At 40.1% G+C, this 144,179-nt stretch overlaps 3 protein-coding genes and 1 pseudogene across 3 annotated transcripts; all 4 read right to left on the reverse strand.

Annotated features, from left to right (window-relative positions):
- Window positions 1-19,647: 19,647 nt before the first annotated feature.
- Window positions 19,648-24,960, reverse strand: LOC129774355 (uncharacterized). The gene is made up of 2 exons (XM_055778077.1): window positions 24,368-24,960; window positions 19,648-23,779 (listed from the first exon to the last, which is right to left on the reverse strand). The coding sequence occupies exons 1-2, from the start codon at window positions 24,958-24,960 to the stop codon at window positions 19,648-19,650; spliced, it is 4,725 nt and encodes a 1,574-aa protein (XP_055634052.1).
- A 50,761-nt stretch (window positions 24,961-75,721) lies between these two features.
- On the reverse strand, window positions 75,722-77,273 carry LOC129774356 (cytochrome P450 6a8-like; annotated as a pseudogene).
- A 4,367-nt stretch (window positions 77,274-81,640) lies between these two features.
- LOC129779642 (uncharacterized) lies at window positions 81,641-83,435 on the reverse strand. The gene has a single exon (XM_055787231.1). It carries the CDS (start codon window positions 83,305-83,307, stop codon window positions 82,180-82,182), a length of 1,128 nt encoding a protein of 375 aa, XP_055643206.1. The 5' UTR covers window positions 83,308-83,435; the 3' UTR covers window positions 81,641-82,179.
- A 15,899-nt stretch (window positions 83,436-99,334) lies between these two features.
- LOC129777899 (trypsin-1-like) lies at window positions 99,335-115,129 on the reverse strand. Its single transcript, XM_055784473.1, has 3 exons — window positions 114,975-115,129; window positions 99,749-100,239; window positions 99,335-99,692 (listed from the first exon to the last, which is right to left on the reverse strand). The coding sequence occupies exons 1-3, from the start codon at window positions 115,030-115,032 to the stop codon at window positions 99,405-99,407; spliced, it is 837 nt and encodes a 278-aa protein (XP_055640448.1). The 5' UTR covers window positions 115,033-115,129; the 3' UTR covers window positions 99,335-99,404.
- Between the last annotated feature and the right edge of the window lie 29,050 nt (window positions 115,130-144,179).

Consider the following 144,179-nt stretch of genomic DNA (forward strand, 5'->3'; position numbering starts at 1 on the left):
GTTTTTCGAACAGGCGCAGTCAGTAGCAGAAATCAATTACCCGAATTCTTCCAAGTGCCCATCGCTCCCTGGTTCGAATTTGCACAAATATAATATTCTCTCACTCGCCAACAACAAGTGGTCCAAGCCCCGAAGACCGGTCCGATCCGTTTTATTTATTTATTTAGTTTTAAGCAATTTAGTTGAGCTCTGTATTTTGTAGTTTCTCCTCCTCCGGCCGCATAGGATCCCTTCAATGATAGTTTTTATATTTACTACCTCTGAGCTACCTCCTGCTTGGTTATTGGAGCGCAGTTGCATCGGGGCGAATTAGTCGGCTATGAACTATCACTTTGGCTGGGGCGCTGTTTGGACAAAACTATCGCCACGTCACGAGGCCTCCACCGCAGCGGGGTTGAAGGAAACTAAGAATGATGATCCCTCGAGAACGGATCTGCATGACGACGAGTGTTGAAACTATCGAAATAACTGAGCGCACCAAAAAGAGGTGCAACCGACCAAGAGTGAAGGAGTGCAGGACGTGTGCAGTTTCTGCGGTTGGGCAAAAACTATCGAGGGATAGTTTGGTGAGTGCGATTATGCAGTGCTGCCAATTGGGTATTGATGGTTTGTTTATAAATTATATATTTAAAAAAATATTAATTCAAAACTATATCATAAATATATTATAAAATCACTAGCTGACCCGGCAAACGTCGTCATAATAAACGGCCACATAAATTATTTCTAGTGAATATTTTGGCTGTTCATTATCAGAGACAATTTGGGAATGCGTTTTCCTGTTACACAAAACATATATTAGATACTATCTTCATGTTTCCCGTGGAGTCCTTGGTGGATCATACCATTGAGAGAGATGATGCATCCTTCGGCTGAAGGAGAGCTGGATTTGGATAGCTCAGGAATCTAGATACTCGTTGCTCTTTGGTCTTATGGAAGCCCAAACCGTTTGGATGTGGCTTGTTGGAAAATTAAACACTTGGTATACTATCTAAACACAAACCTGATTTATTGCGATGCTTCACGGTTACACGTTGGAATTGGAAACGCGGTCTATAACTCTTGGAGGTTGGATATGTAATGGCGAATATGATACTGGTATTGATCGATTGTATGTTTGTATGCGTTTCATGCTGTAAGCTGGTATATGCTGATGTCTATCGTTATGTTGTACACCACACATTGCATTCTGAATTGGAAGGAGCGATTTGGATGTGGATAGGGATGGAATATGGAATTTATTGCATTTCACAATTGCAAAACATTCGCGCTGTCGGCCGCGAACAGTCGGTTTTTCATCTATAATTTTTGTTCTAGTAGCATGTTCATTTCACCCGAGAATTCATTACCATTTTCGCTTCACAGAAATAGCTCAATGTCGAATTGCATGGCAAGTCTGCCACATTTGCATAACTCGATTGAACTTGAGTTGCGATTCGTACAGGGGATTATTATTTAATCGGACTTCAGAATACAGGAGAACAGTTGATCATTAGATGGATCTGGGAAATTACTCTATCCTAAAAACTAAAAACAGGAAGTGGGTTATATCTATGGTATAACCGCAAGGGTGACGTAGGACTATCGTTGATTTAGAGATCATTTGTTTGAAGTTGAATCTAAATCCATCCTGAATGAATGAATAAATAAATATTTGGGTGACTTCAAAAACGAGAGTGTTACGTTGGAGACTCAAGGTTTTATGCATCCAATATTGGATACAAAAAACCTTGTTCTGAAGAATAATCTTCAGAAGCTTTCCTGCTAACTGCACTTGATTGACAAATCACAAAACCAAATGTATGTGGTCGCAGTATTATATGGATAGAAAACATTAAAATAAACTCGCTTGAATGTAATTTTCAATTCCAAGGGGAACTGGCAGATTATTTTTCAGCAACGATCATTTTTTTCCAGGTTTCTTCTCGATAACCAGCAAACGAAAAGAGTTGCGCGCGTGTATGTGTGTGTGTGGCGGCTGCTTCTATGTCTTCCCGAGGAACCGTATTTCGATGCTGATACTCTCTTGGTCACGAGAGTATCAGCATCGGCTTTTCTGCGCTCCCTCACAGTTAAAACAAACTGATTGCAGTTCAGGTCAGGTCAGGCCAGGTAATGAATCCCTCGATCCCTCGCCGTTCAGCTCGTTCAGTAACGATGTTGTCTTATCGATGTCCTCAGGCGTCGTGCACAAATTACGTAACGCTAAAAATCCGAATTTTGAACCACCTCTCCCCCCCCCCTTTCGTAACGTAATTTCCTATCTCTAATAAACAGAAAGTAACGCAACATCTACCCCCTCCCCCCTTATCGCGTTACGTAATTTGTGCACGACGCCTCACGAAAAATGAATCGGTTTCACCACCAGAATATCATTTCAGTATGCTTTTCGTGCGTGATTGAATCGAGAGAAGGTGTGGTTTACGATGGCAATTTGGAAGGCAAACTAGAGGAGAATGAACTCTCTGAGTATGAAAATTTCGGCGACTGAGCAATAATCGATTGAAAATTATATAATTTTCGCGATACGAAACATTTTCCGTTTTTCATGTTATGCATCCAATATTGGATACGAAAATATCCTACTGATGGGAAAGAATAATCTTCAGAAGCTTTCCAGCTAATTACACTTGATTGAAAAATTACGAAATCAAATGTATTTGGTCGCTGTGTTCGCCATATAATTAGAAAACATTAAAGTAAACTCTTTCGCATGGATTTATTCTTCAATTCCCAGGGAACTGGCAGATTATTTTTCAGCAACGATTAGATCTTTCCGGAATTTTCTCGATGCTGTATGGCATCCAAACGAAAATTCTCGTTTCAGTTTTGCCTGCAAAAAACTTTTCTAAACTCTAATCCATCAAATTTGGAGCCCTGAAAAGGGCCAATGATTATATGCTAAGCTAATATAGCACCCTCTCCTTGGATTCGATGGGCCAGCTGAATGTCCTTGGGCATGATGTGACGCGTTTTGCGTGGATAGCACACAAATTTGTATCTTCGAATAAGCCTCCTGCATCGTCATAACCGCGGAACTTTGGAAGCGCAAGTCGGTTTTGAAGTCCTGAGCAATTCCACGTATCAAAAGCTGCAAAGGTAGCTTGCGGATCAGCAATTCGGTCGACTTCCGATAGCGATGAATTTCACGCAAAGTTCCCGGTCGATAGCGATGTGGCTTCTTCACCTATCCTGCGGCTGGATTAGCGAACGCGAAAACGACAAACGGGAGAAAGATACGTTTGGAGGTTGAAGGAAATTGGCAGAAAACTTCTTCATTCTATCATTCAAATAATGTGATTCATACCACATCGTTTTGCCAGAAAGAGAATATTAATGCTCAAAGGAGGAATCGAGTCCTCCGAGGAAATTACCCAGCGCAAATTAGAGTCGACTATCGATTGCGGCATTCGTACACAAATAATTTTATAATGCAGTTTCACCAAAGTGATTTCTTCGGATATATTCACTACATCATTTCATGTATTTCATATTCTTCATAAGGAAATCCATATCCATGGCACCTATCGGTAACGAATTACTATCGAAACCACGATTTTCGCTAAATGCTCCTTTCAGTTCGGCCTGTAAAAAACTTTTCTGTACTCTAATCCATCAAATTTGGAGCCCTGAAAAGGGCCGTTGATTATATGCTAAGCTAATATAGCACGCTCTCCTCGGATACGATGGGCCAGCTGGATGTCCTTGGGCATGATGTGACACGTTTTGCATGGATAGCACACAAATTGGTATCTTCTAATAAGCCTCCTGCAGTGTCATAACCGCGGAACTTTGGAAGCGCAAATCGGTTTTGAAGTCCTGAGCAATTCCACGAATCAAATGCTGCAAAGGTAGCTTGCGGATCAGCAATTCGGTCGACTTCTGATAGCGACGAATTTCATGCGAAGTTCCCGGTCGATAGCGATGTGGCTTCTTCACGCTTCCTGCGGCTGATGCGCTTATCCGAGCTGCTTTCGTGGTGCCTTACCACCGAAGGACTAACGAGCTGTCTGCTTAGTCCCGATGAAACGAGTCCTCACGGTGCGAGAGTAGAGTAAGAAATGAACGAAAGCAAGGGAAGTGTCATTTTATAAAACATAAAAGAATCGAATGTAAACCCCACCCTCTTTATTGTATAAGCTTACTGTATACTCACGAATATAATAAGGGTGGGATTTAGATTCTATACTTTTATGGGTTCCCGGAATAAATCGCCACAGAAAACGACTGCAACAGAAACCACCGCTTATAAAATGTGTAGTAGGCTATAAATATTGTGGCGCGGTATTGTATTTCAAAACAAGAATTAACCGGGCAAACGTATCGCCCCAGGCAAACGTAACGCCCCGGGCAGACGTATACCGTCCGACGCTCGCTAGAGCTCGGTCGGACATTGCTAAAGGATCGTATCCTATGTTTCAAACTAACCGGGCAATCAGTGGATCCCAGGTTTGCGTGCGAGACACCGCCGCTTCCGACGGCGGGTCGGCGGTGGACTCGGATTGCGTCATCTTGGCGGCATGGGCCGCCTCGATTCCTTATCCTCGCCAAATGGGGACTTCGTCCCCATTACATTGTCCTCAGAATAAATTTCGAAAAACGAGAACAAGAGAATAAATTTATAATAGAAATGTGAGGCACATGATGTTTTTCCCGCGCCAAATATTTCTAGCCTACTACACTTTTTCTAAGCGGTTGTTTCTGTTGCAGTTGTTTACTGTGGCGATTTATTCCGGTCACCACTTTTATGGTTTATAAAATGACGCTTCCTTTGCTTTCGTTCATTTCTTACTCTACTCTCGCACCGTGAGGACTCGAGCTCGTTAGTCTTTCGCAGACAGCTCGTTAGTCATTCGGTGGTAAGGCACACGAAGCCAGCTCGGATAAGCGCACCAGTAGCAGGATAGGTGGAGAAGCCACATCGCTATCGACCGGGAACTTTGCGTGAAATTCGTCGCTATCAGAAGTCGACCGAATTGCTGATCCGCAAGCTACCTTTGCAGCATTTGGTTCGTGGAATTGCTCAGGACTTCAAAACCGACTTGCGCTTCCAAAGTTCCGCGGTTATGACGCTGCAGGAGGCTTATTCGAAGATACAAATTTGTGTGCTATCCATGCAAAACGCGTCACATCATGCCCAAGGACATCCAGCTGGCCCATCGTATCCGAGGAGAGCGTGCTATATTAGCTTAGCATATAATCAACGGCCCTTTTCAGGGCTCCAAATTTGATGGATTAGAGTACAGAAAAGTTTTTTACAGGCCGAACTGAAAGGAGCATTTAGCGAAAATCGTGGTTTCGATAGTAATTCGTTACCGATAGGTGCCATGGATATGGATTTCCTTATGAAGAATATGAAATACATGACATGATGTAGTGAATATATCCGAAGAAATCACTTTGGTGAAACTGCATTATAAAATTATTTGTGTACGAATGCCGCAATCGATAGTCGACTCTAATTTGCGCTGGGTAATTTCCTCGGAGGACTCGATTCCTCCTTTGAGCATTAATAATCTCTTTCTGGCAAAACGATGTGGTATGAATCACATTATTTGAATGATAGAATGAAGAAGTTTTCTGCCAATTTCCTTCAACCTCCAAACGTATCTTTCTCCCGTTTGTCGTTTTCGCGTTCGCTAATCCTCTCTCACAACACCCATTTCTAGTTTGAGAAATTGTTGAGTAAACATTGTTTGCCAGTGCGCGTAGAGCGGGAATTCCTAAAGATTCATTGCACCTCTAATAAATTGCCGAAAGACGTGGTCTTACGTTGATCGCACTTGATTGAAAAAATCCAAAACGAAATGTATTTGGTCGAAGCATTATATTAGTAGAAAGCAAATAATCGCTCGAAAATGACTTGATTTCCGCGATGTGAAACATTTTCCGTTTTTCATGTTATGCATCCAATATTGGATACGAAAATTTCCACTGATGGGGAAAAAAATATTCAGAAGCTTTCCTGTTAATTGCGATTGATTGAAAAATAACAAAACCAAATGTATTTGGTTGCAGTGTTATATGGATAGAAAACATTAAAATAAACTATTTCGCATGAATGTATTTTTCAATTCCCAGGGGAACTGGCAGATTATTTTTCAGCAACGATGATAGCAACGAGAATTCCGCGCGTGTATGTGTGTGTGTGTGTGTGGTGGCTGCCCCGATGTTTCAAGCGGAACCGTGGCATCACTCTCCTCCTGATGGATTCCCTTTTGGACTTAGGTGCACAAACAGGCTCTTGGTGACACCGTTCATCAGCGCTTTCATGATAAACGAAATTAGCTTCACAACAACAGCGACAACATGCTCCAATCGCTGTTCAATCATAACTGAGTGGGTTTACGAGCGGCGCTCGCTTATATACCGATTTTTGATTTCAATAGCCTGTTTTGAAAGCAATTTTAAGACTATTGAAACAAGTTTTTGGATGAAAAAGTAACAAGTAAGTGACGCGTAGACATTTTATCTTTCAAATGAAGTGTTTATCATACCATTTCGTTCAGTTGTTTAAGAGCTATTAACGCTCAAAATCTCGGTCTCCAGCGTAACGCTTTCGTTCTCGAAACATTGGTTTTACACCCCGGTATAGAAATGAAAGACGTAGTCCTACGTCAAAATGTAATCCTAAAAAAACTAAAAATGGTAATCCTTGCTGTTGTCATTCAACCGAATACATCCAGCAACAAATTGGACGGAACACGTGTAATTTTGTAATGGAGCTCATGAAAGACATCATTTCTATTGTTTGAACACACGTGCTGTCGTTTGAACAAAGGCTGTGTTGGTGTTGCTCATGATAGTGTTTCCAAGTGAATGTATTCTGTTGATTGTGTCATAGGAATCGCAGTCGTTCGTTTCCTTGTTTTTTTTTTGTTTGTTTACCATGGATTATTGGCACAGCTCAAGACGTTGGCCTGACTGCGTCAATTCATCAAATGACACACATAAGCTCCATAGATGCGCACTCCCTTGTTGTTTTCGTCTCCTCCAACACCATGTTTAAAACTATTAATTCAAAATGAGTAATGATGTTCTTATTGATTGAAGTAACTGTGGCGCATTGGATCTACACACGTGTTCTCCAGCCGGCTTTTATCAGGATTGACCACAATGGCGTGATTGTTACTTCGCATTCCGAGCATGTGTGTGTTTAACATAATTTCAATAATGAATTGTGCTCATCCAAAAAGGCTTCCAGCTCGCCGGTGATGCGCTTAGCTTTAGTCGAACTGAGGTTATTTGCGTATGTATGGGGTAAAAGCTCGATGAAGAGGACGAAGTGCCATCTGGCAAATAACAACGTAAATAAATTCGTCCTATTTGGTATTGTTTATATAAAAATACAAATATCGTGATTAAAAATAGGAGATAGGGGTGAAAATTTGTTAAATATGTATTTTTCATGCAAAATTTAGACAAAAAAATACAAAAACAAAATTAATGAGAAAAAAAATATTGCATATGACCACCCAAATCGGTAGGGTAGGGCGGGGCTAGTTGGTCATAGGGGTAAGTTGGTCAGTGACGATATCTTGGAATCTGAGCGTCCAAAAAATTAGCTATCTATGGATGAAAAATAGCGAATTGCTGATACAAAAAAAAAAATAAGCAAATTGGATAAAAACTGTTTATTAAGTAAATTAAAAAATACGGGCATGATTCCGATTTATTGAAATTTTTAAATTTAAAACAAAATTATTTAAATTTTTTGCATCGATTTCAAAAAAGTGCCAAAAACAGGATTTTTATAGTGCTTTACAAAATCCACTGTAATTTTGCAAGAATCGCAATAAGTTCCAATGTTTGCAGGCAAGTTTTTAGCCTAGTATATTCTCTAAACATCTGTGAACGTTTCATAATGATACGTTCAGCCGTTTTTTCTAGCCGATTTTTAAAAATTTGGAGTAAACTGCACCTCTATATCTAATCGCAAATAGTATCAGAAGTATAAAATCCAACGCGACTCTCAGAACGAACGATCCGTAACTTTCGTCTTTATGAGTTTGTGGGTGATGAGTGCGTGTATGTGTGGAAATGCGTATGAATATGTGTAAGTATCATCACTCTTTACAATATTTGTACCTACAAACGCATGAAAACGAAAGTTACGAATGGTTCATTCTGAGAGTCGCGTAGGATTTTGTACGATTTGCGATTAAATGCTCCTCCAATTTACTCCAAACTTCGAAAAATCGGCTAGAAAAAACGGCTTAACGTATCAATATGAAACGTTCACGGATGTTTAGGGAATACACTAGGCTAAAAACTTGCCTGCAAACATTGGAACTTACTGCGATATTTGCAGAACTACAGTGGATTTTGTAAAGCACTATAAAAATCCTGTTTTTGGCACTTTTTCGAAATCGATGCAAAAAATTAAAATATTTTTTTTTTCGTCGAAGTAACAAATTATCCTTGTGCAGGATTTATTGGAGTTTTTAAAACTGTCTTTCGATTTGTGGTGCGATGTTTGATTATTGAATTATTTATTATCAAAGACGAAGGGGTAATTTTTCATTCAAACTTAAATATCTCTGTGTGGGAAGGTCCTATAGGAACGTTCTTGGAACCAAATAAAATCTGGTTCATAAGGTTAATTGAATTTGCTGTTGAGTTGCTTAGCAAATAATTGTGTTAGTCCAGAATATTCTTGAAAAAACAAAGAAAAATCCATTTTTCATTTCTTCCCGATATTGTTTCCGACTACACCTACACACACCAAGATAAAAATAGCTACGTAAAATATTCTAATACCTGAAAGTTGTAGCTTCAAAATGATGCACATCCCATCGATATGCGTTGATTTTTCACCAAGTTACAGTATGTCAAAAATCACTCAAATTGTCCGACTTCGCACTCTGTTCCTCTAAATACACTCCCTGGTGAACGGTACAAATGTCATCAAAACAAATGCTAGCAAGAATGCGAGCGGTTGTGCGTTGCAGAGATGCCAGGTGATTTTTTTCAAAAGTCTTGACATGGTACGAGAAAATGTCTTCAACATAACATCGGAGGAAAGTTCTTCGCACTAAAACGGAACTCTGATAATTCTGTTTATGTCAGCTTTGAAATTTTGGTTATAACTCATACCATATCCATGAAACTAATTGTAGAAAAGATATGTAACCGGAAAACCTTCGATTTGTGAAGTGGTCGTTTGAAAGATCTAGGTTAATCTATTGTATAGTGGGTTAATCTATTGCATAGAAATTCCATGTCACAATCATTCGAATTTTCGAGCGCAAATGAACTAATGTCTTCTAGAGACAATATGTATTCAGACCGCTTCGTTCGCTGAGACTAAAGCTCTACTTTTGACGTAGGACTACGTCTAACCGGAAGATATAGGGGGTGAAATGGAAATCTAGGCACTGAACAAGTAGGAAAAAATGCAAGATTTGAAACGCTTATAACTTGAGCATTTCTCAATGGATCGCAAAGGTTTTTGCATCAATTGATAGGAAATATATCTACGCATCTATCATAACGAATAACATTTCATTTTTCTTGAGATAAATAATTCAATAATTGTGAAATATCAAGCATTGTCAAAATGCACTATGTGCCCATTTTTGATTGGTCCATTTTGTGCTACTCAAATCGTACCGACCAAAACGGGCAACCAGAGCAGCAGCGAAATAGAATGAAGCACGATTGGAAAGGAAAAAGGAAAAAAAGAAAGAAACATTGGTCGCAGTCTCACACATGGGTAATTCTCGAGCCAGCCAGTCAGCTTAAAAATCCCCGCACCGCTGCCGTAACGATCATTCTCATTCGAACCGTACACCACATCGGTTCGCATCACAACACATCAACAAACCAACCCAAGCAGCCATGTCTGGTCATGGTAAAGGAGGAAAAGTGAAGGGAAAGGCAAAATCCCGCTCGAACCGTGTTGATCTGGAGTTCCCCGCAAGGGTAGCTAGGCCGAGCGCGTTAGTATCAGTGCATCAGTCCACCTAGCCGGCGTTATATAGTTTCGGCCGCCGAAGTGGAAAAACTGCTCGCGACGATAAGAAAACTCGCATTCAGAACAGACCACATTCGGTTCGGTGGACATCAAGACAACAACAGGCAGTTGCAGCGAGTGGCAAACGCAATCGCAAAACGACAGCAGGTAGCGGAAGAAAAAAGTTTGTTCTTTATACAATCTGCTTTGGTGGCAAAACCAGAACAAGGCGGCATCGAGGGCGTTCGAAATGGTTTTTCTTAAAACCACGAGTACTAAGTTTTCTAAATTGGAACCATTCCATAAAACAAGGCGCTTTTCAGGGCCAATAAACCTTCCAAAAAAGAGTTTAGGAAATACAGTTCAATGCTTTCTAAAACATTATCCAAAATAATAATAAAACACAAATTGATTTTTTCATAATTTGTTTGCCAGGATCTGATGAGTATGTAAATTTGGCAGTTGTTCTGAGCTTATTGATTTTCACCAATTCTTAAATTGTTTCTAGATTGAAAGTACAGTAATTTACACTTATCTCGACATTTAGCTAATTGGACGGACCTGTAATGCGACATATTTAGTTGGACATTTTTGTAAACATAGAGTTCGGGGTCCATATTATGACCCCACGTTGAAAGTCGACATTGTATCACTGTCATCGCAAATGATCAATTACAGGTTAAAATTACCTCCAATCCGATACTGAGTGGTGGTAATGCGACGTGCCATTGAATGTAATTTACTGTAAAATATGTCACAAGCTGGATGGGAAGAAATTTTCCAACTGTGAAAGCTGTGGCGAGTGGCAAATGCAATCGCTAAACAGAAAGGTTTAGCCGAACAAGATGGGGATATCGAGTAATAACAAAACAATAAACTCTTTAGATTGAAGATAATTTTGTGATCCGGAAAAGGACCCTTTTTAGCCTGCATGTGAATCCAACGAGCGAACAAATCGTAATGAATGTATTTTTTTGCCATCGCTCCCTTTTAACGCTCATTCGTTCGTCTCGTTGGACTCGCCCCTCTGGCTGAGTCTGCCGATTTGTCTCTATCCTGTGAGTGTGTACCGCTAGAGTATAAAACACGCGGACCCCAACAAAATATCTTATTTTCTTTCAAACCATATACTCGTGTGGTTGTACGGCATCGGCATCGTGGACGTAACAAAGGAGGACAAGTTAAGGGAAAGGCAAAGTCTCACTCGAACCGTGCAGGTCTCCAGTTCCCTGTTGGTCGCATTCACTGATTGCTCCGCAAGGGTAACTAGGCCGAACGGATTGGTGCCGGAGCACCAGTATACCTAACAGCGATTATAGAGTTTCGGCTGTCGGAGTGCTCAAGTTAGCTTGCAAAGCTGCTCACGACAATCAGAAAACCCGCTTCAAGAACAGAGCAGCTTCGGTTCGGCGCTCATCAAGGCAACAATTAGTTTCAGTGAGTGGCAAAGTGTTTCTCCGGCACGTCGCATTAAATGTAATTTACTAAACAACATGTCACAAGCTGAATGGGAAGAAATTTTCCAACTGTGAAAGCTGTGGCGAGTGGCAAACGCAATAGCTAAACAGGAAGGTTTAACCGAACAAGATGGGAATATCGAGTGATAACAAAAACACAACACCAAAGGTTCTTTTAAGAACCATCAACATATTCATAAAGAGTAAAAAGTAAACTAATCCATTTTTCAGGTAGATAGGTAGGTATTCACGTAGGAGAAGAAAATAAAACAATATATTTAAAATATATATTTAACAAAAGCTGTCCCCTTTGTATAGTCCTACGTCACTCCGGTTATGTCCCCGACATTACCCACCCGTCTTTTTTTTTGACGATATTTTCGGCCAATAGTTAGAATTTCATGGAAATAATATCTTTTAAAAATCCACGTACGCTATCATACTGAAATGTCTTTACATATTTCACTAGGTAGTGCGGACTGAATCAAAACGGCTGTCAAAAAAGATCCAATTGAAATGTCAAAAGAGATCCAACGATTAGGAGTGTTATTTTTCTTATGATAATCAACACTATAAAAAAGGTATTGTTATCAAAGACAAAAAAAATTAAACTTATAAAATGAACGAACTTCATTTTTTCGTCAATTGTTTAATTGGCCATTGCATCTCTGAAAGTGAATCTCATATTGCAAGGTATCAGAACCTGACCGATCATCAACAAACTACGAATAACGCTTAGTTCATTCCAAGATTTTAACGTGGGAGCGAAATTCGACATTGGCGAATTTTGATACGTACATACCTAGCAAAAGTGAAATGTTTTGGGAACTATTTTTTCTAACGTCGGTGAAAACAGTTTTGCTAGTGAAGCTGGCCGAATGAAATCCGCGTAATTAATCATCCGCTAGTACTGGTTATGAATATAATGGTAAAGCAATCTGCGCTTCGATGTTTGTTTTCCGGTTGAAATGTAACGAGATATCTCTATCAAAATTGTACAGTCACAAGCACACTGAAGAAAGAACAGATGCATGCGATGCAATCCCTCGACGCCAGACCCAGACCCGCCAACGGATTGGATGATAGTTTTTGCTGTACAAGGACAGCACAACAGTTCGATTAAAGACAGCAGAGTGTACGCAACAGCAGCACATTTGAAGCAGAATTTAAGAAGAAATTTAAGTGCTTGTATAATTTATAACTCCGTATAATTTCATGTATATTTCTATAGTATTAAGTAAAAAACAATGAATGGAAAATCCCCGCTGCATCACTGCAATGTAGGCAGTCTGCATCGCGCCCACGGGGGGAATTTGGTTTCTCACGTTTGGCAATCCGCATAAAGGCTGCTTTGGTATCGCGCTGCGGGATTAAGTAGCAATTTTTAAAGTCCACTGCATTAAGACGCTATAAAAGAATCCTGAAAATGTGTATGAAAGGTTTGCTACACTTTTGGTTTTCAATAATTCAAGCATCGTACTTACTCCACAGATACGCGAATCCTTATTCGGAACAGCGTTTCACTGAGCAACGTATTTTTCATGTCCACTTTCTCTGATATAATATTTCTCCGAATGAAATAAAAACAAACGAAGTCACAGTCACGTAAATGTTTACTCCTGCGATTTGAAAACATTCGATGAAAAGTGAAACGAAGAGTTGCCAGATGATTTAAAAAAAAAGTCTGTAAAAATATGTGAAAGTCTGTTAAAAATGTGGAAATGTCTGTAAAAGTGTGCGGATCTGTAGAAATCTCTTTTAACGTTAATTTTTCCAGATTCATTGATACTTTGTACATCGCGATGCACGTGAGATTGTCTTTTGTATATTATTGTATATTTTGTATATGTACATCTTTTATATATACAGCCATTCCATGCCAAACCGATATAGTGGTTCTCAGATTTCGATGAAAAGTGGTAGTTTTGTTCTTTATCGCAAAACATTAGACCCTTTTCTATTTTTTCGTTAGGGTGACCATTTCCATTTTAGGGTGGTCCGAAAAATCATTTTTCCCCAGTTTTTCCCAAAACAGACTTTTTTCAAAAATTCCTAAATTTTGAATCACTTAACCGATTTAGATTATCGACATATCTAATTGAAGCCAATGAGCTAGCTTTTAATTAAAATATATTGAAATTGCAAAGAAAAAAAGGATTTTAGTTTCGTAATTATCGATTGTAGTTTTTTTTTTATTATTTTTATGGCTTTGGACTAGAGGGCGCTATATATTTTTTATAATTTTCTAGAAAGCTGTTATCCATAACATATCTCAATTTCAGAGATGCAATTTTTGTTTTGTTTTTGAGATATGATTTTTAAAGTTAACCGGTGGTCCGAAAAATAATTTTTCCCCTTGAGAACTTCTTTATTGGCATTAAATGGCTGTATATACAGTAGTTTACATTTAATGCGACATTTAGCAAATTGGACAGATTGGCAGATTGGAATACAATAAAATGAAGACAGCTCAAAAGGGACCTTTCCTTCATCGGATTTTGGGATAAGCAACATATTTAGCCTTCCATTTTTATTTATATAGAAAGATAAAAGATATAGGAATGCGTTGTTTTGCCTGAAAATCCATTTCCACTTTCGAACATAGATCAACTTCGTTAGCGCAAATATTGAATGGACTAAAACGTTTATTATGATGTAATTTTCGGTCATATGGAAATACATTTTTCCGAATTTTCCGACATTCCTTCTGAGTTTTCCGGAAACTTTCCGATTTTGCTCTCCACTATATTCATCTACGGGAAGAGACGAATACAACAAAATAAAGAAGGTTAAAATCGGATCATCCCTTCTTCGAGGCCCGCTTACGAACAGATTTGGCCTTCCATCTTCATTTATATAGATAGATATAGTCTAACAGTGTGAGGTTGAAGGGATGCTCGAGGACAGGGATAAAACGGTCTCCGTTTTCGCTCGGATGTAGTCCATCTTAATATTACTGCGCCGAAAAGTATGCACATCGCGCTGGTTAGATCGAAGAGCAGTATGAATCTCATGTCGTCTAAAGACAACGCTCGTACACACAACTCGTCGCGCGGATGTCGTCTATAGACGCCGCTCGTAACGAAAGGGTTAAGGCTTTGAGAATCAACTCATTGTCGTTTGCTCAAAAGATGCCCCTCTAGGAGAGTCATTTTTAAGGAAATTAGCGACGCATATGTTGCACCGTACTTTTGCTAAAAATGATTCGCTTGGCGCCGGCAGCGCTAATTCGGTTTACTTGGTTTGTCGTCAGCTGTTCTTGATATTCTCGGGAAATTACAATCTGTTAAGTTTTACCAATCTCATCGATAGTTCTCATAAGTTCTCGACTCTGTTCCCTCACTATCATGAAATTTTGAAGTATAGTATAAATACATTTAATGCAATTTTTCATTCATCGTGAAGAATCGTATTGTCGGTTTCGTCTGCAATGATTTCAGGGCAAAAGTACTTATGAAATCATGAAAAACGCTGACGTATACAATTTATTGTTACCGGACAAAACACCAACAGAATGCAAAAGATAGTGAAGTACTGTCGTCGGCCACTGAGCGATACTATGCTCACGACATCACTGCAATGCGACCTATTTTGCGCACGTAATCACTGTGGTGACACCGGCAGTTAGGCGCTAGTTTGCGAGCATAACCACTGTGGTTACGCCGGACGACAAAGTGTTCATGAATTACTCAAAAAATAGGTCTAACGTCATGTGTATTGATATAAACTAAATATAAAAACTTTTTATGTATTAAAACTATGGAAAAATGTAATACGATGAGTCAATTATCTTTGATGTGATAAATAGAGCCTCTCATTTTTCAAAAATCTGTGAAATATTGTTGTATCCAAAAAGTTTGCAACAAAAATAAAAAGTATTTTACAGATATGTCTGTAAACTTACAAACATATCTGTTAATCTGGCATCTCTGGTGGTCTGAGAATTTATTGCAAGAAATCGTTTGAAAAACTATGGATGGCTTAAACCTATGATATAACCGCAAGGTTGACGTAGGACTACCGTTGGCTTAGTAATCATTTGTGTTTTTCAGTTCAGTTCAGTAAGCTGGCGACATGAAGGGGCATGCAGTCTTGAATAACCGAGCCAAAGCGTTGCATTTGTACCTGCTTTTGTAGACCGTGTTAGCAAAACGCATTCCGGAGTGTAAAAATGCATGGGGGTATAAAAAGTACTGCCGAGATCTGGAATGCCGATTTTCCCAATTTATTGGTTTCGGAATCTGTATTGGGAAAACACATTCCGGTTTGCAAAAACGCAAGCGAGTACAAAAGTACTCGCAGCTTGCATCTATTTTGCAATGCCGATTTCTCCAGGCTCCATGGTTTTGAAACCTGTGTTAAGGAAGCATTCCGATTTGCAAAAACGCAAACGAGTACAAAAGTACCCGTTTGCATCTATTTTAAAATGCCGATTTCCCTTGGCTCCATGGTTTTTAAGTCTGTGTTAGAGAAACATTCAAATTTGCAAAAGCGCAAACGAGTACAAAAGTACCAGCAGCTTGCATCTATTTTGCAATGCCGATTTCCCCAGGCTCCATGGTTTTGAAGTCTGTGTTAGGGAAATATTCCGATTTACAAAAGCGCAAACGAGTACAAAAGTACCCGCTGCTTGTATCCATTTTGCAATGCCGATTTCCCCAGGCTCCATGGTTTCGAAGTCTGTGTTAGGGAAACATCCATTCAATCCTGCGATGGTACCTCAATCGCTGTTCAATCATAACTGAGTGGATTTCCGAGCGGCGCTCGCTTATATACCGATTGGTGATTTCAATAGCCTGTTTTGAAACCAATTTTAAGGCTACTGAAACAAGTTTTTGGATCAAAAAGTAACAAGTATATAACGCGTAGACATTTTATCTTTCGAATGAAATATTTATCATACCATTTCGTCCAGTTGTTTAAGAGCTATTAACGCTCAAAATCTCGGTCTCCGGCGTAACGCTTTCGTGCTCGAAACATTAATTTTACCTCTCGGTAGAAATGAAAGACGTAGCCCTACGTCAAAAATCCATAAATTTGCTTGAAAATGAAGTGGATTGAGTCCGCACCACCTAGATATTTTTCATAATGTCTTCACAAAATTAAATGTCTTCAAAATGAAGTCACGTCTTCAAACCTGACATCTCTGGTTCGTCACAAAGTGGAAGATAGACGAAATCGCTAGAAAAAGTTGTCTGACTAATTTTCAACGATGACAATTTGAAAATTTCAACGTTTCCTTGCAAATGTTTTCTACAAATGTTTTCTATCAATAGAAAAGCCCTCTCAACGTTGGACACCCAGAAGATCGTTTTTGGTAAAAAGTTCCGTAAACCTATCCTTCCGAAAAATGCTCCAGTCGTTCATTTTTTGGATCATAGTGAGCAAACATGTTGCTTTTGTTTCTATCAATATTGTTTCAGTGCTAGGTCTGTTGGACACTGATACGTCCCACATCCGTCCAATATCAAAAAGGTTAATAGGGTCAATGGTCAACATTTTCTCTAATAATTTTCCAGCTATTTTTTTATCGGAATAAATGACGGTAAATCAAGGAAATATCAGTGCTTCATAAATTTTAAAATCAGTGCTCCACATATCAGATGAAATTTCAAGATCCATCTGTTTTTTTTTTTGAATCCATAAATCCATTGATGAACCGTGTAAAATATGCAATCCGAAGCTACCTAAATTCAAGAGTTTTTCCAATTTCATAGTCCAGTTGCAGCTCGCGTAATATAACTTATTCACGTTGATAAAATCTATCGACACAAGAAGACGTTTGTTCAAATATACAATTCCCAGACCCTCTTTAAAAGCTGTAAGTTTATCTCTGATGCTTACGAGCGTTCCAAGGACACTGATGTCATGTAATAATTTACCAGCTCCATCTCTTCTTCATCTCCAAATCTGAAATTCTGATCCATCTGCAGCCTCTTTGTAGTTTTGTTCAATGAATCGTCGATACCAACGACAAAGTATAGCTTACATAGTTTCATCGAGCTTTGATTTAGAATTCGGGGCAAGCAAAATATCATCACAAATCTCACTTTATCACGCCCTAGCTAGACCTTCTCAGCTTTTTATGTCATCGGAATTTACTGCATTAATCAAAATTCTAATTGGCAGAATTTCATTTTTCCCAGATTGGTGACGAAATTCCCTGATATTCCCTGATTTTCCCTGATAGTGTTTGAATTCCCTGATATTCTCTGATTATCAAGGATTTTCAAGGTAGTCGACACCCTGTAATACTATATGTAAAGCATATGGGAAATCACTTTTTCGAATATTTCTTCACTTTTCAAATTTTTCTCGCTGTATAAACTTTCCTTGGTTGGAAATGAACACAGATATCATGTCATTTTTAACATAACTGCTACCATATACAATTTTACACTTACACTTGTGCCAAATTTTTCACAATACATGATCGATCATTGATATAAAATTTCACGAAGCAACCAACATCAAAGTTCCAAATTAAAGTTTTATTTGCTAGAGTTATTCGTATCACTCCCCTTACTTGCAATATAAAAATGCCTCCAACTTGCGTATATTCGCAATGCCGATTTCCCCCAGGCAGCTTGCTTTTTAATGTCTCTGTTAGGGACCCGCCGCATGTGTCGTCAATGTCGACCAATCAGAAGTGGGTATTTCCGTTAGGATAGGGATTGATATTTTTCAATTGTTCGATAGTTAGTTTTATGACATATATTATATTCTTCAATATAAAAAATTTTTATGGAGTGCCGAAATCGATTGACGCAAAAATTTCATCAATCCATCATAAAATGACCGAGCAATAAGCGTTTGAAATTGGACAATTTTCACGATGTACTCGATTTTCGATTTTCAATTTGTACCCCGATATGTTCCCGAAAGACGTCATCCTACGTCAAAAAAATTCGAGGGGTTGTATCCGAGACACGACCGCTTAGGACGTAGGACTACGCAATATTTTTTTTTGACATAGAACTACGTCTTTCAGGAAGGGTGCCAAATCAGATAACAGGTCACGTTCTTATGAAATAAAGTTAACGTTAATAACTATTTTCACTGTGAATGAATTCTCATTATTTGCATACCAATCGGATCGCAAGTTCTCTAAGATTTGTTTGATATGCTATACATTACAATTCGCTAATCTCTAAACGGTTTAACTTCATGAAAACTGGAAGAATTTCCTTTTTTCCCATACCCATTTCCCATTTGTCTACCGATTTGTGTGTTAACTTTCACCCAATTAATAAAACATTATTTTTCATTAGATGAACTGTAAAATGTGAAGCGTTACTTTCGAGTGCATCAGCATTTCATTGACTTTTCAATATGATGTAATATGTTCTTTATTAGGATCTAATATGATTCACTGTTTCATGATTTTCTTCAGCATGCAACACGATTCACTACAGTACTGAATCGATTTAAATTATACGCTTATACGACACACAAACTGCATCAGCGTAATATACGCATATGATGCGGATTAAATATATTTTACGACAATGTGCATGTACGAAATTAAAAGCGAACACTGTAGTCCGGTTTCGAAGGACTTTCTTCACTGCAATATGCAGCACCAGAAACGCACCGAAATGTACAATTGTACGCGCGTCACTTGAGCGGAAACGGATCTTTGTCACCGGATGAAACGCGTGAGCTTAACAGCCGACTGAGACGACGAAACGAATAGAATAATACTTTGTGAGATCACACCGAATGAATTAAACACTTGTATATCGTATGATGATTTATTGGCGAAAGAGAGAGTGCATGTGGATTACATGCGTAATTTATAGTTTCTTGTGCCTATTGTTTTTCGGCAAAGCATTTTTGGGGAATTGTTCTCGGACAGTGGTCAGTGACCACGGACGACGATTTTGTCATACCGTCGCGTGAGTGTTATGTGAGAGTGTGACAATTATTTTTAACTTTTATTTTATTTAGATTCTGATCATTCCGGCCACCTTGAATCATGCCAGGTGATTCAACTACGATCATATTCCAGGCTAGTTCCAAATCCAAGATTGCGATGCGATGGACAGTTGGTGTGGTAGTCTTGCCAGGAATGATGTTTGGAGAAGTTGTCACACGTCAACCGAGAATAGAGAGAAAAAAGACCAGGTAGATCGAACGATAAAATTAGAGAATTTGGAACCGCAATTACCTGTGCTATGTGCAGGTGCGCTTCGAGCAAGTTCTCCCATTTGGGTTGCTCTACCTGGATCGTAGTTATTCGATGCTCGATGACTGGGAGAGTACCGGAAGGAGAGCAATCTTGGATACAGCGCGAACGACTTCCTTGGCTGATGCAGTCCTCAGGGTGACCACCCGGACTACACCATCCTTTCCGGGATGAAGCTTGGTGATTTTTCCAAGAGGCCATTTAGCTGAGGGAACATTGTCCTCCTTGATGATGACTATTCGTCCTTCTTCGATGCGGACAGGTGGATTACATCCTTTTGTAGCACGTGACTGCAGCTGCTGAAGATACTCTGGATACCACCGCGACCAGATGACTTGGAACCTCTTCTGGGTTAATTCCCAGTGATCCAAACGGTTTTCAGCAGTCCTCGTTAGGTCTACCTCTGGAACGGATTGCATATTCTCGCCGATCAGAAAGTGTCCTGGTGTAAGGACCTCCAGATCGGACGGATCCTGCGGCATCGGGGTGAGAGGACGAGAGTTGAGACACATCTCAACTTGTGCCAATAGTGTCAGCATGTTCTCGTACGATATGTTGACATTTCCTATAGTCTTCAGCATATGTAGTTTCGCCGATTTTACCGCGGCCTCCCAGAGACCGCCGAAATGCGGTGCGCGGGGCGGAATAAATTTCCAACGAATTTCGTTGTCGGCACACCAGTCGAATATGAGTCTCCGTTCATCCTCGTCGACCTTCAGCATGCGATAGATGCGATGTAGTGCATTCGATGCGCCCTTAAATGCCGTGGCGTTGTCAGAATTCAATTCTGATATTTTTCCTCTACGAGCAACTAAGCGGCGAAGTGCAGCTAGAAACGCTGGGGTGGACAGGTCACTCACCAACTCTATGTGAACTGCCTTGGTGGAGAAGCAGACAAAAATGGCCACATAGGCCTTGGTGGGACCGCGCTTTTTCACAGGTGACTTTATAAAAAATGGACCGCAGTAGTCCACTCCGCAAACAGAGAATGGTCTGGTTGGCGAGACTCTCGATGCTGGCAAATCGGCTGTGCTTTGTTGAACTAGTGTGGGCTTGCTTTTGAAGCAAGTGTGGCAATGGTGAAAGACGGATTTAACCAAGTTTCTTCCGCCCAGAATCCAATACTTCTGGCGGAGAGTAGCGAGCATGAGTTGTGGACCTGCATGCAGTAGCTTCAAATGATAATGACTAGCCAACAAAGCAGAGAGCGGATGCTTAGCAGAGAGGACGAGTGGATGTTTGGTTTCGGTTGTCAGTGGAGCGTTGCTTAACCGGCCACCGACACGAAGGATGTTGTCTCGATCGATGAATGGGTTCAACCATTTGAGTGGCGAATTTTTCGCGACTCGTTCCCCACTTGTAAGGTTGGAAATTTCCTCCGCAAACATTTCGGCTTGCGCCAAACGACATAAGAAGTTTTCTGCTCTACGAAGTTCCGACGAATTAAGCGGATCAGGCATTACACTAGTGCTGATGACGATGTTCGATGGTTTTAAATTTTCTGAATTCTCACGTTGAGCTAAATAACGGCTATGTAGGTTTTCTATGTAGCGTTGACAGAAAGCTGTGACACGACGTAACTTGGTGAAACTCGAGAACCGACTGAATAATTCATTGCAAAATGTAGACTGTACTGACGTCATTGCAATTAATGGAGATTTTCGGCTTTCCGACAATGCACCAGCGGTTTCTTCCTTGGAAAATGAGGTGATGGGCCAGCAGTCAGAAGGAAGTGCTAACCATGGTGGCCCTCTCCACCATCTAGTGCGGGTGATAATATCTGCAGGCTGTAGTCCTCTGGAGATATCATCAGCGGGATTGTCAATACCCGCAACATGTTTCCAACAGTCAACATTGGTGTTGAGTTGGATTTGTGAAACTCGATTCGACACAAATGTTTTCCAGCGGCTTGGCGAAGCGTGTAACCATTGAAGGACCGTGGTAGAATCCGTCCAAAAGTGAACAGTCGAAGGAGTTTGAAGGGCGTTGTTAACCTTCTTGAAGAGCAGCATAGATAGATGTGCTCCGCATAGCTCTAGTCTAGCAATGGAATGTCGGGTTGACAATGGGGCGACCTTTGACTTGGAAGTCAATAATTGGACCGAGATTTTATCGGATGTTTCAGTCCTGACGTAACAACAGGTACCATATGCGTTTTCCGACGCATCAGAGAAGAAATGAAGCTGAATGCTGACGGAGTCAGGCATCGATACAAATCGCGGGATACGAGCTTCACTAAGGAGATTGAGTGTAGAATGGAACTGTTTCCATTCTTCTTGCAGTTTCAATGGGAGGGGAGTGTCCCAGTCCCAGCTTTGGCCGTTGTGCTTCAGAGCCCACAAACGCTGCATGAACAGTTTGGCCTTAGAAATCGTAGGACCGACTAGTCCGAGCGGATCGAAGATCCGTGCGATGTATGACATCACCATTCGTTTTGTCAGGACGGCAGCGGGAAGCGGCAAACGAACATTGAACCGGAGTGTGTCGGACTTTGGTTCCCAGACAAGACCAAGAGTGGAGACAGCTTGCTCGTCCTGGAGACTACGGTACGGAAGAATGGCCAAATCCTCTGGCGGCACATCCTCAAGAACTTCAGTTGCATTAGATGCCCACTTTTTCAGAGGAAACCCAGCGGAGCTGAGCATTGCGGATAATTCCCGACGAAGTTTGATTGCTGATTCTACGTCTGCTGCACCAGTGAGCAGATCATCGATATAAAAATCTTCCCGAAGTGATCTCACTGCGTGAAAATCTGATCCACCATAATCATTTGCAAGTTGCTGGAGTGTTTTCGTCGCAAGGTAAGGAGCAGACGATGTACCGTAGGTAACCGTCTTCAATTGATATGTAGAAATGGGATGGTCTGGACTCGATCGCCACAGAATGCGTTGAAATGACTGATCATCGGGGTGAACCAGTACCTGCCGGTACATTTTTTCAATGTCGGCAACAATTACAACATGATGTATCCGGAACTTCATGACGATGGAAAGTAAGTCACGTTGGACGACAGGACCAACCATTAATGTGTCGTTTAGCGAATAACCAGAAGCTGACTTGCACGATGCATCAAACACAACCCTGGTTTTCGTTGTGGTGCTTGTCTCTTTGAATACTGAGTGATGTGGTAGGTAAAAATGAGGTATTGTATCATTCACAGGTCCTTTAATCTGCTCCATGTGTCCAAGTTGCACATATTCATCCATGAAGCGATGATACGCTTTCCTCGTGACTGGATCTCGCTGCAATCGTCGCTCTAAACTAAAGAGTCTGCGTTCGGCGACAGATCTCGAATCTCCCAGTATAACTTCCGGTTTTTCTGTTCTGGGTAGACGAACGACGTATCGCCCTGATGGATCACGAATAGTTGTTGTTTTATATAATTCTTCACAATAATTTTCTTCGTCGGAGAACGAAGAACAAGTTGGAACAGTTTCTATCTCCCAAAACTTCTGAAGTACTGTTTCCAGACAATCATTTGCGGTGGAAAGGAAACAAACGTTTGGCGTTTGTGAAATGGAATTGGTCGTAGAACCAGACACCGCCCATCCGAATGGCGTTTCAGCAAGCCATGGACGATTATTCCCAAGTGAAATTCTTTGTCCTGTATGCAGTTCCCAGAATGATTCACTCCCTATGACGAGGTCAATTTTCCCAGGGACATTGAACTGAGGATCAGCCAATACAACATTAGGGATGTTCCATTCCGACGTATTGATAGGAACAGTCGGCAGCTCTGCCGATGGATGCTTCAAAACTAGAAATTCCATCTTCGTGGAGAATGGTTGAAATGGTGATTCGATAGTGGCGGTAATCGCGCTCCTAATCTTCTGTGTTGATAAACCGATTCCTGCGATGGAAACGTCTACCTTGGTGCGACGATTGAAGAGGCTCTTAGCCAGCTGTTGCGACATAAAATTCGACATTGATGCTGAATCGAGTAGTGCCCGTGCCTTATGTGTGTTTCCGTGATCATCAACAACATTGAGGACAATCGTTTCGAGCAAAACCGTGGGGCATGCGGATTGGACCGTCATGCTAACCTGAGATGTAGCCGAAGAACTACTGGAGGGATCCACGCGACCTGACGTTGATGGAAGCGATTGTTGAACGGGAGAAGACGATGATACGGAAGAGTTTTGCGACACTTTGGCTGAATCGTGCAGCAACGTATGATGCCTGTCATGACAAGTACGACAGGAGAATTTAGAATTGCACTTCTTCACATGATGACCGGAGCTTAAACAATTCCAACACATTCGTTTCTGCGAAACTAATTCGCGACGTTGACGGACATTTTTCGTAAGAAACACAGGACAATTTCGAAGGTTATGGCTGTCTGAGCAGGATAGTATGCACTGAACTTGAGAACTATTCACTGCGTTTGCGGAAAATTTCACTCTTCGAATCTGGTGTGTAGTTGTCGTCTTTGATAGTGAGGGTTGATGGTGATCTGAACCGACGGTATTCAAAATACGAACTCTTTGGTAAAGGAATTCAACAAATTCATCGTATTTGACATCATCTTTATTGCTTGTTTTTTCCTCCCAAGCCCTCAAAGTAGATTGATCTAATTTATATGAAAGTAGGTTAATAAGCGGTGTGTCCCAATGGTGTACATGCTCGTCTAATTTTGCGAGAGCTCGTACATGACGCTGAAAGTCGTCGATCAACCCGTGAATGCGTTTGCCTACTTCTTCTTTCACTACTGGCAAGTCGTAAAGAGCTCGAAAAAGTTGTCTTTTTAGAAAACGACGGTTATCGTACCTCTTAAGCAGGACCTCCCAGCTGACAGCGTAATTATCTGCTTCAATATCGATGGATTCAAACGGCTTCTTTGCTTCTCCTTCAAGTGACTGCAACAAGTATTGCAATTTGGCGACGGTGGGAATGTCCCCATTCGAGTGGACCATGGACGTGAATGTGTCCCTAAACGACAACCAACGTGAAAAATCACCATTGAATTTGGGGAGGTCGATTTTCGGAAGACGAAGGTGAAAATTGGTAGGGTACGATGATGAATTCGCAGTAATCGATGTATTTAACAAAGTTTGATTTGCATCGTTCGAACGTCTGGACAGGAGGAAACCCTTCGCTTCACAAAACCGTTGTTCAAAATCGACACGTTCTTCCAAATGCGCTTCCAGCATCTCCGATTTGTCTAGTCTCTCAATGGCATCCTGAACTTCGAGAAAACTAGCGTTGACACGATCCAAAGACTCTAATCGTACCGAGATTTGATGAGTATCACGCTCTGCGTCGTAATTCTCAATAAATTTTTCGATTGCGTTACGTGTTGCAAAAAGTCCTTGCTGTTGAACCAAACGCTCAGCCAGCATTTTCTCCTCTTTCGGTGGCATTGTGATCCAATCAATGAAATTCTATTCGACAAAAACTAGCTGATCTCAGGCGAAACCGAACCAAACGAGAACAATACACAAATCGAATCGATTGCTCCTTCCCGTCGCGGTGTATTGATCTATCGCGATCGCGAAATCGAACGGAAGTGAGCAGTTTATTTAATCGAATCGTGAATCTCCTTCCCGTCGCGAACGTACCCACTTCTACGCGGTATCGCAAATCGAGGGCGCGAAACGGTTTTCCACTCGATTCGCGTACCGTCAATCACCAATTGCCACAATGACTCTAATAATCAGTCACCCAACTTTGAATTGTATGTATAAAACTTAATTGAAGCTACTGCAAATCACATGCGAATAATATGGAACGTACTCACCGGGAAACTCGACCGGGAAATGTGATTTTTAAGAATGGTGCTCCTTCCACCACTTCATTAGGCAGGAATTTTCCGATGTGAATTCAGCGTCCAAAATGGCGTGGCGTCCATGAATAGTCGTGTTCGCAAAATGGACGACTCGTCCTCAGAATCTTCACCACAATGAATAGAGTAGCATCCGCCTTGATGCTATCCCAAGCGCAATACGCGATTTTTCGATTGCACTCACTGCCAATTCTGGCTTTATCAATTTTTGATAGTTGAATTCACACACGAACGAACTTATAGCTTCGACCACAATTTCGACTGCTTGCGAAAGCAGAATTACCGACGTGTATTCACGACGCAATGGCGCAATGTTTGTCCGTCTTGGTATCACTTCCAACCACTAACGCGTTTCAATAACGAACCGATATCAGTTTTATTCGAGCGACACACGCGATGCACTTTCTGGCCGGAACACCTTCGATCCGGCTCGAAGGACCAAATGTACGAAATTAAAAGCGAACACTGTAATCCGGTTCGAAGGACCAAATGTACGAAATTAAAAGCGAACACTGTAGTCCGGTTTCGAAGGACTTTCTTCACTGCAATATGCAGCACCAGAAACGCACCGAAATGTACAATTGTACGCGCGTCACTTGAGCGGAAACGGATCTTTGTCACCGGATGAAACGCGTGAGCTTAACAGCCGACTGAGACGACGAAACGAATAGAATAATACTTTGTGAGATCACACCGAATGAATTAAACACTTGTATATCGTATGATGATTTATTGGCGAAAGAGAGAGTGCATGTGGATTACATGCGTAATTTATAGTTTCTTGTGCCTATTGTTTTTCGGCAAAGCATTTTTGGGGAATTGTTCTCGGACAGTGGTCAGTGACCACGGACGACGATTTTGTCATACCGTCGCGTGAGTGTTATGTGAGAGTGTGACAATTATTTTTAACTTTTATTTTATTTAGATTCTGATCAGTGCATTATAAAATTGATGTTTATTATACTGAATTGCGACTTAATTTGATAATGGTATTTAAAATCGAGTTTTTACATTTAATGCGATTTCAAATATACACGATACATACTTTGATTGATATTATATGCGATTATGATTTATTCGGATTTCTTGTAAGACTTGGCACGTGCAAAACTATACGATTTAATGTTTGCTGGGTATCATCATTGTCACGGACAGTTGCGTGTAAAAATGAACTCCGTGAAGTGAAAATGTCGTGCATAAGTGCATAATGTCGGGTGTTTGAACGTTGTGTCGGTTGCATAATTTCGGACGTTTGAACGATATGTAGGTAAAATTAATACAGCGTATGAGATAATATTCCATTTTATTAATCGTATGTTTTAGAATGACAAGTTTGCGATTATACCTCGATGATTAGTTTGCAGAATTAAATGCTGGCTCAAAGATGAGGAGGAATACTTGGTTGCTCGGGTATAATGTATTTGTTGAACATATAGGAATGTAATTTTACGTAAGAGATAAAACATGACTATTATGTTTAGTAATCGAAATCTAACATACTCTTGTACTTGCTCTTACTTACACGTTTGAATAGTGAGAAATATCTAGAATCACTTTTTCTAATCGCTTCTACAATTTTGATGAATAATAATATTTTCTATATCTCAGAACAAACCCGAATTTATCCACCTCACGATCAATATAATCTGAGAAATTTAATCCTCTTATCCTTCCCATTCTCGTGTAATTTGATACACGGGACATGAGGTTTGATTTAATTATTTAAACAGAAACTGGTCAGCACTTTTTTAATATTCTTTCATTCAAAGTATTTCTTCAAAACAAGACCGTTGAAAATATCTATAACGTAAAAAGTTATAACTATCGTCCTGATTCTGGTCTGGGCCTACGGGAGCTACATTTTCAATCCTTAATTGTAATAGCCATAGCGCATTTACCGAATCCAAATAAACAAATTTACGTCCTCTGGATGCGCCAGAATTTCGTTCTAAAAAGGCTACCAGGCGGGTAAATTGCTGTTTGTTTACCTTTTGTTTCTTAAACAAGACAAGACAATATTCAAAATGTTAGCAAAAAAGTCACACAAGGGTTGTGTCCGAGACACAACCGCATAGTTGACGTAGGATTCCGTTAGGCTATCTATTGATGTTGGATATGTCTGAAGAATTACATCGTTAAACTCTTTGATAATGATTTGGTGGCCTCCTGAAAAGGGCCATTTTGTTTGGTTGTTGAGTATTGTTTGTTCACTTCATCAGTCTTTACCAAGTAATGATGACCAAAAGATGGTAAATAACCGTTGGATGATGTGTATCAGATAATAGATACCGAAGTGGAACGAGATATGATGAAAATCGCCCTCTGTGATCCTAGACGAGATGCCTCCTCATCAGCAAAAATATGTTACTTTCATATAGAGAAAATTTTGAAATTGGAAAAGGTAATTTTCCTTTATAATGTTTACTTTCTGAGTGTATATCCAACTCAATGCGAATTTTAATTGGACTAACAACACCTAATACTATGTGTAGAGCAATCACTTTTTCTAACATTTCTTCTCTTTTCCAATTTTACCGCCACCACTTTCCTTAGGTGGAAATGAACACAACAAAAAGACAGCTTCAACCAAACGACCCGTTCTCGAGCGGGAACACACCTTGGTTTTTATTTATGAAAATGAATCGTTTCATATATCAAGTCATTTTTAACACAACTGCTACCATATACAATTTCACACTTACATTTGTGCTAAATTTTCCACAATACACGATCGATCATTGATATGACATTCAAGTTCCAAATTTAGATTTTATTTGCTAGAATTAATCGTATCACTCACCTTACTTGCAATATAAAAATGCCCCCGACTCTCATATATTTGCAATGTCGATTTCCTCCAGCCAGCTTGGTTTTGATATCTCTGTTAGGGACCCGCCGCATGTGTCATCAATTTCGACCAATCAAAAGTGGGTATTTCCGTTAGGATGGGAATTGAGGTTTTTCAATTGTTCGATAGATAGTTTCATGACATATGTTTTTCTTTCAATATAAAAAATTGTTATGGAGTGCCGAAATTGATTGACGCAAAAATTTCATCAATCCATTATGAAATGACCGAGCAATAGGCGTTTGAAATTGGACAATTTTCACGATGTGCTCGATTTTCGATTTTCAATTTGCACCCCAATATGTTCCCGAAAGACGTAATCCTACGTCAAAAGTTGAATAAATACGAAATTAAACTTACTCCATTCCGCGTGACTAGCTTTCACCATCTAAAACACAAGTGACAAATATACCTGTTTTTCTCCGTAACATGACAGTATCGTGGTATTCATAGTAACACCGAGTTCATCAAAGTTGTCACGACGGATGAACTCTTCTGGATTCTACACACACGGTGACAGCCGTAATAAGGTTGTATACAATTCACTTCGTTTTCACCGTGAAGTGACGTTCGTGATTAGGCCCAATGATAAATCTCATTCTGCCAACACTTCTTATACAGCCTGGCTGCATGGCGCACATCCCAGTGCCCGTTCGATGGCACCAGTTCGAGATGTCGCATGCATGCACGCTATTCTTCCCTGGCACCGCAAACTCGCAAACTCGAGTGACGCACGTGGTTGCCGTCGCACAGACCTCGTGTGCTAAGCGCAAAGCGAACAAAATAACTCACACAGAAGAGCGCCGACATCGCTTCGAGCACCTTTCAGTATTTTTCAGTGCGCCTGCTACCAGGCCCCCAAAACACGTTGCACGAAACGGGGATGAAGCGCGCGTTCTCAGTGCGCACGCCACAGCGCCAGCAGCCAGCAGCTGCAACAGGGCACAAAGTCGATAAAACGAGTTTCGCGCGTAAATTTCATAGTCTGCTACCCGGGTTGCAGGATGCCGCGGAGGTTTGCCGTTATCGCGCGTCTGTTGTTGGTAATACAGAATGGTTTGCTGTGGTATATAACACGGGCCGGAAACTGAGAGCAGTCGGCGTCACGTTTTCGTCACGTCATAAATTCTCTTTTGTATCAAGAGTACAGTGTAGAAAGAGTGCATCATAACATGTATGATACAGACGAACAGGGACGGTAGTTTTGGGCTTTAATTGAATTAATTTTATGGTCGGTTTTCACTTGCGGGAGGCGTTCCTTCATTTATGGCATCACACAAGCAACGAAATTAGCTACCATTGAAACGTCAAATGCTCGAAAGGTTACGGCCAAGGAGTGGCTGTTGGCCTTGGTTCGAGGGCTAGGTCGAAAGCGGCCATATTTCTCAAGGTGACCATGAGCCACTTTTGTGCCCGTAATTGTGATAATGTTTTTGTTCCACTTTCGTTTTCTTGTTCCCACGGAACAGCCGAATCACGAGATAGCATGAGCCTCGAGAGGGTATTTTATGGCCGGTTTGCACTTCTGCAATGACATGGCAATGTCCTTGGATGAAAAACGGTCGCCACTAATGGGGTCGAATGCGTATAGGAGGCGAATTACAGTTAGAGGGCAGTCAACTTTGGTCCGTCTCGCCGCCGTCTATCTGCCAGCGATTGTTGTGTTAGGTGTGTATATTCCACATAAGTGTGTACGTGATTGAGATTGGGTGCGCTTAGAAGTGTGCGGCGTTTGTGACTGTGTGCTTAGAGATCGCGGGTAATTTAGAAGTATAGAGCAGAGGTGCCAAATCCATTGTATTCGATTAACACTTTTAGATAAGAATTAGGTTGAAAACAGAATGTGAAGACAATTGGGAATATTTCTTATATTTCCACATATCAAACAGTGATTAGGAAAGCAATAAACCAAAAACGTCCTATAAAACCAATAAATATATATATATATATATATATATATATATATATATATATATATATATATATATATATATATATATATATATAAATTATGCCGTGACTTAACTCGCGGTTTAAAAAAAACTTTTATTTAATTTCTAATTACCCTTTTTATTCGTTTATAACACTTTACATTCGGTTCATAAACCTTTATGCCCGTATTCAACTCGGCTACGCTCAAGACTAAATTCTATAATCGTATTACAAGGCTTAAATAGACTACATCTGCTGATCTCATTATTTCCGTCGGTGGTTCGAACCTGATCGAACCTTTGTTCGCGTCGTTCGATTGATTTCCGCGGCGTCGGCAAATGTTGGTTTACACGCGCGGTGTAACTTTGACGCCTCTGTCTGTTGCTATGGGTCTCGGCTGGGCTTTTGCTGACGTCTTGACTTCTGGGACGCCTTGGTCGGTCGGTTGTGGTGTAACGCCTCCCCCCTTAGATTCTCGTCCGTCCTCGGACGATCTTTCGAAAAGGACGAGACTCGGTAATGGTCCAAATTCTCCTTTTCCAATGGTTTGTTTAAGTTCCGTGGTGGTTCCAACATGGCTTCGAATTTCCAGAGTTGCTCTTTCCTTCGCTTTGAATCTTCTGTCGATGATATAAATGGTAAAAGAACAGATAATGATTAGCATGAGGAGGACTCCTCCTCCGATGGTTGTTGTCCTTTTTGAACGATGCAGGTCTAACTTTATGTCCTGCAGACTGTTAAGGTTTTCCAATTTGAGGTGGTTGATTTCATTATTCTCCTCTGTATAGTTTAATTGTATCAACTTATTTCCGTATATTGGGAGAAGGTATTCTTCACTATTTCCAAAAGTTACTTGGTTATTGAAGGTGATGTTCATCACTTTGATTGTACAGTTGTTTGTTTCGATGATTGTCGGGGTGTTGATCAGTCTGGAATTGTTGCATGAATCAGAGATCAATACATTTTTGTTTGTGTCAACAAGTATGACTCCTTTCTTAATTTCTTCGACACGGATGGGTTGTCTGACGGGTTTTATGATACATTTTGGTGTTTGGTGATTCAGAAGGTTATAGATGCAATCATCTTCGAGAAGGGTTGTAGCTTCGCAAATGTCGCAAAGTTCGCTTTGTCTGTAAATGATGTCTCCGTGCTTTGCCACCAGTTTTACGTCTGTGCTGATTCGTGTACTGTTTATGTTGAGCGTCTGAATGTTGATCAGGTCGAACTCGTTGTCCCCGAGGATGGGTATTTTCACCAGTATTATAATTTCACCTTGGCTTACAATAACGCTTCCTGAGCTGTACTGGAATATTTGATCTAAATAGTCTAGCTTTAGCTTTTGAGCATTGAGTCTGTTGAAAATGTACTTCTTCTCTTCAAATGAAAATAAATTTCTGTTTAAAATGTTGAGTTTAGCAAACTCGATTTGTTCTTCAATATTTCCGAGAATCTGAATTATAGAGTCAAGGTTTACAATCATGTTGATATATTCCAAATCTGCTCTGGTTACCAAAGAATTGTTCCTCTGTTCCACAATCTGTTTATTGATCTTTTTGAGTACGTCTGTTATGTTATTAATTTTGTTTTGTATTTTTTCGTTAATGATTATTTGTCTTGATATAGATTTCGATAGTAAATTTTCCTGTTTCTCTAAAGTTCCCAAACTATGGTTTATAATTTCTAAATCGTCATTATCAGGGTTTCCTGCTATTAATTTTATTGCTGTTCCTAATGCGTTTACTAATGCTCTTTTACTTCTGTGGGAATACAAGCTCATCAATTTACCTTTTGAGTTTTGTATTTTGAAATCTAAAGTACTTCTTAAGTGGTCTATAACTTTAATATTTCCTGCGATTTTTTCAATGTAATTGATATTATGTTCGATAGAGTGGATATTAATCTTTTGGATAATTCTCTCGAATCCTATCCTAATCCTGACTTGTTTTAATTTTATGGCAATTATACCATTGTTGTGAGATAGATCTTTAAGTTTTGTGCAATTTATTATGACGATGCATGAAAATCTGCAACGAGAGTTAAATAATTGATTTATCGGTTATTTCTTTATTCTATTTTTGTGGATTTTAATATTATTGACGTCTTCAAATGTTAGTTCGTTGTTGTGTTTAATCGTTGTTATTTTAAACGGATCTTTGTCCTTTGTTAAACGTTGAGAGTTTTTTATGTATTTAATTTCGCCTGGTTGAAGATCTTCAGGTTTTTCGTTATTCATATTTTGTTGTTCGTATTTATCTTTTCGTCTATTTAGTTCGATTTTAACTGCAGATTGCAGGTTTTTAGATTTTTCAGATATTTCTTCCATATTCGTAGATCCAGAGTTATTAAAAATCAAATTTCGCGGTTGGGTTTTTATTACTGAGTGGAAACTATTATTGTAAATGTCGATGGCGATATTTACTTGCTCGTTTAATGTTAAATCTTTAAATTTTGCTTTGTTTGTGCGGAAGGTTTCAATTAAAGTGGAGTGGAAACGTTCCACGATACCATTTGAATTGGATCCACTTGCGAGGTGTATCTCTATATTGAGATCATTTAGGAATCCCATAAAGTCTATGGACCTGAAAGATGGCTCTTGGTCACTCACTATAGTTTGAGGTCTTCCAAAATTTCGAATGTGTTCGGTTATTGCGGTTTTGATATCAACTATTGTTCTTGTGCTTAATGGAATCGCGTTTGCAAATTTTGAAAATGAATCAACTATGGTGAGCCACTTTTGACCTTTTAGGAAGAAAATGTCAATGTGGACTCTGTCGAAAGGTTTCTGTCCAAATGTGCTTTTTCTAATTAGTTTGGGTGGATTTCTGTCATATTTGGCTTTTTTGCAAATATCACAGGAATCGACATAAATTTTGACCTTTCGATCGAGTTGCGGGAAAAAGTGTGTTTGTAGAATCTGGTTCCGGTTTTCTTTGATTCCTCTGTGTCCGTATTGGTGAATTCTTCTTATGATCTCGTCTTGCTCGACTTCCATTCTGATGTCCTCCAACATGGTCTCTGAAATAAATACTTTGTAAATAATATTTGAGGAAAAATGTTTTTTATACGTCTCCTGCACTAGTTGTGCTAATGAGATAGGTACTTTTATACAACTCAAACCCTTCGGATTCAGGGTCCGTTTCAACGTTTCAACTATGTCTTCTTCGGTGTATGTTCTTTTTACTATTGTGTGTCTGTGATATTTTGGAAAAATTTGTTCGTAGGCTGCAAGTTCTACATTTCCTATTTTGAATATGACTTGTGTCCGAAAAACGTTGATAGGTCTCTCAGTATACCGAATAAAGTAGTCATCACTCGTATCCGCTGAGTGTACTGTCGTTCCGTCACTTTCGTCGTCTGAAGGTTCGTTTCCTCGCTCAGAAGGTTCAACATTTAGGGAAAGCGATGATTGCGAGTGTGCGTTCAGGTGTTTTTCTATGTTTACGCGCGACAGCGCGTCGGCGACAACGTTTTGTTTTCCCGGTTTGTAGATTAGTTCGTAATCGAATTCCTCTAAAGCCAGCTTTCCTCTAATTATTCTGTGGTTAGCGTTCGTGAAAGAAAATGTTAGTGGTTGGTGGTCGGTGAACATTTTAAACTTTCTACCATAGAGGTATGGTCTGAAATGTTTCACTGCCCATACTATCGCGAGAAACTCCTTTTCGGTAGTGGAATATCGTTCTTCCGTTTTATTCAAAGTACGTGAGGCGTATGCGATGGGTCGGTCGTTACCTGCTGGCCCTTGTGACAACACTGCACCAATAGCGTGGTCACTCGCATCCGTTGTTAGTGAAAATTCTTTGCTAAAATCAGGGTAAATTAATACCGGGTCGATCGTCAGGAGTTGCTTACACTTTTCGAAGCATGTTACTACTTCTGGTGTAATTTCGAATTCAATATCCTTTCGGAGAAGTGCTGTTAACGGCTTTACAATTTTTGCGAAATCCTTAATAAATCGCCTGTAGTAGCCAAGCATTCCTAGGAATTGTCTCACTTCTTTTTCGCTTTTAGGTATTGGCCATTGCCTTATTGCATCAATTTTGTCGCTGTTTGGTCGTACTCCCTCTTCAGAGACTGTATGACCTAAAAATTGCGTTTCTTTCCTAAAGAACTCGCATTTGTCCAGCTGAATTTTTAGTCTTGCTTCTTTCAATTTTGCGAAGACTTGCGACAAATTTTTCAAGTGCTCTTGAAGCGAGCTGGAGAAGATGATGATATCGTCCATATAGACGAAACAACATACTCCTACTAAATCTCTCAGAATGCAATCCATGACTCTTTGAAAAGTCGCTGGGGCATTCTTCAAGCCAAATGGCATACGAGTAAACTCATATTTGCCACCGTTTACGGAAAAAGCAGTTTTTTCTGTATCTTCCTCCGCTAATTGAATTTGGTGGAAGCCAGAAACTAAATCGATTGTTGAAAAATATTTCGCCTTTCCTAATTTATCCAGAATATCCGTAATTTCTGGTATAGGGTATTTGTCATTAATTGTTTTCTCGTTTAGTTTTCGGTAATCGATCACTAAACGGAATTTTTTTCGTCCAGATGCATCGGACTTTTTAGGAACCACCCACACAGGTGACGTGTAAGGCGAGATTGACTCTTTTATGATTCCGTCTTTCAGCATCTTTTTAACTTGCTCCTGCACCTCGCTTTCGTACACGTAGGGGTACTTATACGATTTGGAGTGTATCGGAATACTGTCCACGGTGCGTATTTTATGTTTAATTTTATGGGTGAATGATAACTTATCACTTTCCACATATAAAACGTCGTTGTATTTCCTGATCAATTTCCTGAGGGTATATTTCTCCTCCTCATTCATATGATCGTCTCTTATGGTGTAATTTTCAGAGTCAACCTTTTTCGGTAGCTCTGTCAGCTCGAATGGGTCAACCTCTGTATCCAAGTCATTGCAAAGCTTGATCTCGTTCGAATTGATTTCCATCGATTTTTTTGTATAATTTTGCACTGCTACAAAGGCTGTGTTATTAGCGCTTCTGTAGAGGCCTGGCAAGATAGAAAATTTTCCGTGAGGCTTTTCTTCCTCTATAAGAAAATCTCCATTTTTCTTGGTTTTCAATTTTATGAACTGATATTCTTGTTCATTTAAATTGATTTTATGTTTCTCGGGAAATCTCTTTTTCATTGCGAAAGTTTTTCTCCCGATCCTCAATGTATTTTTACTGACGTCGATTTTAGCATTTAAATTTCTCAATGACTCGTATCCGATGAGTCCATCGAAAAATTTATGAAATTTGAAAATGAAAAATTTCAGTTTTTTATTTATAAGAAATGGGTCGAAGGAAGCGGATTTATCGATTGTAAAGGTTCCCTTAATGTTGGTTACTTTTGAAATCGGTTCTGTTTTGCAGTTTTCTATGTTTACATGCTCGGGTGATATGTAATTTTTGTTCGCTCCTGTGTCGATCAAAAATTTCATCTCGCCTTTGGATGTTGCAATGGTGATGTAGGGAATAAAGTTATTATCGTTCATTATTTTTCTTTTTGTAGCGCCTCGGCCACGTGAAAATTTAGTTCATCGTTGACGAAATAATCGTCATCTTCCGAATCGAGGACGGATTCGTCCAGCTGTTCCGAAGTGTCAGGTTCTGTTTGATGATTTTTGCTGTGTTCTGCTGTTTCGTGGCTGTTAACCTCTGCCCGCGATTTCGCTGTCCTCATCGAGACATCGTCATCTGGCGGTGGAGCTCTAGCTTTGAATTTCGCAGACCCGTATGGTTTTTGATTATGCAAGTTATTGTTAGAATTTGAGGTGGATGGCTTCGCGTTAAAGTGATTGCCATTACTATTGGGGTTGGGAGACGGTTTCGAATTATGTGAACCGTTACTATTGTTGGATCTGATATTTTTATTTGTGTCAGATGGTTTTTGGTTTAACTTCTGCCTATATGCAGCGTTGGCATATTGTATGGTGATTGCATACGCTTCCTCCAGACTTTTAGGTCTGTAGCTTCGCACGTGCATAGACAATTCCTCTGTGAGCCCATCTATGAATCTAGTGAGAGTCATAAGGCTCACTAGATTATTTATTGCTCTTGTAGAGTTGTTATAATCATCCATTGTCGCTGCTGTGGATTTAATAGCAGTGTCTATGGTTTTGATTCGGTTGTAGTATTCAGTGATGGATTTTTTTCCTTGGTTTATATAAAACAACGATTGGATATGAGATGTCAAATCTCTCCTATCGCCGTATGAATTTAGAATAATTTCTTTGATTTCTGCCCAACTGTTCGGGTTGCCGGCAGCAATCAAAATTTCTTTGGCCTCTCCCACGATTTTATTCTTTACCGCTCTGACCAATTGGCTGTAGACCGGATCATCTCTGTATCTTTCAAAAAGATGCAGGGTGTTTTCGGCGTCTTCAAGCCATGCGTTTGTTTCCCGTTTGTTTCCGGAGAATGTTGGTAAATTCTTAATAGGATCCGGAGTTCTAAACTGCATAAACGGATCCTCCGCTTTTGCTTTAAGTGTTCTCAATTGCCCAATCAGTTCGTTCTGATTGTGAGTTAGGCTCCTTATGTGTTGGAGTAACCCTTGAATTGTTATTTCTTGTTGCGGAATTGGTGCATGATCATCCAATTCCGGGGCCAGAAGTTCCGGAGAAATCATTTGCTCCCGCTCGGCCATTTTAATAAATTTGTTTTTTCAAAAGAGTTTGTTCTTTTTTTTTTTTCAGACTTATCTCACTTCTTAACTAGGCGAACCTAGCCAGAATTTTCACCTGCCCCCGGGCTTCTGAATGCCAAAGGGGGACTAGGCTCTGCGGAATGCACGTATCTGCATGCTCGTGCTGTTTCAGTCCTGACCGAGAAATTGTCGGACAATCGCGCAGGTGCTAAGGATGACCGACTTTTGGATGCCGGCCAATTCCTTCTCCATATTCAACACCTTTAGCGCTTCCAGAAGTGTCTTCGGGACAATTCCAGTTCCAGAGAGAACGACTGGAACAATTCTTGGGACCTCCCTTAGCCCCCACAGTTCCTTGAGCTCCACGGCCAATGGTCGGTACTTGCAGATTTTGCGACCGTGGGTCTCCTCCAGATTCTGGTTCAGTGGAATAGCGACATCGATGATGGTGACTTTGCGGTCGCTCTTGTCGTAAACCATTATATCTGGCCGGTTGTGGTGGATCGAGAGGTCGGTCAGAACAGTGCGATCCCAGTACAGCTTGAAACGGTCATTTTCCAGGACAGGTGCAGGCAGGTACCGGTAGTTTGGTACGTTGTCTTCCAGTAGAGCACATTGGAGCGCCAGTTGTCGATGAACAATACGGGCCACGTTGTTGTGGCGCTCGGTGTAGGCTGCGTTGGCCAAAACGGGACAGCCTCCCATAATGTGCTCTATGTTTTCACCTGGTTGATGACACATCCGGCAAATGTCATCAACGTCTTGATGCCAGACGTACCGCCTGCAGTTTCTCGTCGGCATTATCCTGTCCTGGATGGCTATCATGTCGGCTTCTACTACTGAAGAGAGTTCACCACGCGTTAGCCACAGATTAGATGCGGCCTTGTCGACGTGTGGCCGGTCCAGTTGATGGGGGTGGGCACCATGCACTGCCTTCTGCTTCCAAGCTGCAATCTTCTCCTCCACTGTCTGCAGATTGCAGTTGAGTTGGTACTCCGCTTGCGCCAAGTGCAGAGCGCTGTATCCTCTGTCGGCGGCGCAGACAGCCCGGTATAGCGCGTTTTGGTTGGCGCGTTCTGCGAAGTACTCGCGCAGTTGTCGTACCTGGGCAACACACAGTGCAGATATGTCGACTATTCCAAGTCCCCCTTCTTTGCGTGGCAGTGAAACTCTCTCCAGTGCCGATTGAGGATGGTGCATTCCGGCCTCTTTAAATGCTTTCCTCATCCTCCTCTCAAGGTCCTCTAGGTCAGTTTTGCTCCATTTGACTACACCAAAACTGAAGGTCAGCAGGGGAACCGCGAATGTGTTGATCGCGCGTACCTTGTTCCCCGCGTTGAGGAAAGTCCTCAGGACACAGTTCACTCGACTCAAGAACTTGTCTCGCAGCTCCGTCTTGATGTCGGAGTGGCGAATCCCGGTGAGCTGTCGGAATCCAAGATATTTATAGGATTCGCCACGAACCATGTCTCTTATGAACTCGCCGTCATAGACCTCGTAACCTCCGGATTCGGTAAGCTGCCCTTTCAGCAGATGGACACAGCGGCACTTGTCGAGGCCGAACTCCATGCAAATGTCCCTGCTTATGTCTTCGACAACCCGGATAGCTACACCTAGACGCTGACGTGAATCAGCGTAGACCTTGAGATCATCCATGTAGAAGGTATGGGTCACTTCTTCGTGGGCGCCGTCGCCATACCTTATTTTATAGCCATGACCGTTTCTATTGAGCGTCCTACTGAGGGGGTTCAATGCCAGACAAAACCAAAGCGGGCTGAAAGAGTCGCCTTGGAATATCCCCCTCTTTATCTGCAGCGTTCTAGACTGCAACACATTTTCCCCATCACTGAGGTGCAGAGACGTACTCCACTGCCTCATCGCATGCTGCAGGAACCTAACGACGAAGGGATCAATTTTGTAGAGCTCCAATACCCGGACGAGAAACGAGTGAGGTATGGAGTCATAAGCCTTCCTGTAATCGATATAGGCCATGCTTAGGTTCCGCTGGTTATAAACCGCCTGGCCGACTATGGCTGCGTCGATGATGGCCTGGTCTTTGCAGCCATGCGTATTTTTCCTGCATCCTTTCTGCTCTTCTGCGATGATGTGATGCTGTTCGCAGTGAGCAGAAACTTTGGCGGTAATTATGCTGCTCAGTATTTTGTACAGACTCGATAGGCACGTTATCGGTCTGTACTTTGATGGGTTCAATGTGTTGCTGTCTTTCGGGAGGAGGAAGGTGACGCCACGGGTGGCGAATTCAGGAAGGTTGTGTGGGTCACGTAGCACCTTGTTGAAGCACTCAGCTATCTTTGGATGTGCGACGGTCAGCTTCTTGTGCCAGAAGTTCTGAACACCATCGGGGCCCGGTGCTGCCCAGTTCCTCAGGTACCGCGAGGCTTCGCGGACATCGTTCTCTCCGACGATGATAGCTGGCATCTCTCCAATTTCACCACAACTCTCCTCCTCCCGTCTTAACCACATTTGCCCGTCGCGATGTTCTACTGGGGTCTCCCAAATACCAGCCCAGAAGTTCGTCACATCGCTAATATCTGGCAAACCTTCGCGGTAGTCGGGCTTCTCGTCGCTAATGTGGTCGTAGAACGCTTTCTCGTTATCTCTGAACATCCGATTTTGTTCCTGGCGCTTTGCAGAGTCAGAGTAACGTTTCAGCCGTTTTGTAAGGACGCTCAATTGCTGTACCAGTGTGTCGAGTTTTTCCGTCAGCTGGTGAGCTCCCAGCTGGCGAAGTTCAGTAGGCCGCACGATCACAGCAACTTGGCGACATAATTTCACCGATCTGCTGCCTCTTTTGTACGCCATCAGTCTTCCAATTGCGGCGCGCTTGTTTAGGATCCGTTGCTCCAATCTCCTTCGCCATGGAGGCTCACGCCTTTCACGGAGATGTTGGAGCAGTCCGCCTCTTGGCCTAATACGGTATCCTAAACTTTTGGCGGTCGCCACAGCAGCGCAGTAAACTTTCAGTTGCAGCTCCTCCATGTTCTCAGCATCAACCAAGTGCAGCGGAAGAACGTGCTCGTTCATGAGCTTTACTGCACTTGTCAGCCTGCGGGAATGCTGCAACTTCGGGATCCTGGGGCGCGACAAAGGGTCCGTGTCGCGGAACTGTGAGATCGCCTCGTCGTAATGGAAGACCAGATCGCGTAGTAGTTGTTGATCTGGCTGTGGGTCTTCCGGCTCAGGGGGTTGTTGTACTGTGGCCTCCACTGGTGCTGATTCGCGTGCCCCACTCGCGAATGAATTGCTCAGCCGTACTGAACTTCGTCTCGACACATCGCTTGCTCTGTTGTTCCTGGAGCTTATTTCTCTCTGCACTTGCTGCTTGATCTCGTCGATTTGCGTTTGGGAGAGCATGTTGTTGCGTACTATCGCTCTACGCCTCGCGTTCATCGCGTTCTGATCAAGCCTCCCAACGAACTCTGGATACGCTTCCTCGAACATTGTTAGTATTCTAGGGCGACCACTCATGTCCGTCTCCAAAGCAGTGCAGATGTAATAGGCGCGGATCACGAATTCATTCATTTCGTGTGTCCACATGATCCGGCGCCTAGTGGTACCCACGAGTGTGGACGACTGCCGTCTGGCAGTCACAACACGTCTCGTAGGCGCAGCGTTTCTTGGGTGATGTCGATGGCTGCTGTTTCCGTGTGGCGGTAGCTCTTCGGGTTGAACCCGGCTGGTGGCCCGCTCTTGCACATCGCCCTCCAGCCGCTGGCCGCTCGCTCTTACGCCCGTTCCAGGACCAGCTCCAGTTCGGGGACCCTCCTCGGGTGATCGCATTCTAATTATTCTTCGTGATCGTAGCTCCATTTTATTGGGTGTATCTCCTTTGCCCGGGAGACAGCGGGTTGGCAAGGCCTCCATGACCCGGGAGGCCTTCCCCGGGAGAGATATAGCGCTCTGACTCGCTCGCACCCCCTCACTTAGCCACTTTCGACACCCGTTCTCGGAGCCAAGACCAGGTGTGTGTTTCCAGTTCACGCCCGATCTAAAAATGTCGTCATATGATCTTCGTGGAGGCGTGAGATAGGAACATTTGAGACCAACAGGCAGGCTCCTACCCTATGTTGATCCCCATTTGAGAACCACTTTTTTTTTTTTTCAACAATTTAGAATTATTTCCGGAATTATGCCGATCAGATAGAGAGTAAATTGAACCACAAATACGGATGACTTATTTTGACCATTGTTTCGCGACAAGGCGAACGAATTTAAGAGTTAAAAGTTTTCGATCGAATTGTAAAATCCGATCCCTCATATGCATATATGAATATTGAGTTCTACAAATCGGTGTAGAGTAATAAAAACATCCATGAATAAAGGAAGCAATATGGCTGTGTTTCAAACTTAGATACCGATGTGAATACTCCTCGATTGAATGACAACGATAAAATAACGCGATTCCAAACAGGCCGATTAATCAGCTCCATTGAAGTTAGCTGGCGTATCGCTGTTTTCCAATTTATGAACGAGACCAAGCTGTTATAAACTAAGCCATGTTGAAAATCACATGCACGTATTTTCTAACAAGGAGACAGCAATAAATATTGATTTTCTATATTTCATTTTTTCTACTTTACGACAAACTTATATTACTTTTTTCAGTTGACGTTTAACTTTTAAGAGATCAAACATGTCAGTTACGTTAATGAAATACACCAAGAAACATCATATAACCTTTCGTTCAAATCATTTAATTCGTTTTTTTTATCGGTCACATTCGATTTATTTTAAAGATCGTTAAAATATTCAAACACACTTACAATACATTAGTGTGTTTTATTCAACACCCAAAATATTCACTAGAAATAATTTATTTGGCAGAACAACGTTTGCCTGGTCAGCTAGTATGAATATAGATATTCTACAAATTAAAAGATCCTTCCGAAGTGAAAATGAGAATTAGTTTTTAGAAAACTCGAAGAAAATACGTAAAAATACCACAAGGCTTCGGTAAAACCCTGAAATGGTTTCAAATATGCTACAACGTTTATGAACCATGCCTTCCTCATGCATTCTGTCAAATATATACAGGGAATTAGTATTTTGAAATAAAAGGCTATATTTATCATCTAAATTTATATTGTCATCTTAAAAATAGGCCTCTTATGAAGCAATACACATTTTTCCAATGAACACTCCAGTCATCGGAACACTTTTTATAGAATTATCAGGAATTGCCTTCAGTTCATGCAGCGATTTCGTTTTTAGTTCTTCAATGCTGTCAAACGGCAATTTGGGTTCCGGAAATAGGAAAATGTCACACGGGAAGATATTTGGAAAGTACGGTGCTTCGTACCATTTTTGTTCAAAAATTCGTTCACACTGATCGATCGATGAGCCGGTGCATTATCTCTTAATTGACCGTTTGGCTCTCCGGAAGAAATTCCGAATGGACACCACCAATGTCAGCATTACCTTCACTTTTGAACGAAATTGATGTGTTTTTTTTTCGGTTTCGACTCGTTAGTCCATGTTGATGATTGTTGACTCGTTTTTTTTGGCAGACTTATCTCACTTCTTAACTAGGCGAACCTAGCCAGAATTTTCACCTGCCCCCGGGCTTCTGAATGCCAAAGGGGGACTAGGCTCTGCGGAATGCACGTATCTGCATGCTCGTGCTGTTTCAGTCCTGACCGAGAAATTGTCGGACAATCGCGCAGGTGCTAAGGATGACCGACTTTTGGATGCCGGCCAATTCCTTCTCCATGTTCAACACCTTTAGCGCTTCCAGAAGTGTCTTCGGGACAATTCCAGTTCCAGAGAGAACGACTGGAACAATTCTTGGGACCTCCCTTAGCCCCCACAGTTCCTTGAGCTCCACGGCCAATGGTCGGTACTTGCAGATTTTGCGACCGTGGGTCTCCTCCAGATTCTGGTTCAGTGGAATAGCGACATCGATGATGGTGACTTTGCGGTCGCTCTTGTCGTAAACCATTATATCTGGGCGGTTGTGGTGGATCGAGAGGTCGGTCAGAACAGTGCGATCCCAGTACAGCTTGAAACGGTCATTTTCCAGGACAGGTGCAGGCAGGTACCGGTAGTTTGGTACGTTGTCTTCCAGTAGAGCACATTGGAGCGCCAGTTGTCGATGAACAATACGGGCCACGTTGTTGTGGCGCTCGGTGTAGGCTGCGTTGGCCAAAACGGGACAGCCTCCCATAATGTGCTCTATGTTTTCACCTGGTTGATGGCACATCCGGCAAATGTCATCAACGTCTTGATGCCAGACGTACCGCCTGCAGTTTCTCGTCGGCATTATCCTGTCCTGGATGGCTATCATGTCGGCTTCTACTACTGAAGAGAGTTCACCACGCGTTAGCCACAGATTAGATGCGGCCTTGTCGACGTGTGGCCGGTCCAGTTGATGGGGGTGGGCACCATGCACTGCCTTCTGCTTCCAAGCTGCAATCTTCTCCTCCACTGTCTGCAGATTGCAGTTGAGTTGGTACTCCGCTTGCGCCAAGTGCAGAGCGCTGTATCCTCTGTCGGCGGCGCAGACAGCCCGGTATAGCGCGTTTTGGTTGGCGCGTTCTGCGAAGTACTCGCGCAGTTGTCGTACCTGGGCAACACACAGTGCAGATATGTCGACTATTCCAAGTCCCCCTTCTTTGCGTGGCAGTGAGACTCTCTCCAGTGCCGATTGAGGATGGTGCATTCCGGCCTCTTTGAATGCTTTCCTCATCCTCCTCTCAAGGTCCTCTAGGTTAGTTTTGCTCCATTTGACTACACCAAAACTGAAGGTCAGTAGGGGAACCGCGAATGTGTTGATCGCGCGTACCTTGTTCCCCGCGTTGAGGAAAGTCCTCAGGACACAGTTCACTCGACTCAAGAACTTGTCTCGCAGCTCCGTCTTGATGTCGGAGTGGCGAATCCCGGTGAGCTGTCGGAATCCAAGATATTTATAGGATTCGCCACGAACCATGTCTCTTATGAACTCGCCGTCATAGACCTCGTAACCTCCGGATTCGGTAAGCTGCCCTTTCAGCAGATGGACACAGCGGCACTTGTCGAGGCCGAACTCCATGCAGATGTCCCTGCTTATGTCTTCGACAACCCGGATAGCTACACCTAGACGCTGACGTGAATCAGCGTAGACCTTGAGATCATCCATGTAAAAGGTATGGGTCACTTCTTCGTGGGCGCCGTCGCCATACCTTATTTTATAGCCATGACCGTTTCTATTGAGCGTCCTACTGAGGGGGTTCAGTGCCAGACAAAACCAAAGCGGGCTGAAAGAGTCGCCTTGGAATATCCCCCTCTTTATCTGCAGCGTTCTAGACTGCAACACATTTTCCCCATCACTGAGGTGCAGAGACGTGCTCCACTGCCTCATCGCATGCTGCAGGAACCTAACGACGACGGGATCAATCTTGTATAGCTCCAATACCCGGACGAGAAACGAGTGAGGTATGGAGTCATAAGCCTTCCTGTAATCGATGTAGGCCATACTTAGGTTCCGCTGGTTATATACCGCCTGGCCGACTATGGCTGCGTCGATGATGGCCTGGTCTTTGCAGCCATGCGTATTTTTCCTGCATCCTTTCTGCTCTTCTGCGATGATATGGTGTTGTTCGCAGTGGGCAGAAACTTTGGCGGTTATGATGCTGCTTAATATCTTGTACAGACTCGATAGGCACGTTATCGGCCTGTACTTTGATGGGTTCAATGTGTTGCTGTCTTTCGGGAGGAGGAATGTGACGCCACGGGTGGCGAATTCAGGGAGGTTGTGTGGGTCACGTAGCACCTTGTTGAAGCACTCAGCTATCTTTTGATGTGCGACGGTCAGCTTCTTGTGCCAGAAGTTCTGAACACCATCGGGGCCCGGTGCTGCCCAGTTCCTCAGGTACCGCGAGGCTTCGCGGACATCGTTCTCTTCGACGATGATAGCTGGCATCTCTCCAATTTCACCACAACTCTCCTCCTCCCGTCTTAACCACATTTGCCCGTCGCGATGTTGTACTGGGGTCTCCCAAATACCAGCCCAGAAGTTCGTCACATCGCTAATATCTGGCAAACCTTCGCGGTAGTCGGGCTTCTCGTCGCTAATGTGGTCGTAGAACGCTTTTTCGTTATCTCTGAACATCCGATTTTGTTCCTGGCGCTTTGCAGAGTCAGAGTAACGTTTCAGCCGTTTAGTTAGGACGCTCAATTGCTGTACCAGTGTGTCGAGTTTTTCCGTCAGCTGGTGAGCTCCCAGCTGGCGAAGTTCAGTAGGCCGCACGATCACAGCAACTTGGCGACATAATTTCACCGATCTGCTGCCTCTTTTGTACGCCATCAGTCTTCCAATTGCGGCGCGCTTGTTTAGGATCCGTTGCTCCAATCTCCTTCGCCATGGAGGCTCACGCCTTTCACGGAGATGTTGGAGCAGTCCGCCTCTTGGCCTAATACGGTATCCTAAACTTTTGGCGGTCGCCACAGCAGCACAGTAAACTTTCAGTTGCAGCTCCTCCATGTTCTCAGCATCAACCAAGTGCAGCGGAAGAACGTGCTCGTTCATGAGCTTTACTGCACTTGTCAGCCTGCGGGAATGCTGCAACTTCGGGATCCTGGGGCGCGACAAAGGGTCCGTGTCGCGGAACTGTGAGATCGCCTCGTCGTAATGGAAGACCAGATCGCGTAGTAGTTGTTGATCTGGTTGTGGATCTTCCGGCTCAGAGGGTTGTTGTACTGTGGCCTCCACTGGTGCTGATTCGCGTGCCCCACTCGCGAATGAATTGCTCAGCCGTACTGAACTTCGTCTCGACACATCGCTTGCTCTGTTGTTCCTGGAGCTTATTTCTCTCTGCACCTGCTGCTTGATCTCGTCGATTTGCGTTTGGGAGAGCATGTTGTTGCGTACTATCGCTCTACGCCTCGCGTTCATCGCGTTCTGATCAAGCCTCCCGACGAACTCTGGATACGCTTCCTCGAACATTGTTAGTATTCGAGGGCGACCGCTCATGTCCGTCTCCAAAGCAGTGCAGATGTAATAGGCGCGGATCACGAATTCATTCATTTCGTGTGTCCACATGATCCGGCGCCTAGTGGTACCCACAAGTGTGGACGACTGTCGTCTGGCAGTCGCAACACGTCTCGTAGGCGCAGCGTTTCTTGGGTGATGTCGATGGCTGCTGTTTCCGTGTGGCGGTAGCTCTTCGGGTTGAACCCGGCTGGTGGCCCGCTCTTGCACATCGCCCTCCAGCCGCTGGCCGCTCGCTCTTACGCCCGTTCCAGGACCAGCTCCAGTTCGGGGACCCTCCTCGGGTGATCGCATTCTAATTAATCTTCGTGATCGTAGCTCCATGTTATTGGGTGTATCTCCTTTGCCCGGGAGACAGCGGGTTGGCAAGGCCTCCATGACCCGGGAGGCCTTCCCCGGGAGAGATATATATATTTTTTTTTTTTGGCAGACTTATCTCACTTCTTAACTAGGCGAACCTAGCCAGAATTTTCACCTGCCCCCGGGCTTCTGAATGCCAAAGGGGGACTAGGCTCTGCGGAATGCACGTATCTGCATGCTCGTGCTGTTTTAGTCCTGACCGAGGAATTGTCGGACAATCGCGCAGGTGCTAAGGATGACCGACTTTTGGATGCCGGCCAATTCCTTCTCGATGTTCAACACCTTTAGCGCTTCCAGAAGTGTCTTCGGGATAATTCCAGTTCCAGAGAGAACGACTGGAACAATTCTTGGGACCTCCCTTAGCCCCCACAGTTCCTTGAGCTCCACGGCCAATGGTCGGTACTTGCAGATTTTGCGACCGTGGGTCTCCTCCAGATTCTGGTTCAGTGGAATAGCGACATCGATGATGGTGACTTTGCGGTCGCTCTTGTCGTAAACCATTATATCTGGCCGGTTGTGGTGGATCGAGAGGTCGGTCAGAACAGTGCGATCCCAGTACAGCTTGAAACGGTCATTTTCCAGGACAGGTGCAGGCAGGTACCGGTAGTTTGGTACGTTGTCTTCCAGTAGAGCACATTGGAGCGCCAGTTGTCGATGAACAATACGGGCCACGTTGTTGTGGCGCTCGGTGTAGGCTGCGTTGGCCAAAACGGGACAGCCTCCCATAATGTGCTCTATGTTTTCACCTGGTTGATGGCACATCCGGCAAATGTCATCAACGTCTTGATGCCAGACGTACCGCCTGCAGTTTCTCGTCGGCATTATCCTGTCCTGGATGGCTATCATGTCGGCTTCTACTACTGAAGAGAGTTCACCACGCGTTAGCCACAGATTAGATGCGGCCTTGTCGACGTGTGGCCGGTCCAGTTGATGGGGGTGGGCACCATGCACTGCCTTCTGCTTCCAAGCTGCAATCTTCTCCTCCACTGTCTGCAGATTGCAGTTGAGTTGGTACTCCGCTTGCGCCAAGTGCAGAGCGCTGTATCCTCTGTCGGCGGCGCAGACAGCCCGGTATAGCGCGTTTTGGTTGGCGCGTTCTGCGAAGTACTCGCGCAGTTGTCGTACCTGGGCAACACACAGTGCAGAAATGTCGACGATTCCAAGTCCCCCTTCTTTGCGTGGTAGTGAAACTCTCTCCAGTGCCGATTGAGGATGGTGCATTCCGGCCTCTTTGAATGCTTTCCTCATCCTCCTCTCAAGGTCCTCTAGGTTAGTTTTGCTCCATTTGACTACACCAAAACTGAAGGTCAGCAGGGGAACCGCGAATGTGTTGATCGCGCGTACCTTGTTCCCCGCGTTGAGGAAAGTCCTCAGGACACAGTTCACTCGACTCAAGAACTTGTCTCGCAGCTCCGTCTTGATGTCGGAGTGGCGAATCCCGGTGAGCTGTCGGAATCCAAGATATTTATAGGATTCGCCACGAACCATGTCTCTTATAAACTCGCCGTCATAGACCTCGTAGCCTCCGGATTCGGTAAGTTGTCCTTTCAGCAGGTGGACACAGCGACACTTGTCGAGGCCGAACTCCATACAGATGTCCCTGCTTATGTCTTCGACAACCCGGATATTTTTTTTTTTTTTTTTTTTTTTTTTTTTTTTTTTTTTTTTAAAAATCTTACGTACTTTATACGCGCGAGAAAATGTGTTGTTCTACACTTCACTTGTTAATGAATTAGTTATTCACTTTGTGATATATCAAGTGTCCGCTTACCACTGGTGGGGGCTCGCACTTCTGAATTTGTATTTTGTTGTGTTAGGTTTAGATAATTGTTCGTGTTTACTTACAGGAAGATTACTGCTTTCATCTCCTGGAGTCTGGGTAGGTTGAATCGGTTTCCTCGTAGATCGTTCGTTCCAGGTGGCGGGATTAGTTTTCCTAACGGCAGCGAGTCCTTGATTTTCGCTCAGGGGGTCCTCTCGCTTGTTCGTTTGGTTTCTTCAGTAGATGTAAACTTCTCCTCTTTAACTCGGTGGCGGTGCTTCCAGATATCCGCTCTATAAACACTACTCACTTCGTTGTACCACTTGGCCAATGACTGCGCCAATTATGCCGTGACTTAACTCGCGGTTTAAAAAAAACTTTTATTTAATTTCTAATTACCCTTTTTATTCGTTTATAACACTTTACATTCGGTTCATAAACCTTTATGCCCGTATTCAACTCGGCTACGCTCAAGACTAAATTCTATAATCGTATTACAAGGCTTAAATAGACTACATCTGCTGATCTCATTATTTCCGTCGGTGGTTCGAACCTGATCGAACCTTTGTTCGCGTCGTTCGATTGATTTCCGCGGCGTCGGCAAATGTTGGTTTACACGCGCGGTGTAACTTTGACGCCTCTGTCTGTTGCTATGGGTCTCGGCTGGGCTTTTGCTGACGTCTTGACTTCTGGGACGCCTTGGTCGGTCGGTTGTGGTGTAACGTATATATATATATATATATATATATATATAAATCTCGTGTCATGGTGTTTGTTACCGAACTCCTCCGAAACGGCTCGATCGATTTTGATGAAATTATACTCAAAATACTTGGTAGGTATGAGAATAGGTTGTAAACTATATATGATACCGGTAGGATACCGATAACCATACATTTAATACCCAATAGGGTGGCTCTATGCAGAAAAAAGATCTGGATATTTTTTTTCAAAATTTTGACTTCATACCATACATATAACCTTAAATTTTGACCCCAATTCCCTATTTTTAATTGCGATTTTATTTTTGTGTGTCAAAAATATTCTAATAATTTAACCGTTGTTCGTTTTTTCAACAGAACGAATTTATTTAAGTTGTTCAATGACTGATGGCGTAACGCCCGCTTCATTGAACATCCATCTACAAATACACAAGTAACATCAATTCATCTAAAGCAGGGAGCATCTCCGACGAGCTGGAAGCCTTTTTGAATGAGCACAATGAGTTATCGAAATTCTTCAAATCACATTTGCTCGGATTACAAAATGACAATCACGCTATTGCCACCAACCCTGATAAAACATCAGCTGGAGAGCACGTGTGTAGATCCAAAGTACAAGCGCTGCTGGAATCATGATAGCACGGTGACACGAGAAATTTAATGCAAAGAAAAAACAATAATCTGGAATTCATCGTTGACACACACCGTTCATACGACCCTCGCTATGTTCTTCCTCAATGGCACTAACGTTCCCAAGGTTTGCCTTCTCAACGTAGTACTACTTGCGTCATTTTTATTAGTAAATAGTTGAGATTTCTATGACGAACAATACGCCTTGAATGTATTCTGGAGTGGCAAGCTCAAGAATACGCGTGACTACAGTGCAAGTTAGAAGGGTTTCTTTAACGAAAAATCTCTTACATAAACATTAGACCAACGAGACCCCGTCACAGATACTTAATTCATTATGAACATCATTTCTCATTTTGATTTAATATTTATGAACATGCGACGAAACAAACAGAGGGCGCGCTCGAAAGATTTTGACGTAGGACTACGTCTTTCATTTCTATACCGGGGTGTAAAATCAAAGTTTCGAAAACGAAAGCGTTACGCCGGAGACCGAGATTTTGAGCGTTAATAGCTCCTAAACAACTGAACGAAATGGTATGATAAACACTTCATTCGAAAGATAAAATGTCTACGCGTTCTATACTTGTTACTTTTTGATCCAAAAACTTGTTTCAATAGTCTTAAAATTGCTTTCAAAACAGGCTATTGAAATCACCAATCGGTATATAAGCGAGCGCCACTCGGAAATCCACTCAGTTCTATTTGAACAGCGATTGGAGCATGTTGTCGCTGTTGTGGTGAAGCTCTTCGTTTATCATGAAAGCGCGGATGAACGGTGTCACCAAGAGCCTGTTTGTGCACCTTAGGCCAGAAGGGAATCCATCAGGAGGAGAGTGATGCCACAAACGGCTCCCCGGGAAGACATCGCTACACACACATACACGCGCAGAATTATTTCCGTTTGGATGCCATTCAGCATCGAGAAAGTTCCGGAAAGATCTAATCATTTCTGGAAAATAATCTGCCAGTTCCTCTGGGAATTTAAAAATACATTCATGTGAAAGAGTTTATTTTAATGTTTTCTAACCATATAACACAGCGATCAAATACATTTGATTTTGTAATTTTTCAACCAAGTGTAATTCGCAGGAAAGCTTCTGAAGATTATTCTTCCCCATCAGTAGGATATTTCCGTATCCAATATTGTATGCGTACGCAATCGATTATTGCTCAGTCGCCGAAAGTTTCGAGCTCAGAGAGTTCATTCCCCTCTAGTTTGCCTTCCAAATTGCCATCGTAAACCACACCTTCTTTCGATTCAATCACACACAAAAAGCATACTTAAGCGATATTCTGGTGGTGAGACACATTCATTTTTCGTGACGACATCGACAAGACAACATCGTTGCCTAACGTGCTGGAGGAGGTAGACGGCGAAGGATCGACACATACACGCGCAGAATTCTTTCCGTTTGGATGCCATTCAGCATCGAGAAAGTTCCGGAAAGATCTAATCATTGCTGGAAAATAATCTGCCAGTTCCTCTGGGAATTTAAAAATACATTCATGTGATAGAGTTTATTTGAATGTTTTCTATCCATGTAACACTGTGACCAAATATGTTTTAATCAAGTGCTATTAACAGATGGTTATCGAGTTAGCATTAACCACTGGTGGGCTTCCAGTATCGAGGAAAATGTGGAAATATCTAATCGTTACTGAAAATAATCTGCCAGTTCCTCTGGGAATTTTCAAAATATATTCATGTGAAAGAGTTTAATTGAATGTTTTCTATCCATGTTACACTGTGACCAAATATGTTTCAATCAAGTGCTATTAACAGGTGGTTATCGAGTTGGCATTAACCACTGGTGGGCTTCCAGTATCGAGGAAAATGTGGAAATATCTAATCGGTACTGAAAATAATCTGCCAGTTTCTCTGGGAATTTAAAAATACATTCATGTGAAAGAGTTTATTTTTATGTTGGCTATCCATGTAACACTGTGACCAAATACATTTGGTTTTGTGATTTTTCAATCAATCGCAATTAACAGGATAGCTTCTGAAGATTATTCTTCCCTATCAGTAGGATATTTCCGTATCCAATATTGTATGCGCCCGCAATCGATTATTGCTCAGTCGCCGGAAGTTCCGAGCTCAGAGAGTTCATTCCCCTCTAGTTTGCCTTCCAAATTGCCATCGTAAACCACGCCTTCTCTCGATTCAATCACGCACAAAAAGCATACTTAAGCGATATTCTGGTGGTGAGACGCATTCATTTTTCGTGAGGACATCGACAAGACAACATTATTGCTGAGGGTGCTGGACAGCGAAGGATCGAGATCTGCCCTGAAACGCAGTTTGTTTGAAACTGTGAGGGAGCACAGAGAAGCCGATCCTTCAGGAGAAGAGAAGGTGACCATCGAAGCAGCCGCTACACACACACATACACGCACAGAATTCTTTCCGTTTGTATGCCATTCAGCATCGAGAAAGATCCGGAAAATAATCGATCAGTTCCTCTGGGAATTTAAAAATACATTCATGTGAAAGGGTTTATTTGAATGTTTTCTATCCATGTAACACTGTGACCAAATATGTATCAATCAAGTGCTATTAACAGGTGGTTATCGAATTAGCATTAACCACTGGTGGGCTTCCAGTATCGAGGAAAATTTGGAAATATCTAATCGTTGCTGGAAAATAATCTGCCAGTTCCCCTTGGAATTGAAAATTACATTCAAGCGAAAGAGTTTATTTTAATGTTTTCTATCCATTAAATATTTGGGTTTGTGATTTGTTAATCAAGTACAGTTAGCAGGAAAGCTTCTGAAGATTATTCTTCAGAACAAGGTTTTTCGTATCCTATATTGGATGCATAAAACCTTGTGCCTCCAACGTAACGCTCTCGTTTTCTCGTCCCCCAAATATTCATTTAATCATTCATTCAGAATGGATTTAGATTCAACTTCAAACAAATGATCTCTAAATCAACGATAGTCCTACGTCACCCTTGCGGTTATACCATAGATATAACCCACTTCCTGTTTTTATGTTCATCATATGGTGATTTGACATGGTCAAGAAACGCCAATTCAAGATATCGTAAGCTGTGCCAACAATTTATGGTCGACATATACGCGAAGGTAGAGATTGAACGACTGCAATTCTTACTACACAATCAACAAAAGCGGTGCGAGGAATAATACATTCACTTGCGAGACACTATCATGAGCAACGCCGACACAGCTTTAGTTATAGCCAGGCCAAAGTGCAATGCATTGTCATGACATTGCGCGTGTGTTCAAACACAAAATGAAGTTCGATCGTATTCGTCCCCACATATTGTTGGTTGTATTCTGTTGAATGGAAAAAGCGCAATTTTGCATTCTGTTCAAGCTCAAGTCGAATCGAGTTGAGCAAATGTGACAATCTTGCCACGCAATTCGACGTAAACAACATTGGTCTCCATGTTCCAATTCTATGAAGCAAAAATAGTAATGGTTTTTCGGGTGGCATAAACACGCAAAATTTAGCATTCAAACACATTCAAAACAAATTTAGCATCCAAACGAAATCGAATAATCATTTTCATTCAAATTTCAACAATTTAGAATTATTTCCGGAATTATGCCGATCAGATAGAGAGTAAATTGAACCACAAATACGGATGACTTATTTTGACCATTGTTTCGCGACAAGGCGAACGAATTTAAGAGTTAAAAGTTTTCGATCGAATTGTAAAATCCGATCCCTCATATGCATATATGAATATTGAGTTCTACAAATCGGTGTAGAGTAATAAAAACATCCATGAATAAAGGAAGCAATATGGCTGTGTTTCAAACTTAGATACCGATGTGAATACTCCTCGATTGAATGACAACGATAAAATAACGCGATTCCAAACAGGCCGATTAATCAGCTCCATTGAAGTTAGCTGGCGTATCGCTGTTTTCCAATTTATGAACGAGACCAAGCTGTTATAAACTAAGCCATGTTGAAAATCACATGCACGTATTTTCTAACAAGGAGACAGCAATAAATATTGATTTTCTATATTTCATTTTTTCTACTTTACGACAAACTTATATTACTTTTTTCAGTTGACGTTTAACTTTTAAGAGATCAAACATGTCAGTTACGTTAATGAAATACACCAAGAAACATCATATAACCTTTCGTTCAAATCATTTAATTCGTTTTTTTTATCGGTCACATTCGATTTATTTTAAAGATCGTTAAAATATTCAAACACACTTACAATACATTAGTGTGTTTTATTCAACACCCAAAATATTCACTAGAAATAATTTATTTGGCAGAACAACGTTTGCCTGGTCAGCTAGTATGAATATAGATATTCTACAAATTAAAAGATCCTTCCGAAGTGAAAATGAGAATTAGTTTTTAGAAAACTCGAAGAAAATACGTAAAAATACCACAAGGCTTCGGTAAAACCCTGAAATGGTTTCAAATATGCTACAACGTTTATGAACCATGCCTTCCTCATGCATTCTGTCAAATATATACAGGGAATTAGTATTTTGAAATAAAAGGCTATATTTATCATCTAAATTTATATTGTCATCTTAAAAATAGGCCTCTTATGAAGCAATACACATTTTTCCAATGAACACTCCAGTCATCGGAACACTTTTTATAGAATTATCAGGAATTGCCTTCAGTTCATGCAGCGATTTCGTTTTTAGTTCTTCAATGCTGTCAAACGGCAATTTGGGTTCCGGAAATAGGAAAATGTCACACGGGAAGATATTTGGAAAGTACGGTGCTTCGTACCATTTTTGTTCAAAAATTCGTTCACACTGATCGATCGATGAGCCGGTGCATTATCTCTTAATTGACCGTTTGGCTCTCCGGAAGAAATTCCGAATGGACACCACCAATGTCAGCATTACCTTCACTTTTGAACGAAATTGATGTGTTTTTTTTTCGGTTTCGACTCGTTAGTCCATGTTGATGATTGTTGACTCGTTTGCATGTCATACTCGTACACCAATGCCTGGTCGCCAGTAATTATGTGTTGAACGTGGGATCAGAATGATTGTGATCGTGCAAGCATGTTTTCAGCCACTTGGTTGCGATGAAATTTTTGAAGAAAATTGAGCTCTTTTGGCACTAGGCGTGCTGCGACTTTTCTCATACTCAACCAAAATATGATGAACGGTATCGTGAGAGATATTCAATTCACAGTTTGTTCTCTCAAACATGAACGACTATTTCCGAGGAATATTTCTTTTTGTTTTGTCGATGTTTTCATCAGTTGTAGAGGTGGATAGTCCTTGACGTGGTAAATCGCTCATCTCTTCTTGCCTTATACCTTTCATACACCTGTGTTGAATACTAGGTTGAATCGCCAAATGTATTTTGCAACATTTTTAACGTTTCGGCACAAGAATTTTATTCTTGCAACACAAAATCTCAAACAATAGAGGAAACCGGGCAAGAGTGCCCATTTGATTATTGCCTATTTCCATCTTTTACAATTATTTAACTACAGAACTTTTTTTTTTATCCCATTTATTTATTAGGCTCATTAGCATTTTAGCTGTAACAGAGCCGGGTTTTAATCGTGTACATGTACATATGTTTATGTTTCTATAAATTGCAAATTACACAGTAGTTAGTAGTTGCCATTTAGGCGTAAGGGTATTCTTTCTATTCTTCCATTGTTCAGCAGACCGGACAGCGGAGACAGTTGATTTTGATCATTGTTGGGTTATTTATAGAACAGCAGCCCGATGTTTCTTGCAGAGCAGAGCAGTTGTATGGATGAATCGATCTTTGTTCCACCGTGGATCGATTTCCATCGCTGATGATGCCCATTTACTTGATTAATTCTCGAGTAATGCAGAAATTTGTGTTTTATTTGTATGGCAGCCACCCCTAAGAGAGGGGGGAGGGTTATCTAACCACCATAGAAACATTCATTGCACCCTAAAGTTTCCATATGCCTAATTTGGTTTAATTTGCTTGATTAATTCTCGGGTAATGCAAAAATTTGTGTTTCATTTGTACGGCAGCCCCCTCTAAGAGAGGGGGAAGGAGTATCTTAACACCATAGAAACATTTATTGCATCCTAAAACCCCCACATGCCAAATTTGGTTTCATTTGCTTGATTAATTCTCGAGTAATGCAGAAATTTGTGTTTCATTTGTATGGCAGCCCCCCCTTTGAGTGGAGGAAGGACTGTCTAACCATCATAGAAACATTTATTGCACCCTAAAACTTTCACATGCCAACTTTGGTTTCGTTTGCTTGGTTAATTTCCGAGTAATTCAGAAATTTGTGTTTCATTTGTATGGCAGCCCCCCCTTAGAGAGGGGAGAGGGGTCTCAAAATATCACGAAAACCTTCCCCGGCCCCAAAAACCCCTACATACCAATTTTCATGTCGATCGGTTCAGTAGTTTCCGAGTCTATAAGAATCAGACAGACAGACAGACATCACTCCATTTTTATATATATAGATTACCAATGCCGAACAAAATTATTAATTTTTCTCATCAGTAAAAACATGTTACTTTAATATGGAGAAAACATATTTGAAATGGAAAAGGTAATGTTATTTTATAATTTTTACTTTCTGAGTGTTTATTCAACCAATGTGAATTTTAATTGGACTAACAACACCTAATACTATATGTAGATCATATAAGGAATCTTTTTTCTAGAATTTCTTCGCTTTTCCAATTATTCTCGCCATATAAATTTTGCTTGGGTGAAATGAACACAACAAAACAGACTTAAACCAAATGACCCGTTCTCGAGCGGGAACACACCTTGGTTTTTATCTATGAAAATTGAAATAAATCGTGTCATATATCAAGTCATTTTTAACACAACTGCTACCATATACAATTTTACACTTACACTTGTGCTAAATTTTTCACAATACACGATCGGTCATTGATATGAAATTTCACGAAGCAACTGACATTAAAGTTCCAAATCTAAATTTTATTTGCTAGAATTTATCGTATCACTCACCTTACTTGCAATTCATAAATGCCCCGACATGCATATATTTGCAATGCCGATTTCCCCCAGGCAGCTTTCTTTTGATGTCTCTGTTAAGGAACACATTTTGGTAGGAACAATAATTTCCCCTACTTTCATGTATTTGCGATGCCGATTTTCCCCAGGCAGCTTGGTTTTGATGTCTCTGTTAGGGAACACATTTCGGCAGGAACAAAAGTTCCCCCTACTTTTATGTATTTGCAACGCCGATTTCCCCCCAGCAGCTTGGTTTTGATGTCTCTGTTACGGACCTGCCGCATGTGTCGTCAATTTCTACCAATCAGAAGTGGGTAATTCCGTTAGGATAGGGGTTGAGATTTTTCAATTGTTCGATAGTTAATTTTATGAGATATAGTATTTTCTTCAATATAAAAAATTGTTATGGAGTGCCGAAATCAATTGACGCAAAAATTTCATCAATCCTTCATGAAATGACTGAGCAATAAGCGTTTGAAAATGGACAATTTTCACGATGTACTCGATTTTCGATTTTCAATTTGTACCCCAATATGTTTCCGAAAGACGTAATCCTACGTCAAAAAGTTAACCTATTCTTAATGACGCTGTAAGCAAATTAAATTACAGATCGCGCTCAAAATTAATTTTAAGACCACTGACGACAGTAGTGCCAATTCAAACAACAAGAAAAATGTTCAGTGGGAAGATTTATAATTACAAATTCGTGGTATATATTCAACAGAATGTAAAGAATGTTTAGAAAAGTAGCCAACGAACGTCATCTTCACAACCTTGTCTTCAAGGTTCTTTCGCTTCTGTGGAGGTATTCAGACAAAGACGTTGCATCCAAAAATCTTCAAGATGGCTCAAATCTGGTAACCTATTAAACCAGATGTCATATGGCGTAGTCACAATCGCCGTGGCGGTCTCCACCACGAGCGGTCGATAAAGTCGATATAGACCAGCAGGTTTATCGTTGCAATTGAATTCTAAAATGCCTTTCAGATCAGGCGCGGAAATCACATTAGTTATTCACGTAGGACTAAATCTTTCATTTCAGTACTGGGGTGCAAGACCAAGGTTTCGAAAACACGAGTGTTACTTTGAAGGCGTAAATACCTCTTTGCCGACTAGAGGAAGTGAAGCAGGTGTTAAGGTTGTGCACCAAAAAAATATTTGGGGAAAACCAAGTTATTCAATAAGTTATAATAAGTTATTAATTTATTTGGGTTCGCGTGCCAGTCGCAAAACTGCTTTCAACTAAGATTGCATTTGCTCTAATATTAATCATAATGAAGCAGAGCTACTCTTTCCGAAGTTGCTGATTCACAGATAGAGTTTATTTCGTTTATTTAGTCACCAAGAAAGTAAATGTCGTTCTGGAATGTTGTATGTGATTGGGTTTCGCTTACCAGTAGCAAAACTTTCTCCACTAAGGATGACAGCTGCGCTTATCTTGAACATGTATTGTTCTGCGAGCACAAGAACGAATCATCAAGCAATTATCGTCAGGGCGACCAAACTGGTAGAATGGTTATTTCAAATTTTTCGTAGCATTATATATATTATCGGCAGTTATAAACAAGCGATAATTTTATACGTAGAGCTACGTCTTTCATTGAGGGTTCCAAATCAGTAAACAGGTCACGTTTTTATGAAATTTGAAATCAAATTCCCTAAGATTTGTTTGATATGCTACACATAACGATCCCATAGTATGTATATGCTTTAAATTGATGAAAATTGGAAGCATTGCCATTTTCTTATACATTTGTTCTGTCCATTTGTGTGCTTTCCCAAACAGAGCTGTCCATAACAAGCAACTTATCGTCGAGCAACGAAGGGGAAACCGTAAGATGTAAAGACTCCGTGAACAAAGGAGAAGAAGAAGAACGAGTTGGAATATTTGCCTAGAGCAGGGGTTCTCAAACTGTTGTGGGCAAGAGACCCCTTTTCCAGAATTAAGTCATACCTTAGACCCCCATAGTCAAAATTTCTTTGAAAATGATATCATTAGTTTTTTTTTCATACTGAATAATTATCAGTTTGAAAACATTGCAGATGGTTAAATTAATAAATTTGACATTATTTTCTCACGGAGGCGATCTGGCGTAGTGATAACATCCGCATTTCTCATGCAGAAGATCTTGAGTTCAATTCACACTCTCGACATTCTTCCAAAAAATGGAAGCAATGTGACAAACCAGCCAAAAGTGTTGAAAGTCACTATAATACAGTAAAAAAAAATTTTCTCACCAAATTCAACAAAATAAATAGATGAGATAAAACCTGTTCACGATTTTTTACTTTCCGAATTTTTCATCTTGTACTTTTTGTACTTTTTTATTCTCATCTTGTGCACAGTCATCGTTGATTTTTTTAAATGTACATCAACAATATTTCCTACTATGATATCAGTCATTGTCAGGGTTGCCACATATACAGAATAGTCTGTATTTTACAGATTTTTCGCCAAATTTCAAATATAGAATCTGTATATACAAAATTACAGTTTTTCTGCAAAGATGCAGAATTTAAAAATATTTTTTCAAACTCAAATTTAAATGTAAAATTAATTACAGTTCAATTTCTACCTTAATTTCTACCTTCTTACTAATAAACTGTGTTTTTTTATCGTTGAGCCATAAAGATATGTACCTTGACTTATAAAAATGTTGAACCATATGAAATGTCACCTCACTTCTCCATTCCTGCTAAGGATGTTTTTGGGACACTTTTTGATAATTCCACAATTATCAGCGTGTGTTGAGTGAATATTCACGCTTCACAATGCCAACAAAACAATGTTCTGAAATCGGTTGGCTTCCGCAATGATGAACTCTATTTTGAAAGCAAAGAACTATGTATCGACTTCGGAGGAGCGTCAAGGATGAAATTGACGGAAAATTTAAGAAAAGCAAAGTTCAGCAAAACCATCTATAAACATCATACAATTCATTATGAGAAAACTTTTTTCATGATTTATTTTGTTTTATTAATACTGCTTAAGGGAGTAGTACACTATGGAAACTTGGAAAAATAAAAAATAAATCTAAAAAAAATGTCTAAAATGTTCTCTGGGATGTTTGCTTTACTGTAGTTTTTGTCCCAGGTCTATCCGATGCTCCGTTCCAAAGTTACAAGTCAATTAGTGGACCCAAGTCTTTGCGTAAGAAGCGCGGATCCAAATTTTAGAACGCGTTTTCTCGAAAGTTCTACCTCCGAAAGGTCCATCCGATTTTGATGAAATAGTTTTTCTCAGATTTTCCATTAAATTTCCTGTCATCGTACGTAGTATTTATTTTATATTTTGAAAAATAAAATTTTGGTGAATGTATATGTCTTGATTTTTGAGGCAAAAACAAAATTTTTTTTCCGAAAAATGTCGCCATTTCGTCAAAAATCAATATTAAAAAAAAATCCTACGTACGATGACAGGAAATATTAGGCTGTCAAAAAAGTCCTGCGGTATTTTTTTTTGAATTTTTATTTGTTCATAAAATAAGTTACAATCATCTGTTTTAAGTCAAATATGCGCCGTTTTGATCGATGACTTGTTCCCAACGAGATGCCAACTTCATAATACCCCTGTTATAGAAGCTCGCTTCCTTATTGGCAAAAAACTCGGATAGCGAATTTTCACAGACCTCTTTTGTGGCTAACTTCTGACTACATAGCTCGTTCGCCATGGATAAAAACAGGTGGTAGTCACTTGGTGCAAGGTCCGGACTATACGGCGGATGCAAAAGAACCTCCCATCCGAGCTCCCGGAGCTTCTGGCGCGTGACCAAAGAAGTGTGTGGCCTGCCGTTGTCCTGATGGAAGACAATGCGCCCTCTGTTTATCAAATATGGCCTCTTCTTCATGAGTGCTACCTTCAAGCGGTCCAGTTGTTGGCAGTACAGGTCCGAATTGAGCGTTTGGCCATAGGGAAGCAGCTCATAATAGATTATTCCTTGGCAATCCCACCAAACACACAGCAGAACCTTCCTGGCCGTTAATGAGGGCTTGGCCACCGTCTGAACCGCTTCAGCGGGCTTCGACCACGACCGTTTGCGCTTCACGTTGTCGTAAGTGACCCACTTTTCATCGCCAGTCACCATCCGTTTCAGAAACGGGTCGATTTTGTTGCGATTCAGCAGCGATTCACATGCGTCGTACGGTCAAAGATGTTTTTTGCGTCAACGTGTGTGGCACCCATACATCGAGCTTCTTTGTGAATCCAAGCTTCTTCGAATGGTTAATAACGGTTTAATGACTTATCCCCAGCTCTTGGCCGATGCTACGGCTGCTACTATGCGGGTCTTTCTCGGCTAATTCAGAGATTTTGTCGCAGTTTTCGACGACAGGCCTTCCGGAGCGTGGCGCATCTTCGACGACCTCTACACCAGAACGAAAACGTTGAAACCATCGTTGTGCGGTGGAAATGGAAACTGTATCGGGTCCATAAACTGCACAAATTTTGTTGGCAGCTTGAGATGCATTTTTGCCTTTGTCATAGTAGTACTGTAAAATATGTCGCATTTTCTCTTTATTTTGCTCCATATTTGCGACACTATAACTCACGAACGACTTAACCAAACAAAACACTTTCGAGATGTTTTTTTATATAGCGCGCAAAAATACCTTTCCAACAAGCTATAGTATGACTCGATACAATGAATAAAACTAGAACTACGCGCTTACAACGACACCTCGCGGAAATACCGCAGGACTTTTTTGACAGCCTAATATATCCAAGATCAGGTAAAAAAAATAATGGTTAAAATCGGACCACTAGAAAAACTTGTAGAACTCCCACCAGTTTACAAGGTTTTGGCTTCAAGGATTCAACAAACCGGTTGCGCCTATTCAGGGGACAGTCCAATAGACACTTTTTTTTTGTTTGTTAAGTATTATATACCTTGTTTCAGCCGATTACCCGGAATGTCCGAAGCGACATAGTGCTTCACGGCACTATTGGCCTCTTGGCCCAAAAACTTGGATGCCACTTGACTCAGTCAAACACTGTCTCCTACAGCTGGTGCAATTGAACCGGATTGTTCAATTGCATTCACGCGATGCTGGAAACTACTTCCGAAACGCACTGTGATCCCGTCTCGTTTTCCTTTTAACTAAGGAACGGGCTGCGGAACCTGGGCACAAGTTCCACTTAATTCGGGAACGGGTTATTCGGATCGCGTAAATTGTAAAACTACAGTACTCAAAACTTCTCGGATTGGAGAAGAATTGGATTTTATTCAGACGTCTGTCTTCTACGAGATTCTGATTTCAACTAACTTTATGTGGAGCTTTCAAACAAGATGGTACATGTGTGTGATCATTAGATCGTTTAGATCGTTTTCATTCTGGTGTGAGCTTGAGTGTAACGTAGGCAACATATTAATTTTAGCTACTCAAGGAATTCATTTGAGGTACACAAAATTTCAAATTAAATTCATTTCAATATTTATACTAAATGCTAAACATACCTTATAAAACCGATTAATTAGATTAATCATAGTAATTCATATCCTCGTTGAAAAAATCGCGAACTTTTTATTATGTTTTTATTATCACATACTTTTTATTATGTTCATAATGTACTACCCCCTTAAGCAAACCATACATAGGAACAATAAATTCAAAATAAAAATAAATATTTCTTTCCATTTTTCCGTTAGGTTTTTGATTTTTTTTAGCTAAAAATACAGATATACAATTTTTTTCAGAAAATTTAACTGGATCAAATGTGACAACCTTGATCATTCCTATGACAGGGTGGTTCACGTAACACAACGATATTCAGTCGATATTCAGACCTCGTCGACCCCCAAAATCAATTTTCGTTTCTGTCGACCCCTGGGAAACCGAAATCGACCCCAGGGGGTCGATATCGACCACTTTGAGAAACCCTGCCCTATACGAACAATTATATTGCACAAACCAAAATATTGCGCCATCATATTGAACGTCTATGGGCCGCTTAATATATGTAGATGTACTAATGGAAAGTAGGGGGGTCTTCGTAGCCACTTGGTTACGCGTTCGCTTACTAAGCGATCGGTCGTGAGTTCAAACTCAGGGCCCTCAATTGACCATCTTTGTGCTGTTATAGAATAACTACGTCCACGCAAACATCATCAGCGATGGAGATCGATCCACGGTCGAAATTAGATCGATTCATCCATACAACTGTTTACAGTTTATAGAAACATAAACATATGTACATGTACACGATTAAAAAAACCCCGGCTCTGTTACAGCTAAAATGCTAATGAGCCTAATAAATAAATAAATGGGATAAAAAAATAATGGAAAGTACTCGAAATCCTTAATTTTTTCTACTGCCTAGATATTCATTTTACCCCCTATATCTTCCGGTTAGACGTAGTCCTACGTCAAAACAACCCATGTTTCTAGGTATGATAAAGTGCTTGAAAAACGCCAAATTTTAGGCCCAATTCATTTGAGATTCGCTCACAGTGTGGAACCATACGAAATTGTATTCACCCTCTCCAGTCATAGCCTACTTCAACTGGCAGTGGCACGCAGCATTTTGCCTTCCATGCGGCTCCGCTCTGTTCGGTCTAATGCATCCAACAAAAGAGGGTGTGGCAGAGAACTGATTCGTTACGGCGGTCCATTCCTCCTTCTCCGCTATCGTTCCGCCATTGGTCACAGGAGAAAATATTTCAATTTAATGATTATTTCACAGCAAACTCCAGTGGGGAAGAGGGGGGGGGGGGTGAACACAGCCGAATAGAATAATGTTGCACGCTTCTTTCTCGTAAATAAACAAATTAATTATAATTATAATAAAACTTAACTCGCGATAATTGTACAGTCGCATTATAAAAGCTCCCGGGATCGCATAACGTCCGAGAGGAACGACTAATTGAGGCGGCTCTTCTCTCTTTCCTTCTAACACAAATACACGTGCTCTCCCTCTCGGTCTCTTGTGGGACCCCTAACACACTGCATTCCCAACCGGCTCGATTCATTCGGTTCCGGCGCTCATCGTGATCAATTAATTTTTATTAACGAGCATGCGTTGTGTTTTCTCGCTCGACCCCTCTCGAGTGAACCCCTTTTTTCATAACGAGGAATAAATTGTCCACCAGAGTATTTCGCACTACCAGATTGCTCTTAAAAACATGCGACAGAACCGTATTAAAATAAAATGATCAATTAATGTTTTATTTGTTTTCCGCGCTTCGAAACGATTGCACTTCGCGTGCGCCGTTGCACTCGCTAGTGATTATGAGTTCTTGGTAGGACCACGGAGCGAAGAAGTGTGGCTTTCCTTTCTCGAAGGTGCTCGGAAGAAGATGGAATCATTCGCACGCGTGTGGGCGTTTGGGTAACCTCCAAGATGCAGAGCTGGGATACGACGATAGCACCTCCGAAAGGCGGCGAGTTTAGTGCACTCTGTGCGCCACCGCCCACCGCCTGCTTTCGGTGGCGAGAAACGAGCGAGCAGTGGCGCGGTATCTTCTTTCATATTATCGACGGTGTCGGCTTTCACCCCCGAAGCGATTAACTTCATATTCTTCTACGAACGAACCAAAAGCGTCGCGGTCGGTTTCGTTGTCGGGAAGAGACGGAGATTATGTGTGTGTGTGTGTGCGTGTGTATGTTCGGAAAATAAAAGCTGGGAAAAACACGCCCAAGTTCGTCGCGCCCATCAAATACGCCTTGAAATTTACGCTCGAGACAGGAGCGCAGGATATCGGAGAGGTCGGATCGCCTCAACGCCTCCTCCGTCGTCGGCAGTGTCGTGCAGAGGGAAGAGCGAAACGTTGCGCGCCCAAACGATTCTGGAACGATGAGCAGTGATGCCACCAGAAAGGGATTGCAAGGGAATGTTTTCACCGCTTCAAACGATGAATGTCTATTGTTGACTTTCAATTCAGAGGGGAACTCATGACTAACACTCTTCATTGAAAATGCTTCTTCTTTGAAAAAATAAAAAAGAGTCGGGGAAGACTCTGAAGGGAAAGATGGACACTGACAGAAAAGTTATAGGAGAGGGGTGATAGAGATGGACACTCTAAGTCAAAGTTGATTTTGACGTAGGACTACGTCTAACCGGAAGATATAGGGGGTGAAATGGAAATCTAGGCACTGAACAAGTAAGAAAAAATGCAAGATTTGGAACGCTTACAACTCGAGCATTTCTCAACAGATCGCAAAGATTTTTGCATCAATTGATAGGAAATATATCTACGCATCTATCATAACGAATAACATTTCATTTTTCTTGAGATAAATAATTGAATAATTGTGAAATATCAAGCATTGTCCAAATGCCCTATGTGCCCATTTTTGATTGGTCCATTTTGTGTTCCTCAAATCGTACCGACCAAAACGGGCAACCAGAGCAGCAGCGAAATAAAATGAAGCACGATTGGAAAGGAAAAAGAAAAAAAATGAACGAAACATTGGTCGCAGTCTCACACATGCGTAATTCTCGAGCCAGCCAGTCAGCTTAAAAATCCCCGCTCCGCTGCCGTAACGATCATTCTCATTCAAACCGTATACCACACCGGTTCGCATCACAACACATCAACAAACCAACCCAAGCAGCCATGTCTGGACATGGTAAAAGAGGAAAAGTGAAGGGAAAGGCAAAAAAAAGGCGTTATATAGTTTCGGCCGCCGAAGTGATCGAGTTAGCTGGCAAAGCTGCTCGCGACGATAAGAAAACCCGCATTCGGAACAGAACACATTCGGTTCGGTGGACATCAAGACAACAGGCAGTTGCAGCGAGTGGCGAGTGGCAAACGCAATCGCAAAACGGCATCAGGTAGCAGAAGAAAAAAGTTTGTTCTTTATAAAAACTGCTATGGTGGCAAATCCAGAACAAGGCGGCATCGAGGGCGTTCGAAATGGTTTTTTTCAAAACCACGAGTACTAAGTTTTCTAAATTGGAACCATTCCATGAAACAAGGCGCTTTTCAGGGCCATTAAACCTTCCAAAAAAGAGTTTAGGAAATACAGTTCAATGCTTTCTAAAACATTATCCAAAATAATAATAAAACACAAATTGATTTTTTCATCCAAATCCAAATTATGACCCCACATTGAAAGTCGATCCAAATCCAAATTATGACCCCACATTGAAAGTCGACACTGTACCACTGTCATCGCAAATGTTCAATTACAGGTTGAAATCGCCTCCAATGCGACACTGAGTGGCGCTTCGGCACGTCGCATTGAATGTAATTTACTGTACAACATGTCACAAAGCTGGATAGAAAGAAATTTTCCAACTGTGAAAGCTGTGGCGAGTGGCAACAAATCGCTAAACAGGAAGGTTTAGCCGAACAAGATGGGGATATCGAGTGATAACAAAACAATAAACTCTTTAGATTGAAGATAATTTTGTGATCCTGAAAAGGACCCTTTTTAGCCTGCATGTGAATCCAACGAGCGAACAAATCGTAATGAATGTATTTTTTTGCCATGGCTCCCTTTTAACGCTCACTTGTTCGTCTCGTTGGACTCGCCCCTCTGGCTGAGTCTGCCGATTTGTCTCTATCCTGTGAGTGTGTACCGCTAGAGTATAAAACACGCGGACCCCAAAAAAATATCTTATTTTCTTTCAAACCGTAAACCCGTGTGGTTGTACGGCATCGGCATCGTGGACGTAACAAAGGAGGACAAGTTAAGGGAAAGGCAAAGTCTCACTCGAACCGTGCAGGTCTCCAGTTCCCTGTTGGTCGCATTCACTGATTGCTCCGCAAGGGTAACTAGGCCGAACGGATTGGTGCCGGAGCACCAGTATACCTAACAGCGATTATAGAGTTTCGGCCGTCGGAGTGCTCGAGTTGGCTTGCAAAGCTGCTCACGACAATCAGAAAACCCGCATCAAGAACAGAGCAGCTTCGGTTCGGCGCTCATCAAGGCAACAATTAGTTTCAGTGAGTGGCAAAGTGTTTCTCCGGCACGTCGCATTAAATGTAATTTACTGAACAACATGTCACAAGCTGGATGGGAATAAATTTTCCAACTGTGAAAGCTGTGGCGAGTGGCAAACGCAATAGCTAAACAGGAAGGTTTAACCGAACAAGATGGGAATATCGAGTGATAACAAAAACACAACACCAAAGGTTCTTTTCAGAACCATCAACATATTCATAAAGAGTAAACAGTAAACTAATCCATTTTTCAGGTAGATAGGTAGGTATTCACGTAGGAGAAGAAAATAAAACAATATATTTAAAATATATAATTAACAAAAGCTGTCCCCTTTGTATAGTCCTACGTCACTCAGGTTATGTCCCCGACATTACCCACCCGTCTTTTTTTTCGTGGATTTTACTTTGAGGCAGAAATTTCGAAAAATGAATGAGTTCGATATCTTTGAAGAAATAAGATTAAATAGGGAAATACGGACACTTGACGGGAAAGATGGACACCTAGGGTGGGACAGACGGACACTAGCTGAAAATTTAAGTTACTTGATAAGTTCTGGAGGTCTTTAAATATGCTATACAAATGATCTAACAAAAAGGCTAGACTGAAATCACCTAGAAGGGCTTGTAATTTTTCTCATTTTTAAACGGTTTTATTTAGCTTGCCCTGTAATCTGTTAGTATGTTTGTATGTTTGTATGTTTGTATGTTTGTATGTTTGTATGTTTGTATGTTTGTATGTTTGTATGTTTGTATGTTTGTATGTTTGTATGTTTGTATGTTTGTATGTTTGTATGTTTGTATGTTTGTATGTTTGTATGTTTGTATGTTTGTATGTTTGTATGTTTGTATGTTTGTATGTTTGTATGTTTGTATGTTTGTATGTTTGTATGTTTGTATGTTAGTATGTTTGTATGTTTGTATGTTTGTATGTTTGTATGTTTGTATGTTTGTATGTTTGTATGTTTGTATGTTTGTATGTTTGTATGTTTGTATGTTTGTATGTTTGTATGTTTGTATGTTTGTATGTTTGTATGTTTGTATGTTTGTATGTTTGTATGTTTGTATGTTTGTATGTTTGTATGTTTGTATGTTTGTATGTTTGTATGTTTGTATGTTTGTATGTTTGTATGTTTGTATGTTTGTATGTTAGTATGTTTGTATGTTTGTATGTTTGTATGTTTGTATGTTTGTATGTTTGTATGTTTGTATGTTTGTATGTTTGTATGTTTGTATGTTTGTATGTTTGTATGTTTGTATGTTTGTATGTTTGTATGTTTGTATGTTTGTATGTTTGTATGTTTGTATGTTTGTATGTTTGTATGTTTGTATGTTTGTATGTTTGTATGTTTGTATGTTTGTATGTTTGTATGTTTGTATGTTTGTATGTTTGTATGTTTGTATGTTTGTATGTTTGTATGTTTGTATGTTTGTATGTTTGTATGTTTGTATGTTTGTATGTTTGTATGTTTGTATGTTTGTATGTTTGTAACATGTTCGTCTGTAGCGCTAACCCACATTAACACGTTCGTCGCCCAACACGACGTTTTTGAGTTTATTGCGGGGTACAACTCGTGGATAAATTATCAAATGGAGATCAAACTTAGTTTGCAGACAACTATTACATAATCTAGCAATATTTTCTTTAATTTAAAGACGAATTGACAACAATAACAATCGGAAAATAATTAGGCAAGTAGCAGTTAGCAGTTATCACACCTCTCCTTAATTAGTCTAGGGCATTGATTAGACTAAAATAAGACCATGGGGCACGTTGTATTTCCATTATCCACAATTAGCGACTTCATCATATGTCCCACGATTCTATTTCAGTCTTATCAATGCCCTAGACTAATGAAGGAGAGGTGTGATAACTGCTAACTGTTACTTGCCTAATTATTTTCTACCTTTTAGTACATTATTATGTTTAATCACAATTAAACCGTTTAACTTAAAAAGTTTTTTTTTACTTTTTTTTTCATGTTTGTAATAGCTTTCGGCATTCGGAATGAAAAATTCGTCCATAATATGTGGTTGCACTTGCAAACGTTGTTAGTGGACATCTGTTAATAAAAGGAGGAAATAATCAAATTGTTTTCAAAACAAAATGTTTGTCTTTTGTCGGTGAGGTGTCCGTCTTACCCGACTTGATTAGTATTTTATATTCATCAATATTTCTGGAGTAAAAAAGACGGGTGGGTAATGTCGGGGACATAACCGGAGTGACGTAGGACTATACAAAGGGGACAGCTTTTGTTAAATATATATTTTAAATATATTGTTTTATTTTCTTCTCCTACGTGAATACCTATCTACCTGAAAAATGGATTAGTTTACTGTTTACTCTTTATGAATATATTGATGGTTCTGAAAAGAACCTTTGGTGTTGTGTTTTTGTTAGCACTCGATATTCCCATCTTGTTCGGTTAAACCTTCCTGTTTAGCTATTGCGTTTGCCACTCGCCACAGCTTTCACAGTTGGAAAATTTATTCCCATCCAGCTTGTGACATGTTGTTCAGTAAATTACATTTAATGCGACGTGCCGGAGAAACACTTTGCCACTCACTGAAACTAATTGTTGCCTTGATGAGCGCCGAACCGAAGCTGCTCTGTTCTTGATGCGGGTTTTCTGATTGTCGTGAGCAGCTTTGCAAGCCAACTCGAGCACTCCGACGGCCGAAACTCTATAATCGCTGTTAGGTATACTGGTGCTCCGGCACCAATCCGTTCGGCCTAGTTACCCTTGCGGAGCAATCAGTGAATGCGACCAACAGGGAACTGGAGACCTGCACGGTTCGAGTGAGACTTTGCCTTTCCCTTAACTTGTCCTCCTTTGTTACGTCCACGATGCCGATGCCGTACAACCACACGGGTTTACGGTTTGAAAGAAAATAAGATATTTTTTTGGGGTCCGCGTGTTTTATACTCTAGCGGTACACACTCACTGGATAGAAACAAATCGGCAGACTCAGCCAGAGGGGCGAGTCCAACGAGACGAACGAATGAGCGTTAAAAGGGAGCCATGGCAAAAAAATACATTCATTACGATTTGTTCGCTCGTTGGATTCACATGCAGGCTAAAAAGGGTCCTTTTCAGGATCACAAAATTATCTTCAATCTAAAGAGTTTATTGTTTTGTTATCACTCGATATCTCCATCTTGTTCGGCTAAACCTTCCTGTTTAGCGATTTGTTGCCACTCGCCACAGCTTTCACAGTTGGAAAATTTCTTCCCATCCAGCTTTGTGACATGTTGTACAGTAAATTACATTCAATGCGACGTGCCGAAGCGCCACTCAGTGTCGCATTGGAGGCGATTTTAACCTGTAATTGAACATTTGCGATGACAGTGGTGCAGTGTCGACTTTCAATGTGGGGTCATAAATTGGATCTCTATGTTTACAAAAATGTCCAACTAAATAAGTCGCATTACATGTCCGTCCAATTAGCTAAATGTCGAACTAATTGTAAATTACTGTACTTTCAATCTGGAAACAATTTAAGAATTGGTGAAAATTGAATAATCAGGAAAGTCCCCAACTATCAATAAGCTCAGAACAACTGCCAAATTCACAAACTCATCAGATCCTGGCAAACAAATTATGAAATCATCAATTTGTGTTTTATTATTATTTTGGATAATGTTTTAGAAAGCATTGAACTGTATTTCCTAAACTCTTTTTTGGAAGGTTTAATGGCCCTGAAAAGCGCCTTGTTTTATGGAATGGTTCCAATTTAGAAAACTTAGTACTCGTGGTTTTGAAAAAAACCATTTCGAACGCCCTCGATGCCGCCTTGTTCTGGATTTGCCACCATAGCAGTTTTTATAAAGAACAAACTTTTTTCTTCTGCTACCTGATGCCGTTTTGCGATTGCGTTTGCCACTCGCCACTCGCTGCAACTGCCTGTTGTCTTGATGTCCACCGAACCGAATGTGTTCTGTTCCGAATGCGGGTTTACTTATCGTCGCGAGCAGCTTTGCCAGCTAACTCGATCACTTCGGCGGCCGAAACTATATAACGCCTTTTTTTTGCCTTTCCCTTCACTTTTCCTCCTTTACCATGTCCAGACATGGCTGCTTGGGTTGGTTTGTTGATGTGTTGTGATGCGAACCGGTGTGGTATACGGTTTGAATGAGAATGATCGTTACGGCAGCGGAGCGGGGATTTTTAAGCTGACTGGCTGGCTCGAGAATTACGCATGTGTGAGACTGCGACCAATGTTTCGTTCATTTTTGACGTAGGACTACGTCTAACCGGAAGATATAGGGGGTGAAATGGAAATCTAGGCACTGAACAAGTAGGAAAAAATGCAAGATTTGGAACGCTTATAACTCGAGCATTTCTGAATAGATCGCAAAGGTTTTTGCATCAATTGATAGGAAATATATCTACGCATCTATCATAACGAATAACATGTCATTTTTCTTGAGATAAATAATTGAATAATTGTGAAATATCAAGCATTGTCAAAATGCACTATGTGCCCATTTTTGATTGGTCCATTTTGTGCTCCTCAAATCGTACCGACCAAAACGGGTAACCAGAGCAGCAGCGAAATAGAATGAAGCACGATTGGAAAGGAAAAAGAAAAAAATGAACGAAACATTGGTCGCAGTCTCACACATGCGTAATTCTCGAGCCAGCCAGTCAGCTTAAAAATCCCCGCTCCGCTGCCGTAACGATCATTCTCATTCAAACCGTACACCACATCGGTTCGCATCACAACACATCAACAAACCAACCCAAGCAGCCATGTCTGGACATGGTAAAGGAGGAAAAGTGAAGGGAAAGGCAAAATCCCGCTCGAACCGTGTTGATCTGGAGTTCCCCGCAAGGGTAGCTAGGCCGAGCGCGTTAGTACCAGTGCACCAGTCCACCTAGCCGGCGTTATATAGTTTCGGCCGCCGAAGTGATCGAGTTAGCTGGCAAAGCTGCTCGCGACGATAAGAAAACCCGCATTCGGAACAGAACACATTCGGTTCGGTGGACATCAAGACAACAGGCAGTTGCAGCGAGTGGCGAGTGGCAAACGCAATCGCAAAACGGCATCAGGTAGCAGAAGAAAAAAGTTTGTTCTTTATACAAACTGCTTTGGTGGCAAATCCAGAACAAGGCAGCATCGAGGGCGTTCGAAATGGTTTTTTTCAAAACCACGAGTACTAAGTTTTCTAAATTGGAACCATTCCATAAAACAAGGCGCTTTTCAGGGCCATTAAACCTTTCAAAAAAGAGTTTACGAAATACAGTTCAATGCTTTCTAAAACATCATCCAAAATAATAATAAAACACAAATTGATTTTTTCATAATTTGTTTGCCAGGATCTGATGAGTATGTGAATTTGGCAGTTGTTCTGAGCTTATTAATAGTTGGGGACTGTCCAGATTATTCAATTTTCACCAATTCTTAAATTGTTTCCAGATTGAAAGTACAGTAATTTACAATTAGTTCGACATTTAGCTAATTGGATGGACATGTAATGCGACTTATTTAGTTGGACATTTTTGTAAACATAGAGATCCAAATTATGATCCCACATTGAAAGTCGACACTGTACCACTGTTATCACAAATGTTCAATTACAGGTTAAAATCGCCTCCAATGCGACACTGAGTGGCGCTTCGGCACGTCGCATTGAATGTAATTTACTGTACAACATGTCACAAAGCTGGATGGGAAGAAATTTTCCAATTGTGAAAGCTGTGGCGAGTGGCAACAAATCGCTAAACAGGAAGGTTTAGCCGAACAAGATGGGGATATCGAGTGACAAGAAAACAATAAACTCTTTAGATTGAAGATAATTTTGTGATCCTGAAAAGGACCCTTTTTAGCCTGCATGTGAATCCAACGAGCGAACAAATCGTAATGAATGTATTTTTTTGCCATCGGTCCCTTTTAACGCTCATTCGTTCGTCTCGTTGGACTCGCCCCTCTGGCTGAGTCTGCCGATTTGTCTCTATCCTGTGAGTGTGTACCGCTAGAGTATAAAACACGCGGACCCCAAAAAAATATCTTATTTTCTTTCAAACCGTAAACCCGTGTGGTTGTACGGCATCGGCATCGTGGACGTAACAAAGGAGGACAAGTTAAGGGAAAGGCAAAGTCTCACTCGAACCGTGCAGGTCTCCAGTTCCCTGTTGGTCGCATTCACTGATTGCTCCACAAGGGTAACTAGACCGAACGGATTGGTGCCGGAGCACCAGTATACCTAACAGCGATTATAGAGTTTCGGCCGTCGGAGTGCTCGAGTTGGCTTGCAAAGCTGCTCACGACAATCAGAAAACCCAACAGAACAGAGCAGCTTCGGTTCGGCGCTCATCAAGGCAACAATTAGTTTCAGTGAGTGGCAAAGTATTTCTCCGGCACGTCACATTAAATGTAATTTACTGAACAATATGTCACAAGCTGGATGGGAAGAAATTTTCCAACTGTGAAAGCTGTGGCGAGTGGCAAACGCAATAGCTAAACAGGAAGGTTTAACCGAACAAGATGGGAATATCGAGTGATAACAAAAACACAACACCAAAGGTTCTTTTCAGAACCATCAACATATTCATAAAGAGTAAACAGTAAACTAATCCATTTTTCAGGTAGATAGGTAGGTATTCACGTAGGAGAAGAAAATAAAACAATATATTTAAAATATATATTTAACAAAAGCTGTCCCCTTTGTATAGTCCTACGTCACTCCGGTTATGTCCCCGACATTACCCATCCGTCTTTTTTTTTTCTTTTTCCTTTCCAATCGTGCTTCATTTTATTTCGCTGCTGCTCTGGTTGCCCGTTTTGGTCGGTACGATTTGAGGAACACAAAATGGACCAATCAAAAATGGGCACATAGGGCATTTGGACAATGCTTGATATTTCACAATTATTCAATTATTTATCTCAAGAAAAATGAAATGTTATTCGTTATGATAGATGCGTAGATATATTTCCTATCAATTGATGCAAAAATCTTTGCGATCTGTTGAGAAATGCTCGAGTTGTAAGCGTTCCAAATCTTGCATTTTTTCTTACTTGTTCAGTGCCTAGATTTCCATTTCACCCCCTATATCTTCCGGTTAGACGTAGTCCTACGTCAAAATTGTCCGTTATTGACACCACGGTTGAGTAAGCAAACAAATGGACAGAACAAATGTATGGAAAAATGGGAAATCTTCTATTTTTCATTAATTCAAACATATAATATTACACACCAGGGATTGTAATGTATGACATATAAAAAAAAATCTTAATAATTTCCGATTCGATTGGTATGCAAATCGTCAAAATTCGTTCGCAGCATAAGTAGTTATTAACGTTAACTTCATTCCATAAAAACGAGACTTGTTTTCTGATTTGGCACCCGTAATGAAAGACGTGGTCCTACGTCAAAAATAAGAAAGAGTCGGAAAGACGGACACATGAAGGAAAAGATTGGAGACTTGGGGTGGTACACTAACTGAAAAATTTTTATTTTGAAATTCAAGTTGATGCTCTCAACAGGTTTTTGAGCTTTTCAAATAGGCCTTACAAATGATTGAACAAAAAAAATTGACTAAAATCACATAGAAGGGCCTTGTAATTTTGCTCATTTTTCATGTCTTAAATATCTTCCGGCATCCGGAATGACAGATTCGGATGACCTTTTAAATCCGCTAAGCTGGGCTTTTCCAGCCATCTGAGTTGGTTTATTGAACGAAGGCTTCACTCCGTCTTTTTCCGTCAGTACGAAAGCCAGTTTTTCTGACTTCCGTCATGGACTTCCCATAGAATCTCCTCTCTAGGTCGAGGAGTATCGAGTATCGAATGTTCGTCTTCACCTTCGGTGGAGTGTCCGTCTTACCCGACTTAATTGGTTTTTTTTTACATTTATATTTCTAGAGTAAAAACAAAAAAAAAATACCGCTGGTTCGAGAAAATTGAAAGAAAATGATGGTAAAACACTCAGGTAACGAAAAATACCCAAAAAATTACTTGTTAATAATAAGAACCTTATTTCCTGCAGACAAAAATTTAAATCAAACTGTTTTTCGTAGATCACTTTTATGTTTTTATTCAAACTTTTGACAGAAACCCAGCTCGGTGTACACTGGGGTGCCAATGAATGTATGGGAAAAAATCGACCCTAAAATTTCAAAAAGTTACCCTATATAAAATGTTCACCACCTCGAAAACATACCCTATGCCAAATTTCAGCTCAATCGGACTTAAGGTAGAGTGGCGCGAAGCGGCCAAAGTTTGAGTTTTCTTAAAATCGAAAAATCACCCAAGGGGGAAGGAAGGAAATCGGGGTTTTCGAAAATTTTTGTTTATGTCAAATGTCTTAAATGAACGTCGAGATCTAGTGTCATCTCGAAAATTTTGTTTACCAAAAATCAGCACTCTGGGACTACTCTTTCGGAATACCAAACGAAAAGTATGGTTTAGGGTGCCAATAAAAATAGTTATCTCGATTTTTCATTTGGAACTTGCTACGAAATGTTGATTTGCACAATAATATACCCTATGAAAAATATTAGCTCATTCGGACTTCATTTACTGGTGCCGCAGACGTTAAAATTAAAGTTTTTTAAAAACCGAAAAATCACCGGAAATCGGGGTTTTAAAAAAAATGATGTCTTAAAATTGCATGACACGTTGAGATTTACAGTTATCTTGTTATCTAGTGCGATCGTTCTCGAGTCCAGACAGCAGCGCAGAACCAAGCTCAATTCTAGCCGACAATACAGGCACAACAGTGAACCCAAGGCATGTTGAAAAAATTTCCAATTGAACCTACTAGCCATACCTAACCTAGCCATACTAGCCGAGGATTTAGAACTCACCCGGAAATTCGGATTCGGTCAAACGGGGAAGCTCAACAGAGTATTTATGACGTAAGACGACGTCTTTCAGTAAGGGTGCAAAATCAGAGAACAGATTACGTTTTATGAAACTAAGTTATGTTGATAACTGTCTTCGCCATGAACGATTATTTTATGTTATGCATGAACATTTAATTTGAAATTCTCTACTATTTGTTTGATACATTATGATTCCCTAATCTGTGAACGGTTTAAACTAAACAAAACTGGAAGCAATCCCATTTTCCCATACATTTGTTCTTTTTTTGCATATCCGTGCTTACCTATTCGTGCTATCAACAACGAGCAACTAGTGTATTAGCGAGAAACAATATTTATATATCACAGCGAATCATATCGCTCGCTCGATATGCAAATTGGTTCCACGGACAATGTGGAGAAAGGAAATATTGCAATACAAGCTCCGCTCGTTTTAAACTTAATGGCCATTCACGATTTTAAATCACAGTCCCGATCCAGCTAGCGAGCAGACAACATTCTTTCCTATTGTTTATACAGCACACAAAGGTTCTATAAAGGAAGAATGAACGAATTGAAGATATCGCAAATAGTGGTGCATTTTTTTATGGGGACACATCGTCGACTTTCATGCTGGCAGGGCGAGAGCGCTTCTGTATTTTGTATGAAACGCATACATTGTTGTTTTTATGCGTTACCAAAAATAGATAGAAGCGATTAAGAAATGTGAAATATAATTACCATTGACCGAGTTTAAGCGCCTGTGTCAGTGTGCCAAAGTTCGCCGCGATTGCACTCACTATGAATACTCATTGCGTGCATTGACACAAAGGAACAGATTGCAGCATTTGCGAGAAGTTAATTTCCTGTTCACATTGGAAGAAAAGGGCAGCTGAAGCGCATCGAATGCTTGTGGAAGTTTATGGTGGCTCTGCACCATCAGATTTTTTTGGAAATTATTTGGAACATTCAAAAGTTGTGATTTTAGTGTTAAAGACAAAAAAGCGTCCTCCGGCGTGAACCGATCCGGATCGAAACGGAACGGTTCCGGGTAGATCTGCGGATCGTTGTGAATCGCGTACACCGGAATCATCACCATTATGCCCTTCTCGATGGTGACCTCGGGAGAGATGATGTGATGCGGTTGATTTGCAACGCGCATCATACCTCCCACCGGTGGATATCGACGAAGTGTCTCTACAAAAAAGCAAGCCACTATAAATTGCTTCAAAAATGGAATTATAAAAATTCACCATTGACGACCTGCTCCACGTACGTCATTTCTTTAAGTGCCTCATAAGTGATATTATTATCGTGAGCCGCTGAAACACGTCTAATTTCCTCACGTGTCTTCTCTTGAATCGCCGGATTGTTCGCCAACTCAAAAAGCGCAAGTGACAGAGCCGTAGACGAAGTCTCGAAGCCTCCAAGAAAGAACACAAAGGCCTAAGCGACGACTTCATCCATCGTTAGCTTGCCAAAGGACTCCTCAGCTTCTTCCTCCACCGTTCCCTTATCCTTCAATTGTATCAGAAGTTGAAGAAAGTCGGGACGCATTATGTCATTTTTTTCTCGATATTCCACCGCGCTGTGCACGATGTCCATAAAGAAGGCCGTCACTTCCGGCGGAGTCTGAACAAGCCCCAGTTTTCGTGACAACTTCCCAAAGCTAACAGTGAAAAAGATCCGTATTATTTGCATCAGATTTGGTTTAATCATCTGATCACCGATAGTCAGCAACTTCGAGTCCTCGTTCTTCAACGAATTACACTCCAATCCAAACGCACACGATCCGATCACATCACAGTTAATCGTTGCGCCATAGCCTTTGCATTCGCCGGTTGCTTCTCCTTTGCATACTTGTCGAAGCTGTGCAAAAACTCATCGCCAATTTCTCTCATCGTCAGAAACTCGTTCTTAATCTTACCGGAAGTGAATGTAGGTCTTAGTTTGTTCCTTAGAAAACGCCATCTCTCGCCCTCTATGGCGAACAGATTAGCCGACAGTGGGTCGTCCCGTGCGTTAAAATATATGCCTCGATCATGACAACTGTTAAAATCTTTCACCAGAACCTGCTTCACTAGATCCAAGTCCCACAGCAACAGCACGGGTTGCATAAACACGTACAACCATACAGCACCAAAGGTGCCTTTGAACTGTCGATATATGTCATCCATCACATGGCTGGCGTGACGCGTGCGACCCATGCCCTTCGGAGATCCCATTGGTAAGCGTCCCGGAACGTAAGGCACATTGCGATTCACCCAGTACGAATACTTCTGCCGGATGTAGATGTGCAGCAGTACAGCTGCTGGAAGCAACAGGAAGAACAGTGTGTGGAGACAACCCATCGCCGGGTTGCTTCGGAAGTCGAGGGAGAACTGATGTTCGTGCGTGCATAACATAGCTGAGTCTGGTTGCGCGAAAGAGCAGCGTAAAACTTCCGTGCATCGTTTGCGTGGTACAGGTGTTCCATCGCTTCGCGATCCCTGTCTTCCTGCTGGCGCTTTTTCGTGCGGAAGATCGTGTTTTGCCTGTTCCTCGCCTGTCTGTATCGTTCCACGTTAGCTCTCGTACGGTGCTGCAGTATTTTCGCTCTGGCTGCATTCTTCTCCTCAACTAACTGCTTGCATTCGCTGTCAAACCAGCCGTTCCTTTGGTTCGGGGCTGTCGTACCTAGCGCCGCTATAGCAGTGCAACCAATGGCTGTACGAATATCCCTCCAGCCATCTTCAAGAGTAGCTGCGCCTAGTTGCTCTTCCGTTGGTAGTGCTGCCTCCAGCTGCTGCGAGTGTTCCATGGCAACAGCGGTGTCTCGTAGTTGCTCAGTGTTGGGCCGCGGCGTTCGACTTCGTCTCGTGTTATACACTGTTGACAGTTTTGCGCGCATGCATACTGCAACTAGGTAGTGGTCCGAATCTATATTCGCACTGCGATACGTACGAACATTGATGATGTCGGAGAATAATTTTCCGTCGATTAGTACGTGGTCGATTTGATTTTCTGTTTGTTGGTCAGGTGATCTCCAAGTAGCTTAAAAATGAATCGAGTATGTAAATGAACCGACATTTCCTGTGACGAATCGTATTCTGGAACTATACTCGACAAAAAAAAGAGGAGCAAATTGCGTCATCGGAAAATATGAGTGATTTTTGAAACATGTAATTCTGTTATAAAATAATGCATTCGTCAAAACAATTGAACTTCGTATAGAGTATTTTCAAGTTTGCAGTGGACAGTTTTGACCATCGATTTGCTGTGCGTTCATTATTTCATGAAATATTCTTAATTCAAAATTAAAGGATAATTTTTCATTCGATAGAGAATACCACTGTAGAAAATAGTTCAACTGAAACTTTCTATGCATCAAATGGAAGCGAAATAATCAGGTTGATTGGATTGTTATTGAGAATAGATTTTTAAAATCTGTAGGAACTTTGAAAGCAATCCAATACCGATTTATCTTTTCCAGCAACGGCAACGCATATAGACATGAAACTACAAATAATTACGTACGATAACCCTAAATTAGAAATTTGTAGCTTGAAAATGCTGTATTTCTTATTCTTATGTCATCATTATTTGTATAGCTACTTCCTACTTTATTTAATTGATAAAAAAAAATTATGCATATAAAATTGTTCTGTTCGTTTTTGTGCGCTTCGAAAACTCTAAAAGTTCGACACAGATGGAACTTATATTATGACACAATATACAATCCACTTCAAGGATAGTTGTTGCTCAGGGAGCTTTAAGATTTCCAGATGAAATAAGGACACTTTTGAAATAAAGCTGTGTAGATTAAATTTTTAGTATTGAATATGTATTTTATGTGACAGCAAACACATTTCCTTGCAAGTGTTCGAAAATCCGTGAACTAAAATTGTATCTGATAACGATTTTAAATCCATCTATTTTTAATCGTTTGGCGTTGCTCAAGATCAATTGGAATTGTGTGGTTTATGTTCGGAAGCGGATTGTTCAACTGTATATTGCGCGTTTCCATGTTGGCAAACCAGGTAGCCTTTAAATCTTCGCAGATAATAGATGTGATATCCGTGACAAGGAATAAAAACGTCTTGTCGTTTAGCCGGCCGTAATTCAAGTGAAGAGTTTATTGAATATACTCTCAGATGAGCTCATCCTTAAGTTAGTGTTAGTATTCAGCGTATTAGTAATGCCCGATTACAAAATTCAAAAATCGGAGCCTATGCAGCAGACGGGATTATAGCATATATTACATCTCCCCCTCAAATGAAGAATATAAACAAAATCCTTAAACCTACTATGTACACTTAAAAACTAACAATTTTATGTATTTGAGGAGATGTAATAATTTCAATTGAAAATTCAGGAATCTAGTTCAACAAATCAAATTTGTGCAAGTCAAAGAAATCTAAATTGGATCTCACTAGTGTTTATTCTTCAGTCGTTCACTTCTCCTAACTTCGCGTTGGCATCCAGAGTGAGAACTTTCGGAATTTGTTTTGACTTCACACGAAGACTGCTTATTGTTACCCATACTAACATGACCACTCACGTTCCGATCCGACACACACTCTGGATTAAGTGATTGACGATTGGTTTTATTTTTTTTTTTTAAGTGATGCTTATTTCTCCGATAAACTGAACCTTCATAGTTGCGTATACAGTAGGATCTGGGGGTATCGGCCAGCGATATGATTGAAACCTCGAGCCAAGTACCATTTTTGTCTAAATAAGCCACCTTATCTCCCACCGCAAGTTCACCTCTGCCCTTGCTGTTTCTATCATAATAGTGTTCCTGTTGCCTAGAATGTTTAATTCGTAACTCGCGACTAGAATTATTTACTTTTGGGATCAGTAAGTTGTTAGAAGCAGGTAAGTATGTGTTGCATCTACGACTCATGAGTAACTCAGCAGGGGAAGCTTTTAAACTTTTCAGGGGTGTGTTCCTATACTCTAATAGAGCTTTTCGAAAATCGATATTAGATTCTTTTGATTTTCGTAATACATTTTTAGCGATGTGCACATACTTTTCAGCAAGACCATTTGATTTGGGGTAGTGTGGACTAGATGTTATTAGATCAAATTCGAATTCTTTCGAGAAGCTTCTAAATTCTTTGGACCCAAATGGCATATTATCTGCTATAACTGCTCGTGAATGTCCATGAGTGGCAAATAAATCAATTAGTTTGTCAATAATTGAGGATGCTGTTTTGTTATTCAATTTAATAATATCAAGCCATTTCGAAAAATAATCAACAACTACTAAGAAAGGTTTGCCTTCAAAGTCAAGCAAATCCATTCCAAGCTTATGATAAGGAATTTTAGGAATTTCTTGCTGAATTAACGGTTCCTTGATGTTCTGTTTTGAATATTTTGAACATAATTTACACTCACTTATTTTGTTTTCTACGTCTGTCGACAAGCCAGGCCAGAAAAATAGTTCTCTGGCTCTCGCTTTGGGTTTTTCAATCCCGAAATGACCAATATGTAGCCAGTTCAATACAGTCTGGCGAAGGCTCAATGGCACAAATATTCTATCGTTCATGAAAACGATATTGTCTTCAACACATAAATCATTTTTGTACTTCCAAAGGTATCGGATATTCTGATGGAGAGCTTTTCTATTCTTAGGCCAGCCCTTGTGGTAAATTTCTAAAAATTTCCCAAGTGTGGGATCATTTGGTGTAGCAACAGAAAACTGTTGTTTCCTATTGTCACTGATATTCAATGTGTGAACGTATCCAGTGAGATCCTCTTCGATCTCATCTGGATCTATTGTTTTCTTGAAGAAACGAGAAAGTACATCTGCAATGTACATATATTTTCCTGGTAAATAGTTTAATTTCAAATCGCGTCTAGAAGAAGGAATAGCACACAACGGTTTATCCAATGTAGCAACTAGAGGTTTATGATCACTTTCTACTGTAAACTGTCTACCATAAACGTAGTTATGAAATTTTTTACATCCAAACACAATCGACAACATCTCTTTTTCAATTTGTGCATACCGTTGCTCTGCATCGTTCAAACTTCGTGATGAGAACGCTACAGGGTTTCCGTCCTGCAGAAGGCAGGCTCCTAGGCCGAATTGAGAAGCATCAAACTGAAGTTTTATTGGTTTTTTGTCATCAAATGCACAGCGATAGGGAGATTCTTTTATCAAATGTTTAATTTTATCAAGACAATTCTCATGAGTTTTAGTCCAAGAAAAAAGACAATTCTTCTTCAATAATTCCCGCAATGGCTTTGATAGCTCTGCCAAATTGGGAATAAATGTTCTTATGTAGTTAATCATACCTAGTATTTTTTGCAATTCAAGCTTACTCGATGGTGCCTTAATTCATCCAAACGTCCTTGATCCGGGCGAAACCCCTTTACTGAAATTTCATGACCCAAAAAACAAACCTTTTTAACGCGGTATTGTAGCTTTTTCGCTTTGAATTTGATGTTTCTTTCTCGAGCTTCCCTGATAACTTCCATCATTATACGATCATGTTGTTGAATATTATCAGCAAAAATAAGAAGATCGTCAATATAGACAAAAACACCATCAATATCCGCGAAATTTTCTTCATTGAATTTTTGGGAAATTTCAGGAGAAACCGATAAACCGAATGGTAATCGATTGTAGCGATACACCAAATAAGGGGTGTTAAAAGAGCATAGAAAGCTCGATTTCATGTCCAATTTTATCTGAAAAAATCCATCTTTAAGATCTAGTACCGAAAATATTTGTTTGTTAGCTAATTTGATCCTCAAGTCATCGATGGTTGGAATCAAATAAGGTTCTTTCAGAAGAACCTTGTTCAAATCACGGGGATCCAAACAAAGTCTTAAAGACTTATCGGGCTTTTCTACAATAGTCAAATTAGAAATCCATTCCGTGGGTTCATCAACAGGTAAAATAATGTTGTTCTCACATAAACTTTCAAGTTCCAGTTTCAACTTGTCCAATAAAGCGAACGCAACTCGACGAGGGGGTTTAGCAGAAGGGATAGCTCGAGGATCTATTTTCAACCGATACTGCTGTTTGAAACAACTGATACCTGTAAAAACATCTGAATTCTTTTCTACGAATTTTTCTGCAGTGTTATGCGACTGAATACCGAAAACACGTTTTATTAATCCCAATTCAACACTCTTCAGGTCCAGTATTGGATTTACCTCTAGATCGACAATTACAAATTCAAAATCATGCATAACGCCACGGGACAACACATGCAGTGTTTTCTTACCAAGTGGCTGAATTTTCGACGACGTCCCGAATCCTTACAGAACAATAGAAACATCTTCGAGTTCAGTCACTCCAATCTTCGAAAGAACCCGTGCCGGAAGCACATTGACGTCCGCGCCTATGTCAAGCTTGAAGGACACATCCATATTGCCGATCTTGATAACCTCACGCCAGGGAGATCCAATGTTGGATTCTAGCACATCCATATAGCAAAGTGATAACTCTCCAGCCTGTTTGGTCTGAGAACGGTTTCTACAGACAGAACTAAAATGATTCTGCCGGCCGCATGCCGAACAGGTTTTCCCGTATGCTGGACATTTGCCTTTTATATGGTCATAACCACAATAGCTGCAATTAGAAAGACTGACTTTAGCATTGGGCTTGGCGAATTTCTTATTACTATTAGTATTAGTATTCTGGTTAGTACACTTTTGTGAGCTGTTAACTCTCCGCCGGTTTTGAAATTCATTTCTATCTTTACTCATCCTTTTCCCCGTGGAACCCCCCTTTCTGCAGACCAGATCCACACGTCCCGAAGTTCCTGGTTCCCCGTGGCTCATGATTTTCGCTTGATCGCTCCGTTGTTCCTCGATTTTGCAGGCTTCAATGGTCTTCCCCAAAGTCAATTCCTTGGCGTCCTTCACCATCAGCATGTCCGCAAACGATCGATCGTGCAATCCAAAGACAATTTGGTCCCTCAATAAACTGTCTCGCAGGTTCCCGTACTCGCAAGTCTTCACAAGCGTTGTGATTTCCCGTAGAAAATCGTCGAATTTCTCGCCCTCAAGTTGCCGACGATGGGTGAACATAAATCGTTCGAAGAGCACGTTTTTCTTCTGTCCGCAATAGTCATCGAAAGCTCCCATAACCTCATCGAAATCGTCCTTATTGTCCGGGTGGAGCGGTAAAATGTTGAATACATCCATCCCTTCGGAACCGATGACCGATAGTAAAATTGCTACTTTTACATCGTTTTCGCATCTTTCATGGCCGGCGCCCTTCATCCAGTATTCGAAGGCTTGCTTGAATTTCATCCAATTCGCGTGGATGTTGCCCGAAGTTTGCAATGGCGGCGGCGGAGGCAGCGTTGGTGGCAGCAATGCTTTGACCTCAGAGCGTCCCGAGATCGGCGAGTCCGAGGATTTAAGCTTTCCTCTCGTCATCTCACTTAACACAATTCACCAAAATTAACAAGGTGATCACTTTTCGAGTTCGTACTTCTAAAACTATCTCCAATGGCGATTTTGCTACAGCGCCATGTGATATCCGTGACAAGGAATAAAAACGTCTTGTCGTTTAGCCGGCCGTAATTCAAGTGAAGAGTTTATTGAATATACTCTCAGATGAGTTCATCCTTAAGTTAGTGTTAGTATTCAGCGTATTAGTAATGCCCGATTACAAAATTCAAAAATCGGAGCCCATGCAGCAGACGGGATTATAGCATATATTACAATAGAAAAACAAAATATTACAAGTATTTCACAATCAAACTCATATGAAATAAATTCTTTGTGTTGCCACTCTGTGTACAGCAAAGCGTTTCTTCTAGTTTTATATTAAAATTTGTATTATTAAACGCGTGGCAGGCAGACTACAGCTAGTAAAATTTGAAATAAAATAAACATAAACTGAAATAAAATTTAATTCATGTGCAATTTAGTTAGTTCCACAATTATTCTAATAAAATAATGAAAAATGTCCACGTGGACAACCGGGGGAGGGGTATATAAATGTCCACGCTTGTCAACGAAGAGGGAGGGGGAGTCTGAAATCGTGCATTTTCTGTCCACGTGGTGTGTGGACAGCCCTAAACGGCAGCCCAAATGTTGTCATCGGAGTCAGTGCGTTGTCAATAAACACACAAATTTCGATATATGGCCAGCGAAAACAAAAATAAATCCATTTAATAAAAATATGGCGCTATTCACCGAACTTTTCACTAAATAGTTATTTCTATACACTTCGATGCATTCTAAAGCGATATTCGAAATAATAAAAAGCAAATTGATGTTTTATATTTTGTTTACCGGAGAAAATTTGAATTGAATCAATTAATTAAACATGAAAAGGTTGAAAATACTTTGTTGTTGTTATCCAAACTTTGTTTCAGTGTACCCATAAATGTCGCAATCAATCATTCTCAATTCTCATTCTCATTCACGCGGGTGTTTCTGAATTCAACCCATTTTGTATCTAATCCCACTGACCCGATCCCGAAATAAACGCACCTTACCGGTGCTGTATTCCTATTCAAATTTTATAATAATTTGCATACAAGTGTTGTGTGTGCCTAACCGATCGGGGGCACCCAAAACCTCCCACAATTCGAACAGACGACGACTTCTTCGTGTCGTTGTCAGACTCATTCTGTCTCACACTCGACGGCGATTTGCTTCTACTATGAAACACGTTCGCCTCACTGAATCCGCTTTCCATCATCATACACACAAGTCACAGAGGTCTGCATATAACTCTCTCTCTTTTCCTCCAACGGTCACCCGAAGCGGGGTGTGTTCGCTAGACAGACACAGAAAAACAATTATCTTCTAGCGATTCTGCACTCCTGTCCACCCGGAATCGAGTTCGAACATGTGCTCGTCAAACTAGTTCCGAGCACTCTTGCATCTTCGTTCACGACTCATATCACACCATTCAGCCGGGGCGAAACACATTGGCAACAGGGGGGATATTACGAGGGTTCGTATTTATTTCCCCTGCAGTGACATGAAAGTAAACAATTGACATTATGGGTGGCAATTAAATGGCACAAATTGCGATGAAAGGTCTATCATAAATATAAAATATTAAAAGGGCAGACAGGACAGAAGTAGCTGTAATAATGTCGGCTAAAATATCAAATGATGACATCGATTTGGTATTCTTTCAGAAGAAATCGGATTCGTAGAAAATTATATTGATTGTGCTAATAGGAGTACCGGTAAGTTTCTTCGTTTTTGACGTAGGACTACGTCTTACATTAAGGGTGCCAAATCAGAAAACAGGTCACGTTTTTATGAAATAAAGTTAACATTATTAACTATTTTTGCTGCGAACGGATTTTAAAGATTTGCATACCAATACCATAGCCTGTATATGGTTTGAATTGATGAAAATTGGAAACATTCCCGTTTCTCCACCATACACTAGAATATAAATAACGAAGGGGGATGGCGAAAAGAGAATATTTGCGAAGTAAACTCCACCCTTGCATAGTAAGTAAACTGTCGCTAGCGTATAAGTATTGCATCTTCTCTGAGGAAAATTCTCAGAATATTTCTGTGTTTGATGCTTGTTTAATGGCGATGCACAGAAGATGCCTCTCGTTAAATACTCAGTACAATGCGTGCTTTGATATAAAGACACAACTTGTGACATATGATCAATTAGTGTATTGTTCTCGCAAAGGCGAGAAAGAATCGTTGCTTCTCGAAATGATTCTACAAAACCACGCAAGCCATTAAACCTTTTCAGTGTATCCGGAACTTTTGACGTAGGACTACGTCTAACCTTTCAATATAGGGGCTCATTTCAATATGTCGGTGTGAAAAAGTGTTCAGTTTTTGAACACTAATACCTCCTCAATTGATGAATGGATTTTGGTTCCAAATACACACATTGATAGGAAATATCCTCAGCAATTGTTTATATGCTATACATTACGGTTTTTCAGCTCATATAAAGTTCAAATTGATGAGAAATTGGAAGAAAGAATTCCCTACTTTCCCATACATTTTGTCTGCGCTCCCGCAGCAAACAGTTATTCATCACAAGCAACCACGAGTACGGGCGAAACTTATGGACAAGGTGGAGGAGGGAGACAAAAAAGAGAATATAAATAAATATAGGCGGTCGCTACAACGTTAACTATATGGCTATATAAAGTGAGCGATGATGGGGCTTGGCCACGGAGACGGACGTGTTTGGAGCTCTATTTACTACCTGTTTTTTAAAAGTTATTTATTTCTCTTTTCAGATTGTCTACCTGCGATTCATCAACCACCTGTCTGCCCTTGAGGACTGCGATAATGGGGAAAACACGGTCAACCGACCCAGGCATACCACATGGAACCAACAAACGACATCGATCGGATACCGGCAAGGAGCCAATATTAGAAAGAAACCGCTATGCTTTATTGGATGGCCACACTGGAGAGGAACCAGTCAATGTTGATAAAAAGGTGAAGGTACCGCCTTATTTCACTACATCAAAGGACATCGGTACTTTGAGATCCGAGCTACTGGCGCAGAAATTGCAACCGGTGTTCAAAATCTGCAGCATAGGGATTAAGATTACCTGTCCCAATTCGGAACAATACAAGATCGTTGGAAGACAATGGCTTTTCCAATGTTTTGTATCTGATCCACATTAAAAAAGGATCGACCAACATCACGCGTCTGAGGGAAATCAAGACCATTTTTAACATCACGGTACAATGGGACCGATACAAACCCCAAAATCGGGACGTCACTCAATGTACTAATTGTCTTGGTTTCGGTCATGGAACAAAAAATTGCCACATGAAAACTCGTTGTGGCAAGTGTGCTGCTGACCATCGAACAAGCGCTTGTAGGCTTCCAGAGGAAGAATCTCGCAAGTGTGTCAACTGTGGCGAAAATCACCAAGCCACTAGCCGTAGCTGTACAAAACGTACGGATTTCAAACGCATCCGGAAGCAAGCTACTGATAAAACGCAGAATAGGAAGAAGGTTCCAGAACTTACTGATAAAGAGTTCCCTCCAATGGTTTCTCGTACGATTCCTGTTCTTCCTCCTCTTCCACTTCCTACAGGTTGCCCCCAAACGGCCTCTTCTAGCGAAAAGCCAAAAAAAGGAGCAACCGAGCTATAGTAAGGTTGCAGCTATTGGTTTACCACCTACGGCAACGTCTTCACCTCACTCTTCTTCTAGTGAGGATCTTTATAGCATGCAAGAACTTGCAACCCTGTTTCTTGAACCAGATCGACAGACTAGAAGTTGTCGCAACCAACAGGAACAAGTGCAAGTCATGCTATATTTTTATTATAATCATGGATCGGTCATCTCTCAGGCTAATTAATTGGAATGCCTACTCTCTCAAGAGTAAGGTCATCGAATTCACTGACTTCTTAGTGACAAACAGCATCGACGTAGCTATCGTTACCGAGACGCATCTTAAACCGAATATTAACCTTCGAGTTCCGAATTATCGTCTGTTGAGAATGGATCGTACTGGTTCTGGTGGAGGAGGTGTTGCCCTAGCCATCAGAAATAACATCAGATATCGACTTTTGCCGTGCTTCAAACTTAACATCATCGAAGCTATAGGGGCGGAAATCACAACATCGATTGGGCCTATTATCGTGATTGCGGTCTATTATCCCAAACAGACGTCAATCAGAGACGGCTCGGCGTTACTTCTTAAAAACGATATCATCAAGCTAACACGAAGGCAGTCGAAATACGTCATCGGCGGGGACATTAATGCTCGACATCAGCCCTGGGGAAACCAAAGGAGGAATCAAAATGGAGTGACTCTAAATGATGATCTACAGTGTGGGCACTACAGGATTCTTAGCCCAGCAACCCCCACTCGCATTTCTCGTTCTGGAGTACATTCCATAATTGATTTCTTCATTACCAACATGGATCGCCACATCGGTGATCCTATTGCCCTTAACGAGCTGAGTTCGGATCACTTCCCAGTGATGGTTGAATTGGGAGTGAATGTCGTAGTCAGGAGGCCACAATGTAGACGAGACTATCATCGTGCGAATTGGGTGGAATTCCAGCAGCTTATCGACAACAATATTGATCTCGATCAGCCTCTTGAATCTCCCGAAGATATCGAAACAACAGTCAGCTATATTCAAACTGCAGTTATTGAGGCTCACCAAAACCACATCCCAGAAACGATTCAGGTTAGTGACTCTGTTCAAATTGATCCAATTACTAAACATTTGATTATACTTCGGAACCACCTTTCGAAGACAGTACCAACGTATTGGTATTCGAGAGAGGAAACGACAGTATAATCAGTTAACCAAGGTTATCCAGACCAGAATGATTGATCTCCGTAACAAAAAATTCGCAAAAGATATAAGTAAACTTCCGAATAACTCCAAGCCATTTTGGAGGCTCGCTAAAATTCTCAAGACCAAGTCTAATCCTATTCCTCCTCTTCTACAACCTGACAATTCAGAACGATTGATAACACCTGCCGAAAAGGCTAATGCAATTGGCAACCATTTCGCTAGTTCACACAATCTTGGCCAGAACATTACAAGTCCATTTGAAGCTTCGGCGAATGATACTGTAAGGGCTATTGACAATATTCATTCTGTACCTCAAGAGAATGAAATCATCTCGACTGCAGAGGTTATCTCGGTTATACGCTCGTTGAAGAATATGAAGGCCCCCGGCTTCGATAGTATATTTAACATTGAGTTGAAACATCTTAGTAACAACTTATATGAAATTATGACTTCTGTCTTCAACAGATGTCTATCACTTGGCTACTTCCCCTCGAGTTGGAAGTTGGCAAAAGTGATCCCGATACTAAAACCCGGAAAAGATCCTTCTTCTTCAAAGAGCTATCGACCAATTAGCCTTCTCCCAGCATTTTCGAAAGTATTCGAAAAAATTATATTAACGCGCATTCTTGCTTTTGCAGATGAGCACAATATATTTTTGGATGAGCAGTTTGGATTCCGAAAAGGCCACTCTACCATTCACCAGCTTCGTAGAGTATACAACATAATCAGACGAAACAAGTCAGTTTCAAAATCATCTGCCATGGCACTTCTTGATGTTGAAAAAGCATTTGATAATGTTTGGCATAATGGTCTCATTTACAAGCTTCAGAACTTTGGTTTTCCTACATACTTGATAAAAATTATCAAAAATTATCTTTCTGATAGAGCGTTCAATGTTTCTAAAAACAATATTTCATCGGAGAAATTCATTGTGAATGCAGGTGTTCCTCAAGGATCCATCTTGGGACCAATTCTTTTCAATATCTACACTTCAGATATTCCCGCAATCCCATCTGATGGGAAACTGTCACTATTTGCAGATGACACTGCCATCATTTACAAGGGCAGAAGTATCACAGAACTAAGATCTAAACTTCAAAGAGGGTTAGACGCTTTGTCTTGATATTTCAACAATTGGAAAATATGCATAATTGCCGCAAAGACACAAGTTATATTGTTTCCCCACAAGAACACTCCAAAGCTTGTTCCTCCTCAAAAAAAAGACGGGTGGGTAATGTCGGGGACATAACCGGAGTGACGTAGGACTATACAAAGGGGACAGCTTTTGTTAAATATATATTTTAAATATATTGTTTTATTTTCTTCACCTACGTGAATACCTACCTATCTACCTGAAAAATGGATTAGTTTACTGTTTACTCTTTATGAATATGTTGATGGTTCTGAAAAGAACCTTTGGTGTTGTGTTTTTGTTATCACTCGATATTCCCATCTTGTTCGGCTAAACCTTCCTGTTTAGCGATTTGTTGTCACTCGCCACAGCTTTCACAGTTGGAAAATTTCTTCCCATCCTGCTTGTGACATATTTTACAGTAAATTACATTCAATGGCACGTCGCATTACCACCACTCAGTGCCGGATTGGAGGTAATTTTAACCTGTAATTGAACATTTGCGATGACAGTGGTACAGTGTCGACTTTCAATGTGGGGTCATAATTTGGATCTCTATGTTTACAAAAATGTCCAACTAAATAAGTCGCCTTACATGTCCGTCCAATTAGCTAAATGTCGAACTAATTGTAGATTACTGTACTTTAAATCTGGAAACAATTTAAGAATTGGTGAAAATTGAATAATCAGGAAAGTCCCCAACTATCAATAAGCTCAGAACAACTGCCAAATTCACATACTCATCAAATCCTGGCAAACAAATTATGAAAACATCAATTTGTGTTTTATTATTATTTTGGATAATGTTTTAGAAAGCATTGAACTTTATTTCCTAAACTCTTTTTTGGAAGGTTTAATGGCCCTGAAAAGCGCCTTGTTTTATGGAATGGTTCCAATTTAGAAAACTTAGTACTCGTGGTTTTGAAAAAAACCATTTCGAACGCCCTCGATGCCGCCTTGTTCTGGATTTGCCACCAAAGCAGTTTGTATAAAGAACAAACTTTTTTCTTCTGCTACCTGATGCCGTTTTGCGATTGCGTTTGCCACTCGCCATTCGCTGCAACTGCCCGTTGTCTTGATGTCCGCCGAACCGAATGTGTTATGTTCCGAATGCAGGTTTTCTTATCGTCGCGAGCAGCTTTGCCAGCTAACTCCATCACTCCGGCGGCCGAAACTATATAACGCCGGCTAGGTGGACTGGTACACTGGTACTAACGCGCTCGGCCTAGCTACCCTTGCGGAGAACTCCAGATCAACACGAGCGGGAACTCCAGATCAAGGTTCGAGCGGGATTTTGCCTTTCCCTTCACTTTTCCTCCTTTGCCATGTCCAACCATGGCTGCTTGTGTTGGTTTGTTGATCTGATGTGATGCGAAACGATGTGGTGTACGGTTTCGATGAGAATGATCGTTACGGCAGCGGAGCGGGGATTTTTAAGCTGACTGGCTGGCTCGAGAATTACGCATGTGTGAGACTGCGACCAATCTTTCGTTTTTTCTTTTTCCTTTCCAATCGTGCTTCATTATATTTCGCTGCTACTCTGGTTGCCCGTTTTGGTCGGTACGATTTGAGGAGCACAAAATGGACCAATCAAAAATGGGCACATAGTGCATTTTGACAATGCTTGATATTTCACAATTATTCAATCATTTATCTCAAGAAAAATGAAATGTTATTCGTTATGATAGATGCGTAGATATATTTCCTATCAATTGATGCAAAAACCTTTGCGATCTATTGAGAAATGCTCGAGTTATAAGCGTTCCAAATCTTGCATTTTTTCCTACTTGTTCAGTGCCTAGATTTCCATTTCACCCCCTATATCTTCCGGTTAGACGTAGTCCTACGTCAAAAATATGACAGTCAGTCTTAATGGCAATAGTATTGAATGGTCTTCAGAAGTAGTGTATCTGGGTCTAACTTTCGATCGAAAGCTTACCTTCAGAGCACACATTGACAAAACAGACACAAGATGCAACATTTTAATCAGGTCATTGTATCCCCTGATCAATAGATACTCTCGATTATCTCTAACGAATAAACTTGCAGTATACAAACAAATAATATTTCCAGTTATCGCATATGCGATGCCCATTTGGGAGTGCTGTGCTCCAAATTAAAACTTCAACGCATACAAAACAAAATTATTCGTATGATTCTAAACTCTCCACCCAGAACGTGAAATTCGGAGATACATCAGCTGGCCGGGATTAAAACCTTGGATGAAATTATCAATAACAATTGTATGAAATTTGAACAGAGTTGCGCTCTCTCAACACACGGAATAATACAAAATCTGTATGAGTATGCTACCTGACTTCATAGTCGTTACCTTTCAAGGTAACGGCTTTGGGTTTGGGTATATTTATATTTATTTCCAGTTTGATAAGTAGTGTAAGTTGGGAAAATGTAAATAATTTGGGGAGGGTATCTTATAAGTTAGATTTAGGTAAAAAAAGGTAACAAAAAACTGAAAAGTTTAGGCATGATTTTACAATAGGAATATGAAACAATCGAATAATGTGTATGATACAAATCATTACAAAACTTGACATTGCAACTTAAAGATGTAGAACCCTAGGATGATCACTTGATATGTAGTACTTTATTATAATGTAAACCAAATTAAGAAATAAAACAGAATTTAAGTGAAAAAAAAGGGCTTGGCCACATTCTATCATCGGACGCCAAGCAGGAAAGACGCTATTTTGGAATTGATTTTCAGCATAAGAGATATCGCTGCATTTGCCGGGGATGTGTGTGGTACGAGTGAGAGACAGGAGTTTCAATGGGATGTGGAGCAGGAGAGCCTATCGAAGTGTGTTAAGGTGAAGGTTGAAGCTAGCCACAAATGGCTGCTACAATGGCGCTCATTTCTTTCATCTCCCTCCCTCACCCCTCGCCAGAAAATCAATAATTTTGCGAAACAGTGTGAAGAAAATGATCGTTTTTGCACACTTCCCATCAAGTAATATCAACCAAACTTTAATCGATTACTCACAAGATATTAAATTTTCATCTGCTTTCGCACCGTATAGTGAAGAACGTCGGAAAACTCGAGCAAGTGCTCTGAAAGTTAAATTTTCATCTTTCAATCTTCGGCAATGGTTTTGTTTGTGTTGGTGAAAGCATCGTTATTTTTCCGACACTGATGCCAGACAACATCAGCGAAACTGCTATAGAAACCACTCAATAAAATGTAATTTCTGAGTCATAGCGTTTCATGTCATGAAAATCAATAGAATAAAATTGTGTTGATATCAATACAATTTTTTTTACGTTTAATGGGTCCATAATGTAAGTTTTAGAAACTTTAACATTGGGTAAGGAAAGTGTATTGCAGAGCTCGGAACACTGCCACGGCTGCCTATGCTTTCAAAAGCAGTAAACGGAAAAGTATTACATTCAATCAAAATGCCATGGCCAACGAAGAGAGGGGTCATGGCTCTCCAAAGTGGATATGTGAAAACAATACCAAAAGAGCCCCAATTCGTATGTGTTATAAAACTGCTCATGTTACGCTCCCTTATAATCATAATTTTACTTCATATGCAAATGCACCTTCTATATATATTTATGTTTGCAGTTGTTCATCGGAACATATCGTTCATACATTCTACTTTAGTATTGAATTGTTATTTTTTCATCAAATCTCGCGTAACTTTTGAAAAGGTCCAATGTAACATTTTCGTCAACTCGAGAAAAACGAAGTTGAAGACCCGAACATTAATCTGCGAATTGTATTGAAAGGTATCGATCTCTATCGCTACTTTCACCACTAGCAGTCAAGAATAACTCTGAAAAACCAATCGTAACTGTTGTTCTGTGATTTGAGATTAAAGTTGAAGACTAGGAGCGAAAAATGTTACATTGGACCTTTTGACTGCCCGCATTTGCACATTGGACATATTACGTTGCACGATGCGAATCTGAAACTAACTACTAAACAGCAATTCAAATATCAGCATTTCGTTCTAAAGACTTATTATTGTTGTTATCACTCGTTGAATTGCACTGAAATCGCTAACAACGCCTGTAAGAAACAAAAACCCAAAACGACCGAAGTACGACTTTGTGTTGTTTTGACTGCTTTGTTACTTCGGACGTTCCGAGCGTCGGAGGAAAGTGGCGTCCGAAGTAACAGCCGAGTGCTTAAAATACGAATCTGCACATTGGATATTTTTTGTATCGGCGATAAAAAGATGAAGAAGATAGATACATGAACGATTGTTTTTGTAATGCATTCAATGATTGAAAACTAAGAGCGTGCATCCATTAACTCGATTTGTTTACTTTTGTTACATAGAACCTTTTCTAAAGTTAAGCGAGAAATGTATTCAAGACTCGTGTCAATGATGCGCCACACAGTCTGATAAGTGGATTGATCTATTTACGTGTGCTTTGCTCTTCTCTCACAAACACTATTACCCCATTTTTACACGTGGGTTTACCTATACTACTACAATGGCTAGCTTCCACCTTCACCTTAAAAGCAGTGGAAGCGTCGCACCGGGTGAATGAGTGGCTAATCGCGCTCGATTTAATAGAATGTTGGAGTTTGTAAACGGTGTTATTTAGCTGTGACATATTTGTATGTTTGTATGTAATATGCTTGTCTATGGCTAGAGATGTCTAAATTTTTCGTTTATTCGATTATCGATTAATCGTCGGATCATTTTTAAATATTCGATTCATTCGAATAATTGTCTTTCAGTATTCGATTGATCGAGCGAATATTTTTTTCTTGTAATAATAATGAACAGACATTGCATAATAAAAAAGATTATGATATTATAATTTTAAAAGTTACATTAAATATAATTGTAAATTAAACATGAAGTAGAATCATGGTTTTTCGGACAGATCCTCAACTATTTTGCTTCTGGTTCAAGTCAGCTGGAATCGGGGAAAAATGAATAAAAATGCTTCACGCCCAAAACGATGTCGATTGGCTGCGACTTGTTAAAGTAAGGATCAGCAAGAAACAAATCTGCAGATATTTTCCAGTGTGACACTTTGACACTTTGTGAGAATTCTTCTTTTCTTGATTCGATTTTGGTAAAAACAGCTTCTGTTACTGGTTTGGTCAGCCTGCCCGCTCCTTGGATAACTATGTTGACTTTGTTGCGTTTCAATTTCAAAATTTGGGTCATATGTTGAGAGTTCTGGTTGGGATGAGATGCACTGTCCAAGAGAGCTCGTGCTAGATGCTGTTGACCATAGCCCTTTACAGTTTTGACGTAGGATTACGTCTTTCGGGAACATATTGGAGTACACATTGAAAATTGAGAATTGAGCACATCGTGAAAATTGACCAATTTCAAACATTTATTGCTCAGTCATTTTATGATGGATTTATGAAATTATTGCGGCAATCGATTTCCGCACTCCATAACAATTTTTCATATTGAAGAAACTAATATATGTCATGTAAATAACTATCGAACGATTGAAAAATCTCAACCCCTATCCTAACGGAAATACCCACTTCTGATTGATTGGGAAATTGACGACACATGCGGCGGGTCCTTAACAGAGATATCCAAAAACAAGCTGCCTGTGGGGAATCGACATTTCAAATACATAAAAGTCGTGGGAGGTTTCGTTCCCACCGAAATTTGTTCCCTAACATAGACATCAAAACAACGCTGCCTGGGGGAAATCGGCATTGCAAACATATGCAAGTCTGGGGCATTTGTATATTACCAGTAAGGTGAGTGATACGATTAATTCTAACAAATAAAATTTAAATTTGGAACTTCAATGTTGGTTGCTTCGTGAAATTTCATATCAATGATCGTGTATTGTGAAAAATTTAGCACAAGTGTGAGTGTAAAATTGTTTATGGTAGCAGTTGTGTTAAAAATGACTTGATATATGAAACGATTTATTTCAATGGTTCTAAATAAAAACCAAGCTGTCTGTTTCATTTTCACCCAAAAAAAGTTTATACGGCGAGAAAAATTGGAAAAGTAAAGAAATATTAGAGTAAGTGATTTTCCATATAGTGTACATATAGTATTAGTTGACCCAATTAAAATTCGTATTGTGTTGAATAAACACCCAGAAAGTGAAAATTATAAAAGGGAATTACCTTTTCCATTTCAAATATGTTTTCTCTGTATAAAAGTAACATGTTTCTGCTGATGAGGAAAATTGATAATTATGTTCGTTATTGGTAATTATCTTATATTACATTGGTGATTTTTTTTATATTTCATCCACACATAACACAGGAGACATCTCGTCTAGGATCACAGAGGGTGATTTTCATCATATCTTGTTCCACTTCGGTATTTTTTATCTGATACGCACCATCCAACTACTGTTTACCATCCTTCTGTCATCATCACTCGGTAAACACTGGTGGAGTGAACAAACAATACCCAACAACAAAACAAAACGGCCCTTTTCAGGGCCACCAAATCATTATCAAAGAGTTTAATGATGTGATTCATCAAACATATGAAAAATAAACAGATAGCCTAACGGAATCCTACGTCAACTATGCGGTCGTGTCTCGAGCACAACCCTCCTGTGACTTTTTCTTTTCATAAAAATCATTAAACAAGACTAATTATAAATTAAATATAGGCACATTTGAATAATTTTCTAGTTTTTTTTGTCATTAAATAATAATTGAAAGAATGTCCACGTGGCCAACAAAGGGAGGGGTATAGTCAGTTTCCACGCTTGTCCACGAAGGGGGAGAGAAGAGTCTAAAATCGTGTTTTTTCCTGTCTGTCCTCACAATATTTTGAAAGAAAGATCAACTATTTTGAATAAGACGAATTTCATGCCAACATCTCAGATAGTGAAACGTTGTGGGTGTAAGGACATGGGTCATTTAAGCAACTTCTCACACTTGAAATATTCGAAAAACAATTAGACTACTTTTTGGAAAAAGCCAAATTTTGTTTCTTATTTTTTTACAAAAATTTATAACTTATAAACTATGATACCTGCAAAATTCTTGTCAAAGGATGAAATGTAGGAAAGTGTTTTTGGAAAAAAACTTCGCTAGTTATTTTTAAAGTTGAAATTCATTTTTCTCAAAAATGATTTTTTTTTTCAATTTATACATTATATACATATATCAATAGCCCTTACAATTTCCAACAAGTCGTCCATACATCGGAAGATGGGCACTTTTACAGGGAAACAGTTTTTCTAAGAACCACCTTTTCATATTTTCTTTGAAAAAAAAATACAACTGATCCTAATTTTGTTTAAAGTAAAGATAGTGATATAGTGTATTCGACAAAGTTTTAGATCTTATTAAAATATGAACTTTTGTCGAAGTCAATTTTCTATCTGTTATAGTTTTTGGAATATAAGTCATTTTTGTATGAAAACTCCCGAAAATAATAATGTTTTGCTCGTAACATTTTTGTTTGTAAATTCTTGCGTTTGACATGTTTCTAAATAGAGAAAAGTTGTTTATATCTATTTTTCCAGAATTTGAAAAACATATGTTTTCGAGAAAAATTAATTTTAATTTTCAAAATATTTTTTTTTCAATCAAATTTTCTTCCAAAAAATTCTTTGATAATTTTTAATGAAAATCAAAATAATTTTCAAAATTACACCCTTTGACTTAAATTTTGTAGGTCTGATAGATTTTTTTGAAGGTTTTTTCTTTAAATTTTGAGTTTTATCTTATCAACTTTTTTCGAAAACTGTTAATTTAAAAACTAGAAGATCTACAAAAAGTTAGTCAGAGAATAAAATGTAGGAAATTACTTAGGTTTTCATTAAAAAATATCAAACAAATTTTTGAAAAAAAATTTAATTGGAAATAAAATATTTCGAAAATTAATTTTTCTCGAAAACATATGTTTTTAAAAATCTGAAAAAATAGATATAAATAGCTCTTTAAATTTACAACAAGTCACCCATACATCGGAAGATGGGCATATTCACATGGAAAAAGTTTATCGAACAACAACTTTTTAATTTTTTTTTGAAAAATAGTTTTCATGTTTAATTCGTAACATTTTTATGTTACGCAATTTACATGCTCTGTTAATTTTTCTCTATTTAGAAACATGTCAAGAACATGTCTTACGTGATAATTTGGGAAATTAAAAAAATACATTTTTGAGAAAAATGAATTGTAATTTTTAAAATAACTTTTTTGTCAGTGAAATTTTTTTCCAAAAAACATTTTCCTACATTTCAGCCTTTGACATGAATTTTGTAGGTATAACAGTTTTTTAGTTATAATTTTTTGTAAAAAATTAAGAAAAAAAATTGGCTTTTTCCAAAAAGTAGTCTAATTATTTTTCGAATATTTCAAGTATGCAAAGTTGCTTAAATCACCCACAACGTTTCACTGCTATCTGAGTTGTTGTTGCCAACGGCCAGTCGATTTGGCATGAAATTCGTCATTAGCACTATTAAAAATTCAGTCGTAATTCAAATTGGTCAACATGCATTCAATTCAATACAATTCTTTTGAATAATATTCAGTTCAAATAATAAACGACCAGGGTAACATGCCTCTAGGCACAGACCTATCTATTTTTTTCACCAATCGATTTAGACGCTTCTTAATAATCTTACAATTCCATTTAGCTTCTAATTTGCCATACATTTGCGGTTTGGTCACATACATGTCTTGTCAGCCCCTTGCCGATCGCAGTCCTACATTGAAATGACATTTTGGACATCCTTCACTATGTGTACAACATTTTAATAAAATCGAAGTGGGTTGGTACAGTGGATAGACTTCAACATCGAATTAACAATCGCGGCATGAATTGTGAGAACCCATGCTTTCGAACGACCGAACCAACCCCATTTCACGGTACGCTAGGGTTTTTGCGATGACAAGCTACGAATGTGATTCTCCTGCTCGCTAAATGAATGTGCTCTTTCCTGCACGCATTTCCCTCTCTCACTCGTTCAGCCACCACCACTGGGTACCCGGTACCTAAGAAATTATTCTCAAGAGGCCAATTATCCCCGCCGCTTTTTTTTGCCCAGCGGACCATGACCATTGGCAACAGCAAGCAGCGAGCGCAGGGGCCAATTTCGACATCAAAAGCTGGGTAGCGCAACCAGGATCACAGCACCCAAGGCGGATAATCACCTCCGATGGTGAGGCAGGGCCAGCAAGTAGCAGCCGCAGCAGCGATAAAGATGATGCGCGCAATCTGGCTTCTCTCTTTCTACCAAATCAACTCGAAAATAGCAGGAGCCAAGACAGCGGCGGCGGCAGTGGCAGAGTTCCTTGAACTCGCGCCAAGCGGCGAGCAGAAAGTCTTCCTCCGAATGCTGCTGCTTTGTTAAACGTCCCCGGTTTTCGAAGTTCAAGTAGAAGAGTTTCGCCGGTTTCGAAAGAACCGACCGGAAGTGAGTCGGTATGAGTGCGCGCGCGCGATATTTGCTCACATGTGTTATAGCACAACGTGGTGCGGTGGCCTTACGAAGTTTGTTGACCCTTGCTAGTAGTGTTGAACAGGTTGATTTTTTTGTGTTCGAGTTGTGTGTCTTTTGAGAAAGAGAGAAGTGAAATTCATCCAGATTGTAGCAGAGCCTCAGAAGTGCGGAGGGTTAAAGTGGTGCGATGAATGGTGCCGAATTTGGTCCAATTCCAACCCGTTTCTTTGGGCCCATTCGACTCGACTGCAGCACATTACAGTGGTCCGGTGACGGGACTCTTCTTGAAAATGGCGTTATCGGTGACAGCAGGGCATAACACCTAGAAGATGATGGCAGCAATTCGCCAAGTTTCAAATACATAATACTATTCCCGGAAGGTTCCCGTCGGAAGGTGCCGTGCCGCCGGTTGCTCACCGTGGGATGACTCATTTTCCAGCAAAATTGAAATCGAAACACCAAGAATGAAGAACGTTTAGCAGGTGTGTATGTGTAGTTTGGTCTTTCCTTGTCGGACGAATTTGTTTTCGAAGCAGACTTTGAGAAAGGGCGATTTATTCTTTCTGTTCTGTCTTGCCAGCTGCGTTGTGGTCTAGAAATGAACACAATTCGATTGGAACGGGAGAAATGAGTGTACCAAAACATTGGAAGCACACAATACAATGGAGTACCTATTTTAAATTTATTCGTTATACCATCGAATGGTTTCAATTAATAATAAAGTAACGCCGAGTTACAGCATGTTTGCCTTGATCCAATCGATGAAATTTGCAACAGCGGTGAACACCGCTGGCTTTTCTTCAATTCCGCACGGTATAGTGCCCCAGGAAGCCACGCCCACGAGTATCGGCTTGCCACGTTTTCCGTCGTACTTCATTAGCGGTCCACCGGAATCCCCCGAGCAAACACTTCGTGACCCATCTTGTGGTCCGGCACAAATGTTGGAAACAGCATCCGGATTGCCGTCATTGATCCAGTATCGGTAACACGTCGGGAAGTCCACTATCGGAAGAATGGCTTTCTGCAAAACGATTTTTTAAGGGTTCAATTCAACAACCAAGTTAGTCAGTCACGTACTCTTAGTTTTTCCGGATACATTGGTCTATCGGTAGTGGAAGTGGATCCCCACCCGGAAGCTACACAATCTCCGGTAAACTTCTCAAACGGTTTCGGCAGAGCAATCGCTGATATATTTTTACCCAGCTGAAACGACTCATCAACCTGGATCAACCCGATATCGTACGGACAAACTCCACCGCAGAACGCCCGATGAATGATGAATTTCCTCGCTCGTCTCCTCTGCTCTCCTTCCTCGTCCCGGGTGGTATCGTGCTCTCCCGCGACCACCTCGATCCAACCGTGCTTGGTGAACCGTACCCGGCAGTGGGCTGCCGTAATGACCCAGTTCCGATTCAGTATCGATCCACCACAGAAATGAATCGGCCGTCGGGTGACGTTTGGGCCCAGGTTCCACTGGAGTGATATTTGGTAAGGGAATTCGTGCGGATCGGCGTTCACACCGCCCACAATTTTGTCACCGGAGAGACCCTTACTTGATGCAGTGCATACTGGAAAAAGATAAACATTTTAAAATATTTTTCTAATTCTATTCGACCAGGATACTAATGGAATCGTGACTTGAAAAATAGATAGGCTTGTCGTTTTACTGAAAAAAAAAATTGGAAATAACATGGAATTACGTAAAGCTAAAATATGAGTCCATTCAAAGTTACAGCTGCTTCAACTTTTTAAGAAACCAATCGAAATGGCTCAACTAAAGCTTAGATAATGTAGGAATGGATCATGAATGCGTATATTTTACAAACATTTTTTTCTAATCGAAACACTTTCTATAGATGACGGATTTCGCTCCAACTCGTCTATGAGATTGGCATGACCCTCTCAGAACCTAATGAAACTTTATGGGTGTGCAGCTCTTACCTGATTAACACTAGAAAGACTGAAACTTTATATATACAGAAAGAATAAATAATATATAAAGAAATTGGTTTTAACTTAATTTCCAATAATTTTTATATTGTTTACAGTTATATGGCAAGTTATTAGTAAATATCAACAATGAAAAAAATATGTCACTTGGGAAGAAAATTATGTATTGTTATTTGTACATTTTTTTACAAAGTAGAGTGCAAATCTGTTTATGTGTAAATCTTCCGCAAGCATACTTTTGACATTTTTTGACGTAGAACTACGTCTTTCATTAAGGGTGCCAAATCAGAAAAACAAGTCACGTTTTTATGAAATAAAGTTTCGTTCTTTCTTTGTTTTTAAGAGGCTTAAAACTTTGAAGTTCATTCGCCTCTAAAATGAAATAAAGTTATCGCTAATAACTATTTATGCCGCGAACGGGTTTTGGCGATTTACATACTACACGAATCGGAAAAAAGTTTTGTTTAATATGTTATACATTAGAATCCCCTGGTTTGTAAATGGTTAAAATTCATGAAAACTTTAAGCGTTTCTATTTTCCCAAACATTTGTTCTGTCCATTTGTATGCTTTCCCAAATAGAGCTATCAATAACGAGCAACGGAGGGGAAATCGTAGGATTTAAAGTCTCCGTGAACAAAGGAAAAGTAGAAGAATTAAGGGGAATACTTGCCTAGAGTATAAACAGTGGATCTCGCTGAGGCAAACTTTCATTCAACATCGGACTGTTGAGCAATCCAGTTCACTTTCGCTGCGCTTTGATCTAAGATTGGACCCCACCAATGGTAATCCAACTTGGATATCGTCGATTGGTTTTTCTGTTCGTTTTTGGTTATTCGTATTGTGTGTTTTTCTTTCCGCGTCATAAATTGGATGTTTCGCGTAGTGTGTGATGAGCAAGAAGAAGAAGAAGGACATGTCGAGCCCTGCAAAAAACGAACGCATTGCCAGGGGCAATAAAATTTCGATGCAAGCGTCATCTAATGATGCACGCGATGTTGGTGCAGTGAAAAGCGCTCGCACTGAACCGAGCCTTCGCGAGTGTGACACCGCATCGAACAACAGTAGGCGATTTCGGCGCGTCGGTCGAAAACGTAAACGCCGTTACCCAGACAGCAACCAAAATCAAGCTCCCCCCGCTGGTGGCGAAGGTGGTCGCTCTTGACAAACTCATCAGCGAATTCGCATCGATGGGTGTTACAGCAGAGTACAAGCTGTGTGGCATAATTCAGTCTTTTTTCAAGCAGTTGTTTGTTTGTTTTCCGTCATCATAAGGGCTTCGTTCGTGTCTTTGAGAATACATCAATGCATTAAACTGACGTTATGGCGAATCAGGGGTAAAGGTTTTGCGCCAAAAAATTATTTGGGGAATACCAAACATCTTGAATTTCTCACTGGAATGTTATAAGTTATATGGTTTCGCGTGCCAGTCGTAAAACTGCCTTCAACTAGGATTGCATTTGCGCTAATATTGATCATAATGAAGCATTGCTACTGTTTTCGAGGTTGTTATTAACAAAAAGAGTTTATTTCGCTTGGTTAAGTCACCAAGAAAGTAGATGTCGTTCTGAAATTTTGTATGTAATTAGATTTCGCTTGCCAGTGGCAAAACTTCCTCCACTAAGGGTGACAGCTGCGCTTCTTTCGAGCATGAGAAAGTAATGCAACTTTTTTTGAGACCAGTAATATTAACAGAATCTTTTTTGACGTAGGACTACGTCTAACCGGAAGATATAGGGGGTGAAATGGAAATTTAGGCACTGAACAAGTAGGAAAAAATGCAAGATTTGGAACGCTTATAACTCGAGCATTTCTCAATAGATCGCAAAGGTTTTTGCATCAATTGATAGGAAATATATCTACGCATCTATCATAATGAATAACATTTCATTTTTCTTGAGATAAATAATTGGATAATTGTGAAATATCAAGCATTGTCAAAATGCACTATGTGCCCATTTTTGATTGGTCCATTTTGTGCTCCTCAAATCGTACCGACCAAAACGGGCAACCAGAGCAGCAGCGAAATAGAATGAAGCACGATTGGAAAGGAAAAAGAAAAAAAATGAACGAAACATTGGTCGCAGTCTCACACATGCGTAATTCTCGAGCCAGCCAGTCAGCTTAAAAATCCCCGCTCCGCTGCCGTAACGATCATTCTCATTCAAACCGTACACCACATCGGTTCGCATCACAACACATCAACAAACCAACCCTAGCAGCCATGTCTGGACATGGTAAAGGAGGAAAAGTGAAGGGAAAGGCAAAATCCCGCTCGAACCTTGATCTGGAGTTCCCGCTCGTGTTGATCTGGAGTTCCCCGCAAGGGTAGCTAGGCCGAGCGCGTTAGTACCAGTGCACCAGTCCACCTAGAAAAACCGCATTCAGAACAGAACACATTCAGTTCGGTGGACATCAAGACAACAACAGGCAGTTGCAGCGAGTGTCGAATGGCAAACGCAATCGCAAAACGGCAGCAGGTAGCAGAAGAACAAAGTTTATTCTTTGTGTTTGTGTTTGTTCTGCTTTGGTGGCATATCCAGAACAAGGCGGCATCGAGGGCGTTCGAAATGGTTTTTTTCAAAATCACGAGTACAAAGTTTTCTAAATTGGAACCATTCCATAAAACAAGGCGCTTTTCAGGACCATTAAACCTTCCAAAAAAGAGTTTAGGAAATACAGTTCAATGCTTTCTAAAACATTATCCAAAATAATAATAAAACACAAATTGATTTTTTCATAATTTGTTTGCCAGGATCTGATGAGTATGTGAATTTGGCATTTGTTCTGAGCTTATTGATAGTTGGGGAATTTCCTGATTATTTAATTTTCATTAATTAATTCTTAAATTGTTTCCAGATTGAAAGTACAGTAATTTACAATTAGTTCGACATTTAGCTAATTGGACGGACATGTAATGCGACTTATTTAGTTGGACATTTTTGTAAACATAGAGATCCAAATTATGACCCCACATTGAAAGTCGACACTGTACCACTGTCATCGCAAATGTTCAATTACAGGTTGAAATCGCCTCCAATACGACACTGAGTGGCGCTTCGGCACGTCGCATTGAATGTAATTTACTGTACAACATGTCACAAAGCTGGATAGAAAGAAATTTTCCAACTGTGAAAGCTGTGGCGAGTGGCAACAAATCGCTAAACAGGAAGGTTTAGCCGAACAAGATGGGGATATCGAGTGATAACAAAACAATAAACTCTTTAGATTGAAGATAATTTTGTGATCCTGAAAAGGACCCTTTTTAGCCTGCATGTGAATCCAACGAGCGAACAAATCGTAATGAATGTATTTTTCTGCCATCGCTCCCTTTTAACGCTCATTCGTTCGTCTCGTTGGACTCGCCCCTCTGGCTGAGTCTGCCGATTTGCCTCTATCCTGTGAGTGTGTACCGCTAGAGTATAAAACACGCGGACCCCAAAAAAAATTCTTATTTTCTTTCAAACCGTAAACCCGTGTGGTTGTACGGCATCGGCATCGTGGACGTAACAAAGGAGGACAAGTTAAGGGAAAGGCAAAGTCCCACTCGAACCGTGCAGGTCTCCAGATCCCTGTTGGTCGCATTCACTTATTGCTCCGCAAGGGTAACCAGGCCGAACGGATTGGTGCCGGAGCACCAGTATACCTAACAGCGATTATAGAGTTTCGGTCGTCGGAGTGCTCGAGTTGGCTTGCAAAGCTGCTCAGGACAATCAGAAAACCCGCATCAAGAACAGAGCAGCTTCGGTTCGGCGCTCATCAAGGCAACAATTAGTTTCAGTGAGTGGCAAAGTGTTTCTCCGGCACGTCGCATTAAATGTAATTTACTGAACAACATGTCACAAGCTGGATGGGAAGAAATTTTCCAACTGTGAAAGCTGTGGCGAGTGGCAAACGCAATAGCTAAACAGGAAGGTTTAACCGAACAAGATGGGAATATCGAGTGATAACAAAAACACAACACCAAAGGTTCTTTTCAGAACCATCAACATATGCATAAAAAGTAAACAGTTAACTAATCCATTTTTCAGGTAGATAGGTAGGTATTCACGTAGGAGAAGAAAATAAAACAATATATTTAACATATATATTTAACAAAAGCTGTCCCGTTTGTATAGTCCTACGTCACTCCGGTTATGTCCCCGACATTACCCACCCGTCTTTTTTTTTTTTTTGAGAATAGCACAAAATGATGAGAAGTGTTTATATTCCTAGTAGTTTCAAGCCACCAATGTATGTCTCTGTATGCATGCTATGGCGAACGCTTGTTTGGCGCTTGGTTTACGTTGTACGAACGATGCCTAGAGGTGCGATTCCTTTAAGGCAATACTATTTCAGAGATTATTCTACTAAGCAGATGTTTCTAAAATTTCACAGCATTATAGAATAACATCGGAAGGTATAAACAAGCACCTTATATAAAATAACAGCGTAGTTCTACGTCAATAATGCGGTCGTATCTTGGACACAACCTCCTATAATTTTTATCATTATCATTTGTATTTTTGTTTTATAGTTGCAGCAAAGTCGCATTTGACAAATTTTGCGTTTGTTAGAATGGTTTACATCTGATAATTTTGCAGTTGATCTTTGTGCGTCTTCATATTGAGATGATTTTTTCTGCTTTGTATTCGTTAAAAAACTGTTCTGCGAATTGAAACAAGAACTCTTTCCGGTTTATTTGGCATATACAGTGTAAACCTGCACCTGGCCTATGACGGAAATAATTGTTCATGAACTGTTCTATTTCTTCTTCTTCTTTTTGGCTTTAAGAGGGTTTAAACTTTTCAGTTCATTCGTCTCTAAACTGTTCTATTTTAGTCGATAGCAAGAATGACTATTTTCAATGAGCATGTCCCATATTTTCGAAACTGAGGAGAATTTATTTGTTTGTAGGCATCTACTTTTGTATTTATTTTGTCAAAGCGGATAAATCGTAGGATTTAGTCGAAATTTAAAAGCAGTCAAAATGACTTCTTTGGGCAATCTAGTGTTAAGCAACTTGGATTGTAATAATGTTCACACTCACATTTACATTCTCTACACACTCACATTTCACACACTCACATTTCACACTCAATTCCTAAAACTATCCTTACATCAAATAAGTATTTGTAATTTAACTTATTTTAATGTTAGTAGAAAGGGAACCGCTCGCGTAGGACGAAAAGGAGGGGAAAAGGATGTAAGAACAATCACACTCGAAGATCGATAGCTTTAAGGAAAACATATATTTGGAACATGTGATCAAGGTCTAACCGAGCCAACGAATCTCTCACTGGCACATTGGGCTGCCTTCCTCGGGCCCGAATGGAGTTTACTAAATTCGATCTGGCGACAAGATACAACTCACACGACCAAACAACGTGTTCGATGTCGTGGTAACCACGGCCACAAACGCAGAAATTGCTGTCGACAAGATTAAAACGAAAAAGTAGCGCGTTTTAACGAACAGTGATTGATCATGAGCCGGGAGAAGGTGCGAATAAAGTCCCGACTTAATTCCAGACTTTTTAACCAAGGTTTGAGGCAAACCTTAGGGATAATCGAGTGAAACCATCGGCCCAATTCATCTTCGTTCCACTTGCGTTGCCAGTTAGCGATGGTATTTCTACGGACTAAAGAGTAAAATTCATTGTTGAGGCCCTATAGTATAATTCCCTACCCCATAGCAATAAGGCAACAATTAATAATATTACCCTAAAGCTACAGCTATACACACAAAATAGCAAGAGAGAGAGAGAGATTAGGAAAAATACCGTGATCACCCGAACGATCGTGGTCAGTAGTCGATCTATATGACCACTGACCCCGAACCAAAAAAGTACAGTCGAAATACATTCCTCATTGCGATAACACGGTCGTCTTTCGTACAATAGAAAATTTCGTGATAATATCTCCCAATTCCAGAAGTACCAAAAGTAAGTGCTTGTCCGCGACTTTGGTGAAAAAGTGGGAAAGCAAAAGTACATTTACCCTCCCCCACCGGTGAGAGATCTACTGTGCGCTGTAGATAGCCAAATTCAGTTAAGTGCTACCATTTCACTGGCCCTTTTGGCAGCCGTTTTCGACGGCGAAGAAAAACCTTCGGTCCAGCATTTACGGCCAACTGGCTCGTACATTCATTGAAGGCGATTTGACGCTGATAAATGACGCCTTCAATCGCACCCACCTTTGCTAATGAGTCAAAGGTGATGACACAACAGTGTCTGGATAAAGCACTCAAAATTTCTCGTATTCTCTCAAGGAAGTACGGCGAGTGCTTCTTCGGCCTCACTGAACGGATAGCTTCGACAAAGCTAAGACTTTCCGTTACAATGTAATAGTGTTCAACAGGTCGTGAGGCGACGCTGTCCAGCGCCGAGTGTATCGCTGCCAATTCAGCAATATACACTGAGCAAGGATTCCGAAGACTGTGGGAGGTGCTAAAAAATTCGTTGAACACACCAAATCCTGTGGACTCATTCATAGAGGACTCATCAGTAAAGTACATATTATCACAATTGATACGCCCTTACTTTGCATTGGAGATCGTAGGAAAGATCCTCAATCCATGATAATCTGGAATTCCATGGATTTTCTCTTTCATGAACAGATCAAAATGTACAGAAGAATTGATGTAGTCAGGAAAACAAACACGGTTTGGAGTATGCGAAGAAGGAGTAACCTGCATGGATATGAATTCATGATATGAGCTCATGAATCCAGAATAAAAATTTAGCCCGATCAGCTGCTCAAAATTTCCGATCACCAATGGGTGTTTAAACTTACACCGGATGAGGAACCGAAGAGATAATAAATTGAAGCGATCTTTAAGTGGAAGTACGCCTGCCAAAATCTCGAGACTCATGGTATGCGTTGAAGGCATACATCCCAAAGCAATACGGAGACAAAGATACTAAATTCCCTCGAGTTAAATGGGATGTGTGTTTGGTGGCTGATTGAAAACAGAAACTGCCATACTCCATCACTGAGAGAATAGTTGTTCGATACAACATTATAAGATCTTCGGAATGGGCTCCCCACCAAGTGTGTTTCGAAATCGCGAATGGCTTGTTTATACCCAATGAATAGAATACGGGGGAGCTAAGATTGCAATTTTATCTCTATCCACATTGTCCGTAGAACGAATGCTGCAATTGCATTTCGAGCGACCAATTTACGCCTGTCTTATTAGCAGTGACATTTGAATATTGTACCTCACCATACATACTCGACCACAAGAACACGATAGGAAAATGTGTATTCTTTCAATTTACCTTAATTTAAATCATTTATAGGTTAGGGAACCGTAATGTAAATAATTTTTTTTTTGAAAAAAATTTAAAAAAAATATTTTGTTTTTAAATAAATTGAATATTAATTTAATTGTTGCAGCATCGGCACCATAAACACCATTCACAATTTCAGCGGCCTGGCTCACATTTTCGACTTTATAAAAGAAAAGATGTAAAATGTACCTAATTTTCTCTTTGCTGATCTCCAATGTTAACACCCTGTAACTCACAACTGAATGGAACAAACAAAAAACAGAAAAATATTTTTAAGTGTGAAATGTCACCTTTACAACGAGCCTTAACTTGAAATTGTATGATCGATATTACGCGAGATAGATCACTAAAGCAAGCTACAGAGAAAATATTGGATCACTTTTTCCCCAACCTAATATTAACGGTAAAACTATTTCATAGACAACCGTGACCAGTTTTCTGATTTGGTACCATTGCTGAAAGATGTAGTCTTATGTAATTAAAGGTAATGATTTCATGTTCATATTTTCATATCGATATTTTCGTTTATAATTAGTGAATATAATGTTTTTAGCACTAAAGATCAGATTAAATGTATTCAATAAATATTTAATCCACTAATATCACCCAACTTGTAATGTGTAGATATGTAAAGTGTTAAACCTCGTTATTCTTATCTCATGTTTCTTGAATGAGTTTTCTTGATGGTTACACATACAAAATGATAACAGGCCAGGCGGGCCAACCAAAAGATTCTGGTGGGCCGCAGTGTGGATATAGCTGCCTTAGAGCGATGTGTTTGGAGTTAGACGAAGAAAGTGCACATAGGGGAAGACGGGGTAAGACCGCCCCCCTAAGAAAACCAATTTTCATTTAAACGTCCTCCAGGATTTCCCCTATTTGTTGTACTTCATATCATTGAGTACCTAATAATCTACTACTAAAAAATGTATAACTGTTGATTGTATTACTTTTTATTGCGTTTTTTCATTAATTTTTGAAATGATATAAAATTGTTTTTTATTTCGCTGGCGGGGTAAGAAGGACCACCAGCGGTGTAAAACGGACCGTGACGGGGTAAGACGGAGCGATGCTATTTTCAAACAGTTTAGTCTAGTAAAAATAACAGGAACAGTGTTATCTAAGGTACTAAATGTTTAGGGTTGTTCATAAACTACACACAAACTTCTGAAATATTCGGGAAGAATTTACCAAATTATCGGAATCTATGAGGACGATTATTCGACGACTTCCTTATGTACTTACGGGGCTAAAAGATGGTATTTTTATTTGATATGAAAATCATTCAATATCACGACGTATGGAGCTTATACCCCTTCGAAAGTGGACCGTCTTCCCCCCAGAGCACCTTTTGCATTATTTTGCACTTTTCACGCATTTTATATTACATTTTACATACCTTTTAACGCTGAATGAACCGGAACAGTCTACTGCAGGATTGGGACACTGATAATTAACTGAATACACAGTTTTTGCTGGGAAAATCCTTATTTTGGCTGCCCTGAAAATAAGATCGCTTGCAACCGCAATGAACGAAAACATTGTTTTGTTTACAATTTTGATATTTCGTGCGCTCAAGTGTTGCCAAGTATTTCGAAACGACAAAAATAGGGTAATCATGCTTCTTGCGTAACATATTTGCCAAAAAACTGAGGATGTCTTATAAAACTAGAAGTGGCTCGTCTTACCCCACCGGGCGGTCTTACCCCGTCTTCTCCTACAAATGTCCACGCAAACATCAACGGTCAACGGTCAAAGTCAACATACAGACATGAAGGATCTTGTGAAGAAACGCGCATGTGCACACACAAACGCAAATACATAGAGTTAATCAAAAGTGGCTGATTGCAAAATCAAATGTGTTCCCCCGGTAATGAACGCGGCTCGATTCGCCAGTCTTGTACGAGCCATGGATGGTAAGTGCCGGAGTGACTGTGTTAAATAATTACTGTAGGTCGGTTTGAGACCACCTTATGGAGGACCACCTCACCTTTTTCCAAATAACGGCATGCCATGCACTAAATAGAACAGGTAGATTTAATTTATATAGCTTACTAGCTGACCCGGAAAACGTTGTTCTGCCATAAAAAATATTTCTAGTGAATATGTCGGTTGTTCAATAAAAATAACTAATGTATTGTAAGTGTGTTTAAATTTCTTAAACATTCGAACGAAATTCATACGTGTATCGTTCGTGAATCTTGTGTTCATACTTGTGTTTGACACACCGAGGAATAGAGCGCCAAGTCGATGACAACCGGCAAAAATTAAAAAAAAACACAAATCAATTTTTATATTCTTTTCCCGATGTATTTCATTGACGAATCTGACATGTTTGTTCTCTTGAATGTTAAATGTGAAGTGAAAAATGAATATATTTTCGTCGTAAAGCAGACAAATTAAATGAAGGAAATCAATATAGATGTCGTTGTTGCGAATGTATATCAGCCCTTCATCGAAACTCAACATTAATAGCATTGAATGTTTTGCTCAGCTGGGGCGAGTATGGCACTGCCGAAGATTTTCAATGTCAATGTCTGCGTTGTTAATTTTTTATGAATGATCTCCGGCATTATCAGCGTTCATTCGTTGATATTTTGGAAATCCATTTTAAGTGAAATTTTACTCGATGTTGTTTAAATACTTAGAAAACATAGTCCTGACCCTAACTTAACTATTTTTCAATCTCCATGCATTTTATTCATAATATTTTGAATAATTATCAGAGACAATTTTCGTTCAAGATATCTCTCTACCTGCAGAGAATGTGTTATTTTGTTACACAGAACACACAAGAGAGATTCATATTTCATTTAAAAATTTTGTTTTAAAAGCGTATTTATTTCACTCGAAAATTCATAACAATTTACGCTTCACAGAAATGGAACACGAAGCTCAATGACGTCTATACGCATGAAGACCGACCATGAAGATGACATGTGCACAACCCGTTGAAGTCGAACGGATGACAGAATGCGATATTGCAATCGATTCGGGTGATTTTGCTTCGATCGAATTTCAGAATACGGGTGAGTAGACGATCGATAGACGCATCTGGAATGAGGAAATTACACTATCGATTCCCTCAAGGCGTATTTTGTCGACTAACCAAATTAAAAATATGCATATGAGATAATACTCGCTTTTACCATTCAGACGAATACATCCAGCAAGCTGTGAAACCGAATACATGTAACGTTGTAATGAAGTTCATTCTACATTTCCTCAATTTTTTGTTTTGTTCGAACACACGTGTTGTAATATCATGACAATGCATGTGTTTAGGCCTGGCAATAGCGAAGGCTGCGTCGGCATTGCTCATGATAGCGTCTCGCAAGTGAGAGTATTTTTCCTCACACCGCTTCTGATTGTCTAGAATCGCAGTCGTTCGCCCTCTTCCTCTCTATATCGTTCGCAAGCCATTCTGCGTTGAGATGGGGAACGTTAGGAACATTGCCACCATTGAAGAAGAAGAGGGAGAGCGTCGTTTGAACGGTGGGTGTCAACAATTTCTCGCGTCGCTATGCAGTCGTCTACCATGACTTCAACAATGTAATCAACAACATACGCATTGAATGTATACACGTGTTATCCAGTCGGCGTTTTATTAGAATTGATGGCAATAACATGATTGTCACCAGTCTTCCATGTTTCACAAAAACACTGCGTCCGGAATAAACATGTCCACGCTGCTGTTCACAGTTTTGTGTTTGAGTACAAACATGATTTTTCGTACCTATGTTAGAAAATGTGACATGTTTGTATTCGTGGTATGTTTGGACATACGATGTTTCACATGGTGTTCGAACATGGTGTACAGTTTCTCTTGCATTTTCACCCCAAGCACCGGCAGTGCGTAGAGTAGAAGAAGCGAATCGGACACCACACCACCACCACGCAACGCGTGGTGTGTTGGTATGTTGACATGGAAAAAATGCTTTCCTTTCATGACAATAGGTGCTTCATCAAAAATATTGGGCAAATAAAATAAACCTCTTTTTCTGTTCTGAACAAAATAAACATCGATTGATATGAGAGTTTTTCACATTTGATATCATTATTTCGTGCACGCATCAATTTATATATTGAATTCATGTAACATTCGCTATTATTAGCTATTTGAACAAGTACTAAAATTGAATTATTCAGCAGTGACATGTTAGGCGTGACGCTAACCACTCGACCACGGGAGCAACAATTTTGGCTGGATCTTTGAATACAAATGGCCAATACTGCTTGTTCGCGACGATCGCGACCCGAGCTATAAAACGAGCGGAGAAGAGAAGAAAGGATGATGCAATCGCATGCACACATAGCATATGTAGTGCAGTGTAAATGTAGCTTTTAGTTTTTTTTCCTTCATTCAGTTTGTGATAACATCGAGAAATTAATGGTGTGTTTTAGCCGCTGAAATTTCTCTGCTGGTTCTGCTGTGTGCCGCTGAAGGTTGCATCTAAAACTAATTTTTGGGTATTTATGTTTTTGGTCAGCATTTGTACGACGTCGCCCGCTATGCAGTCGTCTCCCCAGACTTTAATTGCCAACATGCACGCAAAAAAAATAGAAAGCTTCTTTCTATTCAGAGAATGTTTTCTTTGAACGAAACCAAGAATTATTTAATCAGACTTGCAAAATGTGCATGAACGATCTATAAACTTTTACTTAGTCGCGGCAATACATACACACACTCTTTACAGATACACGGGCCGAAGGTTGTGCAGTCCACTGATGATTCAACAAGAGCCAAAGGTTGTACCGCTCATGACAACTCTACACGAGCTGATGATTGCGCCGGCTAGTGATCATTCTATCCTGGATTCCTCGAGTCGAAAAAGACGCACCACGCTAGATATGGGGTGCAGACTAGGGGGTCGTTGTTGATTAACGGTCAGCTGCATCCCAATAGGAAGCATCCCATGTCGGGCACACGTACAGAGCATCGAAGACTGCAACATCCCAATTATGAGAACACTTGTAATACTAACCTCGAGCCAACCGCGAGTAATCGGTTACATATTACTAACATAGTTGTAAGCAAACATTGTCAAAATATTGAACTCCCGGCCCCGTTAGGCTGACGCCATATGAGCCTTAATAAAAATATATATTTTGGTGCATGAACTTATAGCCTCTAAGTTCGTGCAATTTTTGAAATGCGAACTAAATTTCAAGTTCGTTTCTGTGAAAAAGTATTCTACGAAGAAATGTTTTGGGATGAATAATTTCTTTCCGTGTATGAAAAGAAACGAAACGAAAGCAATGAATACTGCGACATCGGGTGATATGTTTGTACATGATGTTTTTGAATTATAAACTTAGTGTTTGTTTTCACATGTCTATGTTTGTGTATCATTGTTCGTGTTGGGGATAGACACTCAACACTAGTGAGAATCATGTTCGAATTCAAACAAAAACATGGAATTTTCACATCGCGTGGACATGTGTAAGTGTTTTTCGGAAGACTGATTATCACCTTGCAAACCGAGCATGTATGCTGTGAAGAATTTCAATAATTCATTATGTTCATTATTAAAAAGTTTTCCAGCTCGCTGGCAATACGCATCGTTTTAGCCGAAGTGAGGTTATTGGCGCATGTGAGGATGAATGTTCGATGAAGTGAGCTTAGCCATCTGTCATTTAACAACGTAAATAAATTAGTAATTTTTGAAAAACAAACGACGGATCGCTTACATTTATATTATACCAAAATACTGAAACCCCGATTAAAATAAGAAGATTGGGGTGTACCTTTGAGGTGAGGATGTACTTTGGTGCCAAATTTAAGAAAAAAATGGAAATAAAAATATATAATCTATATTTTCCTGCATAGGGTCACCCTAATCGGTGTTAAACATATGGTAATCGGTACCCTAGCGGTATCACATATAGTTTACGTTCTATTCTCATGCCTGCCAAGTTTTTCGTGTATAATTTTATGAAAATCGGTCGAGCCGTTTCGGTGGAATTCGTCCACGAACATCGTGACACGAGATTTTTATATACATATTTGATGAAGAGACTATAAGTTGCTTTTTTTTTTGTAGTTTTCCGCAATCTTAAAGAACATTGAAATATTTTTCCATATAGACCAAACATATTTTTTCTCTCATTTTGAAGCAAGCAAGCAAGACTCAAAATTACGCTAAAACGCTAGAAAGAAGGGAGCAGAGAAAAAAATCACCAAGCATTTTCCAAATAAATATGTTTTAATCCACAAAATTTATCAGGCCTTTTTTTACCGATAATATTCATCGACTGGCCAGATTATTTCATTGGAAATACGCAAGATCATGCTTTTAGGTTAAAAAACAACAAAATTGCGTTTTCCCAACAGCATGGTGTTGGTGATTACGTCGCCTATTCAAACATGGACAGTGCAGATGATATGGTACAACTTATTTTCGTTGATTTGAGTTCTTTCCCATGACGTGTTAACGTTTGGACACAGCTGCTTCAAAAACTTCTAACTCGTTTCCAAGTTCTTCTAACGTTCCACATTAGATTTATAAGGCTATTACTTCATCACCATCGAACTTTCCCGGCTGTCCTCAACGTGGTTTGTCGTTGACATGAAATCATTACTAATTAATTGTATATAGCACTCTTTACATGTTTTATGCGATGAAGCCTGATCATCCAATAAGTAACCGAAACGTTTAACGATTACTTGATTGCTACACTTTATTGTATTGATTTTTTTCACAACAAAAAAAAATGTATATGTACGACAAACCTAATAAATTCGGGAACTGATTTTACATTCTAACTACGAGATCTGCTCGTAGTAAACATTTGCAGGCGGAATCTCATTTGAGGTTCTTCTAGGATAATGTTATCATTCTGCTTCGTACGCGAAGTTATCCAGAAAAATGTAATGAATGTACTGAAATCATTGATCCTATTTGACGGGATATACATAACATTCACAAAGATTTTCGATTTCTGAATGATACTTCTATCATGAGAAAAGTTGAACAATTTGAAGATGCAATCCACAGACTGGCATCAATTTGTTAACGTTGTATGAGGTCGGTTTGGTTGAGAGGGCTCACTGAGATATGATGTATTGCACATAATTCTTACCACCGAAATGAACACAACTGGCAAACCACACCACGGCTATCCACAAAATCGATCCCATTGCACAAACAAACAAAAAGCGCACTACTCTAGTTTGCAGACGCAACTATTAACCAAGAGGAACCGTTTCTGCAGAACTGCACCGTTAGGCTCGAAACAGGTCCTATTTATAACCCAAAGCTATCCTAGATCACGGATAAAACCTATCATTGCATTGCACGCAAACAATTATCAATCGATGCTTTGCGCCAACAGGTCCGATGTCCAACGACATATCCAATTGCAGTCCGACATCGGGGATGCATCAGCCCGATGGAACCCACACCGATCGAGCCAACCCAAATCTCACTATTTCACTCTCCGCCCGTGAATAGGCTGCAATGAAATTCTCGTGCGGCGGGAGAAAATCGCGAGGAAAATTTTGCCATCGAACTAGGAAGGAAAACTCGCCTGCCAAGGAACACCTCCATCCCGGGTATGCCACTTTGGCAGGGGCGTGAGATGCGAAACCGCACCGGACCACGGTTGTTGGCGCCACGGTCAACGCGCGGTCGAATTGGAATCCGGTTGAACTACTTCCTGCCAGCCATGGTCTACTGCTACCAAGGAACGACTAACAAAATCTCGAACCAAACAACGACGATGCGTGTGATCCCCTCGGGCCAAAAGGCCCACTGCTGGGGCAACTAGCGTATCAACGGATGACAAAAAAAAAACAACAAAAATGATTAAAAAAAATACCGCTCTATCAACGCTATGTGGGCATTTGGCGGATTGGCGGACACGAAAAATCCGTAGTAAACACATCGTGTAGTAATTACGCTGTTTCAGTTTTCTACATTTTCTTCAAAAATTTCATCGTGCTTCACAGGAACGGATGACTCGAGGAGGGAAGAAAAATGCGCATCACAACAAAACGGTCAAAGCGGAACGAACGGGACCCAAGCGCGCGCTGCTGATGAGCGCAGGTGCACCGTTTGGCCACCCGTGGTAGCCAATTGGGTGCTGCATGGCGAAGAAACGGAACGCGCTTCCGAGCGCACGTGAAACGCTCGCGAAAGTGTGGGTCCGCTAGAAGTGCAGACTTGGCCGAGAGCGAAACTTTGTTGAATCGTGACGAAATTTTCTTTTGACTTGCAAGTTGCAGTTGCACTTTTAAACCATGTTACCATGTGATCTTGGCGTGAAAAACAATTCAAATAGAAGTGCCGCCCGGAGGATTTGTCTGTGAGAAGATTATCGTTCTTTTCGCGTTAGCAAACAACCAAACCAGACGCTGAATCATAACACGTGAATAAGACACGCATTGAAAATTGTACAGCAAGGTTCTCACGAGGTACCAATTGAATCGTTTGTTTGAGAAACCCCATAAGCATGACGCTAGAAAACGACAAAAAACTGTTCTTCTCAAAATTTTGACCTGGTCCTCAAATTTGTTGGTATGAGGCTCGACCCAAAACATATCATTTAGTACCACAACTTCATCAATATAACAGGTTAAGCTCAGAATATAACGCTTCAAAGTTGGTGGACTTAGGAGGTTTCTCAAACAAACGAGAAATCAGCGATGTATTTAGCGGTTTCGAAGTGATTCAATTCAATTTTATGTACTTTGAATGTTCGTAATGTTCATACCAAGTAAGAATAGGGCTGTTTATAAATTATGTTCTGCATTGAAGGAGGTAGGCGAAGGGGTGGAGGGCGTTGGAGAAGTTTTGTTTGTTGTACTCTTAATGCATAAAGAATGCAAATATGTATACGTTGTGGAGAAAGATAGAGAATATTTTGAAATACTTTTTGCGTTACCTAATACAGTCATACCTCGATATAAGGCATCCTCGATTTAAAGCAACCTCGATATAACGTAACTTTTTAAGACATAAAAATAAACAATACAGAGATAGTTTTTGAAGTATAAATTATTTCGAATAAATGTTCCTAGTAAGTTTTCAAACCAATGAATACCGTAAAATGGGGTAGTATTGGTAGTTTTCCTTTTGGATATCAATTTTATTTTTTGATAAAAAGGAGCTTGTGGAAAAGCAATCTACGGATTGTTTTGTACATTGCTTTTGAAAATTTGTCCATGACAATTTCCCTGATGAAATACGCATGCCTTCAACCTGATATTCTTGGGCGGTCTTTCCGCATGGTATATTTATGGAATTTTTTGAACTTTTAGCATAACTTTGAACATGTTTCAAGAACAAATTTCAGTGAAATTTCCATTTGGAGATAAAGTAAGTCTAACATATAGATGAAACGGATAACCGGCCCATCCGGCCAATATTTACTATGCGGCTGGATATCGGATACTGGAAAAAACCACAATTTCTCATAACATAAATAACGGACGGTACCAGTGGTTATGTGGTTTGCGTAACAACCTCACAATCGGAACGCCCTGGGTTCCCAGCTGGCGTCGTTGAGATTTTCTGAGGTGAAAAATCTCTGGTTACGTCTTCCTTCGGAAGGGAAGTAGATGAAGTTAGTTTGGCTCATGAGTTGTTGAGTCTGATAGGTAGGAATAGGTCGCCTCCCTGATGTCGGTGATTGGCACTGAAGTGGCGGAAATAGGCCGACAAAAAAAGAAGATAAAAAACAGCATAGATCATAACAAAATAACACATTAGCTAGCTAACATAGCATAGCAAAACCATTTATCCATAATTAAATACTAGGTTTGATGACTGAAATGCCAGATTAAATTAATATTTACTCAAAATATTAATTCATGAACAGTACTCAAAATTACCCAGTGGTTATTATTATGATGAATAAATAATAAATTTTCGGAAGTTGATGATGACAACCAATTACGCTTTGCTTCTTAAACCAGGCTAACTTCAGAGAACAGTCTTCGCTGTAATACTACTGCAAGAAGCTAAAAAATAAACTCTAGCAATCCTTGCCCTCGATTGACTGCTTAGATTTTAATGACCACCAAATTTAGAATCGATCGCAAACGTCATTCATATTTCGTCGATTTCGTTAGCAACGGTATTTTTTCCTGAACGCGACTCTTATTTTCATTTGCCACTTCGTTGAAACAGTCCTAAAAGGTGTGTCGTGAGTTTCGTGTATAAGGTTTGATTCAGTTTCGACTCTTTTGTTTTATTTACAGGTCTTGAAGACGACGATGAGCTGTTACTCTCAGAAGATTCGTCGCAAGATATTTTATGTACTCCAATAACATTTGCCAGCAAGGCTGTTTACGTTTCAAGAACTCCTAAATAGTCTGACTTGATCCTCGGGTCTTATAAGATTGCAGTTAAGTGATTCTGATCCTTTCTTCAGTAGTTGAATCATTATCAGAAAAAAAACCCTGTTGAAGATTACTTGTAGAAAACTTGAATATCTATTAAAGGATATTCACGGAAACGGGAAATTTATTCATAGTTCATTATTTTTATGTAAAAATGTGTTTATTTCTTCTAAAATGTAATCCTTTATTCGCTCCATGCTCGAATGCAGTGTCATCTAGTTTCGTATTCACAAATGAAAAAAGCTGAATATCCGATTGCCGGATATCGGGAAGGTCATTCCTGTGAAACCGCATTGAATTTGGTGTTAGCAAAATGGAAAGAGAAATTAGAATCTAAAGATACCATCATTGCTGTTTTCTTGGATCTAAAACGCGCTACAAATCAATCATCTCTCCCCATTTAGACTTTTGTTCTTCCATTCTATTTTTAGCCAAAGACACACAAATATCCAGGTTACAGCGCTTGCAGAATAAAATAATGCGTTATCCGTGAAGCAAAGAATTGTTTATTTAACTATGGTGTTCATTTTTAAAGTAGTTAACGGTTTGCTGCCTCGATATTTGAGTGATTGAGTTGAAAGAGGAAGTGATTTTCATAGATACGAGGGTCACTATTTATATTTCGGGAATAGGAACAAAAACAAATAGTTAAGCTGCGAATATATTTTTATTGTTTTTCAAAGTACTCGCCACGATGATCGATACACTTTTGCATGCGCTTAAACCAATTTTCAAAGCATTTATTCCAATCGACACGAGCCTTTTTTTTTGAGCGATTGTCAAATTATGTGGGATCCAACGTGAACATAATTTTCGCACAACTAAGTAAGTGTTCATGTAAAATCGCATATATGCTGGTGGAACTAATGCTTAGGGATGCCTCAATCTCACAATAGGTTACATGACGATCTTGCTTAATCATTTCGTGCACAGCATCGATGTTTTCTGGCACTACAGTTGATTTTGGACGATCTTCACGAAACTCGTCGGACAGCGAAGTACGACCACGATTGAATTCGCTATACCAGCGATACACAGTGGTTTTTGATGGAGCTTCATCGCCAAAAGTCAAATTAAGTTGATTGACGCACTCTTGTTGTGATAATCCACGTCGAAAGTCGTAAAAAATCATCGCACTAAAATGTTCACGATTCAGTTCCATTTTTTTGCCGAGACCAAACTTTCAACTAAATATAAAATAAACAAATAGCGTCCGTATGACAAAATGTTCTGAGTACGTATATCGTCAAAAATGTCAAACTTTACGATGGAACCGTCAGATGGACTCACATGACATCAGTGTTGCCAATTCCCGAAATATAAATAGTGACCCTCGTATAACACTAGAAACGCGAATGAATTAAGAACACCTCATTTCTTGTCATGTGCTTCACAGAATTCGTTGTATTTCAAAGGAATAAATGTTTTCAACTCGATGCCAAGACATATTAAATGCGCAACAACACTTACAGAATTCAAGAGGCACTGTATTTCACACATTAAAGCTGTATTTTCTTAACAGCCGAATAATGTTTTTTCTAATTTTTTACGAATAATAGTAACTGACGAAGTTTTATACGAACGGATAACTTTGTGTGGACAGTTTATTGTAGATTTTATTTATTTATACTTTTTTAATGAATACTTTATCTGACGAAGTTTTTTTAACGGATTATATGTGGAATTTATTTTTTTTTCAATATTATTTGTTTTTTAATTTGTATTTATCAGTATTATGTCTGTCATGATCATGGTGATGATGGACTATTTTTATTTTTCATTTGTTTGTTTTCTTTTGTATTAGTTTAAAAAAAATAAAAGTAGTCTACATAAGTTTGAGCCTCGCGCGCGTCTCACAGATATGAGGGATATAAAATAAAAGTTTTTGTGAGAGCCGGTCTAGGATTTTTCCGTAATGGAAAATTTTCTCGACTTCTCTGGATGGGGATAGTCATTGTATATCCAAAACTAGGCTGGCGGTTGGACTCGTGCTCTGGTGGACCAATTAGCTGCAAGGGCCTCGTCGGGACCGTATTGAGACTGAGTGTTGGCTTCTCTTTTGATAATGTAATAAAATAACATTTTTTGAATTTATATCTGTAGGTAAAATCAGTTCGTTTTTTTTTTGGTAAACTGATTTCAAAGCTAAGAAAAAAAGTCAATATCTTTTAGATAACTCGTCTTGCTCAAACCTTTGTAGGGGAAGGTGGCGGGACCATCATCATCATCTTCATATCCAGCTATCAGGCCTTGAAGCTATCCGGTATCCGGCCAAACTACTATCCGTTTCATCACTAATTAATACCAATTTCACTTCAATTCTTTCAGACCTTTTCCTCTACTTCAAACTGATCATGTTTGTCTAGGAAAATTATCTTAAATGGGCATAAGAAAGGTTTATAAATACTGCTGAGTGATTTTTTTTGTGCATTTTTGAGTAATCAGTTTTGCATCAATCAAATAATTTTTTTTTGCTTCGATATAACGTAACGAGAAAAAAAATAATGTTGCCTTATTTCGAGATATAACTGTATATGAAAAGTACATGATAAATACTACGGGACTTTGCCTGCCACTCAGCTTAGTGTTCTTTGTGCTTTAGAACCATGGACATATGTTTCACAAACAAACGAAGATTTATAACCCCAATTTAAGGGGGTTCGTAGAATTAACTTTTTCTGAAATTTTGATAGTCGATTTAGGTACTCTCAAGGACTCAAAATCTGCCAAAAAGTCAATTTTGATAAAAATGGCATTTATGGGCTTTCTCAAACAAACGATTCAATAATTCTTCTTAGGTTGTTTATAAGAGGTTTTGAAGTCTGAATTTCCGTTGATTCTGGGGTACCAAGCATACTTACTGATGACGAACGATGTGAAGATGTATTTTGGGCCGGGCAAAAGAGATGCCGAAGATATGTCCTCTCGCTACTAGTTAGTGCATCGCGATTAATGGAAAGAGAGTTGGCTTATGAAGCACTGACTTAAGCGCGCTTCTCAGACTGAATAAAGCTAAATGTGTTTTTCTTTGAAACTGAAAAAATCAATACTTTGCGAGATCGTAACTATTCAAGAAAAGTTATGTAAAAAGGAATTGAAATAAAGGGTGTGTCACATCAAATTGCATCACGGAAAAAACGCTGTAGAAATTCGCCCAGTAGACCGATCCTTTTGAAAATTTTAGACAGTAAAATAAAAACTATTAAACAACTTTTGGCATTTTCTTTTTATTCATACTTCGAGCCCAAGCCCGTATGCTCGCACCTTCCTCTTTACCCCGTCCATAAGGTTCTGTACAACGTCAGGTTGTAGTTTTTTTTTAACAGAAATCCATTTTCTCTTGAAGTCCGCCTCCGATTTGACAACTTTTGTGTTCTTCCGGAGGGCCTGCTTCATAATCGTCCAATATTTCTCTATTGGGCGAAGCTCCGGCGCGTTAGGCGGGTTCATTTCCTTTGGCACGAAGGTGACCCCGTTGGCTTCGTACCACTCCAACACGTCCTTTGAATAGTGGCACGAAGCGAGATCCGGCCAGAAGATGGTCGGACCCTCGTGCTGCTTCAATAGTGGTAGTAAGCGCTTCTGTAGGCACTCCTTAAGGTAAACCTGCCCGTTTACCGTGCCGGTCATCACGAAGGGGGCGCTCCACTTTCCGCAAGAGCTGATCGCTTGCCACACCATGTACAGGGTGGGCCATTTAAAGTGGAAGCATCTGGCAACCCCATAACTTTTGACAGAGATGTCAGATTAACAAATGTCATACCGCGTTGGAAGCGTCATTTCAGTACAATTTTAACCATGGAACAATACACACCTAAACAACGCGCTGAAATTGTTCAGCTGTACATTCAAAATAACTTCTCAATTGTGTTAACTAAACGTGCGTGGAATAATAAAAATAAAGTTAAAACATCGCCTGGAGACAACACTATACGTCGATTATTTGCCAAATTTATATCGTCTGGTAGTGTTGGTAATGCCAGCCATCTGTCCAGACAACGACCAAGACGTTTCGACGAGAATATTGATGCCGTTCGAGCCAGTGTTGCAGAGACTCCTTCGACATCAGGTCGCCATCGTTCGCAAGAGTTAGGCATCTTTTTATTGCCATTTGTTCGTGAAAATTAATTGGACAATTACTGGTTCCAACAGGACGGCGCTACATGCCATACAGCGGCTGCCACGACCAAATTATTGCGCGAAATGTTCCCCGGAAGATTAATATCGAAAAACGGCGATTATGACTGGCCACCGAGATCACCTGATTTGACGCCTCCTGACTTTTTTTTATGGGGATATTTAAAATACAAGGTATACACTGGTGAACCAAGGACCCTGGCTGCGCTGAAAGACAATATCCGACAAGAAATTGCTGCCATATCGGCCGAAACATTGGGCAAAGTGATGGAAAATGCCGAAAAAAGGGCAGATTTTGCGGTCAAGGCCAGAGGCGGTCATTTACGAGATATCATAATCAAAAAGTAGTTAGAACAAATCTCCTTGGACCAAAATAAATGAATTTCAAAAAAAAAAATTGAAAATTCCACTTCTTTACTTTGCTATTGCAAAAACAAATCCTTCCACTTTAAATGGCCCACCCTGTACTTTTTGGCAAACTTGGATAGTTTCTGCTTGCGAATCTCCTCCGGAACGCTGAGTTTGTCCTCTGCGGAGAAGAACAACAGACCCGGCAGCTGACGAAAGTCCGCTTTGACGTAGGTTTCATTACCAGGCAATGCGGCTTCGTCAGCATTTCGGTGTACAGCTTCCAGGCTCGCGTCTTCCCCACCATGTTTTGCCTTTCGTCGCGGTTAGGAGCCTTCTGAACCTTGTATGTACGCAGGCCCTGCTTGGTCCGCTGGACGAATGAACTTGACAAATTCAGCTTATTGGCGACATCCCGGACCGAACTTCTCGGATCACGTCTAAACTGCTTAACTACGCGCTTGTGATCTTTTTCACTGACGGAGCATCCATTTTTGCCGTTCTTCACCTTCCGGTCGATGGTTAGGTTCTCGAAGTATCGTTTTAGTACTCTGCTGACCGTGGATTGGACGATTTCTAGCATCTTACCGATGTCCCGATGTGACAACTCCGGATTCTCGAAATGAGTGCACAGGATTAATTCACGACGCTCTTTTTCGTTCGACGACATTTTTCCAAATTTACGAAAAATTGACAGTGAAGCATGGCCAACTTGATCTATACACTCTTATCTGATTATAAGCGAAAGCTGAAGATATAATTCCTAAAAATTAAATTTCTACAGCGTTTTTTCCGTGATGCAATTTGATGTGACACACCCTTTAAGCCGCCATTAAAATTTGCCATATGATAATTAAAATTTCAATTTTGGTTGAAAATGAAAATGTAAAAAAAATAAAAAAAGTTCTCATCCGAAAATTAAATTAATTTAGTATTTTATATGTAAGGTATAGGAATTTAGTTGAAAAGGTTCAGAATTCCATATCATATTCATAATTGTAATATGCTACCTGTTCGATTATGGCATTGTTAGTTCTTGGTAACACGAAACTTTGTCAGAGAGCCATTGTCGAACAATGCTTGTTTGCCTTTTTGCCTTCCGTGAAATCATTGTTTTTACCCGAGTTCTTGAACATGATAAATAATAAATGGACTCAAGGAACCACGGAACATTCCTCGCTAACAACTTGATGGAGCTGGATGTGCTATTCATCACTCCTCAAGCATTGTTCTCGAAGTTTTTTTTTCTCTTCTCCCCAACGAGTTGGTTTTTTTTTCTCGTGTGTTCTGTGGTGAATTAGTGCCCAAAGTGCCCAAAGCAGCCAGAACCGAGGAAGCAGCGCCTCTGCAGTGGTCTGGATCGGCGTCTGTAGTGGATCAATAACCATAACGGCATCGTCAACACGTGGTTGACAACAATAACAACAATCAGTTGAGTACAACAATAACTTCTGCTATTGTGTTGTCTCCGTAGCGCGTGACTTTTGTGTCTCCCTTAATAGGGTAACAGAGCGCATATCGGAACAACAAATTTATGTGATTATTTTTATTTTATTTAAGTTTTTTTTTTTTACAAGTGAGATAAAAAAATTGTAAAGATAATAATCGTTCGTTCTAAGAATGGAGGAGGGTGGGGGTCTAGACATGGACATTTCAGACTCCCCCTCGCTTGCTCAAGCAGGGTGTAGTAAGTCCCTTAAACGGACTCCTATGCCCGAAGATTCTTCTTCTGGGGACGAGTCAACTCACACTACCAAGCCCCCCTCCAAAAAAAAGATTGCAAACCTTTCCCCTGATTCCTCCAATACTTCCACCCAATCATCGACATCCCTTCCCCCCTCTGATGTTACTGTCCCCACTCAAACCTTGTCCTCGAATTCCTCTCCTATTGTTTCCGCTCCCCGTGTCAGGGTTTATCCGGACGATGCGCCTGACGCTGGTCCTTGGGTTGTTTTTTTCCGGCCCAAACCTAATGGTAAAGCCTTGAGGGTCGTACAGATTATGACAGATCTGAAAAGATACACCTCTGTTTCGGAAATTTGCAAAGTAAGACCGAACAAACTGCGAGTTGTCGTGACTAACCGAAAGGACGCGAACGATATTGTTGCTGATAAGCATTTCATCCTCGAATATCGAGTTTTTATTCCCTCCCATAACGTAGAAATTGGGGGCGTTATATCTGAAACGGGTCTGACGTGCAAAACTATAGAAAGTATGGGAGTTGGCAGGTTCAAGAGGCTTCCTTCGATGGAAGTCAAAATCTTGGAATGTCGCCAACTTGGAAAAGTTACACAGGAAGGAGTAGAAAAGAAATTTACGCCGTACGACTCGTTTCGAGTCACTTTTGCTGGTGCCGCCCTCCCTGACTACGTTATGGTGGACAAATTGAGGCTGCCGGTGCGACTCTTCGTGCCAAAGCCCATGACTTGCAACAAATGCAAGTCAGTTGGTCATACAGCAGCTTATTGCGCCAACAAGGAGCGCTGTGCCACATGCGGAGAGCAACATGAGGGGAAATCCTGCAGTGCGACTGAGCATAAGTGTCCATATTGCGGGGGATCCCACACGTGCTCTCAGCTTGTGAAACTTACAAGAGTCGCTGGGATAAACAAAAGCGCTCTTTGAAGGAACGCTCGAAACGCACTTTCGCGGATATCTTAAAGGGCGCTTCCCCACTGGCTCAACAACAACCATTACCAACAAACAATGTCTTTGCTTCACTGCCAGTTGACGAATTGGAAGCGGATACAGCTAACGAGGGCACACCGTTTATTTTCAAAGGGAATTCCCGGCGCAAAAATGTGTCCACTCCCAAAGTTCAACGACAAGTCCCATCGGTGGTACCCCATGTTAGCTTGCCTAAAATATCGAGTGCAGCGGACAAGCAAAATCAGGTTCCTCCTGGCTTCCGTGGGAATAGTTCACCTTCGAACGACCCAGCACTCGAGGGGACATCAAAAACCCCAACTGTCCCTTTTTTTGCGTCCAGCTCAACTTCCCAATCGGGATTTATAAAGTTGACTGACCTTGTGGATCAAATCTTCACGTGTTTTAATGTTTCCGATTCCATCAGAACCATTGTCATCTCAATGCTTCCAGTACTAAAGACAATTTTGCAACAATTGATGCAAACATGGCCCCTCCTTGCAATGATTATCTCTCTTGATGTCTAATTTGAATAGAGAGGTCGGAGATATCACTGTTTTACAGTGGAATTGTCGTAGTCTTATCCCTAAATTGGATGCATTCAAATTTTTAATTCATAAGTTCAATTGTGATGTTTTTGCTCTGTCCGAAACTTGGCTTTCTTCGCGAGATGATCTCTCTTTCCACGATTTTAATATTATACGCTTGGACCGTGATGACAGATACGGAGGGGTGCTTTTGGGGATCAATAAGTGCCACTCATTTTTTAGAATTGACCTTCCACCTATTGGAGGGATCGAAGCTGTTGCTTGTCATGCAAACATTAAAGGCAAAGACCTCTGTATTGTCAGCTTGTATTGGCCTCCGAGAGCTGCGGTTAGCCGCAAACAACTTGTTGACATGTGCTCACTCCTTCCTGAGCCACGATTGATCTTGGGAGACTTCAACTCTCACGGAACTGCCTGGGGGGAACAGTACGACGACAATCGTTCATTGTTGATATATGACCTTTGTAACAGCTTCAATATGACCGTTTTGAACACTGGGGAAACAACACGTGTGCCTAAACCTCCTGCTAACCCAAGTGCTCTTGACCTCTCGCTTTGCTCGAATTCACTATCGTTAGATTGCAAGTGGAATGTAATCCAGGATCCCAACGGTAGTGATCACTTGCCAATCAAAATTTCCATCACCATTGGGTCGAATTCTTCTGAATCTATAAACATGGCATATGACCTCACAAGACACATTGACTGGAAAAAATATGCGGACGCGATTACTCTAGCCATCAATTCCAGAGATGGTTTACCTCCATTGGAGGAGTATAACTTCCTTTCTCGTTTGATCCATGACAGCGCGGTTCGCGCTCAAACGAAACCCATCCCAGGTTCCACCATTCACCGAAGGCCTCCCAATCCATGGTGGGATAGCCAATGTTCAAAGCTTTATGTAGAAAAATCGAATGCATTTAAAGCTTTTCGGAAACGTGGAACTCCTGAAAATTTTCAAACGTATTTAGCCCTTGAGAATCAATTTAAAAACTTGATCAAAGGTAAAAAACGTGCTTATTGGCGAAATTTCGTGGGAGGTTTGTCACGAGAAACGTCAATGAAAAAATTATGGAAAGTGGCTCGAAACATGAGAAATCGCTCTTCATCGAATGAAAGCGAGGAATATTCACATCGATGGATTTTTAATTTTGCGCGAAAGGTTTGTCCCGATTTCGCTCCCGTGCAAAGAATTGTTCGAGATATACCACAAGATAGGTGCGATCTTGATTCCGAGTTTTCGATGGTAGAATTCTCTCTTGCTCTCCTTTCAAGTAACAATTCGGCTCCAGGATCGGATAGAATTAAGTTCAACTTGTTAAAAAACCTCCCCGATGTGGCCAAACATCGCTTGTTGAATTTATTCAATAAGTTTCTGGAGCATAATGTTGTTCCGGATGATTGGAGACAAGTACGAGTTATAGCTATTCAAAAACCCGGAAAACCCGCGTCCGACTTCAATTCGTACCGCCCAATAGCAATGCTGTCTTGTATACGGAAATTGTTGGAGAAAATGATCTTGTTTCGCCTTGATCGTTGGGTTGAAACGAATGCCTTACTCTCAGATACACAATATGGGTTCCGTAGGGGCAAGGGGACGAATGATTGTCTTGCGTTGCTTTCTTCAGAAATTCAAATGGCTTACGCCGAAAAAAAACAAATGGCTTCAGTATTCTTGGACATAAAGGGGGCCTTTGATTCTGTTTCAATAGAGGTTTTGTCAGACAAATTACACTCTCGGGGTCTGCCGCCTCTATTGAATAATATGTTATATAACTTGCTTTGTGAGAAACATTTGAACTTTTCTCACGGAGATTCGGCAGTAAGTCGGTTCTCTTACATGGGCCTCCCCCAGGGCTCATGTTTAAGCCCCCTTTTGTACAACTTCTATGTAAGCGACATCGACAATTGCCTTACACAAAATTGCAGCCTAAGACAACTTGCAGATGATGGAGTGGTGTCTGTCGTAGGATCAAACGAATCCGACCTGCAAGGACCCTTACAAGATACTTTGAACAATTTTTCAACCTGGGCCATTGGGCTAGGGATCGAATTCTCCACGGAGAAAACAGAGATGGTGGTTTTTTCTAGGAAGCATAGACCAGCAAAACCAAAGCTTCAACTTTTGGGTAAACCGATCACTCATGCTATGTCATTCAAGTATCTTGGGGTCTGGTTCGACTCCAAATGTACTTGGGGGGTCCATATTAGGTATCTGAGTAAAAAATGTCAACAAAGAATAAACTTTCTCCGTACAATTACCGGCACCTGGTGGGGAGCCCATCCCGAAGATCTTATAATGTTGTATCGAACAACTATTCTCTCAGTGATGGAGTATGGCAGTTTCTGTTTTCAATCAGCTGCCAAAACACACCTCATTAAACTCGAGCGAATTCAGTATCTTTGTCTCCGTATTGCGTTGGGATGTATGCCCTCAACGCATACCATGAGTCTCGAGGTTTTGGCAGGCCTACTCCCACTAAAAGATCGCTTCAATTTATTATCTCTTCGGTTCCTCATCCGGTGTAAGGTTATGAACCCATTGGTGATCGGGAATTTTGAGCAGCTGATCGAGCTAAATTTTCACTCCGGATTCATGAGTTCATATCATGAATTCATCTCCATGCAGGTTGATCCTTCTTCGTATATTCCCAACCGTGTTTGTTTTCCTGACTACATCAATTCCTCTGTGCATTTTGATCTGTCCATGAAACAGGATATCCATGGATATTCAGATTATCAACGATCGAGGATCGCTCCAACGATCTTCGATTCAAAGTATGGGGGTATCAATTGTGATAATATGTACTTTACTGATGGGTCCTCTATGAATGAGTCCACAGGATTTGGAGTGTTCAACGAAATTTTTAGCACCTCCCACAGTCTTCAGAATCCTTGCTCAGTGTATATTGCTGAATTGGCAGCGATATACTGGGCGCTGGACAGCGTCGCCTCACGACCTGTTGAACACTATTACATTGTAACGGATAGTCTTAGCTCTGTCGAAGCTATCCGTTCAGTGAGGCCGGAAAAGCACTCGCCGTACTTCCTTGAGAGAATACGAGAAATTTTGAGTGCTTTATCCAGACGCTGTTATGTCATTACCTTTGTCTGGGTCCCTTCACATTGCTCAATTCCGGGTAATGAGAGGGCTGACTCATTAGCAAAGGTAGGTGCGATTGAAGGCGACATTTACCAGCGTCAAATCGCCTTCAATGAATTTTTTTCTTTAGTCCGTAAAAATACCATCGCTAACTGGCAACGCAAATGGAACGAAGATGAATTGGGCCGGTGGTTTCACTCGATTATCCCTAAGGTTAGCCTCAAACCGTGGTTCAAAAGTCTGGACTTGAGTCGGGACTTTATTCGCACCTTCTCCCGACTCATGTCCAATCACTGTTCGTTAGATGCGCTTCTCTTTCGTTTCAATCTTTCCAGCAACAATCTCTGCGTCTGTGGTCAAGGTTATCACGACATCGAGCATGTTGTTTGGTCGTGCGAGATGTATCTTGTCGCCAGATCGAATTTAGAAAACTCCCTTCGGGCCCGAGGAAGACAGCCCAATGTGCCGGTGAGAGATGTGTTGGCTCGGTTAGACCTTGATTACATGACCCAAATATATGTTTTCCTTAAAGCTATCGATCTTCGTGTGTGATTGTACCTATGTCCTTATACCCTCCTTTTCATCCATTGCGAGCGATTGGCCCCCATGGTATAAACAGTAAAATAAGTTGAAATGTAAATATACAATAGATTTAAGAATCGAGTGTGATCATCAACATTGTAACAATTCCCTTATATCCCATCCCTTTCCTGAAAGATGTCACCCTCTAAACTCGAGTAAACCGCGAGTAATCGGTTTTCCACCTTACTAACCATAGTGTTAGGAAAATTATTTATGTATAGTTTTAAAACATATACTTAAGAATTCGGCTCCTTTAAACTAATGTAACTGAGCCTGTAAAAATAAACGATTTATATAAAAAAAAAAAAAAAAAGGAACCACGGAACGCCCACCCAAAAGTTGGAGGTGAAAACCTTTTGATGCTGGTACAGTTCGAACAAATTAAGCAACACAATTTTGGCGGGTTGCAAAATTTAACGAGTATAATATTATAATCCTGCCATGCATGATTTCCAAATCATTTCTCGGTATTTGATTACCTGATAATTAGGTAATTTGAAGCCGAATTATAGCCTTAGAAAAAGCCAATGGAAAAACGTTGATCTAAATTCTCGGTTTTGAGAAAGGCGTCAAGTCAAGTCAAGTCAAGTCATCAATTATCTGGCCAGCAACGGACCACCCGCGAAGCGATAATTTATTATCAACAAACACCAGACATCAGACCACTCAGCCACATCACATCATACGATCCAGAATTCAAGATCGTAAACGATCCCACGATTCAAGATCAGAATAAACAATCATTTCCATTATTTCGCACAATGCAGAATTTAGCGATAGGACTAGAATCAGGGCACAGCGAGATTATATACAGATATCCTAAGATTCTATGTTTAGTTCTCAAGTGAAAAGGAATATAGGCATATTGGTGCCAAAGTAATGTTTTTCTAAGTAAACCAATTGTTAAAGTATTAACTCGTCCACTCTGCAGCCGCCGTCAACTATTTGCTAGCTGGATGACTGATGAATCGTGAATGACTGGTGAGAGAGTGTTCAATGTTTTAAACTTTTGCACTTCATTAACCTTGAAAAAGGCCAATTTAGAAAACTTATCCTAAATTCTCACCCTTGAAGGAAGCCATTTTAGATGCCCTCGTCGCTGTCGCACGGCTGCTTACTTTCTGTGTGATTGGTGCTTGAGCACTCATGAGTGTCTGATTCAGATGTCTGTGTTCGGGTAGCAATTAATATGATGTTTTCGTCAATAATATGAATTTATATTATTGACAAAAACACATGTTTTTCACGAATTGATGGATATAAAAATCATGACAATTTAGTTATTGACGTTTGAAGAATCTCATCAAAACGGGACATTTTTCCAAACTTACATCCTTCCAGAAAACCGTAGTACTACGACAAAAAGTTCTATTGGCGTTTCTCTAGCATCAATCGTACAATAATATACTTGGAGTCAATTTAAAAAAAAAAAAGAATATCCTATCAACTGTGTTCCTTACCAAACCTATATCTCCAACGTCCTGAAAAGCTCTATTCCCCAAAGAAATAATACACATACACATAATATACAGTGCAGGACCTGTCGTAAAACGGCAACATAAATCCGAAACCGAATTGGTTGTGTATTGTCGGCGGCACCTTTAGTTCTCAACCGAAGAATACTGCTCTCACCGCAGTAAAACATTTTCTTCAAATCCATCCTGAAATACACTGAACTTTGGAGCCATTTTAACCCTGGAAACATTTCTCGAATTGGCGAATTGAATAATCGATCGGAAAATGTCATCAATATGCACGAGACCACTCTTAAAAGCACACAAGATCTCTTCCAACAAAAAATGTAAATTCATTCACCTCTAGCCTTGAAAAATGTCGATTCAGGAAACCTAACCTAAACTCCTAAAGACCATTCGAATGGTCTTGCCGCCGGCAACGACTGGTTGTTAGTTGGATGTCTGCCGAATCGTAATTTCTTCTAAAAATTGAACCATAGAGCAAACCAATTTAAACCTCTCACTCGATACAAGGTGATATGTGTGGAATTAATTTTCTATTCTACTTAACAAACGTATATTTCATTACACAAAATACTTTCGGCACGAGCAATCGGCACAGCAGTAACATTTCCAAATTCACTATCGGCTTTAACAACGTTGGCTGATCGCTGACTAGAGTGAAACTAAATCGAAACAACTGATACCTTTAGCTTGATGCAACGTACATCTATAAAAAAACATGCTATGTAAGCTAACGCCCGAATTTAATCCAAAAATGTTACTTGTTTGCATTTTTAGAAAACATGAGCAGCGAAAAAAAAAGCCTACTTTGTTTATTCAATACTTTTATTACTTGTTTTACTATTTCCACTAGACATTCCATGTCAAACCGATATAGTGGTTCACATATTTTCGTGAAAAGTGGTCTATTTATTCTTTGTAGCATAATGTACTCATTTCCATTTTAGGGCGGTCCGAAAAATCAATTTTCCAGGTTTTTTTCTAAAAAGATTTTTTTTTGAAAATTTATAACTTTTGAACTACTGAACCGATTCGAATGATCGATATACCGAATTAAAGACAATCAGTTGGTTTTTTTTTGAAAAAAAAATATAGTTTCAAAAAATATAGATTTTGTTTTCCTAATTATTGATTGTATTTGTTTTTTTTTTGTTGTTTTCATGGTTTCGGACTAGAGGGTGCAAATTTTTTTTATATTTTTTCTTGAAAGTTTAGGGTTCTTTAAATTACATATCCAAAAATCTGAGATGCTATTTTCTTCGTTTCTAAGTTATGATTTTTCAAATTTAACCGATGGTCCGAAAAATCATTTTTTGCTTTTTCTTCCCAAAAAACCTTTGTTCAAAAATTTATAATTTTTGAACTACTTGACCGATTCAGATGATCGACATATCAAATTAAAGCCTACAAAAATATATTGTCATCGTTCCTGGTAGCTTCACTCTAGTACACTCTTAGAAAAAATGGTATGTATGATGAATATTTTGGTAAATACTACCAATTATTAGTTATTTTTGCCGGTGGAATTATGTATACATATTACGCGATAAAAACTATGGATGGGTTATACCTATGATATGACCGCAAGGTTGACGTAGGACTGCCGTTGGCTTAGCAACCATGTGTTTTTTTTTCACCTCGGATGTTCCTCATTGGGTACGATATCGCCGCTGTGCAGAGCTATTGATTAAACTAGTGAATGTATGAAACAATTTACGTATTCAATTGCAAACAAATCCCAATTTAGGTCAATTCATGCATTGTGGTAATGGTTATCGCAGCAAATAGTTATCAACATTTAGCCTAATCATCAAGCGGTATGCGTAGAAGTTCAGTGAGCTGGCGACATGAAGGGAAATGCAGTCTTGAATAACCGAGCCAAAGCGTTGCATTTGCACCCGATTTGTTAGCAAAATGAATCTGTAGTGTAAAAATACAAGGGGGTATAAAAGTACTGCCGAGATCTGCAATGCCGATTTTCCCAACTTTTTAGTTTCGGAATCTGTGTTGGGAAAAAAACATTCCTGTTTGCAAAATTGCAAGCGAGTACAAAAGTACTCGCTGCTTGCATCTCATTTGCAATGCCAATTTCCCCACGCTCCATGGTTTTGAAGTCTGTGTTAGGGAAACATTGCGATTTGCAGAAACACAAACGAGTACAAAAGTACCCGCTGCTTGCATCTAATTTATAATGCCAGTTTCCCCTGGCTCCATGGTTTTGAAGTCTGTGTTAGGGAAACATCCATTCATTCCAGCGATGCTACCTCAATCGTTGCGCAATCATAACTGAGTAGATTTCCGAGCGGCACTCGCTTATATACCGATTGGGGTGATTTCAATAGCCTGCTTTGAAATCAATTTTAAGGCTATTGAAACAAGTTTTTGGATTAAAAAGTAAAAAGCATAGATCGCGTAGATATTTCATCTTTCGAATGAAGTGTTTATCATACCATTTCATTCAGTTGTTTAGGAGCTATTAACGCTCAAAATCTCGGTCTCCGGCGTAACGCTTCCGTTTTCGAAACTTTGAACTTACACCCCAGTATAGAAATGAAAGACGTAGTCCTACGTCAAAATAGTAAACAAATGTCAAACCAGCAGTATGAGCCGTTGGTTTAACATATACCCAAAACATGTTTGAAAATGATTGAAAATAATTAGCAATAATACATACAGGTAATGTATTATTGCTATTCACAATGTTACCAATGCCGTGTACCAATCGTTGATAGGTATGTGTATTGGATCTGACATTCATTTTACATTCGGCCGGTAATATCTACAGAAAATATGTGCATAATGTTAGCATTACTAAACATTTGAGATGTTTTTTTACCAAGGATTTTTATGGGTATACTCCCGTATAAAACTGCAAACTTTGTCCTGCCCAAAATTTATTTTTCGTTATCACATCCACGTTTTATTACTAAGCGCACGTTCATGGGTCCAATCACAGAACTGTTCATTGATTGATCGTCTAATCTACCCTTTAAAATTATTTTCTAAAATATGATAGAATTAAGATAGCCCTAAATCAGACCTTTCTCGAGTTTTGCTCCTATTAACACATTCGGTGATCCATTTTTATTTGTATAGATAGGAGACGATATAGGGGTGCGTTTTATCACATTAAAATCAATTTCCACATTCGAACGAAGAACAATTTCGCTACCGCAAACATCAAATGGACTAACAACGCTGGTCAATATGAAATTGTAGAACACATGCGAATTGAATTCTTTGAATTTTCTCATTTTTCTTTAGAGTTTTCCGAAAATTTTCAATTGTCATGTTTGGTTGGAATATGTTAGATTGAAATATTTGCATTATTTTTATGGGACCCCCTCTTCTTTCCAGGGGAGGAAGAGGTGTCATACAATCATGGAAACAATTCTCGTACCCAAGAACCCTCACATCCCAAATTTGGCTCCATTTGCTTGATTAGTTTTCGAGTTATGCAAAAGTTTATGTTTCATTTGTACACCCAACATTGATTTTTAGGTCATGTTTTGTCATCCCGATTTATGACATTAAATGAGACATAACATAACAGAAAATGTCATGACTCCCAAATACTAGTAAGCATTTGTATAATATACACGGTACAGCAATATAAGATTAATACGAGCGAGCGAAACAAAAAACAAATAAGCTTTCCGCATACTTTGCCACATACACGGCCCAGACCGAGATAGATATTGTTCTCCTTCATGCGTTCCTTTTTTACTCTTAGAAAACACTTCCCAACTTCATTTTATAATCAGGTGCAATATTATCACGTATTTGCTGAACATGCTGAAGCATCATTAGCCATGTGGATAGCGTGGTCGTGTAAAATATCTTTGCCACTGATGCTCGTATGGAGTTTTTTTTTTGGCACAATCCCAAATGAAATGAGAAAATAAAACGGAAAGAGATGTCTGCACGCATACATACAAACTATTTTTAAGCTATTAAAACAGCTCATTATTTGCGCAATTGACTCTCCAGTGCACTAAATGGCATCATTTCTGCCAAAGATGACATGTTTTCTGCCAACGCTAGTTTGGGTGTGTGGCAGCACCCTTGCACTTAGAGAGGAGGTAGGTGTGTCGAACTACCATAGAAACGTTTCGTGCCCCCTAAACCCTCCACATGCCAAATATGGCTCGAAATACTTGAATAGTTTTCGAGTTATGCAGAAATTTGTGTTTCATTTATATAGGGTGTTTCATTCATTTATATTATTTGTGTTTCATTTGATTCCATTTGTTTGATTAGCTCTCGAGTTGCTCGGACAGACAGACAGACAGAAATCCATTTATATACAGGGTTTTCCAACTTCAAATTCCGAAAGTAAATTGAAATAAAACACACTTAGAATTCGAATTTCGATGAAACTTTTATTTCAAATTAAAGTTTGGTTTATACCATTATGTGTGAAATACAACATCATTCAAATGTCCACCTAGGGCTTCCTCGCACACCTTGATCCGGAACAGGTAATTTTCGATGATTTTTCGGCACATATGGGGCGGTATCGGTTTGCGGAGAGTTGGCATAGACACGGTCTTTCGCATAACCCCACAAAAAAAAGTCTAGCGGGTTCAAATCGCATAATGTGGACGGCCAATTGGCATCACCAAAACGCGAAATTATGCGTCCCTCAAATTTCGTTCGCAATATGGCCATGTTCGGTCGTGTTGTGTGGCACGTGGCGTCGACCTGCTGAAACCACATGTCATCCGTATCCATATCTTCAATTTGTGGCAAAAAAAATCGGTTAACATGCGGCCATAGCGCTCACCATTCACAGTTACAGTCTAGCCGTCCTCATTTTCAAAGAAATACGGCCCGATGACTCCACCAGACCATAATAAGCACCAAACAGTGACTTTTGGCGGATGCAATGGCCTCTCAACAATCACGTATGGTTTTTCTGAGCCCCATATACGGAAATTTTGGGTGTTCACATAGCTACCGAGCTCAAAATGTGCCTCATCGCTGAAGAAAATTTGATGCGAAAATTCAGCATTTTGCTGCTGTTGTTCGTTCACCCAATCGACGTATGCCCGACGCATTCCATGGTCACCACGCTCTAATTTTTGTACCAGTTGGACTTTATATGGATGTAGGTGCAAGTCCAAATGCAAAATTCGCCACAATGATGTGTTTGACAAGCCCAATTGCTGAGCACGCCGTGGAATCGAACCATTCGGGTCATCCTCCACACTGGCAGCAACAGCAGCAATATTTTCGGCCGAACGCACATTACGATGATGCACAGGTTTCACAATATCCGCTACGGATCCAGTTTGTTCGAATTTACGCACTACATTAGCGATTGTGTGCTCTGTAGGCCGTCCATGACGACCAAAACCCGACCGTAATGCTCGAAAAACATTTGCCGGTTTTTCATCATTTTTATAGTATAATTTAACAAAATTAACACGTTGTGCGATGCTAAAACGATCCATATTGTAAAATGGCAGATTTTCAACTAACGATATGACGCTTTGGTTGACAGCTATGTCAAACGGTTGTCAGCGCAGGGCTGTATACTTTCGGAAGCCCGAAATGGAAAACCCTGTATATATAGATAGATGAACAATCGCTGGGATGGCATTTCAGAAGTTGACGTTATTGAGTTGCCCGAAAAGTAATTGTTGATTTTTTCGTTGAAAATAAAATGCGATTTGCGTTATGATAATTATTTATTGAACAATTAAACATCAGAGAAGAAGGGTAAATTTTTCATTAAAACAAAAATATCTCTGTGTTGAAAGGTCCTGCTGGAACAATAAAGAAATCAAATGGAAGCTGGTTGATAAGGCTAATTGGATTTGCTTTTTGGAAAAGCAGAAATGAATCGCTTTTTATTTCTTACCGATATTTTTGTCTACTACATCTACACACACCAAGATAAAGAAATTTGTTCGCAAAATATTCCAATACTTGAGAGTTTAAACTTTAAAATGATGTACATCCCATCTTTATACGTTCAATCCATGTACAAAAAAAAAATATTTTATTTTTAATGAAACAAAAATCGACAATAACTTCTCGGTTAACCCAATAGCATTTGGTGAATTATGTCTCTCTCTTTCTCTCCAAAGATAATAAATTGATAGAATTAATGGTTCTCCGTGTATCTACGGAAAAAGCATACAAAATCGAAATTTATGAAACATAAATTTACAGATGTGTGATAATGTGAAACAATTATGCCAAAAAACAATGGCCCATCCGCCATTCATGCTTGCCACGATAGCTATCCTTGCTAGCCGGCTGGGCACGACGAGTCAGACTGCTCTCTTTTTGTGTTCTTCCGCCTATCATCGGCAAAGCGAAACAACAACTGTTCTTCATTTCAGCTGCACATTTCTTGATTTTTCTGAAATTGTATCAAGAGAGCATGCCGATGATATCGGTCGGTGAGACGTTTTAGATTTAGTTTATTTCCTCACTTTTTCTTTCTCTCGCTTCCCCACAATCGCAAAACATCTTCCGCACAACCGGTCGCAGAAGCATGCTTGGATGAGTTTTTCATTTTCTCATAGTGCCTTCCGATCGAAGACGCGCTCTCTGTCTGTTGCCGCCACAGCATCCAACGTGTTGCGCCTATTCCCGGCACACCGCGATACCTGAGTGGGGAAAATATTTGATAAGGCTAGAAGGAGGAAGAGAAGATATACCAAAGCGTCTTGAAACTGCAACTAGTGCGGAGTCGTGCTGCAGAGCATAGATGATGCTGTCGTAGTGCTCGGGGTTGCATAGCTTCGCCTTCAAATGGATGCAGTTTTCTCGTCGTTTAACATTACCTTTTTTGCTGCTTACTCACTGCGATCATAGAAGTGCAGATAGCCAGCGAATTTCCTCAATGGCATCCAACTAGTTTGCGACCCCCGGAACAGTCGTGTGAGGTCGAGCTGAGTCCGAGCTCGTTGCAATGTGACAATCGCCAGCGCCTGTGCAAATGCCTGTTTGGGAACGATGATAGCTTTGGGTTCTTTGCGATAGTTGCAAAGTCATAGTTTCACTGTCAATTTCACCTCTGGCAAAATGTTATTATTTTAACTTTCGCCGGAAATTTAATTAGTTTGCCACATTTATTGAAACCTATTTTTTGTGTTTTTTAATTAATAACGGTAAATTGTGAGGTGGTTCAACAAAAGGTATAGATTTTCTTCATACAACCAAGAGTTCCTGGGATGTTTTTTTTTAATTTTTATTGTGTTATAAAATAGAACCGTGGGAATTAACGGGTGGCAACTAAAATATAGGAATTTCTTTTTCACGTTGTTAAAAAAAATGATAAACATACTTGAAGCAGACCTGATTTATTGAAATCAAAGATACATTTTCCTTTGTTGAAAGAAAAAAAATATGAACATTTGAAAACGGTCAATCATGGGCTCTTCAGCGAGGCTTCCGTTTTATGTTGGAACAAGAGCGTTGTACGGCCAACATGTCAGCTTTGCGAATGCATCTCTTGATTCTACCAATCAACTATTGGCAATTCGTGGCTCTCCAGTTATTTTTGTACACCAAGGAGCTCAAGGAATTCCGGAGAGCAGGCAGGGCATTCAGGAACGATTGTATTTTTTTTGTGATGACGCTTTATCTGGCCAAAGCACGTATTGTCTATCTGCATGACGTTTTCGTTGAAACGGGATCGAACATCCGTTCTGGTACACATCTTGAGCCAGTTACGAGCCAGTTGGCCGTAAATGCTGGACCGAAGGTTTTTCTTCGCCGTCGAAAACGGCTCCCGAAAGGGCAAGTGGAATGGTAGCACTTAAAATAATTTGGCTATCTACAGCGCACAGTAGATCTCTCACCGGCGGGGGAGGGTAAATGTACCTTTGCTTTCCCACTTTTTCACCAAAGTCGCGGACAAGCATTTACATACCATGTACAATTGGTATTTTCGGAACTGGGAGATATGATATTACAACGAAATGTACTTTTGATGACGAAAGACGACCGTGTTCTCGCAATGAGGAATATATTTGAACTGTTCTTTTTTGGTTCGGGGTCAGTGGTCATATAGATCGAACACTGACCACGATCGTTCGAGTGATCACGGTATTTCTCCTTATCTCTCTATCGCTATTTTGATAGTATATAACTGTAGCTTTAGGGTAATACTATTGATTGTTGCCTTATTGCTATGGGGTTGGGAATTATACTATAGGGCCTCAATAGATAGCCAAACTAGAGGGCTTGATTTGTGGCTTAGAACTACCTCTCTCGGTGATAGCAATGCACAGCATTCTGTTCAAACTTATGTTTAAATTTATATTTTATGTTCGGAGATGCAGTAGTGTAGTAGATGCAGTTTTATGTACGTCTTCAAAAGAGGGAAATAACTTCCGTCGTCCAAAACAAAACAATTCCCGAATTTTTTTTTATCAACCTGCGGTATTGGAATTTCAGCGTCGAAATCTGTTTCTCAGTGTATAACGGGGCTCTTGTCTTCTTTCGACACTTTATTCTCACTCTTTCAAATGTTTTGCAGATTCAATGGTGAGCACAATTAACCTTTTTTGCATCATCCCGTTGGCTCAGTGAATCCTTGTTGTTGAAGGCACGAGTAAGACAACGAAGTCCTCTTGCATCCATAATTTTGAGTGGTATTTTACTACCTTGCTTGCGAGTAGTCGTTGAGGATCTAGGGATATGGTAAACAGTCGAAGCCGCAACATTTTCGCTTTTAAAATGTTATACCGTATACTTTTTGACGATATATATGTAAAGTTCGTAGAACTCTACAACTCTCTCGCGAAATGTTTTTTGTTTCGATTGTTTCGACTTTTCAGCTAGTGTGCTACTGTCATTCTAGAAACGAATTAGAGAACAGAACAAAACGGTAGAATGAGCGTCTCGATTCTCTCTTTTTTCTCCGACTGTAGTATGAGTGCATGTCAAACAATTTCAAGAAAAAATGTACTTTGAATGTCATGTGATATTTTTTATTTTTTGTATTAATCAACTTGAGGAGGTTGTATTGTTAAACGATGTAAAACACTTAAAACTCAATCATATCATTTACGGTTCGTTTGCATTTTCGGCGCTACGATACCTTGTTTCTAATATTATCTTACTTCTCGGCAATCGTCAAGCGATTTTTCTGATTATATCAACAACAAAGCAAAGCTTCTAAATCGGCTCAGCAACGACAGATTTTTGAAGGAAAAAGTGAAACTAAAAATATTGTTGACCCTTCCAGTAGAGATGAATATGTGGCAACACTGATTACCATCATAATAGTGATAGTATCTAATTCGACATTGTGTTTTGTTTTCCGAGTTTGGGAAGCGATAGTAACAATAATGGAATTTCAGGGTAAATGAACAATCTTTTGAAATGAAAATTATCAATGAGAATTAACTTTTCCTCATCGAATATGTATTCTACGTAAAAGACTAGCAGGTTTACTCGCGAATTGTGAACAAATATGAAACAAAAAATAGGTTTGATAATGTGGCAGCGTCAAATAAACTTGAAATACAAATGTCGCGTGTTATAAGACATTTTTTTTCAGGGATGTCGAATGAACTAGAATTTTAGAACGTAAGCGACAAAAGACGCCGAACTTTATGAAAATTGTGTCAATGACGATCCCCGCATTCAAGCCTGTTGACAACTACAAGGCTAGTGAATCGGTGGAATCGTCGTTGATTAAAGTTTGCTTTCATGTGTCTTTCTAACTTGTTGATTTTTGTGGTCCCTGTTCGTCTCCCGAATTTTTTATGTGACTCAGCCAGAATTTTCTTCATAATATATGTTTACAATCACCATTTTCCTATCTCTTCACCATCATCGATTTTGATTGAGAAATTTCAAATGGTCATTCATAAAACAAACCAATCAATTGAGGGGCTCAAAATGGAAGGGGTGTAAGTGACATCATCGATTTCTCTACATCGACTCTCTCTTTTGGTCATAACTTAGCTGCAAACACATTCCCAGCTGTATTTGACAATGTGGAAGATAGGTCAGAACCTCATCTATCGGATTCTACAGCAAACTCAAATTGGAACGCTTTTGCAGTTGAGTTATTAACTAAAGAAAAAGTTGATGAAGAGAAATCGATCAAATCACTCACACCCCTTTCATTCTGAACCTCTTAATTGTAAATATTCAACTTCAACAATCACTTGAAATAGATGTCACGAAAGGTGTCTTCAAAATCAACAATTCAAACACAATTTTTTTTTTCCGATTTCTAGTTTTATATGAAGCGTTTCACTTCTCACCATCGTTTGACATTAAGCACCTATTGAGTTCCAAAAATAGTTTCTGAATTTGAGATACGTCTTAGCATAAATATCAGTAACCGAATAGAGCGGGAGCTCCGTCACTTTTGCAATCAATCATCTACTGACTCATCCGTTCCGAGAAAGAGATGAACCCTTCAGTCGTCCGAACGTTCGCAGCGTTTTTTCTCTCATTCGGACGGAAAAGCGAAACACATGTGCAACGAGTGCACGAGTGTGCCGTGATCGGAATGAACAGAGCGAAACCACAGGGAAGAATAGTTTGCCCTTTTCCCTCCCTCATCCACACGCGTTCATCAACACTTAAAGGCGGCTACTACTGCTGTTGTTCCTGCACTAGCCCAGGGGAAGTGCAACACGTGCCGATGAGTAAATAATGAGCGCATAATACCCCTTCACACGGTAAAAAGAGACAACAACAGCTGGACGAGTGATTATGTCTCAGTCTGATTCGGAACCTTGATTCTGTTTTCTTTCCTCGTCCTCGAATAAGGAGAACACGAGACGAGTGGTTCCGTTTTCTGCTCTTTTCAATAGTTTCGTTCCCAAGGAAGCATGCGAGCAGTCTTAAGAAGCGCAAAGACGAAAGGATGCAGTTTTGCAGAAAGCAAAACCACACAGAACGATGCAGAGAGTGGCAGGGGAATCAAGGTCTTCGTGCTGTGAAGGGGAGTGAGACGATAGTTTCTCGTCACTATTGCAGTGTTGGTGTGTATCATTTCATCGTCATTGTTCGTTAGTCTGATACGGCTCTCAAGCTGCGATAAAAGCATTCATTAGCGCGCTAGCTATACCTGCAAGTTTTGGAGCAATCACGAGGTTCCGCTGATGCATGATGATGCGCAACAGGATATTCGGTATTTTATCCGTATGCATAGAGGTCCTGTTACGTAACGTTGCCAGCAATTTACACTTCCAAAGGCGTCAAAAAGCGCAAATTATTTATTGTTTTTTGACGTAGGATTACGTCTTTCGGAAACATATTGGGGTACAAATTAAAAATCGAAAAAATCGTGAAAATTGTCCAATTTCAAACGTTTATTACTCATTCATTTCATGATGGATTGATGAGATTTTTGCGTCAATCGATTTCGGCACTCCATAACAATTTTTTGTATTGAAGAGATAATATATGTCATGAAACTAACCATCGAACAATTGAAAAATCTTAACCCCTATCCTAACGGCAATATCTACTTCTGATTGGTTGAAATTGACGACACATGCGGCGGGTCCCTAACAGGGACATCAAAACCAAGCTACCTGGGGGAAGTCGGCATTGCAAATAAATGAAAGTAGGGAGAGCTTTTGTTCATACCGATATGTATTCCCTGACAGATATATCTAAACCAAGCTACCTGAGGGAAAAAAGAATTGCAAATATATGCCGGGGGCAATATATAGCAATAAGTCGGGGGCATTTTTATATTGTAAGTGAGGTGAGTAATACGATTAATTCTTGCAAATAAAATTTAAATTTGGAATGATAATGTTAGTTGCTTCGTGAAATTTCATATCAATGACCGATTGTGTATTATGAAAAATTTAGCACAAGTGTAAGTGTTAAATTATTAATGGTAGCAGTTGTGTCAAAAATGACTTGATATATGAAACGATTTATTTCAATTTTCATAAATAAAAATCAAGTTGTGTTCCCGCTCGAGAATGGGTCCTTTGATTCAAGCTCTCTGTTTTGTTGTGTTCATTTTTACCCAAGGAAAGTTTATACGGCGAGAAAAATTGGAAAAGTGAAAAAATATTAGAAAAAGTGATTTCCCATATGCTCTACATATAGTATTAGGTGTTGTTAGTCCAATTAAAATTCGCATTTGGGTTGAATAAACACTCAGAAAGTAAAAGTTATAAAAGAAAATTTCCTTTCCCATTTCAATTATGTTTTCTCTATATTAAAGCAACATGTTTTTACTGATGAGAAAAATTGATAATTGTGTAATTAGTAATTATGTTATATTACATTGGTAAGGAGACAATCTCGTCTAGGATTTCACCATATCTCGTTCCACTTCGGTATCTTTTATCTGATACGCACCATCCAACGACTGTTTACCATCCTTCTGTCATCATCACTCGGTAAACACTAGTGGAGTGAACAAACAATATCCAATAACCAAACAAAACGGCCCTTTACAGGGTCAAAGAGTATAACGATATAATTCTTCAAATATATCCAAAATCAATACAGAGCCTAACGGAATCCTACGTCAACTATGCGGTCGTGTCTCAGAAACAACCCTTCTGTGACTTTTTTTGCATGTATTTTTCGATTTTTGAATATAAAAGGAATTTGGTTTTTGATTCATCCCCCTAAAGTCCGAGAACATCTTTCTCACATGAAAAAAATAAATCTCAGGAGGTGATAGACGATCATATTTGATAAAAAAAATCCTTCTACGAATATGTTGTTTCGGACTCTGCAACCCTAAACTGGCGCTATTTGAATTTGATTTGAAAGATGAGAAAATTTAGTATAGGATATAGTAGTGGAACGTCTAAATTAGTAGATTTTAATAATATTTTGGAAGTGAAAAACTTAAAAGTTAATAATTTTTAATGTGTTTTCATTAATTTCATCCTTAAAATTTATATTAAACTAGATTGTTTCTATCAATTAAATTGAAGCTCTCTAACCGCTCTACAATTTGTTCTATGACACCCAACTTCTATCTTTCTCAGTTTGGCTGCAATATCGATATAAACAATTCCTGGTGAAAGTTCAAGCAACCCCACTGTACATGTAATAGCCACTTAATTTACATCTTAACGTTGAAAAGTTACATTTCTTCTTGAAATAAGTTATATTTGTAATATAAAGGTAATT

The sequence above is a fragment of the Toxorhynchites rutilus genome, chromosome 3 (assembly GCF_029784135.1).
Source record: "Toxorhynchites rutilus septentrionalis strain SRP chromosome 3, ASM2978413v1, whole genome shotgun sequence".
NCBI classification, from domain to species: Eukaryota; Metazoa; Arthropoda; class Insecta; order Diptera; family Culicidae; genus Toxorhynchites; species Toxorhynchites rutilus.

What these genes read in the sequence shown, in the direction of transcription:
- LOC129777899 (XM_055784473.1), bottom strand. Translation starts at nt 115,032, where the DNA reads ATGGGATCGATTTTGTGGATAGCCGTGGTGTGGTTTGCCAGTTGTGTT. An exon ending in CAGTTGTGTTCATTTCGGTG is followed by an intron (nt 100,240 to 114,974) that starts GTAAGAATTATG and finishes ATCTTTTTCCAG; the next exon opens with TATGCACTGCATCAAGTAAG. An exon ending in TGTATCCGGAAAAACTAAGA is followed by an intron (nt 99,693 to 99,748) that starts GTACGTGACTGA and finishes ATCGTTTTGCAG; the next exon opens with AAAGCCATTCTTCCGATAGT.
- LOC129779642 (XM_055787231.1), bottom strand. Translation starts at nt 83,307, where the DNA reads ATGACGAGAGGAAAGCTTAAATCCTCGGACTCGCCGATCTCGGGACGC.
- LOC129774355 (XM_055778077.1), bottom strand. Translation starts at nt 24,960, where the DNA reads ATGCCACCGAAAGAGGAGAAAATGCTGGCTGAGCGTTTGGTTCAACAG. An exon ending in TGGGAGGTCCTGCTTAAGAG is followed by an intron (nt 23,780 to 24,367) that starts GTACGATAACCG and finishes TTGTCATGACAG; the next exon opens with GCATCATACGTTGCTGCACG.